A 143148-nucleotide genomic window follows, 5' to 3' on the forward strand; every position below is an offset into this window, starting at 1 on the left:
AACCAATACTTTTACTTTAAAAAGTAGGAAATATTTGCAAAACTTCCATCCATAAAAAAAATAACACACTGTCCAATACAGCTTAATTCTGCCACTTATTTCCTTTTCTCTACCAATTTAATTTAACTTCAATCTTTTTTGGGCAGTCTTTTATAACAATAAAATTTCCTCACCAGATGGACACACTTTCTCTTTCCGCTTTCCTCCCGTTGCGGAGCTGTCCCAACTTCAGCAGCTTTTGGCTGTGCTTCTGTCACCAGCAAGAAGAGATTCTCTTGGATCAATCTGGGACTTTGCGATGTCCCTGAGATCAGCAAGACGTACTCTTCCCTGTCACCATCTCTTCAGGACGGTTTAAGTCCAAAAGGACCGTTCAGCCGCAATAGTATTGACTGAGATCTCAGAGCTCTGAGCTCACACATCGTACCATTGTGACGTCAGCTCCTGTCCTTATTAAATTAAAGAAAGTCAGAAAACAGTTAACTATAACTGCAGTATCAGTAGATCTTGGGGGGCATTTTGGGGAAAGTCCAAGTGTTTCAACAAATTGGAATGATAAATAGAAGTCCAAGTAAACAATTAATTAAGGATCAATCAAAATCCAAAAGATGAATGCACTTGATCGCAAACCAAACAATTTCATTTCATAAACTTTATTTCTTGGCTGCCAGCAATAGAGAACTGAGAGGGCTCTTAACCAGACAATCGGCTCTTACAACACACTCAGATACACAAAATCCTGATTTCAGGAAGGAGGAAATTTTTGATTTTTGTTTCTTGATTAGCCTTCCAGGGACAGAAGAATCTATTCACTGCATTAAAGCAATATGCTTGCTTAAGTTAGTTACATATCTAGTTACTGAATTAGTACAACATGATAGTTTTGGTTAGCTTTAACATTTGTTAAAGGTTTGCTTCAAAGTATTGTTCAATGTCATAAAATGGGTTGAGTAACCAGGTTATTGTGAAAACAGTCTTCAGTTTCTTCTGTGCTAACAAGTTTCCAATTCAAGAAGACTTCGAATTTAGGCTTAGAATAACTTTATTGTCACTTTGAATGTAGGCTAATCAGCATACATTAAAATGAAATTTCATGGTATATGTGTGTGTGTGTGTGTGTGTGTGTGTGTGTGTGTATATACATACATACATACATACATACATACATACATACATATATATATATGTGTGTGTGTGTGTGTGTGTATATATACATACATACATACATACATACATACATACATACATACATACATACATACATACATATATATATATATATATATATATATATATATATATATATACATATATATATATATGTTATATTTATGCTGATAAATAAATAAAGGGAGACTAGTATAGATCTATTTCAAGCTATTTAGCTCTCATCAGCTAGCCACACCCTTACTGGGAATCGAACCTGTGCTGGGAATCGAACCAACCCAGTAAGGGTGTGGCTAGCTGATGAGAGCTAAATAGCTTGAAATAGATCTATACTAGTCTCCCTTTATTTATTTATCAGCATAAATATAACAAATATAACAAAAAGGCAACAGTAAAAAAAATAAAAAAAAATATTGGGTTTCTGTCTGGATGGTCTCTTGTGACGAGCCGAAGACAGAGAGTGGAAGTGTGACCTTCCTCCCATATTTGGGCATACCAGGGGTTGTGACTTTAAATATATATATGTATATATATATATGTATATATGTATGTATGTATATATGTATATATGTATATATGTATATATATATGTGTGTATATATATATATATATATATATATATATATATATATATATATATATATATATATATATATATATATATATATATATATATATATATATGTTTTTATTTGTGCTGATAAATAAATAAAGGAAGACTAGTATAGATCTATTTCAAGCTATTTAGCTCTCATCAGCTAGCCATATCCTTACTGGGATTCGAACCTGTGCTCTATTGCCTCCCACGCAGGGAGTTAACCATTTGAGCTACAGAGAACGACTCCTTTTATCAGCCAGCCAGGGTGGGAGGTATATACTTAAAGTATATACCTCCCACCCTGGCTGGCTGATAAAAGGAGTCGTTCTCTGTAGCTCAAATGGTTAACTCCCTGCCTGGGAGGCAATAGAGCACAGGTTCGAATCCCAGTAAGGATATGGCTAGCTGATGAGAGCTAAATAGCTTGAAATAGATCTATACTAGTCTTCCTTTATTTATTTATCAGCACAAATAAAAACACAAATATAACAAAGGCAACAGTAAAAATATTGGGTTTCTGTCTGGATGGACTCTTGTGACGAGCCTAATGACAGAGAGTGGAAGTGTGACCTTCCTCCCACACTTGGGCATACCAGGGCTTGTGACTTTAAGTATGTATATATATATATATATATATATATATATATATATATATATATATATATATATATATATATATATATATATATATATATATATATATATATATATATATTCTGAGGTTTTCGCGGGTGTTAGTATGTAGGTCTCTAGTTGTTCGGGTTTTCTCCCGCGTAGAATTGGAGATGTCTTGGCGACGTTTCAACGAAGTCACATTCGTCATCTTCAGGCTGCTGCTGACTACTTCAGGTTTGGTGTTTCCAGGAGTAGTGTGGGATCTTGGCTGGCTGTTTGTTCCTTATAACTGCTGGTAGGGGATTAAATTTTAACTGCCAGTAGGGGATTAAGTTTTAACTGCCAGTAGGGGATTAAAACTGATTGAATGGGGGCTTGGGTGTGTCTTGATTAGGTGGAAGTGTGTCCTTATTTGGTGGAGGGATGTTCTGTTCTGATTGTTTGGGGGGTTGTGTTTCCTGTGAGGGTGGGAGGGGAAGCAATCGAAATCAGGGAAGCAATCGAAATAGAAAAACACCCACATAGCATGAACAGGCGAGACGACACCTCCCGCCTGCCAGCCCTTTGGAAACCCGCCCTCATTAACAAATGAATCCCAAACATGAAGAATGAGACCAGGCCCACACTCACAATAGCCACACAGAATACTACCAAAAAACATCCACAAAGAAAACAACCAAAAACACAAACTGATGAGGAGGCACGACCCAGAACCAGAAGCCAGACTGCTAAAGCACAATCAGCCTCTTCAAAACCCCTCCCACCCTCACAGGAAACACAACCCCCCAAACAATCAGAACAGAACACCCCTCCACCAAATAAGGACACACTTCCACCTAATCAAGACACACCCAAGCCCCCATTCAATCAGTTTTAATCCCCTACTGGCAGTTAAAACTTAATCCCCTACTGGCAGTTAAAATTTAATCCCCTACCAGCAGTTATAAGGAACAAACAGCCAGCCAAGATCCCACACTACTCCTGGAAACACCAAACCTGAAGTAGTCAGCAGCAGCCTGAAGATGACGAATGTGACTTCGTCGAAATGTCGCCAAGACATCTCCAATTCTACGCGGGAGAAAACCCGAACAACTAGAGACCTGTCTCCACATATATATGAGAGAAACAACACAGTCTATTCAGATTTGTACATTTACATGGCAAGATAAACAAATATTGTGAGTTTGCCAGATAGTGAACTGTGCACATGCACACATTACAAAACATGCCGGCAATGGCAACAGGGACCAGGGAACTGGTTCGGGGGCGTGGCCAGCCTGGGTCGCTACCGGTTTTGTGACCCAGGCCAAAAAACCACTACCGGGTCAGCTGAACTGGGCTGAACCAGGAGGAACCCACCTCTGATGCATGCTTCACTAAGGATGACATATGGAGAGACCAATTCTGATCGCTGGTTATCTGAAGTAACTGAAAGAGTAAATTTGTAGTTTTAATTGAAGCTTCATTTCCTGGGTTTCTTTGTTTTAACTCAGTTATTTCTCAACAAGTTTGTTTGAGAGGGCAATATCAGGAAAGAGGAATCTAGCAAACATTGCGGTTCTTAAGGAATAATTAATATGTTGGGTAGCCAAGACATCATATGATAGATCATCCATCACATTTACCTCTGAGGTAAAAGATCAGTAGTGAGTCTCAGGAAAGCTGATCAACTGTTTATTAAAGACATGATGAATCTCTCTTTTCCTCTAATTTCTCCCCTATATTTCTTCTATTTTCAGATTTACTTCAGCAAAGTAGTAACACACACACACACACACACACACACACACACACACATACATTTAATGTATTCAGACCACATTCACTTTTGCCAATTTTGTTATGATGCAGCCCGATTCTACAGTTGTGGAAATTCATTTTTTTCCTCATTAATCTACATTTAATACCCCATAATGGCAAGGTGAAAACATAATTTTAGAAATGTCTGTACATTTATTAAATGTTCAGGGGATCTGAATATTTTGTGAAAGCACAAATAAAAACACAAATACACACACACACACACACACACATACATACAAAAAGATGAATCAGATGAATTCAAAATTAATTGAAGTGATGACTTCATCAGAATTAGATGAATTAAGACGACAAACATTTCAATCAATCAATCTTCTTACCTGCGAACCTTCTTCCCCGTACAGATTGAAATCTCACTTCCATTTCTCCACTTCTGATATAGCTGAGATACATTTCAAAAGAGCAGGTTTACCCATCTTACTAAACTCTGAACAGCCTTGCAAAATTGCATATACATCAAGAATAACCAGTTCCAAAATATTACAATTTTAGTTATGTAAATGAGGTTCAAGCAAACATGCTGCAATCTCATCAGATTTCATATCACATTTCTGCATTTGTGCAGTTTTGACATACCTGGGGAGAATGTTTTCCATTTTATGAATAATTGTTCTATTTTAGGTGCAACTTAGGGACCTAAATAAGCTTGGTCCAAATCAGTGATGCCAGTGGCTATTTTATAGATATAGTTTATAAAATATTTTATAAAGGTGATGACAAAATTCATTTTGCCTAGTTTTTGAGGCTGATGAACTGGTTTGGAATATGTGGGCATTATTATGATGAAGATGAATTGTATGTTACTTTAAAATAGTTCTATTAAAACATGGTATGTAATAATAAAGGATTATATTAAGATAGGATAAAATTGTCTTCCAAATTGCTGCTCAACTGCTGTTGGAGAGAATTTCTGTGATAAAAATGAATGTTTTGATTAGAATGATTTTTTGTTGATTGTTGTTTTAGACAATACTTGTTGTGTCAATGATGTACCATTCAAGCAATGGCAAACAGACATATCTAAATTTGGATGGCAAGAGAAAAACCATGAGATAAGTATAAAGGCATGATGCAAAAAAACAAAAATATAGAGATAGATGATAGATAGACAGACAGACAGACAGACAGACAGACAGACTGACTGACTGACTGACAGACAGACAGACAGACAGACAGACAGAGAATTTATCAATTTGGAATTGTATTCTGCAGCTTGTAGTTTGGTTTGGATGAAAGAATGGTTGTTGCTGAGAAATAAAAGACTTTTAGAGTTAGAAGACCATGACCTGAAGTATGGATATTTATAGTAAATGAATGCATTATGCTATATGGACAAATAGTTGGTGAAATTGACATTATTTGCTAAGATGGACAAACTGACTTCTTTGATTAGAAAAAGTTCATTATTAACATTCATCAATGACTGAAAACTTCTTATCGACTTTCTACGTTAAAAAGAAAACGATTTTATGACTTATGGTTGAGATTAAAAAGAATAGGTTATAGCAAGGGTGTCAAACTGGTGGCCTGAAGGCCTGATGTGTGATACACAGGCCACACACACACCCCAGTTCCGCAAATGGGAAAAACATTGCAAAACATCATGTGAGAGCAACGTGATGCGGCGAGTTTGACACCAGTGAGTTATAGAATGAAAGGAATCATGATGTCATCTTAGAGAAAGAGGTTTGATAGAATTGTAGAAAAAGATTAAAAGTCAAAGAGAGAATGAGAGAGAAAGTATTCTGTTCATTTATTTCTGCCCTCTTTTTCCTTCTTTTCCTTGTTTTTTTCCTTTTCTGTTTTTCTTTTCCACATTTACTTTCTTTTGAATGTATTTCATTCATTCAAAAACTAGTTTTAAAAAAGAATCTTGGATTGTATTGTTGCTCTATCTACCAATAACATTGTAAACCACCCAGAATCACAGGTGAGATGGGTAACATGGAAATTTGATAGATGCATAGATGGCTAGATAGATGATAGATGATGGACAGATGATGATGATAGATAGATAGATAGATAGATAGATAGATAGATAGATAGATGATAGATAGATCAGAAAATCAGAAACTTGATTCATATAACCAGATCATATAGAATGTATATTTTTGCTAATAGTGTACATGATAAAGTTGCAGTTAAAATGTTTGTATCCCAGCAATACTAGGTGATTTATAACAGGCTTATAAAAGATTTTAAAAGATTTTAGTCCTTTGAAAATAATGATTATATCTGCCTCATAAAATGATATGGAAAGGGCCCCTTTATCAAAAGATTTATCTTTCTAATATAAAGGCTGACCTTCCTTTTTATTTTGTGTCATTCTTTTGGAAACCCATGTGGTACAGGCACCATTCCAAAATTCATAGAACCAGTTCTATTCAATATTTTTGACAGTATTAAAATTATGGCTAAAGCCTTTGAACTTGCCTGAGAAATCTCTGAAAGATTTTTAAATTTTTACTTTTTAAAAAGATAAATTTTACTTTTCACTTAAAAAAATAATAATAATATTGCTTGACAGGTAAGTATATAATCGAAAGATAGAGTTATATATAAAATTGGATGGAATAGGTAAAAGCATTCACACAATCAGCAATTTTACTATTTACTATGAGTTGAGAGGGAGCTTTAGTGATTTGTAGTGGCATGAATGACTGGTAATTTTAGAGTATGTGGGGGGGGGAATGTATTTTCGGGTAAACAGCTGAACTCTTCTCAAAACTCAAATCATCTTTAGAGAGATTGTCTTTCTTTCCAGATCTTCACAATGTAGGTAGTCTAGTGATTCACTATGTGAAGGTATTAACTATAGGTATGGTAATGAGGAAACAATTCCTAGTGTAGCACCAGCTGAAGATCCCACTACAAATGAAACTTTTATGAGGTTTTGTGAGGAGTTCAGAAACTGGGACCTATAACCTCATGGTAGGTGCATGGTGCAATACATTTAGTTAGAAACTCATAAAGAATAGAGGAAGGAAACAAAAAAATAGTAGACTTACCTTCTACTATAAATAAGAAAAGGAAAGAACACTGTGGTAATTATTAATCTTTTATCTGACGTCTGGCAAAATCCAGAGATTTTTCTCAAGAATCAGAAGCATTTATAGAACTTTCCCAGAGGTCAGATGAAAAGATTATTAACTACCACAGTGTTCTTTCCTTTTCTTATTTCTAGCAAACTGTCTTAAATCTACCACATACTGGCTTCATTACCCCATCCTTCCTCCTTACCACATCTTACAGTTATTTCAAAATTGGGAAAAAAGGGGAGTCAGGTTTGGCTACCTGGCTCATTCATTAATTTTGGCATTGGGAAAACGTCTCAATAGCAATAGCACTTATACACCACTTCACAGTGCTTTACAACCTTCTCTAAGCAGTTTACAGAGTCAGCCTCTTGCCCCCAACAATCTGGGTCCTCATTTTACCCACCTCAGAAAGATGGAAGGCTGAGTCAACCTTGAGCCTGGTGAGGTTTGAACTGCCAAATTGCCGGCAGCCAACAATCAGCAGAAGTGGCCTGCAGTACTTCATTCGTTGCTGTACAACTGTGGCTCAAAGGAAATGCATCAGAATCAGAATCGCTAAGAGGAGAAAAAAATAGCATGAAATCGCACCAAATACCACTTCAGACTATGCATTGTCCCAACTGGCCAGCCAGTCAGTTAATGCATATGAAAAGTCTTTATCTTCTTAATAGGGGGAACTGGGGTTACCAAATGAGGACTACCCCACTGTAGCTTTGTGCCTTACATATGCATGTATTTTATTTCCTAATCATATAACTAAGAATTAGAGTTAGAGGAGGGAAAGATAAGTCCCCCTTATAACTCCTTCCCCTTTGGTAGGAATACACTTGAGAGGGGTAAATTTTACAGGAACAGGAAGAAATTCTGCTTGGCAAGTCTCTGGGGGAATTAAACTTTTTAAAATATATACTTATTACACAATAGAATATAGACAATAGCCAAGTACAGTGCTATTTATACTGGAGAGATTGTCTTTCTTTCCAGATCTTCACAATGTAGGTAGTCTAGTGATTCACTATGTGAAGGTATTAACTATAGGTATGGTAATGAGGAAACAATTCCTAGTGTAGCACCAGCTGAAGATCCCACTACAAATGAAACTTTTATGAGGTTTTGTGAGGACTTCCCAACAGAAACTGGGACCTATAACCTCATGGTAGGTGCATGGTGCAATACATTTAGTTAGAAACTCATAAAGAATAGAGGAAGGAAACAAAAAAAAATAGTAGACTTACCTTTTACTATAAATAAGAAAAGGAAAGAACACTGTGGTAATTATTAATCTTTTATCTGACCTCTGGCGAAATCCAGAGATTTTTCTCAAGAATCAGAAGCATTTATAGAACTTTCCCAGAGGTCAGATGAAAAGATTATTAACTACCACAGTGTTCTTTCCTTTTCTTATTTCTAGCAAACTGTCTTAAATCTACCACATACTGGCTTCATTACCCCATCCTTCCTCCTTACCACATCTTACAGTTATTTCAAAATTGGGAAAAAGGGGAGTCAGGTTTGGCTACCTGGCTCATTCATTAATTTTGGCATTGGGAAAACGTCTCAATAGCAATAGCACTTATACACCACTTCACAGTGCTTTACAGCCTTCTCTAAGCAGTTTACAGAGTCAGCCTCTTGCCCCCAACAATCTGGGTCCTCATTTTACCCACCTCAGAAAGATGGAAGGCTGAGTCAACCTTGAGCCTGGTGAGGTTTGAACTGCCAAATTGCCGGCAGCCAGCAATCAGCAGAAGTGGCCTGCAGTACTGCATTCGTTGCTGTACAACTGTGGCTCAAAGGAAATGCATCAGAATCAGAATCGCTAAGAGGAGGAAAAAAATAGCACCAAATACCTCTTCAGACTATGCATTGTCCCAACTGGCCAGCCAGTCAGTTAATGCAGATGAAAAGTCTTTATCTTCATAATAGGGGGAACTGGGGTTACCAAATGAGGACTACCCCACTGTAGCTTTGTGCCTTACATATGCATGTATTTTATTTCCTAATCATATAACTAAGAATTAGAGTTAGAGGAGGGAAAGATAAGTCCCCCTTATAGCTCCTTCCCCTTTGGTAGGAATACACTTGAGAGGGGTAAATTTTACAGGAACAGGAAGAAATTCTGCTTGGCAAGTCTCTGGGGGAATTAAACTTTTTAAAATATATACTTATTTCATAATAGAATATAGACAATAGCCAAGTACAGTGCTATTCAGACTGGAGGCATTGACAGTGTAATGATTTAAATAAACGGACACTTTCAAAACAGAACAAATATATCAAGGTCAAATATAATTTATGAGATGTAAATTTGCTTAATTTGTCCAGCTAACCCTAATATAATCTTGAAGAAAAGAATGACTGAATGAGTTCATTGGTCCCTTGAAGGCAAATCAACAAACAAAAGTGGGAAGTTTCCTCATTCCTGAACCCAGGTGCTTTTTGTGTATCTTTGCGCATGTTTTAAGTACTGTTTGTTTGGTAAAGAGCGTTGTCAACTCACTGTTGCTGGCAGCCAAGAAATAAAGATTACGGAATCTGTTTAAATTGATTGTGTGCAATTGCATTCATCTTCTGGACCTTGATCCTTAATTCATTTCCTCATTTAGATACTTGGACTTTCATATTTATATTTCCAGGTTCTTTGTACTTTCCTATAAATGGCCCCAAAGCCAATGATACTGGAATTATTTAATTAACACATGCATTTCCTGACTTTCTGTAGTTTTTTTGAACACTGACTACCTACTAAGCATCCCCTGAAAACCTCTTCACAAACAACCTGGAAACTATGCGGGGTTGTGAGAACTGAGACCCACGGAGTTCAATTAGATTTATTTTAAAATGTCCAGAATGTTTTAAATGGTTAATGCAATCAAGTGCATTCATTTTTTTGGATTTTGACTGATCCTTAATTAATTGTGTAATTTAAATACTTGGACGTCATATTCATATTTCCAATTTGTTTAAACACTTGTGCCTTCCCAAAAACGCCCCCCCCACAAGACCAACGATACTGCAGTTATAGTTAACTGTTTTCTGACTTCGTTTAGTTTTCAAACATTAACCTCTAAGCATCTCCTTGAACCCTCTTCACAAACTACTCAAACTATGTGGAGTTGTGAGAACCGAGACCAACTGAGTTCAATTAGACTTATTTAAAATGTCTACAGGATCACAATCTAATTAAAAAAAAGAAGATAAAAGCTCTGCCCTTTGGATCAAACTTTATCTAAATAACATTATGCAAATACATAAGGGCCATTAAACAGCATGTCTTTAGTAATGTCAGTAATTTACATAATATTTACATGTGCTTCTTGATGTTTCAACAGTAGGTAATTTCCAGAGATTTTTCTCATCAGAGTTGGTTTATGTTATATAACGTAAACATGATGGGAGAAAGCAGGATGCTTTATAATTAGTAACTGTATTATAAACATGTTCCTCATAATGACAACATTGGAGATTCCTCTCCTGGGAGTGCTGCAGTGAGCCAAGATAAGAAGGGAGGTTGGCATTCCTTGGAAACAATTCACAAAGATGGGCAATCACTTTTAGTGGGTGACTCAATCAACCTGCAAAAAAACAACAACAACAACCCACTGCTGGGTTCTGGAATCCTATTAAATTTTCCAGATTAGCCAGACCACAACTGCCTACACCTGGTTCAACTAAACCCTTTACCATAATGTGTTTGGTCTACACATGTAAGAATCCACCCTTTCTGGTTCATGCATGTCTCTAGGATTACTAGGGCCAAGAGAAGTGTGTCTAGGATTTAATTAGTTAGTTAGTTTGTCAAACATGTACAAGATAACAGGTATAAGTATAAACATGGACATGAACACAGGAAATGAATACAAATAAATGGGGACGGTGGGACAGGGACGGTAGGCATGCTGGTGTGCTTATGCACGCCCCCTTACAAGACCTCTTAAGAAAGGGGTGAGGTCAAGAGTAGATAGTTTAAGGTTAAAGTTATGGGGTTTTGAGGTAGAGGTGGGTTTCAAATCCCGGCGCTACCAGTTCGCTCATGCACATGTGTGCATTTGCGTGTATGCGCAATGCTTCTGCGCATGTATAGAAGTATCTGGGCGGGTGGGTGGAGCCTCCCGCCACCACCACTACTGGTTTGGCTGATCTGGGCCAAACCAGGAGCAACCCACCTCTAGTTTGAGGATGTAACAACAGAATCAGGTAGTGCATTCCAGGCATTGACCACTCTGTTGCTGAAGTCGTATTTTCTGCAATCGAGATTGGAGCGGTTTACCTTGATTTGGGAATACTCAACCGTTAAACCTTTTGTCAGTTTCCTACATGATGGTTTTCTTTTTTAGTAGTTTGTTTATGAAACAGTGAGAGGATGATTTTTTTAAAAAAAACCAGGAGAATGATAAAAAATAAACGTAAGGGTAGGTTCCTCATTGCCGGATCTGTCCAAGCAGAAAATAGACAACATCCACCAGGGATTCATCGCTTTGGATGAGTGTACTGAATGTAATGTACCCCAACAGTCCAATTGAAACAGAGGATTCTAGCCAAACGTGGGGCTGGTTCACAGCCTCTTTTTACTAGTTTGGGATCCTGCAAATAATGCATAATACATACTGAGAACAATTTATCCTCTTTCCCATTGCAGAGTGCTGCATATTTGGTCACTGTGCGTCAGAGAACCTCTGGCATAAGTCCCAATTTTGGAAGTTTATCTTCAATACGATCTTTGAAGGAGAACAGCATTTGTCTGGCAAGATAAGAGGGGTCAATATTTGGGACTGAAAATTAATCATTTATTAATTTTTTAAAACCACTAAGTCTTGCTTGAGTTCCAGCCTAGCAGCCATACCTCCTGCCCAAGGGCTGCACTGGAATGAATTATCCTACTTGAACAGTTTGTCTCAGAAATTAGTTTGCACTCTTCCTGGTTAGTATCATCCATAATGGGAATTAACTGATCCCCATATGGAGCTGGGCCAGGAGTTTGACCTGAGATATTCACAAAGCAAAGTTGTGTGCTTCTGGAGAAAAAGAAGCAAGAATTGTTGCTGAATTTCTCTTGGTCTTCCAAGGATTTGAGTTTGCTCAAAGAGATTAAGTTTCTAAACTAGTTAAAAAGCAACAACGCACAGCATATCTTTTTGTCTTAGAGAATTTTATACCCTGAAAGATAACGAAAGGCCATCATGGTAATGTTCCGCAGCCTTTATTCATTTGAAAGGCATGGAAATTTTGGTTTTATCAAATTATCCTTCCTCAAAATGTCATGCCTGAAATACTCTTGAGAATTCATGGCAGAAGAATTATCATAAATGTTTGCCAAGGCTTGAAAGGGGAAAGGAAGGAATTGTTCTAATTTCTAATAATTTCTCCATTATGGCTCCTTCTCTAATACAATCACTACATTCCGATTCTTATCTAATCCATCTTTTCATATTCCTGTGGTGTTTTTTTTTTTAATTTAATGGCAGAGCAGCAAGTGAGGTAGAAATTTCTGTGTCTACAAAAAGAAAGGCTTTTTGGGCAAAATAGCCTTCTTTTTGGGCAAAGAGAATTTTCTTTACCCCTTTTGTAAAATGTATTGGCTGTCCAACTTACTCAGGGTAACTCTGGTTGACTTTCATAAAAGATAAATCTGTATAAAGCTAAAGACATGAATAAAATACTACAAAACAATCTAATTAAAAGATGGGAAGGGCAGGAGCAGAATGGGGGAGAAGGTGGGATCTGTTGTCAATCTCTCAACTACCTCCAAGGTAATGTGTTACTGACAGAGTTTATACCCCACTAGATGCCCATATACCTCCTAAAACCTAGGAACGTCACTTTTGGAGAATGCATGAAAACTCCTCCAGAGAGAGTTTGAAGGATTTACTTGAATGGCCCGCAGTTTCAGAGTCCAAAATTAAATCTGTCATTGGCCAACTCAGGAGCGGGAAAGCCCCAGGATCTACCTTCATTTCTACTGAATTATTAAAGAACATTTTGGAATGATGGATACCAGTTCTGGCGGCGCTATTTACTTATATTGACTCCACTGGCCATGTCCTAGAAAATTGGGGCTTGGCAATCATTGTCCCAATTTTTAAAAAGGCAAAGAGAGATGACCCTGCCAATTACAGAACAATGAGTCTGCTAAATATAATCAGCAAATGTTATGCCAAACACCTCCAAGATACAGTTACCAGGACTAAGGTAAGGGAGAAGCTGGAAGCTGCCTCAATTGACCACAGGTTTCTTCATCTATTATGTGCCTTACATTAGCGTGACCAGACATCCCGCATCTGGCGGGATAGGCATGCCTTTTCATAATTTTTCCCACGTCCCGGGCCGTTCTCAAAAAACCCCGCTTTATTTTGGCTCCCCCGCCCATCAGCTGCCGCTAGCTCGCTCGTTCCGTTCCCCCATCTATTCTATTCTACACTAAAAATCTAAGCCAGCCCAACCTGCCACTCACTGATTGGCCTGGACTCCAGCCAATCAGTGAGCTGGCTGGGATGGAAAACTTTAAGCACGCCACGCGAGTCTCCATTTCATTTCGCCTTCGCCGTTTGCTTTTGCTGCTTCACTGGTGAGTAACCGGTGGGAATCAGGAGGATTCGCCACTTCGGGTGAGCGGCGGCGGCCTTTAGCAAGGGAATGGCCTTCCCTTGCGAAGGCCTTCCCTAGGGAGGCCGCAGCTGGCAGTAGCCGCCACGGTCTGGCTTCCCCCTGCCTCCTCCACTAGCCTTTGTCCCTCCACAGTAGGGCGGTTGTGGGGAGGAGACGGTCCTCCTCTCCTCCCCCTTTGCGGAGTTGGGCTGGCGGGCCATCTCCTCCCCCCAGCCACCCTACTATGGAAGGCTAGTGGAAGAGGCGGGGTGGGGGGTAAAGCCAGCCCGCTGCAGCTACTGCCAGCCCGCGGCCTCCCTACCCTGAGAGAGAAACCCGGGAGAAGATGCGGGGAGGGGGGGAATTTGCATGGGGCGGGCTGCAAAAGGGAGGGAGTGAGTCTGGATTGCTGCAAAGCAAGTCTTGGGAAGTCCTTTGCGCCGGCTAGAAAAGGTCTTCATTCACTCTAACTAGTGTCATTCGCCCCCGTGTTGCCCCGTGCTGTCGATTGGTTAAGGGCCTGTCCTTTTCCCATGTCTCTTGCTGGTAGAGCCGGGTTAGTGGGGTCGCGGATGGAGAGGCGCTTTCTGCCAGGTGAGGACCTGGGTTGGGGAGAGCCATCATCTTCTTCCCCCCGTTCGCTTTGCTCAACGGCTCGTGGGGACTTGGGCGGAGGGCTAGAGGCATTCTTCCTGCTGTTTCGTCCTGCCGCTTGCTTAGTTTCTTTAATCTGAGGGGCACCGCCCAGTCCCCCCTTCTTTTTCTGGCGGTCATGAGATTCACAGGCGGGCAGAACCGGTCTCCACCTACGGTATTTCTATTTAATGTTCGGTTTAATTATACTCTGTGGAAATAGTCGCAACCCTCTTTTAATTTGAAACTGGTTCCACTTGCGTGACTACACTCTTGCTGGGTGAATAAAATGTTGTCTAAGACCTTTTGGAGAACAACAACCTTGAGAATTGAGACCTTATAAAGTCCTTCTTCATGCGCTTTTCCCTCCCAACTGCACCCCGCTCGCGTTGTTTGGCCTGCTGGACCAATGGGGGGCCGGGGTAGGCGGAGCCCAGCGAGCCTCCCGGGCTGAGAAATTGGAAGGAGCGAAGTTGCGAACGCTCCGAGGAGTGAGTAAAGCACCACGCTCGGAGGAAGTAGCGGCGCATGACTGGAGCGGGAAGAGGGGCTGAGTTGGGGCATCCTCAGCATCTCCCGGGTGATCTCCGGGCCCCCGGCTTCCTCATCTCCTCTCCTATGGGGAGACGTGCATCATAATGTTGTAAGCCATCCGGAGTTACCTGTGTGTGAGGTGGGCTACCCTATGCATTTGTGTCTGTGCGCTGGAGAGAGAGTGAAAAAAGAGAGGGAGAAATAATTATATTAATTAGATAGATCAGTGTTTCTCCACCTTGGAGACTTGAAAGTGTGTGGACTTCAACTCCCAGAAAGGGAGTTGGGAGAAAGGGAGAAAGGAGGAGAGAATAAAAAAAGATGGGGGAAAGAAGAAAGAGCTAAGGAGAGGAGGATGGAAAGGAGAGAAAGAGGAGGGGAGAGGGTAGAAAGGGGAAGAGCAGGAATAGGAGAAAAGTACGGGAAGAAGGAAGGGGAAGGAGAGGAGGAAGGAGGAAAATAGAGAAGGGAGGGAGGGAGAAAGGAAAGGGAAAGGAAAGGAAGATGGAAGGGAGAGAAAAGGAAGGAGAGAGGGTAGGAAGGGAAAGAGGAAGAGTAGGAGTAAAGGAGAGGTAAGGGAAGAAGGAAGGGGAAGGAAGAAAGTAGAGAAGGGAGAGGGTGAAAAGAAAGAGGTAAGGAGAGGAGGATGGAAAGGAGAGAAAGAGGAGGAGAGAGGGTAGGAAGGGGATGAGGAAGAGCAGGAGTAGGAGAAAGGTACAGGAAGAAGGAAGGGAAAGGAGAGCAGGAAGGAAGAAAGTAGAGAAGGGAAGAAGGGAGAAAAAGAAAGGGAAAATAAGGTGGTGTTATAACAGGAGGAAGGGATGGTAAACAAAGCAACCCAAACTGTATATTATAACCTATTAAATGAAATAATAAATGTATAAGAATGGTAAATGTTAAAACACTCGTAACCAAACGACATGCTGCATGTGATGATGGGCTTTTTTTCTTTTTCTTTTTTTTCTTTTGTTTTGTTTTTATTGTTGTGGGTATGTGTCATCTATGTAACAAAAAAAATAAAATTTTTTTTTTAAAAAAGGTGGAGAAACACTGAGATAGATGGTAATGAGATGAGGGAGGGAGAGGGGGAGAGAGAGAGAGAGAGACCATAACTAGATAGACAGATAGGCAGGCAGATAGACGGATGGATAGAGAGAAAGAGAGAGAGATAGGTAGGCAGGCTGATAGATGGATGGAGAAAGAGTGGGGGAAAGAGGGAGAGGGATCCCATAACTAGATAGGCAGGCAGATAGACAGACAGATGGATGGATGGATAGAGAGAGAGAGGATGTGTATAATTAAGGTGACCAGATGTCCCTAGCGAGGCCACGGGCTGGCAGTAACCGCCGCGGCCTAGCTCCCTCCCCCCCGTCAATGGTGTCCCTCTTTACCAATCTGAAAATCTGGTTACCTTACCTTACATACTAAAACATCCCTCAAGGTGAAGTACAATATGCAAGGGTCACTCTCAAAGTCAGTCAAAACTCAAAAGGGGGATAAACAGGCATACAATTTGGCCCCCTTGTTTTTCAACTTCTATATAAACGACATGGTACAGTGGTTAATTAAACCAAATTACAACCCTCCCCTCAAAAAAATAGATGATCGTAGCATTGTCCTGCTGCTCTGTGCAGATGATGCTGTGATCCTCTCCAGGACACCAGTAGGCCTTAAAACAGCCTTGCGAGCTCTCATCCAGTATAGTAATTATAACAAACTGGTCATGAATTATGAGAAAACAAAGATTATGGCCTTTGCAAAAAGGCCAAAACTCTATTCGTGGTATCTAATTGACCATAATATAGACCAGGTAACCACCTTCAAATACCTAGGGGAGGTAATCCAGGCCACTGGTTCAAAAAAAGCACATGGTGACTATGCGGCTGCCTTGGGCCAAAGATCAGCGAGCACCATCCTTAATTTTTTCTGCACAAAGGGAGGAAACTATGTCCCTGCCACAATCAAGCTTTGTCTGGCCAGGTCTCTACCACAGCTTCTTTAGGGGATCTTGCTCATACCCTCAACTTCGTGTTTCACACCATTGGAAAAAGCTCAATCCAAATTTATTGGAGTAATTCTCCAGATGCTGTGCTGTGTCGCAAATGCATTTCTGTGCCAGGAGACAGGATTGACAAAAATTGAAGCAAAAATCTGTATAGTGGCTTTAAATCTCTGGCTGAAGCTTAACTTCCTTCCACAAGGGGTTGCTCCATTAATCCTCCAAGAAAAATTCTCCTCATCATGGATCAAGGCTGTCAAGATCAACTTTGTCAAACTAGGCTTCCCCCCCAGCTGCAATACTCAAGTTGGACTACGGCCAAGCAAAACAAACCTTGCGACAGAGGGTAGAGGACATTGAAAGGTAAATGGATTTAGGGAAAGCTCGGCTGTTTCTGGCTCCAGACGCCATTAGATATGTTGTTACTCCTGCCTGCTGTCTTAGCCAGTTGCAGTCAGCAAACCATCGCAAAGCATTTTCGCTCATACGTTGCCATGCACTTCCATTGGCCATTCTGTACGGCAAGTATAAAAAGACACCATTGGACCAAAAGTCTCTGTTCCTGTGGCTCAGGAGAGGTGGAGACCATTGGTCACATACTCCTTCGATGCTTCTTTTAAAGAGAAATTTGAAAAAAAAAACATAACCTTCCAATTATTGCTAGGCCATTCTGACACTGCTTATCTCCAGTGGCTGCTTAAGGATGACCAATCCAGAACTACAGCACAGGTGGATATATTCTGTGCAACAGCACTGGGGATTCATCGGACACAGGCTTCTAATCCACTGTAGCTATTTTATACAACAAATGTGGCAAATCCTTTGGACTGCTTATTCCTTTCCATTTTAGTAATAAACTGACTATGGTCTAGCACTACTAAAATTGTAATTTTAGTATAGTTAGACCATATGTAATTGACAGACTGGTTTTTATCATAGATTTTATCTATTATTTATTATCTTATTTATTATCTTATTTTAATTGTATATTTATTGAATATGTCAAATTGTAAAGTGTTGCCATGACTATTATCAGGTTGGCATTGGAGGGTGGATTCCATGCATACCTTCAGCCAGAGTCGGATCTCATATTTGTAAAACTTTTTGATTTATGATTGAGACAGAGGGGAGGGAACACAGGGAGTCAGTTTCAGCTCTGCAGAAGGAAAGGCTAGAATGTTGAATCTAATAAATGAATGGATTTCTTTTGAACTTTGTCTTGAGGCTCATAAATTAATTAAGTTATCTTCTGAAAACTTCACTGTTCCCAGAAGATGACTGTTTTTATTTGTTCTAGTCTCTGGTCTATGACTGTAATAAACTGAATTGAATTGGCCACATCACCTGGATAAAAGAGAATAAATATAGACCTGTTTTCCAATCATAATGATTCTCTTTTTACTAAATACTCCATTTATTGCATTGATATAATACGTAACTGAACAATGAGGCACTCAGGATATATTTAAGTCTATTGCTGATTTGCACTACATCTGAGAATGTATCAGCTGTATTGCATCTCAGCTTGAGTCTTTTGTTTATATGAAATACATGTAAGAGGGGGAGTCAATTGTAGAAGAGATAGGTTTCTGCTTAAAGGCAGGGCCAGTTTTGGGCTAAGGCAAAGAACATGCCAGACTAGGATACCAAAACTTAGGGAGTGCCGACTCTTTGCATTAACTGGAAGTGGAGCTATCCATCAATGTGGGCCTCCAGTGCCATGCAGTCTTGAGCCAGCACTGCTAAAAGGTTTCCCCAAAAACTGAATCATAAGTTTGCTTCGGGTCTATAGACAAAGTGGATAAAAAGATCTTAGAAAACTAAATATTAATTTTACAGTCAACTATGAGGCCCTGGCCTAGCACACAGCAGAGTCTAAAACTGTTCATTGTCACATCTTTTAGCCAAAATTTCCAGTAATTCTCCCTGGCATTGATTTTATTAAAAAATATTCACTTGCCAGTAAGGAGAGTTATTTAGGAGAAGTGACTTCAGTGTTTATATTGATTCAGATTGTGTCAATTCAGCCAGGTCAACATGCAACATGAAAGAAATCCCAGAGTTCAATTCCCAGCTTGTTCTCTCATCTTGCTTGTGTAATGGCTTCCGAAAATCAAGGGGACGAGGAGATAAATTTATTGGCTTGTGTTATTATGAAGGTACCTATGCCATTTTTTGGGGTTCTCTGTTCCACTGGGCCATGAATGGATGTTTTATAGAAATAGAAATTTGGAATTGAAAAACTGAACTTTTTCTCCAGTTTTCTGAAAAAAATAATTTTGTGGATAGAGGGCATTTCTCTTTTCTTAAATGTAATTTTTATTAAGACTTTTTACATATATAAAAGACAAACATTAAAGTGTATGTGTGAGAGGGGGGAGGGAGGGAGAAGGAGGAGGGAATTGTAATTGAAACAAACAAAAAGAAAACTCAGATGAGCATTGGGTGCCCCAGAGAGGAATGACTATGAATGGGGTCCAAAAAATGAAGATGTCAGAAGACACCACACAATGAACATCCTGTTCTTTTTTCATGAGCAAGACTATAAAAGACACTTGCAGCCCCCACTTGTACATTTTGTTACCCGTCGTACTGATTCCCTTTAGCTAGGATCTCCTCATGTGCCACAAATGCCCTTCTCACCCATTGTCAGTTAGGTTTGGCTTTCTATGAAATTGAAAATGACAGTTAAACCTTTTTCATGGTTTGTGTCCCACTGATTCCGCAACCCTCCATCACATCCCTGCCCTTTCTTTTTCTTCCTCATTGGTTTTTTAGCCCTCAACTGTCTCTGCTTGTCAATCCATAATAACTACAGATTAGAGAAATCTTATTGCTACATACTCTGGTTACCATCCCTCCAAAGGAGCCATTTTCTCAAGCTGTGACTATAAAATCCAGTAGCCATCCTGGAAAAATCAGATATCATCTTCCAAGGAGCCACAGCAATGAAGGCTCACCCTCCTCTTCCTCCTCATTGCGGCCAGTGAAGCCAATCGATATTCCAGATGTGAACTGGCTTTATGTCTGAAGCAAGGTGGTCTGGATGGATATCATGACTATAGTTTGGCTGACTGTGAGTTTACTCAATGTTTTTCTTCACCTTCGCTTGTTCCAGGTTTGCAGGACAGATGCAAAATGGGGAACCGAGGTGAGCCGAGGTGGCGCAGTGGTTAAATGCAGCACTGCAGGCTACTTCAGCTGACTGCAGTTCTGCAGTTTGGCTGTTCAAATCTCACCGGCTCAAGGTTGACTCAGCCTTCCATCCTTCCGAGGTGGGTAAAATGAGGACCCAGACTGTGGGGGCGATATGCTGACTCTGTAAACTGCTTAGAGAGGGTTGAAAGCCCTATGAAGCGGTATATAAGTCTAACTGCTATTGCTATTGCTAACTTCCTTCCCAGAAAGAGTTCATCCAGCCCACCCAATGACTAAAATGCTCTGTTTAATTTTGTTAAAATGGTAAAATATGCTTTTGTCCCATCTAAAATTTCTGGGGAGACCTCACAATTTACCCTGCACTAACACCCTAAGTTTTAAGAGGGTGATTAATATCTATTGGGTAAGCTTTTTAGTGCTTACCCAATACTCCGGATCTTAACTGTGTTGGGCAATGGCTGGCATGGACTCTGGCAAGGTTATGCGGGATAATTGAGCAACAGTGGCATGCAAACTTTATTGTGAGAAATATAACAAAAACAATTGTAGTTCCTCTCATTTTATCCTGGAGAGAAGATTAACAATTAAGAAAGAAAGTCAAAGAAAAGGAAAAATGAATGAACAAGAGTTGCCACTAGCTCACCTTCCTCAATCTCTCCAAGGAGACTTATATCCTCTGAAATTGTCAAAGAAACAAACATATGTGTGATCAACAAAGGCATGCATTATGCTTATTTTTAATCTGTATTCTTATTTTTAGGGTTGCCTGGAGAAACAACTGCAAAGGAAGAGATCTGTCACAATGGGCCTGTGGCTGCGGGCTCTGAGATTGATGATCCTGCATTTCCCTTCCTCCTCCTGTGATGAAAATGATATGATTCCTTATTTAACCACATTGGCCAGTTTGATTCTATTCTTACACTCCACATATTAGGAACAATGAGTTTCTTTGCACAAAAATGATGATTTTTAAATGGTTCATGGTGGAAAAAAAGGGAAAGTCTTTGTTTTTTTAAAAAAAAATCTTTGAAAACTGCTTTAATAGAAAGAGTTTTGTGCATTATGCCCTGCCCTATTTCATGCTTTCTTTCTTTCTTTTTCATCTTTCATTATTCCTACATTATTCCTCCGTCCTGGTTGCCAATCCTTTCCATGGAAGAACAGACCTGTGCAACAAAATGCATAATTGATTCAAAGCTTGGTGTCACTTAACAAAGAACAAGATACATCTCTTTGTATAATATTAATAAACTACCTTGAAATTCTTATATGAAAACCCTAGTTTGGCATCCAAGGCCATACAGATTCTGTGGCCAACCTCCTGTTTTATTAAGGCTTGGCGTTTGCTCCATAATTTAAATTCTGAATTTAAAAATTGGTGGCCATCTTCTTTCCTATCCATTCACCTGCCAAATAAGAGAGCGTGCAAACAAGAGGATAACAACAGCAGATTAATGATACAGGCCAAATTGCTGTGAATTCTGCTGTTCCAAGGTGTGCATCTCATCTTCTCACAGTCTAAATATGCTTTTCTGTAAAATCTAGGCTACTCTGTGCATCCTCAATTCCAGGATGTAGACAAGTCATTGTCCATCTGTGATACCTGTATATGTAGAAAACTGAGAAGATTGCAATATATTGTGTTCAAGTGAACATATGTATAAATCAGTAGGTAGCAGAGAAGCAGCAAAAGTTAATGGGTAACTATCCTGGCTAATGTAGATAATACTAAGCGAGATTCAGCATATAAAATCTCTTCCAGTCTGTAATAATTTCAACTAGAAAGAATGTAGGTTCCTTTTTGAGATTTTGTTCAATGGGATTTGCTGCACTGCAGTCTAGTGAGAACTGAAGGCCAAGCTAATCTATGTTTCAAGGACCCAACGAGGGATGAGTTCCTGCCAGTTTTAACCTCTTCTATAGAAGAGGTTCCACAAATCTACAGTGCTGTTTAGAATCAGTTCCAGCTCCCTCCCCCTGCCCGTCCGCACATCATCAAGATGAAGAGCGAGAGTAGGAATTCTGGGAGTTGAAGTCCACAAGTCTTAAAGCTGTCAAGTTTGAACACCCCTGGGAGTTTTTTTTCTAAAGGGTTAGGGCTGCAAGGGTCTTGTAACTTGACAGCTTTAAGAGTTGCGTGCTTCAAGTGCTAGCGTTTCTGAGCCAACATTTTGGTTGCTAAGCAAGAGCGTTGTTATTTGAGTTTCACCACATTTTACAAGTTGGCTATGCCCACCCAGTCACATGACTGCCAAGCCACTCCCACTCGATCACATGGCTGGCAAGCCACTCCCACTTGGTCACATGGCCAGCAAGCCACTCCCATGAAGCAGGCCACACCTACAGAAGAGGTTCTAAAAAAAATTGAAACCCACCACTGGACGCAACGTAAGTAGGATTCAGTTATTAATTTCAGCAGAACTAGATATGTCTTCAGTCTTAATTTCCCATAGTCAAATGTAGCCTCATTTTGTTCCCAGAGACCTCCAAATCTGTGTCACCATAACTCAGGACCACTGGTAGCTCTTGCTGGGGATTTTGGAAGCTACTTATCTGAACACGTTACAATGGTTAAAACAAATGGCAATAATTTAGAACCATGTAAAAGTTGATATAATATACAAACATTCATAACAATAATTCAAATTCAGAAACAGAGTCATGTCTCTGAGGCCCAGTAATGAAGTAGAAAGAGAGCAGGGTGGGGGCTGTGTAGATCTCAGAGAATACGGACAGTTTTCTGCTTTCTGGAATCCAAGACCAGGGGTGAAATCCTCCTGGTTCGGCCCGGTTCAGCCCGGTTTGGCCAAACCGGTAGGGACAATCATTTCTGGCTCTGCGAACCAGTAGTAAAAAACAGCTTCTGAGGATTGCAATCATCAGAAGCTTTTTCCCCGCTTTTTACAGCATTTTTTTCCTGCAGGAAAAAATGCTTTAAAAAGTGAAAAAAAGTTGGTCAGCCCCACCCAGTCACATGACCCAACCCACCCAGCCATGACCGGGAAACAAGGGCAAAATTTTTTAGATTTCACCACAGTCCAAGACTGTTTTACAGATCAGATCTGAAATATGCCAATCCTGATAGATAATATTAGATAGATAGCTAGATAGATAGATAAAGTTGGAGATGAGGCATCTTGTGACCACAGAGAACCGAGGTGGCACATTGGTTAGAGTGCAGCACTGCAGGCTACGTCAGCTGACTGCTAGCTGCAGTTCAGCAGTTCAAATCTTAGCAGGCTCAAGGTTGACTCAGCCTTCCATCCTTCTGAGGTGGGTAAAATGGGGATTCAGATTGTTGGGGGCAAAAGGCTGACTCTGTAAACCGCTTAGAGAGGGCTGTATGAAGCTCTATGAAGTGGTATATAAGTCTAAGTGCCATTGCTATTGCTATAGGGTTTTTGCAGATGAAAACCAGTGCCTTGAATTCCCCCAGAAACCAAGTGGCAATTAACTAACCCCATCCCTGCCTCTGCTGCCCACTTCTGGACCAGATCTGGCTTCTGGATAGTCTTCTAGGACAGTCTTTGTAGAGTTCACTGCAGTGACCCATGTTATGTAAGCTTCCTGTTGGGAGAGTGAGGGCATTCAGAGAAGCGTTGTGAGAGTTGTGTTGGAGAACACACAAACCAGCATACAGAGACACTGCAGTTTAAATAGGCTTTTACTTTCGTGGAAATAGAGGTATCAGAGTCCATCAAACAGTCCAGGTCATACATGGATAAGACAGTCAGTCATCTATGTCTTTCAGTTAAGGGATAATCCAAATAACATAGTCCATAAACATACAAACAGTCCAGTACTCAAAGTTTGCTAGCAGTTGCAAAACTTACAATAGCTCACGGCACTTTCTAACAGCCAGCTTCCAATACACTCAGATCAGATCAGCCCAGCATCTAACAAACAGAGAGCTAACAATCATTCTGGCTCCCTCTTATGGCCGATTGAGGAAAACAGCAACCAATCACATTTTACAGTATGATTTAAAGAAACAGGTACGGCGTTGTTACATGATTTATATATTGCCAACCCAACCGTTAGATTATATTCCTAACAACTCATTATTGTGAATAATTTACAAAACCTAGTTGCAGCATTCAGCAGTTTCAGATCATAATGGAGAAAAAATATCTATGTGGTCACTAAGAGCTGACAGAGACTTCATGGCGCATGATCAATCAATGTTATTCAGAGGAATCAATGACTAATCTAACATGGTAATTTTTGCTCTACTGATTCACGTCCATAGCTCTCACCATGGCCACAAACCAAACTTGATTAAATTAAATTACATTTACAGAATTCAAGATCAAGTTTCAGAAAGTTTTTAATAAAGCATCATGTTAAGAGTTACAAGTTGCTGGACGGTATGAATTCATTGTGCATCCATGTCAGCTTCTCCTATATGAGGAGAAAATACAGAACTAGAGCCTCATCCCCACCTTTCTCCCTCTCCCTCTTTATGTGCCCTCAAGGAGGACAATTAGGCAATAAAACCAAGGAAATAAAATACAGTTCTCTGAGTAATTTCAGTATGTTGCATTTCTCTGCAAACTTCATGAGACCAAAAAATACACACTAAAACTAGAGTTGTATTGGAACAACTGAACAGAAAACTCAACCAAATGAGAGGGAAGAATGTTTTTGGGACAGGGGTCCCAAAAAATCAAGAAGGCAGCAGTCACCGCACAATAAAATCCCTCTTCCTTTTTCACATACATTGCATGCAAAACACAAAAAATGATGGGACTTCAATCATGCAGTTGTAACCATCACTTGTTCATTTTTGGCACCTCATTCCCCTTGGCCCAGGATCTCTCAGGGAGCTAAAAATACTTTTCTCACTCATCTTTAAAAAAATGGTTTGGCTTCTTACAAAATTAAAAGTGAATTGTTCTTCTACTTTGTCCTCAACACAATCTTCTGGTTACTCCATTATTGCTTCAAGTTGGGAATTTCTATTGCCACATACTTTGTTATCAATCTCTCCTGAGTTTCCACATTCACAAGCCGTGACTATAAAATCCAGGGGCCACACTGGAGAAGTCAGACCTCCTCCTCTGAGAAGCTGCAGCAATGAAGGCCCTAGCACTCGCACTTCTCTTCCTCCTCATTGCAGCCAATGAAGCCAAAGTATTTAGCAAATGTGAACTGGCTTCAGCTCTGAAAAGAAATGGCATGGATGGATATTATGGCTACAAATTGGGTGACTGTGAGTTGACTCTTTCTATCTCTCTGTGTTAGCCTGGTCTAGGTTTTCAAGAGGGATGGGTCTTTGGGTCCTTCCTTGGTTGGGGGAAGAATGATTGAAGATGGTTAAATATTCTGTGTAAAAAACCAGGATAGCTTTCCATCTATGATACAAGCCTTTTGTACTCCTTTCCCCTTTGCTTTCTTCCAGGGATGTGTATGGCTTATCATGAGAGCAGATACAACAGCAGAGCTGTGGGGCGACCAAACACGGATGGCAGTCGTGACTATGGGATTTTCCAGATAAACAGCCGTTGGTGGTGCAACAATAACCAGGGGCATACATCTAACGGCTGTAATAAGCCTTGCAGTGGTAAGACGCCCAGTGTAAAGAAGAAATTATCTTGATGAAGGAATACAAGAGTGTTTAGGAGAACAATTAAGATAAAGTGGATGAGATGACAACTCAGTCCCACTGGCAGTGGTGGGATTCAAATAATTTAACAACCAGTTCTCTGCCCTAATGGCCAGCTGGGTAGGTGTGGCTGGATGGACATGTGACTGGATGGGCATGGCCAACTTGACGTCACTCACATTGAAGGGGTGCTTCTCCTTGCCTGGCCTCTCATGACCGTGGAGATGTTACAAGGGTTGTAAGTGTGAAAAACAGTCATACATCACTTTTTTCAGTGCCATTGTAACTTTGAATGGTCACTAAATGGACTGTTGTAAGTCAAGGATTACCTGTACAAAAATACAAGAAGCTTCTTTGCTTGCAAAACGCTTTCCTAAATACCGATCATTAAATTAGAAATACCTGTAAGCAAGAGTTACAAATCAGGTAAGGTTGCAAATCAGGTAAGGTTTAATTCCTTGAGGAATTAAAATAGTTAAAATGCAATGATAACTATCAGCAGCTAACTCTTGTACAGAAAGTGACCCTTTAGCAGAGAGATCATTTAAGCTCTCCAGCTCTCCAGAGAGAGCGCCCGCAGGAGAAGCAATCCTTAGATCCATTGGCACCCCTTAAAGATACCACCTGATCTCACTCACCTCACAAGAGGTGGCTAAGAGTGCAGAAAACAGAATAACAGTATTAGAGTTGGAAGGGATCTTGGATATTCCGCTCCAGAGGGAAAACAGATATATCTCACTTTGTGCCTCCATACCACCCACCACAACATTAGTCAAATGTCAGAGGCACAAGTTAAAGGCAGCAATTTCAGCACTAGAACTGCAACTAGCAAGGAACCTGATTCAATGATCTCTACCCTTTGTCAAAGAAATCTGGTTCTTGGACTCTGGTGAGACAATTTTTCTCTCACTCCTTTCCAAGAGTGCAGATAAACAGAATAACAGTATTAGAGTTGGAAGGGACCTTGGAAATTCAGCTCCAGAGGGAAAACAGATTCCCAGAGCTCTACACTTTTAAGACTTGTTACTCTACACAGTTAGAGGATCAGAAATGACATTTCATACTCTACACCAGCTGTATAAACAGTTGGTTACACTGGTAAAGAAGTGGATGTATTACATATTAACTACTGAGGTCCTACAACTTAAATGCCACATGGGTAAGAATCTGCTTTAAATAGTAATGTTATGCAAGTCTTTGGAAATCTTGTTGGAAACATCTGTGTTGGAACATATTCCAATTTGTCTTTCCTGGCAGCTTTCACAAATGATGACATCACAGATGATATTGTTTGTATTAAGAGAATTGTCCGTGATCCCCAAAGGATGAATGCCTGGTAAGTCAATATTTAATTAATATCTTCCTTTTGTAACGTTGGGCAGCAATTGAACTGTCTTGAAAGTTAATTATCTTTCTTTAAATTAGAGTACAACTTTTAACCTTGATAGTAAAATACAATTGCTGAATATGTCTTATAAAATATAAAATACGAGTTTTATTGTCTTTTAAACTCAGGTTTAAAAATAAAATAAAGGTAAAGGTTCCACTCACACATACGTGCTAGTTGTTCCTGACTCTAGGGGGTGGTCCTCATCTCCGTTTCAAAGCTGAAGACCCAGCGCTGACCGAAGACATCTCCATGTCATTTGACCACATGACTAAATGTCAAAGGTGCCCGGAACACTGTTACCTGCCCACCTAAAATGGTCCCTATTTTTCTACTTGCATTTTTTGCATGCTTTTGAACTGCTAGGTTGGCAGAAGCTGGAACAAGTAATGGGAGCTCACTCAGTAATGTGGCTCTAGAGATTCGAACCACCGAACTGCCGACATTTCTGATCAACAAGCTCAGCATCTTAGCCATGGAGCCACCACATCCTGGTTTAAAAGTAGACTGGCACTTAGGTTATTAGAGGGGTTTGTATTATAACTGGATAATTTCTTCCCAGTAATTTCCCATCCATTATCCACTTTTGTGCTTCTCTCTTGTTTTGAAATCTTTTATTACAGGTTCAGCATTGGGGTTTGGTTGGTACTGAGTTGGGGCAGGTAGCAGAATAATTTGGCAGATGGCCTTTTAAACATCAGGACTCTGGATCCATGGAGGAGCTCCACAGGATCAGAGAACTGGTAGATAAAGAAAGCAGTGAGAGAAATAGAGAGAGATCATTTGTCAAACCTCCAATCGTAGGTTGAACAGGAAAAAGGGCTGCAGCAGCAAATGGTTAGATGGAAAACTGATAAACTGCACATCTAGAACCAAACAATAGTATTATGTAGTCAAAAATTAGAATACTTTAAAAGTTAATTTGTTGTGTGCCCCAGTGAGGGATTCTATGATATGGGGGAGGATTTTGTGAGCCCTCTGGTGTTCACTAAAGACTTTGGACTTGAATTCCTTTTAGCTCTAGGTAGTGTAGACCCTACCTAGGATATGTGGGGACCAAAGAATCTCTTGGGCATTACTGGCATATAGGCTTTATTGTGACAAATAGAAAGTTAGGACTATTTTACCTAAAACAAAAAAACTGTTGAATTTTAGCCTGGTGGAAAGGAATTCATTGACGAACCAGCAAAGAAATTTTATTGATCAATAAACAGGAAGGATGAATGAATTAGAAGACTTCCAAAGTTTCTTCCAATTGTTTTGTTCCCATATTCTGTTATTCTTGAAGTAGATCTACATAAGCAATTGAACAACTGTGCATGTGGTTTGGAAAGACATGCAATATTCTTATTCTTACTGCTAGGGTTGCCTGGAGGAACCACTGCAGAGGAAGAAATCTGTCAGAATGGACTCGTGGCTGCCGGCTCTGAGATGGATGATTCTGCATTTCTCTTCCGCATTTCTCTTCCCCCTCCTGTGATGAAAATGACACGACTTCTTATACCGAATAATCAATCTCTCACATTCGATTTGGTATTTGTACCCCACACGTTGGGAAAAACAAGTTTCTTTGCATACAAATGATGTTTTTAAAACTCTTTTAAACGCTTCAAATATCACTTGAAAATGTTCAATAAAATGAATATTCTGCAATTTGCCATCTTCATTTATTTTCATTTCATTATTCATTATTCTCACATAACTGAACTATGTCAGGGTTTCAAGTAACAGACCCAATGCAAACTCCGAGGCCAAAGTGCTTGGAGTTATTAGGCATATCATATTGGCACATGTGGTAAAAACCCGACTCTGAAGGTCCCAAGGTTTTCCCCACCCAAATTAAAAATCAAAGTTCTTTCCCCCAGTCCACATGTCCATCACATGGTCCAACCAGATCACAGTCCCTACTCCACTTGGTTTCGGTCCATGTCTCCGCAGCACCTGGTGAGAACGACTTTGGTTCCCAGGAGAAATAATTTTATTTTGGCTACAAGTCCCCAGTTGCCTCTACTCCCTCCTCCTATTCCCACAGCTCCAACCAGCCTTGCTGTGGCAGCCATGAAAATGCTCCAAAAGGAAGAATACAAACTACAAGCATTTGCAGATGATTTGGTTTTCCTCTTAGAGGATCCATTAGAAACTGCCCCTAAATTGATAGAAAAAAATAGACTAATATGGAAAAGTAGCAGGTCTGAAAATAAACAAAGATAAAACGAAGATTCTGATAAAGAATATAGCATCAAGACAAATCAAGAATTGGCAGAAGCTTTGGAGATTCAAATTACAAATAAGGTTAAATATTTGGGGATATATTTAACCCCAAGATGCAGTACACTCAAGGACAACTATCATAAACTTAAGCAATAGATTGCAACTGATCTGATGAAATGGGAAAATCTACAACTATCAATGATATGGAGAATATCTACAATCAAAATGAATATTTTACCCAGCATTTTATATTTGTTCCAGACAATTCCAATTAGATTAGGGAAAGATTACTTTGACGATTTAAATAAAATAGTGCTGAAGTACATTTGGCAGGGTGGAAAAACAAGAATAAAATGAAAAATGTTGCAAGATGCTAGAATAAGAGGAGGACTGGGCTTGCCTAACTGGGAATTATATTATCAGGCAACAAGCTTGATGTGGGTTAAGGAGTGGATAACATTAAGGAATTCCACATTACTGACTGTAGAAGAACATGATTTATTGTTGGGATGGCATGCTTTTTTATGATACAAAGGAACTAAAACACAGGGGTATTTTAGAAGAGAGGGAGGCTTTGCTATTAAATTAGGAGAAGATCAAAAGGCAACATTACTTAAAAATTTCAGTCTGGCTATCAACTATTGAAGCTTTTTCATACCTAATAATATAGAAAAAGGAACAAACAGTTAGATATGATGAAATATTGAATGCAGAGGGGGAACTTAAATCTATGCAAGAATTGGAACAGGAAGGAATAAGGATGAAATGGTTTTCATATGTGCAAATACAATTTAGATATGGCGAAGATCGTAAAATGGAAGGTTTCTATGATAAAATGACTGAGCTAAATAAAATTCTGACAGGTGCTGATGAAAAAGTAATTAAAAATTATATGGACACTTACTAGAGGTTAAGCTAGAGGAAGAACTTATGATAGCTTGAGGGGGAAATTTGGACATGGGATTGAACTAGAGAAGTGGCAGAAATTGTGATCTCAAAATTATAAAATGACAATGTCAACAGCATATAAGGAGAATTTGTATAAGATGTTTTACAGGTGGCATCTACCCCCAATGAGAATAGCAAGAATGTTCAAGAACAAATTGAAAAAGTTTGGAAATGTCATCAGACACCGGATTCATATTACCATATGTGGTGGACTTGCACAGAAGCTAAAAGATATTGGACTAAAATCCACACGTGGTTGGAGAAAATGATACAAAAACACATAGACTTTAAACCAGAGATTTTTTTATTGGGAATTATACCGGAAACATACAACAAAGATCTGAAATATTTGATTGTAAATGTGTTAACGGCACCTAGAATTGTATTTGCAAACAATTGGAAAAATGAGAAAACACCAACGCAGGAGGAAGATAATGGAATGTGCTGAAATGAGCAAATTTACATTTGAATTTAGAGAACAAGAAGATGAAGAATTTTACAAGGTATGGGATTTGTTCTATCAGTGGTTAGATAAAAAAACATGGAAATGAAAAATGTTGGAGAATTTTTTATATTGTAAGAGTAATAGAATGATATAGGTGATATAACAGCGTATGATTATTAAATAGACTAAGAATTATGCAATGGAATGTTGGTATACATACATACATACATACATACATACATACATACATACATACACACATATATATATAAAATCCCAGTAAGGATATGGCTAGCTGATGAGAGCTAAATAGCTTGAAATAGATCTATACTAGTCTTCCTTTATTTATTTATCAGCACAAATAAAAACATATATATATATATATATATATATATATATATATATATATATATATATATATATATATATATATATATATATATATATATATATATATATATATATATATATATATATATATATATATATATATATATACACACACACACACATATATATACCTTTCTCCCTGGCTCAGCTGATAACAGATCAGAGCCTGTGGCCTAATGGCTAAGACGTCTGCCTAATATGTAATATAGCCCAGGTTCGAATCCCAGTAAGGGTATGGCTAGCTGATGAGAGCTAAATAGCTTGAAATAGATCTATACTAGTCTCCCTTTATTTATTTATCTGCACAAATAAAACACGAATATAACAAAGGCAACAGTAAAAATATTGGGTTTCCGTTGTGATGGACTCTTGTGATGAGCCGATTGACAGAGAATGGAAGCAGTTAGCTTCCTCCCATAATTGGGGCATACCAGGGGTTGTGACTTTAAATATATACCTTTCTCCCTGGCTCAGCTGATAACGGATCAGAGCCTGTGGCCTAATGGCTAAGACGTCTGCCTAATATGTAATATAGCCCAGGTTCGAATCCCAGTAAGGGTATGGCTAGCTGATGAGAGCTTAGTCTCCCTTTATTTATTTATCAGCACAAATAAAACACACACACACACACACACACACACACACATATATGAACTCAATAGCTAGAATATTTTGTTTAAAATGAAGGAATAACAATTGTAACTGAACAAATGATGTATAATGATAATAAAGTACCTATGCATATCTGATGAATAATCTGTGATTTTATATGCAACTGGAAGTGGTGATGCACAAGACAGTAATCAAATGATATGCTATATGTAACTGATGAAGGTTTTGTGTTTCATGTTTTGTTTGTCTTTGTTTGTCCAAAAATAAAATAAAAAATTAGAAAAAAAAGATGCTCCAAAATGGCTTCAGGGTTGACCAACTGGCTATTAATCTTTCTTGTGGCAGGGAAGAACTGTGTAACCAAATAAATCACTGGTTCAAAACTTGGCATCACGTAATAGAGATCTTGATGAATCTCTTCATACAATATTAGTAAACTACCTCAAAATTGTTACATGGAAATTCCAAATTGGCATTCAAGGCCAGACAATATCTAGGATGTACTTCAGTTATATTAAGGCTTGGTTTTTGCTTTGTATGTAAGAGTGTTTCTGTTCACTTTAATAGGTGGAACTGAGGATTGGAGACATGAAATTAATCTTAGTACAGAAGGAATTGTATGCTGAAGTACCTCTGCTTACATGGCATCTGGCTGTTTGAGGAAGTTGCACAACATTCTCAGAGATTCTCCCCATCCTGTTTAGAATCTTTTTGGACTGTTTTTATCCCAGAGCTATAATTGCACTCAACAATGAACTAAAGGCCCACCATCAATGAGCTGTTGGATGAGCATTACTTGGTCTGTTGTGTGGATGCTTGGGTGGTTTAGGGGTGGGGAATTTCTGGTGGGTGGGTGGGTGTTTGGGGATTGTCATGTATTGGGCCTGGTCTCTGGGTGTTATGTGAATTTCATTGTATGCGTATACTGTGTGTGTGTGTGTGTGTGTGTGTATATATACAAGAGCCAAGGTGGCGCAGTGGTTAAATGCAGCACTGCAGGCTACTGCTAGATCAGCAGGTCAGCGGTTCAAATCTCACCGGCTCAGGGTTGACTCAGCCTTCCATCCTTCCGAGGTGGGTAAAATGAGGACCCAGATTGTTGGGGGCAATATGCTGACTCTCTGTAAACCGCTTAGAGAGGGCTGAAAGGCCTATGAAGCGGTATATAAGTCTACTGCTATTGCTATATACATATACATATACATATACATATACATATACATATACATATACATATACATATACATATACATATACATATACATATACATATACATATACATATACATATACATATACATATACATATACATATACATATACATATACATATACATATACATATACATATACATATACATATACATATACATATACATATATATATATATATATATATATATATATATGTACAATGACAATAAAATAAATCTAAATCTAAATTTCATGGTGGGATAAGATCAAGAATGCATGAGTGAAAGAAGGCATGTGGGTTGAATGCATCAGTGAGTGACCATTGCAAAGTGCATTGTAATGTCCTTTGATTTGGGTGGATGATTTGTTCATATAGAGACAATGAATGAGGATCAAATTGCAAAATAAATCTATGAAAGCTTTAAGACTTGCACACTTCAATGCCAGAGTTCTTAGGCCAACATGACTGGAGGAGGAATTCTGGGAGTTGAAGTCCACAAGTCTTAAAGTTGTCAGGTTTGAACACCCCTAGGGTTTTTTTCCTAAAAGGTTAGGAGTGCAAGGGTCTTGTAACTTGACAGCTTTAAGACTTGCGTGCTTCAAATGCCAGAATTTCTGAGCTAACATTTTGGTTGCTAAGCAAGAGCGTTGTTAAGTGAGTTTCACCACATTTTACAAGATAGCCACTCCCACCGGGTCACATGGCTGGAAAGCCACTCCCATCCAGTCACATGGCCAGCAAGCCACTCCCACAAAGCAGACCACACCTACAGAAGAGGTTCTAAACAAATTTGAAACCCACCACTGGTCTAGAGCCATTACTATTAAGAGGTTTCCATGAAAACGGAATCGCTCATTTGCTTTGGGTCTACAGGCAAAGTGGATAAAGGGATCTTAGAAGCATAAATATACTTTTCATTCAGGTGGGAGAGAGTGAGGCCCTGGCCTAGCAAATATCAGAATCTAAAGCTGTCTATTCGTTGGCTAGAAGAATAACATCTTTTAGCCAAAGTTTCCAGTAAGTATGCCTGGCACTGATTTTAATAAAAATATTCACTGGCCAGTAGGTTCAGTCATCTAGGAGAAGTGTCTTTAGTGTTTATATTGATTCAGATTGTATAAATTCAGCCAGGTCCACATGCAAACTGGAAGAAATCCCAGAGTTCAGTTCCAAGCTTGTATGCCCATCTTGTTTGTGTAATGGCTTCCAAAAACTGAACTTTTTCTCCACATTTCTGAAAAGAATGAGTGGATGGAGGGCCTTTCTCTTTTCTTTAATGTAACTTTTACTAAGAGTTTTTACATGTATAATAAAAGACAAATAAAAAGGTGTGTGAGAGAGAGTGAGAGAAAGAGGGAGGGAGGGGGAGGGGAGAATATCTATGGTGGAGTCCAAAAATTAACGATGTCAGAAGCCACCACACAATGACCATCCTCTTCCTTTTTCAGTGCAAGACCATAAAAAATTTGAGCTTCAATCATGCAGTTGCAACCCATAGCAATAGCACTTACACTTATACACTGTTTCATCGTGCTTTTACAACCCTCTCTAAGTGGTTTACAGAGTCAGCATATTGCCTCCAACAACCTCGGTCCTCATTTTACCCACCTCGGAAGGATGGAAGGCTGAGTCAACCTTGAGGCAGCAACAAGCCATCAGCTGAAGTAGCCTGTAGACTCTAACCACCACCTTGGCTCATACAACCCATCTTGCTTGTATAATGGCTTCAAGGGGGGAGAAGAGATGAACTTACTGGCTTATATTATTGTGCCAGGTGCCTCATTGCCTTGACCAGGATCTCTCGAGGTGCCACAAATGCCCTTCTCACCCATTGTCAGTTAGGTTTGGCTTTTTATGAAATTGAAAATGACAGTTAAACTTTTTTCATGGTTTGTGTCCCACTGATTCCGCAACCCGCCATCACATCTGTGCCCTTCCTTTTTCTTCCTCATTGGTTATTTAGCCCTCAACTGTCTCTGCTTGTCAATCCATAATAACCACAGATTAGGGAAATCTTATTGCTACATACTCTGCTTACCATCCCTCCAAAGGAGCCAGTTTCTCAAGCTGTGACTATAAAATCCAGTAGCCATCCTGGAAAAATCAGACATCATCTTTCAAGGAGCCACAGCAATGAAGGCTCACCCTCCTCTTCCTCCTCATTGTGGCCAGTGAAGCCAATCGATATTCCAGATGTGAACTGCCTTTACGGTGACCTCAATGGACATTATGGCTACAGAGTGGCTAACTGTGAGTTTACTCAATTTTTTTCTCCATCTTCGCTAGCTCCTGGTTTGCAAGACGGGTGCAAAATGAGGAACTTTCTTCCCTGAAAGAGTTCGTCCAGCCCACCCAATGAATAAAAAGCTCTGTTCAATTTTCTTAGAATGGTAGGATTCAGCCAATCTGCATCACTTTGGGAGAACCAGTTGTTAACTTTCTAAGCAGTTTGGTGAACTGGTTACTGGAAGAAATCATTAGGGCAGAGAACCCGTTGTTAAATTATTTGAATCCCACCACTGAATAAAATCCCTCTTCCTTTTTCACATATGTCGCATGCAAAACACATAAAAAATGATGGGGCTTTAATCATTCAGTTGTAACCATCACTTGTTCCTTTTGGCACCTCATTCCCTTTGACCCAGGATCTCTCAGGGAGCTAAAAATGTTTTTCTCATCTTTTTAAAATTGGTTTGGCTTGTTACGAAATTAAAAATGACAGTGAAAAATAGTTTTTTCTTCCTCTTTCTCCTAAACGCCCTTTTCTGATCAGTTATTGCTTCAAGTTTGGGAATTACTATTGCTACATACTTTGTTATTAATCTCTCCTGAGTTTCCACTTTCACAAGCCGTGACTATAAAATCCAGGAGCTGCACTGGAGAAGTCAGACTTCCTCCTCTGAGAAGCTGCAGCAATGAAGGCCCTAGCACTCCTCTTCCTCCTCATTGCGGCCAATGAAGCCAAAGTATATGAAAAATGTGAACTGGCTTCACTTCTGAAAAGAAATGGCTTAGATGGATATTACGGCTACAGCTTGGGCAACTGTGAGTTTATTCTTCCCATCTCTCTGTGTTAGCCTAGTCCAGGTTTTCAAGAGGGATGGGTCCTTGGGTGCTTCCTTGGTTGGGGGAAGAATGATTGAAGATGGTTAAATATTCTGTGTAAGAAACCAGGATAGCTTTTCATCTATAACACAAGCCTTTTATACTCCTTTCCCCATTTGCTTTCTTCCAGGGATCTGTATGGCTTATCATGAGAGCAGATACAACAGCCGAGTTATAGGGCCACCAAACACGGATGGCAGTCGTGACTATGGGATTTTCCAGATAAACAGCCGCTATTGGTGCGACAATAACCAGGGTCCTACAGCGAATGGCTGCAGAAGGCCTTGCAGTGGTAAGACACCCAGTGTAGAGAATAAATTATCTTGAATGAATACAAGAGTGGTTAGGAGAACAGTTAAGATAAAATGGATGAGAAAAGAAGGACATCTCAGTCCCAAGAAAGAAAGAAACATCCAAAAATGAAAATGACTCTGGATTCTGTTTGGTATAAGAGGTGGGAGGGAAAAGTTTTGACAAACTTTCAAAATTCTGTTATTGTTGCTGTTGCTGTTATGATGTAGTATTCCTTCAATCTGTTTGTTTCCTGATCTGACCTACTACCAAGGGCTGATACCTATTACACTAGAAAAGAAAAGAAAAACTCCTCAATAAGTCAGGTGAAACCTTTGAAGAGGAGTTTTAGTCCTTCCTCTCCTTTATTGCTCTTTCTTCTTGTTCAATTTCGTCCAGTGCTTCACGAAGTTTGGGGTTAAATCCCCGTCTCTCAAAGTAGTTTCAAGTTCCTGCTTGGGTTATCTGTGACAGTATCTAGCCACCATATTTTCTGTTGGCCACTTATCCTTCCTCAATCTGCTCCTCCACTTTGAACTCCATTTCCCAAATTGTCACAAATCCTTTAACTTCCTTCACACAGATATATCTTACTTTATGCCTCCACACCATCCACCACAACATTAGTTAATGTCTTCCCCAGAGGCCCAAGTTAAAGGCAGCAATTTCAGCACTAGAACTCCAATTAAAAAGGAACCTGATTCGGTGATCTCTGCCCTTTGTCAAAGAAATCTGGTTCTTGGACTCTGGTGAGACAATTTTTCTCACACTCCTTTCCAAGAATGCAGAAAAACAGAATAACAGTATTAGAGTTGGAAGGGACCTTGGATATTCAGCTCCAGAGGGAAAACAGATTCCCAATGCTCTACACTTTTAAGACTTGTTACTCTACATAGTTAGAGGATGAGAAATGGCATTTCATACTCTACACCAGCTGTAATAACTATTGAGGTTCTACAACTTAAATGCCACATGGGTAAGAAGCTTTAAATAGTAATGTTATGCAACTCTTTGGAAATCTTGTTTGAAACACCTGTGTTGGAACATATTCCAATTTGTCTTTCCTGGAAGCTTTCTTAAATGATGACATCAGAGAAGATATTGTTTGTGCTAAGAGAATTGTCCGTGATCCCCAAAAGATGGATGCCTGGTAAGTCAATCTTTTATTAACAACTTGTAACATTGTGCAGCAATTGAACTGAATCTTGAAAGTTAATTATCTTTCTTTAAATTAGTATACACTAAACTTTTAGCCTTGATGGTAAAATACATTATGGCAATTTGGTATTTTTCTTGCTACATTTGCATTCTGGTTGCATTAGAATAATGGGTTTTACTGTCTTTTAAACTCAGGTTATAAGTTATTAGGGGGGTTTGTTGATACCTATTATAACTGGATAATTTATTCCCAGTAATTTCCCATCCGTTATCCACTTTTGTATTTCTCACTTGTTTGAAAATCTTTTATCACAGATTCAGCATTGGGGTTTGGTTGGTACTGAGTTGGGACAGGTAGCAGAAGAATTTGGCAGATGGCCTTTTAAACACCAGGACTCTGGATCCATGGAGGAGCTCCACAGGATCAGAGAACTGGTAGATAAAGAAAGCAGTGAGAGAAACAGGGAGAGATCATTTTTCAAGCCTCCAATCATAGGTTAAATAGGAAAATGGGCTGCAGCAGCAAATGGTTAGATGGAAAACTGATAAACTGCACATCTAGAACCAAACAATAGTATTATGTGGTCAAAAATTAGAATAATTTAAAAGATAATTTGTTGTGTGCCCCAGTGATATGGAGGAGGATTTTGTGAGCCCTCTGGTGTTCACCAAAGACTTTGGACTTGAATTTCTTTTAGCTCTAGATAGTGTAGACCCTACCTAGGATATGTGGGGACCAAAGAATCTCTTGGGCATTACTGGCATTCAGGCTTTATTGTTACAAATAGAAAGTTAGGACTATTTTAGCTCAAAGAAAAAAAAAGTGTTGGATTTTAGCCTGGTGGAAAGGAATTCATTGACAAACCAGCAAAGGAATTTTATCAATCAATAAAGAGGAAAGCTGAATGAATTATAGTTGCTGCTAGCTAGCCTGGAAATTCCTGTCTCCTGCTTGAGCAGTGGGTTTGACTAGAAGTTCCTTCCAATTCTTTTGTTCCCATATTTGGTTATTCTTTTATATATATATATAATTTTTATTAACCATTTCCATAACATATAATCACATGTAAATTATTACCTAGACAATATCATGTTATAAGAGAGGACAATATACATGTGCAATTATCTTGCTTTAAAATCAAGCCTAGTTTACTTCTCCCCCCCCCACCCGAGCCCCCGAGCCCCCACAACCTACCCCCCCGACTTCCCAGAACTCATACACGGCATAGATATTTAACAACCACAGTCTAAGATATATTGATAAAAAATAAAAGTAAGAAGTTAATAACATCTTTACGTTGGACTTAGCTCCTCCTTGCTAAACTAACTTTAGACAATTTAAATCATTCCTAATCTTAAGCATAGGCTATCTGGAATTTCTTAGTCCCATATTTATTTTGAATATAATCAATCCATTTTTTCCAGTCTCGTTTATATCTCTCATCTGAATGGTCTTTAAGATAGGCAGATATTTTAGCCATCTCAGTTAAATTTGTGACTTTCAGTGTCCATTCTGGAATTGTAGGCAAATCTTTCTTCTTCCAGTATTGCGCCACCAACAGTCTTGCTGCCGTTATTAAATGCAAAATCAGGTTAACCTCTATCACTGTACAGTCAGTAATTATACCTAACAAGAATAGCTGAGGAGTAAATTTTATCCTTTTTTAAAAAAATATTTTGTATAATCCACCATATTTTTATCCAAAATGCTTTAACCTTTTGGCAGGTCCACCATATATGAAAGTATGTAGCATCAAGAGAACCACATCTCCAACATTTGGGTTGTAAATTCGAATACATAGAAGCCAATTTTTTAGGATCTAAATGCCATCTATAGACCATCTTGTAAAAATTTTCTCTCAGGTTTTGGGCTTGTGTGAACTTCACAATGCTTACCCAAATTGGTTATTCTTGAAGTAGATCAACATAAGAGATCACACAACTGTGCATGTGGTTTGGAAAGACATGCAATATTCTTATTCTTACTGCTAGGGTTGCCTGGAGGAACCACTGCAAAGGAAGAGATCTGTCAGAATGGACTCGTGGCTGCCGGCTCTGAGATGAATAATCCTGCATTTCTCTTCCGCATTTCTCTTCCTCCTCCTGTGATGAAAATGATACAACTTCTTATACTGAATAATCAATCTTTCACACTTCGATTCGATATGTGTACCCCACATGTTGGAAAGGACAAGTTTCTTTGCATACAAATGATGATTTTAAAACTCTTTTAAACTCAAATTATTGCTTGAAAACGTTCAATAAAATGAATGTTCTGCAATTCTCCATTTTCATTTATTGCATTTCATCCTTCATTCTCACATAATTGAACTGTGCCAGGGTTCCAAGTAACAGACCCAATGCAGCCTCCGAGGCCAAAATGCTCCTCAAAGTCCAAATTTATTAGGCCTATCATATTGGCACTTCTGGTGAAAACCTGACTCTGAAGGTCCTAAGGTTTTCCCCACCCAAATTAAAAATAAAAGTTCTTTCCCCCAGTCTACATTCCATCACATGGTCCATCCAGGTCACAGTCCAAACTCCACTTGGTTTCAGTCCACGTCTCCCCAGCACCTGGTGAGAACTTCATTGGTTCCCAGGAGAAAGAATTTTATTTTGGCTGCAAGTCCCCAGCTATCTCTACTCCACCCTCCCATTTTCACAGCCTTGCTGTGGCATCCCCGAAGATGCTCCAAAATGGCTTCAGGGTTGACAAACTGGCTATTAATCTTTCTTGTGTAACTAAAGAAATCACTGGTTCAAAACTTGGCATCACGTAATAGAGATCCTGATGAATCTCTTCATACGATACTAGTAAACTATCTTGAAATTGTTACATGGAAATTCTAAATTGGCATTCAAGGCCAGACAATATCTAGGATGTACCTACAGTTATATTAAGACTTGGTTTTTACTGTATAGTATAACTGATGTCTGAATTTAGAATCTGGTGGCCATCTTACTACGATACATTGACCTGGCAGATACCAGAGTATCCAAACAAGACAGTAACATAAGCAGATTAAATCCTACAGGCAAAATTATTGTGATTTATGCACCTATTCGGTAGAACCTGTTCATCAAATCTACCGAACCGGTTAGAAGAGGTTATTTCTGACTTTATTCTCAGAAGTAAAAAGTCAGAACTATATTAGCTATAACAATTATTTAAACCTGGAGAAAAGGGAAGAATGATCTTTGCATTGATGAGAAATGGTCAATGTGGCCTAGGAGTGCCATAAAGTCTAGAGCCATTACTATTAAGAGGTTTCCATGAAAACAGAATCTCTCGTTTGCTTTGGGTCTACAGGCAAAGTGGATAAAGGGATCCTAGAAGCACAAATTTTCATTCAGGTGGGAGAGAGTGAGGCCTTAGCCTAGCAAATATCAGAATCTAAAATTGTCTATTCATTGGCTAGAAGGGTAACATCTTTTACCCAAAGTTTCCAGTAAGTATGCCTGGCACTGATTTTATTAAAAAGATTCACTGCCCAGTAAGTTCAGTCATCTTGGAGAAGTGTCTTCAGCGTTTATATTGATTCAGATTGTATAAATTCAGCCAGGTCCACATGCAAACTGGAAGAAATCCCAGAGTTCAGTTCCAAGCTTGTATGCCCATCTTGTTTGTGTAAGGGCTCCCAATAATCAAGGGGAATGAGGAGATGAACCTACCGGGTTATGTTATTATGACATGTGCCTATGCCACTTTTCTGTTCTCTATTCATCTGGACATATGGATGCTTCATATAAAAGTAGAAACTTGGTAATGAAAAACTGAACTTTTTTTCCACATTTCTGAAAAGAATAACTGAGTGGATGGAGGGTCTTTCTCTTTTCTTTAATGTAACTTTTACTAAGAGTTTTTACATGTATAAAAGACAAATAAAAAGGTGGGTGTATGAGAGAGAGAGGGAGGGAGAGGGGGGAATATATATGGTGGGGTCCAAAAATTAACCATGTCAGAAGCCACCGCACAATGACCATCCTCTTCCTTTTTCAGTGCAAGACCATAAAATGTTTGAGCTTCAATCACACAGTCGTAACCCATAGCAATAGCACTTACACTTATACACTGCTTCATCATGCTTTTACAACCCTCTCTAAGTGGTTTACAGAGTCACCATATTGCCCCCATCAACCTTGGTCCTCAACCCACCTCAGAAGGATGGAAGGCTGAGTCAACCTTGAGCCAGCAGCTAACAGTCAGCTGAAATAGCTTCCAATATTGCATTCTAACCACCACCTGGGCTCATACAACCCATCTTGCTTGTATAATGGCTTCAAGGGGGGAGAAGAGATGAACTTACTGGCTTATATTATTGTGCCAGGTGCCTCATTGCCTTGACCAGGATCTCTCGAGGTGCCACAAATGCCCTTCTCACCCATTGTCAGTTAGGTTTGGCTTTTTATGAAATTGAAAATGACAGTTAAACCTTTTTCATGGTTTGTGTCCCACTGATTCCGCAACCCTCCATCACATCCGCGTCCTTTCTTTTTCTTCCTCAATGGTTTTTTTAGCCCGCAACTGTCTCTGCTTGTCAATCCATAATAACTGGTTTAATTGGTTTGGCTTCTTATGAAATTAAAAATGACAGTTAAAAATAGTTTTTTTCTTCCTCTTTGTCCTCAACGCCCTCTTCTGATCCGTTATTGCTTCAAGTTTGGGAATCAATATTGCTACATACTTTGTTATTAATCTCTCCTGAGTTTCCACTTTCACAAGCCATGACTATAAAATCCAGGAGCCGCACTGGAGAAGTCAGACCTCTGAGAAGCTGCGGCAATGAAGGCCCTAGCACTCCTCTTCCTCCTCATTGCAGCCAATGAAGCCAAAGTATATGAAAAATGTGAACTGGCTTCACTTATGAGAAGAAATGCTTTGGGTGGATTTAGAGGCTACAGCTTGGGCAACTGTGAGTTTACTCTTTCTATCTCTCTGTGTTAGCCTGGTCCAGGTTTTCAAGAGGGATGGGTCCTTGGGTGCTTCCTTGGTTGGGGGTTTGGTTTGGTTTTGGTTTTATTGACATTTGTAGGCCGCCCTTTTCCCTGAGGGGACTCAGGGCGGCTCACAGAAACCAAGGGAGGGGGAATACAGCATTAAGACGACAACATATAATAAAATCAACACCATACATTCAATATTCGGGCGGGGTAACGGTCCTTATCCCCAGGCCTGACGGGCGAGCCAGTTCTTCAAGGCTGTGCGGAAGGCTTGGACGGTGGAGAGGGTACGAATCTCCACGGGGAGCTCGTTCCAAAGGGTCGGGGCGACTGCTGAAAAGGCCCTCCTCCTTGTAGTTGCCAGCCGACACTGGCTGGCCGATGGAATGCGGAGGAGGCCCAGTCTATGCGATCTTATAGGTCGTAGGGAGGTAATCGGCAGAAGGCGGTCTCTCAAGTATCCAGATCCACTGCCATGTAGGGCTTTATGGGTGAGTAAAAGCACCTTGAAGCGCATCCGGAGATCGACAGGTAGCCAGCGCAGCTCGCGGAGGATAGGTGTTATGCGGGTGAATCGGGGTGCACCCGCGATCACTCGCGCGGCCGCGTTCTGCACTAACTGAAGTCGCCGGATGCTCCTCAAGGGCAGCCCCATGTAGAGCACATTGCAGTATTCCAGCCTAGAGAGCACAAGGGCCCGAGTGACTGTTGTGAGTGCCTCCCGGTTCAGGTAGGGTCGCAACTGGCGCACCAGGCGTACCTGGGCGAATGCCCCCCTGGTCACAGCCGCTAAATGGTGGTCGAATGACAGCTGTGGATCCAGGAGGACTCCCAGATTGCGAACCCTCTCTGAGGGGTATAAAATTTGACCCCCCAGCCTGAGTGTTGGAATGTTGGCCAAATCTTTGGGAGGGAAACACAACAGCCACTCGGTCTTTTCTGGGTTGAGCACAAGCTTGTTAATCCTCATCCAGTCCATAACGGCCTCAAGACCCCGGCCCATCACGTCAACCGCTTCATTGATTTGGCACGGGGCGGACAGATACAATTGAGTATCGTCCGCATATTGATGGTATCTAATCCCGTGCCTGCGGATGATCTCTCCCAGCGGTTTCATGTAGATGTTGAATAGCAGGGGGGATAAGACCGAACCCTGCGGCACCCCATAATTTAGGGGCCTTGGGGACGATCTCTGCCCTCCCACTAACACCGACTGCGACCTGTCCGAGAGGTAGGAGGAGAACCACCGTAGCACGGTCCCTCCCACTCCCACCTCCCGCAGTCGTCGCAGAAGGATACCATGGTCGATGGTATCGAAAGCCGCTGAGAGGTCAAGGAGGACCAGGATGGAGGGATGTCCTTCATCTCTGGCTCTCCAAAGATCATCCATCAATGCGACCAAAGCGGTTTCTGTGCTGTAACCGGGTCTGAAGCCGGACTGGAAGGGGTCTAGATAGTTTGCTTCCTCCAAGGACCGTTGGAGCTGAAAGGCCACCACCTTCTCAACAACCTTCCCCAAAAAGGGGAGGTTGGAGACCGGGCGATAGCTGTTGAGAACAGCTGGATCCAAGGATGGTTTCTTCAGGAGGGGTCTCACCACCGCCTCTTTCAATGAGGCGGGGAAGTTCCCCTCCCGAAGGGAGGCGGTTACAACCGCCTGGATCCAGCCTCGTGTCACCTCACTGCAGTTAGCAACCAGCCATGAGGGACACGGATCCAGAACACAGGTGGAGGAACTTACAGCTCTCATGGCCTTGTCCACATCCCCGGGGATAACGTCCTGAAACTCAACCCAGAGCTGTTCTACTTGGTCCCCCTGTGCCTCGGCTGGAACTGCGGGTGTGGAGTCCAAGTCCGACCGAAACCGAGCAATTTTGTCCGCTAAGAATTGGGCATATTCTTCCGCTCTGCCCTGCAGGGGTTCCCCCGTCTCCCTTTTGTTTAATAGGGAGCGGGTTATCCTGAACAGGGCGGCTGGACGGGACTCAGCGGATGCAACCAGGGAGGCTATATATGATCTTTTAGCTGTCCTAAGTGCCCTAGTATATTCCCTGGTGCAGATGGTTACCATTGCTCGGTTCGATTCGGACTTATCGGACCTCCAACGGTGCTCTAGGCATCTCCTCCGGCGCTTCATTTCCCGGAGCTCCTCGGTGAACCAAGGAGGCCTCCGGGATCCGCCGCCTCGGAGGGGCCGCAGTGGCGCAATCCGGTCGAGGGCCTCTGACGCTGCCGAGTGCCACGCAGCAGCCAGAGTCTCCACCGGACTGTGGGCGAAAGTGTCAGGAATAACCCCAAGCTCTGTCTGGAACCTTGATGGCTCCATAAGACGCCTGGGGCGGAACCACCTGGTCGGTTCCTCCTCCCTACAGTGGGGGTTTGGCCTCCGGAAGTCGAGCCTCAGCAGGCAATGGTCTGACCACGACAGGGGTATGATGTCACTCCCCCTCAGACCAAGATCACAAATCCACTGCTCCGAGAGAAATACAAGGTCAAGCATGTGTCCCGCTGTATGGGTTGGGCCTCGAATTACTTGGGTCAAGCCCATGGCTGTCATGGAAGCCATGAACTCCCTCGTCCCATCAGAGTTTTCACCGAGCGACGGCAGATTAAAGTCCCCCAGGACCATCAGCCTAGGGAACTCAATCGCCAGCTCGGCTACCGACTCGAGGAGCGAGGGGAGGGCTGCTGCAACGCTGTTGGGAGGCAGGTACGTTAGCAGGGGAAGAATGATTGAAGATGGTTAAATATTCTGTGTAAGAAACCAGGATAGCTTTTCATCTATAACACAAGCCTTTTGTACTCCTTTCCCCTTTGCTTTCTTCCAGGGATCTGTATGGCTTATTATGAGAGCGGATTCGACAGCCGAGCTATAGGGCCACGAAACAGGGATGGCAGTCGTGACTATGGGATTTTCCAGATAAACAGCCACTATTGGTGCGACGATAACCAGGGTCCTACAGCTAATGGCTGTAATACGCCTTGCAGTGGTAAGACACCCAGTGTAGAGAAGAAATTATCTTGAATGAATACAAGAGTTTTTAGGAGAACAGTTAAGATAAAATGGGTGAGAAAAGAAGGATATCTCAGTCCCAGGAAAGAAAGAAACGTAGAAAGGTGAAAATGACTCTGGATTCTGTTTGGGATAAGAGGTGGGAGGGAAAAGTTTTGACAAGCTTTCAAAATTCTGTTATTGTTGCTGTTACTGTTATGATGTAGTATTCCTTCAATCTGATACCTATTACACTAGAAAAGAAAAGAAAAAGTCCTCAAGTAAGTCAGGTGAAACCTTTGAAGGGGAGTTTTAGTCCTTCCTCTCCTTTATTGCTCTTTGTTCTTGTTCAATTTCATCCAGTGCATCCTGAAGTTTGGGGTTAAATCCCCCTGTCTCTCAAAGTAGTTTCAAGTTCCTGCTTGGGTTAACTGTGACAGTATCTAGCCACCATATTTTCTGTTGGCCACTTATCTTTCCTCAATCTGCTCCTCCACTTTGTACTCCATTTCCCAAATTGTCACAAATCCTTTAATTTCCTTCACATAGACATATCTCACTTTGTGCCTCCACACCACCCACCACAACATTAGTCAATGTCTTGCCCAGAGGCACAAGTTAAAGGCAGCAATTTCAGCATTCAGACTCCAACTAGCAAGGAACCTGATTATGTGCTCTCTGCCCTTTGTCAAAGAAATCTGGTTCTTGGACTCTGGTGAGACAATTTTTCTCACGCTCCTTTCCAAGAGTGCAGAAAAACAGTATTAGAGTTGGAAGGGACCTTGGATATTCAGCTCCAGAGGGAAAACAGATTCCCAGTGCTCTACACTTTTACTCTACACTACACAGTTAGAGGATTTAGAAATGGTATTTCATACCCTATACCAGCTGTATAAATAGTTGGTTACACTGTCTGGTAAAGAAGTGGATGCATTACATAATAACTATTGAGGCCCTACAACTTAAATGCCACATGGGTAAGAATCTGCTTTAAATAGTAATGTTATGCAACTCTTTGGAAATCTTGTTGGAAACATCTGTGTTGGAACATATTCCAATTTGTCTTTCCTGGCAGCTTTCATAAATGATAACATCACAGAAGATATTGCTTGTGCTAAGAGAATTGTCAGTGATCCCCAAGAGATGGATGCCTGGTAAGTCAATCATTCATTAACATCTTCCTCTTGTAACATAGGAATTGAACTGTCTTGAAAGCTAATTATCTTTCTTTAAATTAGTATACAACTTTTAGTCTTAATGGTAAAATACAATATGGCAATTTGTATTTTTCTTGCTACATTTGCATTCTGGTTGCCTCAGAATATAAGTTTCACTGTCTTATATACAACTGTGCCTGTGGTTTGGAAAGACATGCAATATTCTTATTCCTAGGGATGGCTGGACGAACAACTGCAAAGGAAGAAATCTGTCACAATGGACTAGTGACTGTCAGCTCTGAGATGAATGATCCTGCATGTCTCTTCCTCATTTCTCTTCCTCCTCCTCTGATGAAAATGATACGACTTCTTATACCGCATAACCAATCTTTCACACTTCGATTCAATACATGTACCCCACAAGTTGGTAAAACAAGTTTCTTTGCATACAAATGATGATTTCAAAACTCTTTAAACTCTTCAAATATCCCTTGAAAATGTTCAATAAAGTGAATATTCTGCATTTTGTCATTTTCATTTCATCCTTCATTATTCTCACATAACTGAACTTGCTATTGATCTTTCCTATGACAGGGGAGAACTGTGTAACCAAATAAATCACTGGTTCAAAATTTGGCATCACATAATAGAGATGCTGATGAATCTCTTCATACAATATTAGTAAACCATCTTGAAATTGTTACATGGAAATTCTAAATTGGCTGTCAAGGTCAGACAATATCTAGGATGTACCTCCAGTTATATTAAGGCTTGGTTTTTGCTGTACAGTACAGTATAACTGATGTCTGAATTTAGAATCTGATGGCCATTTTTCTATGATCCATCGTCCTGGCAGACACCAGAGTGTAAGAAATTGATGGAGATAGTGTCATTTTTGCAAAGAAAGCAACCTGTCAGCCTCTGCTTTACTGCTGCTTCGGCTGCCATGAAACGGGGAGGGAGGGCATGGTATTTGGGAGGGGTTACTAACTGTGCTGGAGGAAGATTCTATAGTTCTGCTGCCTGTCGGACTACGCATGCGGAGGAGGTTCCCGCCAAGGCTAACGGCACCGACATTCCATCTTGGTGATGCCTTTCAAAGTTATCTCACACCTGACACTTAGGAGAATTATGATTGGACTGTAACTGGGATGCCAAGGGGTGGGGAATGGGTTATTTTATATATCAATCGCTTTTGCGCCTAAATAATCAGTCTTCCCTTTGCTACGCTTCTAATCATTTATAATTAGTAAAAGTACACTTGATTTCTACCTATGGAGTCTCGTGGTCTTCTTTCCTAATTACTCAATGAAGAGGTGCTGACACAATCTTTGAGAGATATGGATTTAAAAGTTCAGTAGGACATCGGGACATTAAAGGTAAAAGGTTCAAGACGGGAAAACAGGAAAGGTCTGCTATTCTGATAAGCGAGTCAGCTTGGGCAAGCAGATTAGTTAACAGTTTTAATCACACAGGTCTAGTATATAGTGAAGAAATTAATTAACCACTTGCCTCAGTTTATTATGGTTATGCTGCAAGGATTGTAAGGAAACAGTTAATATAGGTTAAGAAATATAAAAAAGGGGGCAGAAGGTAGTCTGGAAAAAGGGGAACTGGGCAAAAGGTGGGGAAACAGATTAAGTATGGGGAAATTCACAGAGAAACAGGCATTCTGAGAAGACTGCATCCCTGTGGTCTTTGTCAAAGGGGGCTGAAGGGAGGGATTTGTGGTTCAGGTGGGAGGGAATAAAAATTGGAGAAATGTATTCCTGGGTGTGCCTAACTACTAGCCACCCATTCTTTCAAGGAAGTACCAGTATTTTACATGCAGTAAACTGCTTGCTGCTTCATTTCATGACATTGTCAAATTTCTGACTTGTGGGTCTGTTTCTCACAATTGTATCCAAACAAGATAGCAACATTAGCAGATTAAATCCTACAGGCAAAATTATTGTGATTTATGCTGTTCCAAACTCCTCATTTTACCTTCTTTCAAAGTATAGATTTGTTATTGTGTTAAATCTCGTCTATTCAGTGCATCATCAGTTCCAGGATGTAGTTAACAATTCAGAGGAAGACTGATCCAAAGTCATCCAGATGACTTAGTGCCTAAGGTGGGACCAGAACTCACAATGTTCTGGTTTCTAGTTTGGTGCCTGAACCATTATTCCAAACTAGCTGTTCTGTTTACATTATAAATAAATAGAATGACTGCTTGATTTATATTCAGTCTCTTAAAACACCCCATTCTCCACTATGCTGATTCTGCAGTGGTTTACTGCACTAGGGAAATGCAATTTGTTTCCTTTTTTGTATATAATTTTTTATTAAAAGTATTAAACAAGAAGATACAAACTAATGTAAAATAAGGAAAAAGAGACAAAAAGCATAAAGCAAAGAGGGCAAAAATACAACAGAAGAAAAAAGTTGAGGAAGAACAAAATGAAGAAAAATGTTATAAAAGTAATATATTTTTACTTTCTAAAATTACACAATACTCTTTTTTTCCATAATGTATACTATCTAATCACCAGAATCATAAATCATGTTCCTTTTTTATGCAAAAATTCCATAAGAAGCTTTCAGTCACCAACAAATATAAATAATATTACCAAGAGGGCTCACCAAATGGGGAGTGGCTGATAGGATAGAGGGGATTCTCATGGCCAGGTTTGTAGTTTTAATTTTTATCTTTTTATTGTATACTAATTGATTTTGTACTTTTTAACTTTTATTACAGTGTAAGCTACTCAGAGGTGTTGTATTAATCAGATGGGAGGCTTAGAAATCCACTAAATAATAATAAATAATGGGTTTCCCCAGCTGGCTTCAGGGAGCTAAAGTCCATAGATCTTCAAGATGTCAAAGTTGAGAAACATTGATATACTGAAATAATCTTCCATGGCTTTTTTCTAACTGTTTATCCAATAATCCTGTAAGGAAAGGTCCTGGCTCCCGTAGACTATTGATATATAAAACTATCTGTATCAAACTATGCCTTTGAAACCAAATATATTTAGTTTTTTTACATGATCACCAACATGATAAAATGTTCCCTAGTGTTGTTTCCTATTTCCAATGTGCATTTGAAGAGACTTTATACATTCTAGATATTTTTTCTGGCCTCATGTACCAATGAGACATCATTTTATAAAAATTCTCTTTGAGCTCATAACATAATGCATGGTAAATAGAACAACTTTAACCATATATTTTCCTACTGACCATCTGCATATTATAACACTTTAACCTGTTCTTCCTCTGCTTCAAATATCAACACGTTTGCACATTTTTATAATTACAGTTCATGTTCATCATCAAAACACTCTTTGCTTTATACTATGCCTTTTTTATCTATTTTAAATCTTTCAGATGACTGTAAATGGGAAAATCATTGACAATTATATCCATCTGCTATTCATTGCTCTCTTGATCTGATTTGAAATTCCCTTTGAGGATTTTTCAATAAGTTCGATATGTCAACTATTTATCTTTGCCAGTTCTCTTCCATAATATGCTTCTTGAGCTGAGAGACCCCAAGGTATTTGTGGCCACATCCTGGGTTTATATTTATTGCATATCTTTAATATGGTATGATTAAGGGAGTTATTTGGAGGGAAGGAGAACTCTCAAAAAATGTATCAATGTTGGGAAAAAATCCTGACAAAAGACAGGATGCGACAACTTAAAAAAGGCCCATTGAATTTCTTCATGGTAACTTCCTTTGTGAATTAAGAGAAGCATGGAAAGTCCCCAAGATTGCAGGCTGCTGGAGAGAGGATTTTATTGGACACGATAAAAGGTGGGTCATAAATAAGTGTTATAGTATCTCCTGCTCATATTTCCCAAATCTAAAGAATATCTAGAAAAAACAGGAGAATAGAATAGAACTCCTAGAATAAAAAGAAGGTGAAATGGGAAAAGAAGGAACCAAACTTAACTTCTATATTGGAAACTGAGCTGAAATGTGATAGGGATTTGTTTAGCTGTTTCTATTCTATTTCTCTGAACGCAGCTTACAATGGTTAAAATGAATGACAACAATTTGAAACCGCATAAAAGTTGTCATGGGAATGTGCAAGATACACAACCATTTGTAACAATGATGCCAATTCAGAAGTGAGATAACCCAGTAATGAGGAAGCAGAAAGGGGTTCAAGGTCTTTTAAAGGAGACCAGGCTGGAGGCTGTGTGGATCTCGAAGAATGGGGACAGATTCCTGCTTTCTGTGATGCAAAAGATATTACTGTTAAATAGATTGGATGTGAAATATGCCAAACCTGTTAATTCTTACTAGCAGTGACGTGCAGTCAGGGGAGGCAGGGGAGGCGAGAGCTGAGGTCAGGCTGAGCTAGTTGCTGCCAGAGTCACTGTGGATGATTCTGCTTAACTGTTTAAAAAAGCCTCTTAAAAAGCGCCCTCTACAGGAGGAGGCTGGAGAACAACGTGCCTCATCTAGCCTGACTTTATGATCACTCGAGCAGAGTTAAGCCTTTTTTCTTTTACATTTTTACATTTTCATCATGGCAGACAAGAGCAGAGTTGAAATCCTCTGTGAAACAGCTGGAAAAGGTATGTGGGTCGGAGGGAGGGGGAGGAATTCAAAATTAATGTAATTTGTAAGATGAGGCACGTTGTTCTCCTGCCTCCTTCTGTAGAGGGCGTTTTTTAAGAGGCTTTTTTGAACAGTTAAGCAGAGTCATCCACGTGGTGACTCTGGCAGCAACTACAGGGCGGGGCATAACCTTTTCCTAGGGGGTCACAGCAACACTTGTAATAACAACACAAATAATTCATACACCATTCGAAAGCCCATCAAAAACTGAGTTTATTGACACGATTTAATAGTCAGTATGACCACCATTAGCCCTTCGAACAGCATTCAAACGAGGTGGATAAGAACACAACAAATCTTCAAACAGTTCCGTTCGATTTTCCAGATTTTTCAACACAGTTTCCAAATTCATTCTCAAAGTTTCAACCGAATATCGATTTTGACCTTGCTCCTGAATCATCAGAGCTTCCACTTCATCCTTAATTATGGCCCCAATGTTCTCTGCCGGATTGAGATCTGGCGAATTTCCCGGCCAGATGTCATTGCCCCAAAATTCGACATTGTTTTCCTTTAACAATTGCTGAGTCGCATTTGCACGCATGCAAGGAGCTTTGTCATGAAGAAAGACAGCCTCACCAACCACCAAGACATTGTCTGGATCACTGAGAAATGGAATGACATTCTCCAATAAAATTTTCTCACGGAAATAACTGCCATCCCAGGATTCCCCTTTATCCTTCAAAACCCAATGCAGTTTCTTGGCTGTGAAAATGACGAAAATCCCGATGCAAGTCGGATTGTGAACGATTTGTCGATATCGTTCATGTTTGGCGATGTCGTCGACGTCTTTAGCCCAAATTCGATCGTTCTGGAAATTCGGTTTTCGAATGGCATAAACGAAGAATTCGTCAGATGGCGCCAAATGAAGAAAATCTTCCTCGGTCCATTCAGACAACCAATCGCACAACCAAAGCCGATCTTGAACGTGTGTTTGAGTTTTCAATGGTTTGCAAATGATGTGGAATGGCTTCAAACCTTCTCGTTCTCGATATCGGCCGATTGTCCTTTGATCAACTCGTTTTCCACGAATTTGAAGGATTTCTTGGGCCACTTTTCGGTTTCCTTTTCGTTGTTTGCGACTGCCAGTTGCAATGATGGCTTTGCTTTCTTGGGACAGTTGCAGAGGACGCCCTTCTCCAAATTTTGTGAAACATTCTTGGGCTGTTTTGTTCCAATTATCAGTAACCCAATCCGGATGACGTTTCAATTTGTTTGCAATCCATTTTCGATTGATAAACGTCGCTCCAGCATCGCGAGCCTCTCGAAAGGCAATGCATTTTATTCTGTCAATGATCCTTTGTTCTTCCGAATCGAATTTTCCAGCCATTCTTAAAGCAAATTTAACATTTAATAGCTCATTCAATTCAGTTTTTTATGGGCTTTAAAATGAGGTGTCGCGGAAGTTGTAAACTGCTGTCGATCTTGCTGTGACCCCCTAGGAAAAGATTATGCCCCGCCCTGTAGTTCAGCCTGACCTCAGCTCTCGCCTTTTTCCTTTTACATTTTTTTTTCTTCTCATGATGACAGGCAAGAGCAGAGTTGAAATCCTCTCTGAAACAGCTGGAAAAGGTCTGTGTGGGTCGGAGGGAGGGGGAACAATTCAAACTTCATCCTCCTGGTGCGGGGCTTTGGGCAAAGGCTGGAGGGAAGTGCTCTGCCTCCCCAAGTGTAGTTTGATTGCAGGCAGAGCCACGTTGTCTTTTCAAACCTGTAATCAGTGAAGCTGGGCTGGATCCTTCTGGGTTTGGGAGAAAGTGTGTGTGCTCCAGTATGGCTCTTTGACTGGCTTCCTGCCTCCTCCTGTGGTCTCCCTGACTCCCTCCAATCCTATTGTGTGTGTGTGTGTGTGTGTGCTTGTTTGAGAGAGAGTTTGTTTGAGTGAGAGAGGGAAGGGGGTAGGAGAGATAGTCCAACTTCTGTGTGTGTGTTTTTGAGAGGGGGGAGGGAGGGAGAGAGGGAGGAAGGAGGGAAAGGGAGAAGAAAAAGAAAGAAGGAAACTTATTTCGCAAAGGAGAAAAACAAATGCTGTCACTTTAAATCGGAACTGAGCATGCCTGGCTGTGGAATTCTGGGAGTTGAAGTCCACAAGTCTAAAAAAAATTGTGTCAGTGCCTCACCAGCCATAAACCTCACTGCACATCACTGCTTACTAGATAGATAAACAGACAAAATTTGAGGTGAGGTAGTCCTGCATGCACATACCAAACTTGATTCAATTCAATTCAATTAAAAATTAAATTACAGCAATGGACTTTAACATTGTGTTTCAGAAAGCTTTCAATAAAGAATCCTGTTAAGAGTTGCAAATTCCTACTAGAAAGACACAGGTTGAGATATGAAAACTAATAATAAAATACTAGTCAAACTTAGTTAAAATTAGATCATTATGTTAAAAATGTAGTGATAATGATAAAGTTAGGTAAATAATTGATAATGATAATAATGTATACATATGTATTGGTTTGATAAGAGGAAATTTGGGATAAATTTTTAAATGGTGAAAAAAAGGGGGGAAAGTAAGTTAAACATAGTTAAGCTAAATGACTGATAATAATGTAATAATTTGTATTGACATGATAAATGGGAAAATTGGATATAAATTGTAAACAATGATTAAGAAAAGAGGTTTAAAAATGTTGTTAAAATTAGAATATTATGTTAAAAATGTAGTGTTAATGGATAATGTTAGATAAATAATTGATAAGGATAACAATGTATATATTTGTATTGGTTTGATAAGAGGAAATTTGGTAAAAATTTTAAAATGATGAAAAAAGGGGAAAAAGTTAAACTTAATCAAACTATTGCTAAATAAATGACTGATAAGGATAATAATGTAATAATTTGTATTGACAGGATAAAGGGAAATTGGATAAAAGTTGTAAACAATGATTAAGAAAAGTGGTTTAAAAACTTGGTTATTAAACATAATTAACTTTATTTTGAATGTGTTATAAAGGAATAATGTGATTAGATGGTATTGAAAATAGATAAGGGAACGCCACTATGTGCTTTTGTTTTAAATTTTGGAATGTTTGTTATAAAGGGATGTTAAAACAACTATAATCATATCAAGGATGAGGTATGATGATAATGATTATATATAAATATATGTGATGTAAAGTAGATAATTTGATGTGGATTAGAGGTAATGACAATGGAAGGGATGCACAAAAACTCTGTGTAACTAATTGACACACTTTCTACAACTTTGTAATGGAGGATGATTTTATTTGTTTTTATCTAAAAAAAATTGGGGGGAAAAGAGTTGCAAATTCCTAGAATGCATGAATTCATTGTGCACCTTAAATGTATGTAGCCTTGAGTCCGGTGGTCTCCATTCCTAGTAAGAAGTGATTGGCATCCTGCAAGATTGTGATTCCAACCCGTGGGGAATTTTCAAGCCCCCCGTCCCTATTGTAGCTACAATGGCAGCGGCTTTGGGAGATGCTGGCCAGTGTGAAGGTGCAGGCGAAGGCTGGGTGGGGGACACATAGGAGACTCCCTGCAGTTCCTCAGCTCCTCTTCCATCATCAGCTCTTGCAAAGAAGAAGAAGCAACTCTGGGTGTGCCGTGCCCGCTTCGTTCTCTTTGTGAGCCGCCTTGAAAAATTCCCCACAGGGCAGAATTCCACAACCTTGCAGGTTGCCACTCACTTCCTACTAGGAATGGCGACCGCTGGACTCAAGGCTACATATATTTGAGGCGGCATCTGCAGGACCACAATGCAAGTAGCCTTCGAAGCACCACAACCATCTTCTCAGGGTTCTGGATTTCTCTGGTAGGGATGGAATTTCACAACCTTGCAGGTCACATGCCCCCCCCCCACTTAGTCATGGCCACAAAACCAGCAAAAAACTGGCCTGGGTTCCAAAGCTCTATCCAGCCTCGGCGGCAGTAGCAATGGCAGCGGCAGCAGCAGCAAAGGGTAAGGGAAGTGAGCCACGGGCCAGCATCCCTGCCTCCTTCCTCTGAGAGCCAGCTTGGGGGTATGGCCAGCCTCCCCCATTGCTACACTCTGACCTCCACACAGACCTCCTGCCAGCAGCATGCCTCCCATTTTGCCCCGCACATGCCCCCTCCTTGTCGGCTGCAGTCCGGGCTCCACCTGATCAGCTGGATGGCCATCTAGGAAAGCAGTGAGTGGGTGGGATTGGCCTGGCCTCCAATACTTCATCCAGCAGGGGCATGGAGCAAAGGACAAAGCCGCGGGGGAGGCTGGCCATCCCCCAAGCCGGCTCTCGGAGGAAGGAGGCAGGGATACTGTCCTGGGACTCCCTTCCATTACCGCTCATCGCCACCACCCCTGCAGGATGGAGCATTGAAGGCCAGGCCAGTTCCTCCTGCACACTCACCTGCTTCCTTGCTGCTTTCCCTGCTGGCCATCCAGTTGACCAGGCGGGGCCCCGGGTTGGGTTTGGTTTGGTTTGGTTTGGTTTGGTTTGGTTTGGTTTGGTTTGGTTTGGTTTGGTTTGGTTTGGTTTGCTTTGCTTTGCTTTGCTTTGGTTTGCTTTGGTTTGCTTTGCTTTGGTTTGCTTTGGTTTGCTTTGCTTTGCTTTGCTTTGGTTTGCTTTGCTTTGCTTTGCTTTGCTTTGCTTTGCTTTGCTTTGCTTTGCTTTGCTTTGCTTTGCTTTGCTTTGCTTTGCTTTGCTTTGCTTTGCTTTGCTTTGCTTTGCTTTGCTTTGCTTTGCTTTGCTTTGCTTTGCTCTGCAGGAAGAGCCAAGGTGGCTCAGTGGTTAAATGCAGCACTGCAGGCTACTGCTAGATCAGCAGTTCAGCGGTTCAAATCTCACCGGCTCAGGGTTGACTCAGCCTTCCATCCTTCCGAGGTGGGTAAAATGAGGACCCAGATTGTTGGGGGCAATATGCTGACTCTCTGTAAACCGCTTAGAGAGGGCTGAAAGCCCTATGAAGCGGTATATAAGTCTACTGCTACTGCTATTTGCTTTGCTTTGCTTTGCTTTGCTTTGCTTTGCTTTGCTTTGCTTTGCTTTGCTGATTGACAAGTCTGGTAGCTATGTATCGGATTTCAGGTGGGGAGGTGAGTTTCGTGTACTCAGGCTCAACTTCTTTTGTCCAGTTCAAATGATATTTATTTTCTTTTGCTTCCTTAATAACTTGGTTCTTTCTTAACTACTTTCCCTAAGATACGTTTTAGACAAGATTCCGAGTTTTTCTCCACATAGCTTATATGCTTACTTCATCCTTAGGTATAGAAACTTCAGCCTAGTCTCACAGTGTCCTCTAATATTTCCAAAATTTAAAGATTGTTGACAACAAACTCTTTTACAAAAGGAAGTGAAGGGGAAAGAGGAAGGAATTTGTGCACTGAAAATGGAGTTCGAGTCTCACACTTGACAACAATTTGTTTTTCTCTTTATAAATTCTATTTCTCTAAAAGCAAATTTTAAAAAATAGTAATAATTTAAAACCATGTAAAAGAGGTGCAAAACACACAAACATTCATAATAATGACTCAAACTCATTGGCCCAGTGACTGAGGAAGCAACAAGATGGATATTATGGCTACAAATTGGGAAACTGTGAGTTTACTCTTTTTTTCTCCATTTTAACAAGTTCCATGTTTGTAAGGGGGAACCAAAATGCAGCACCTCTTTCAATAATTAGTTCAACCAACCTTCCCAAGGATTCTCCCTGGACTAACACCCTTATTATTTGAATTTGAACTGGCCAAAAGAAGTTGAGCCTGAGTACACAAAACTCACCTCCACGCCCGAAATCCCATACATAGCTACCAGACTTGTCAATCAGCAAAGCAAAGTCCAAAAAGTCAAGAAGGCGGCATTCACCACACAATAAAAGCCCTGTCCCTTTTTCACATCTATCAAATGTGGACACATAAAAAAGGTTGGGGCTTCAATCACACAGTTGAAACCACCTCTTGTTCATTGAGCCAACATTTGTCACGAGGCTAAAAATGCTGTAAACTATTTGTTGGTTTTGGCTTCTGATAAAATTGAAAATGATAATTATGATTTCTCCTTGATCTTAGCCCTCAGCACTTTCTCCTTATCAGCTCATATTAACCTCAGAATTATTGCTACATACTTTGTTTACCATCTCTACAGAGGTGCCAGTTTCTCAAGCTGTGACTATAACATCCCATAGTTTTCCTGGGGAAGTCAGACATCGTCCTCCAAGGAGCTGCAGCAATGAAGACATTAGTGCTCACCCTCCTCTTCCTCTTCATTGCAGCCACTGAAGCCGAAGTATACACCAGATGTGAACTGGCTTCAATTCTGAAACAAAATGGCATGGATGGATATTTTGGCTACAAATTGGGCAACTGTGAGTTTACTCTTTTTTTCTCCATCTTAGCAAGTTCCATGTTTGTAAGGGGGAACCAAAATGCAGCACCTCTTTCAATAATTAGTTCAACCAACCTTCCCAAGGATTCTCCCTGGACTAACATCCTTATTATTTTTTAAGCAAAGTGGTAGATTTCCAATTTGTTGCCTGATTAGGACAATTGCAGAACTGATATGTGGTTATACCATCTTGGACTCTGTGGTTTTGGTTTTTGTACAATTATGGCTTAGTGAACATTTTATTTACTCTCTTAAGAATAAGCATTTATCCCTACCAGGATAAACTTCCTCTAAAAGGTAAAATCTTTCAAATGCTACCAAGTTATTGAAATTTAGTATATGATTGAAGGGGCCATCATAGAAGATTTTCTACATGTGCAGATTGTCAAAAGATATCTCTGCCCTGGAAGGCTCAAATTAGAAAGAGAGAAGAAAGGAAGGATGGCTTTATGTGCCATTAAGAGCTCCAGGAATATCTTGGAGATAAGAATCAGATTTTTTCCTAATTACTAATCAGATTTATTCCTAATCCAAAATATATTGGATTTCTTGGGTCCTTTCTTGAGGGAAGAATAAGACGGTATTTAAGCATTATGTTATAAATGCTCTATTTAAAAAAAAAATCAGAATAGCTTTTTCATTTACTGCACAGATCTTTCATAGCCCATCCCCCATTTGCTTTCTTCCAGGGATCTGTTTGGCTTATCACGCGAGCAGATACAACAGCGGAGCTGTGGGGCCACCAAACTGGGATGGCAGTCGTAACTATGGGATTTTCCAGATGAACAGCCGTTGGTGGTGCGACAATTATCAGGGCCATACAACTAACCACTGTAAAATGCCTTGCAGTGGTAAGACACCTAGTCTGATAGGCTTCCAAAACTCTGTTGTTATTATGTGCTTCAACACCATGAGATAATATGCCTGTATTCCTTGTAGTTTTCAGATGGATAGCATTGATATTGACTCATCAACACTATCAAAATTGCTTTGTGTTCCTGTTTGGGTCAACAGTGATAATATCTAGCTACTCTGCTTTCTATTGGTCTCTTAGCCTTCTTCCATTTAGTGTCCTGCTACCCAACTTGTCACAACTACTCTGAATTCCTTCACACAGATATATCTCAATTTCTGCCCCCAGAACATCCACCACAGTATTATCTAAAGAGCAAAAGGTTCTTCATACGTGGTGAAGTCCCCCTGTCCCACTCACATTAACAATCTCACACTCTCTTCAGTGCTTTTTAAATATTTCTTCACTTTTATGATTTTTATAAACAATTCAAGGTTGCACACATACCTTTCCCCTATTTTCCTTAAGTCAACTTAACTCTGTGAAATGAGTTGGGCTGAGAGGAAGTGACTGGTCCAAAGTCACCCAACCAGCTTTAATTTCCAAGGTGAGCTTAGAACTCACAGTCTCCTGGTTTGTAGCCTGGAGCCTTAACCACTAGACTGAACTGTGCAATGAAAAGGGTTGCTTGGTAAGACCTTTGAAACATTTGGAGTTGGACAAATTCTAATTTGCCTCTTTTGGCAGCTTTCACAAATGATGACATCACAGATGATATTACTTGTGCTAAGATGATTGTGCATGGTTTCAAAGGGATGACTGCCTGGTGAGTCAATCTTTCATTAACATCTTCTACATGTAACATTGGGTAGCAACTGAACTTGTAGTCATGAAATTTAATAACTTTCTTTAAACTATTGCAAACCTTTTGAGCATTGGTAGTGAAGTATTCTTTCTGATCATTACAGATTGTATTTTTATTGCTATACTTGCATTCTTGTAGCTTTAAAATATGGGTTTAAGCAGTCTTTTAAATCCTGTTTTAAAAGTAGCCCTAGGCTCAATTTAAGATGGGGCTGTTGATGCTTTTTATATGCTGGATTACTCCTTCCAAATCATTTTACATCAATTACGGTATCCACTTCCTTGCTTGTCAGCAGCTAAAAGAAATCTAGGGTTTAGTTCCAAGTTGGATCAGGTAGCAGCAGAATTAGGTAGAGGGCCTTGTGAACACAAGGATTCTAATTCCATGGAATGAGCTCCATGGATCAGAGATCTGGTAAGTAAAAAACCTAATAGTGAGAAGCAGGGAGAGATCATTCCTGAAGCCTCCAATCATAGAATGAATAGTAAAGAGGAAGACAGCAGCAGATCATTAGATGGAAAACTTTTCAGCTGAGAATCGAAAAGCAAAGAATAAAAATGCTTTGGGGTAAATAATATAAAAAGTATTCTGTGTTGTACTGAAGAGTCCAAAGGATGTAATGGGCATAAGTCGCATTTATGCTTTATTGTGAGAAATAGAAAGCCAGAACTATTTTAGCTAAAATAAATATTTTAATCTGAAGGAAAGGAGATGCATGTAAACAATTAAGAAAAGAACTTTATCAGTCAACGAACAGGAAAGATGAAAGAATGATAGTTGCACTAGTTCACCTAAAAGCTTCCTTAAGCTCTCCAAGTAGAGATTCATTATTATGTTAAAGACACTACCACATGTATGAATCACAAAGATATGCATTATGCTTATTTTTATTCTTATTCCTTCCTTAAGGGATTTCTGGAAAAACTACTGCAAAGGAACAAACCTGTCAATATGGACCTGGGGCTGCAGGCTCTGAATGTGATGATCCTTTATTTCTCTTTCTCCTCCTGTCATGAACACAATATTATTCCTTATATAACCACACTGAGCAGTTTGATTCTATGCCTACACTCCACATATTGGGAAGAATGAGTTTCTTTGCATACAAACAATGGTTTTGAAATGGTTTCTGGGTGGAAGAGGGAAAGATTTTGCTTTTTAAAATTGCTTCAATAAAATGAGTATTGTACATTATCCCCTTCTCTGTTTCATGCTTTATTTCCTTTCATCCTTCATTATTCCAACATAATTGAACCTGCCACCAATCATTCTAATGGCAGAGCAGATTTGCAACTGGTAGATTGGCATCCTAGGCCAGAGAAATTCTATGGTCAACCTCCAGTTATGTTAAAGCTTGGCTTTTAGTCTTTGCTATAAGAAAAATTGAGGTCTGTGTTAGATACCAGAAACATTGGTAATGGTTTACATCAAGGTCCTCTGTTCCGGCAGGAACAGATTCAATCTGATTGGTTGAAGGGTCTGACAGTTCCCTATAAAAGGGCTGCTATCAGACTGAACCTTCTCTGGATTGTACATAGTTGACTTGTGCTAATAAAGAGCTGTTTGTTACTCTGAAGCCTGAGTGCGCCTTCATTCACCCGATTTAACACTGGTGACGAGGATGGGATCGGAAGGCAACTAGGCAGACAAAAAGAGCACGACAATCCAGCAAGTCAATCCAGCCTGGATCACGGAGTGATATCGAGCAGCCATCTTTGAGCGGGAAATTCAAACGCGCTCAGAAACACAAGATGACAATGCACACCCCACCGACTCCGTACAACCCAGCCACCAAACACTGGGAATCCTACATTTAGTATTTTTAGTATTTTATTAGGATTTATAGGCCGCCCTTTTCCCTGAGGGGACTCAGGGTGGCTTACAATCATTAGGGAGGGGGTGCAATTCAAAATAAACAATATGTGAGCAAAATAAAATAATAAAAACACAACTTGCATTCAACATTCAACACTCGGGTGGGGCAAATTAGAGGCTTATCCCCAGGCCTGTTGGGATAGCCAGGTCTTGAGGGCTGCGCGGAAGGCCTGGACGGTAGTGAGGGTGCGTATCTCGACGGGGAGGTCGTTCCACAGGGTCGGAGCTGCAACAGAAAAGGCTCTCCTCCGTGTAGTCGCCAGTCAACATTGACTGGCGGATGGAATTCGGAGGAGGCCCAGTCTGTGCGATCTTATCGGTCGGAGGGAGGTAATCGGCAGAAGGCGGTCTCTCAAGTACTCAGATCCACTACCATGAAGGGCTTTAAAGATGGTCAACAGCACCCTGAAGCGCACCCGGAGATCAACAGGTAGCCAGTGCAGCTCGCGGAGGATGGGTGTTATGTGGGCGAACCGAGGTGCACCCACTATCACTCGCGCGGCCGCATTCTGAACTAACTGCAGTCGCCGGATGCACTTCAGGGGCAGCCCCATGTAGAGCACATTGCAGTATTCCAGCCTAGAGATCACAAGGGCTCGAGTGACTGTTGTGAGAGCCTCCCGATTCAGGTAGGGTCGTAACTGGCGGACCAGGCGAACCTGAGCAAATGCCCCCCTGGTCACAGCTGACAGATGATGGTCAAGAGTCAGCTGTGGATCCAGGAGGACTCCTAAGTTACGAACCCTATCTGAGGGGTATAAAATTTGACCCCCCAGCCTGATAGATGGAACATTAGCCAAATTGTTGGGAGGGAAACACAACAGCCACTCGGTCTTGTCCGGGTTGAGTACCAGTTTGTTAGCGCTCATCCAGTTCTTAACGGCCTCAAGACCCTGGTTCATCACGTCCACCGCTTCATTGAGTTGGCACGGGGCGGACAGATACAATTGCGTATCGTCCGCATATTGATGGTATTTTATCCCGTGCCTCCAAATGATCTCTCCCAGTGGTTTCATGTATATGTTAAATAGTAGGGGGGATAAGACCGAACCCTGTGGCACCCTGTATTTTAGGGGCCTCAGGGACGATCTCTGCCCCCCGACCAACACCGACTGCGACCTGTCCGAGAGGTAGAAGGAGAACCACTGCAAGACAGTGCCTCCCACCCCCACCTCCCGCAGTCGTCGCAGAAGGATACCATGGTCGATGGTATCGAAAGCCGCCGAGAGGTCAAGGAGAACCAGGATGGACGCATGGCCTCCATCTCTGGCCCTCCAGAGATCATCGGTCAATGCGACCAAAGCGGTTTCTGTGCTGTAACCGGGTCTGAAGCCAGACTGGAGGGGGTCAAGGTAGCTAGCTTCCTCCAAGGCCCGTTGAAGCTGGAAGGCCACCACCTTCTCAACAACCTTCCCAACAAAGGGAAGGTTGGAGACAGGACGGTAGCAGTAATCCCCCCAGCCACCTCAGTGGCCCCTGCATTCCCCAGCAGGCCCTCCGAGTCATACATATTCATTCACTCACCCAAATAATCCCCACGTAATAGTTAAAAACAAAACAAAAATACAGCAATAATTACAATAAAAGTGGGAACATTCACTCAAACAGGCATAACACAAACATATCCCATACTAAGACAGAAAGAAGAAGAGAGAAGAAAAAAGGAAGAATTTGTTAAAAGAATAAAAAATAATGCGCAGCTCTTAAATTAGAATTGGATTGTAGATGGGTTCGCATAAAGTCCAGTCAGGTGGGTTCGCAGAAATATAAAGAGGGAGAAAGATTTTGTCTTCTCTCTTCTTGCGTGATAGATGGTAAAGATGGTATAGATGGTATTGGGATAGAAGCTCCCAAGGGGCTAAGATGGAGTCTCTTAACAACAACGGGCGGCAATGATCGTACCAACCAGGACTAGATCGTGAGTCCAATGTCCAATGTCCAGTAGCCGTGTGTAAGGAACCATATGGTAAAGTCCCGTATAAGTAAGAGCGAACTGAGGGCCAGGGAGAAAAGGAGAGGCCATGCTGTAGAAAAGGCCTAGGGGGTAGATTAAGGGGTTGTGGTAATGGCCGCAAGGCCAGCTGCCAGGTCTTATACCGCCCCATATCAAACCAACTACCCCTCTATAAAGTCAGCAACAGAGTCTAAAGAGATTCCAAGGAAAACAGGGCCAAAGATGTCGAAAAATGCCAAAACATCCAGTAATATAATCCACCAGAGTAGAAAGGGAGGGTGGGCGCCTAAAGAGACTACAGCAGCCGGGAGAAAACCAGCTGCCTTGCCTCCTCCAGCATCGTTCAAATCACCCACCTCCTTTGAATAACAATAGTCCTCCGGAGACAACTAAGCACCAGGGTCCTCCCAATCAGCAAAGGAAATAGGGCTAAAGCTAGGACCATAAAAGATCGTAAAACGCTGGTCCAAAGCTGCTTGTAGGTGACTAAAACGCCTAAGGCTTAAAAACGGCGAAGCAAAGCCTTTAGCACAGCGCCGCCATTCCGCCAGCCTAAACGAGCGCTGCAAAGCACACTCCGGGCTGCCACGTGGGACAGAGGACGTTTGGGAGCGTCGACCCTCCGAAAGATTGTTTGTTCAGCTCCCCAGGATCTCGCTCCGTTGCAGGGACCCTGTTTTGTAAGGCTCCGATCCAGAATGCCGGTTTATTTCGGCGTTTTTTTTGCTCCACTGGACGGAGCAAAGGAAACCAGCGGCCATCCTGCCTCGCACATGCGCAAAAACATGATGAGGTTCGATTGCTTCCTCGAAGCCAACGACCTCATGGGCCTTTCTGAAGGCCGGAAAAAGAATATGTTCCTGGGCTACTGCGGACCAGAGGTGTTCAAGACAGTGAAGGATTTGTCCAAGCCAATGCCACTCCAATCGGTCACTTGGCCAGTTCTACAACAGACACTGAAAACACACTACGCTCCCAAATTGTCTAAATACGTCCGGAGGCATGAATTCAACATCTGTAACCAAAAAGAAGGGGAATCCAGCAATGAATACATTGCAGCGCTCAGAAAGGCCGCAGTGTACTGCGAGTTTAGAGATCTTGATGAACTACTACTTGACTGCATCATATATGGTGTTAGGGACATTGCAGAGGAGATTATTAGCAAAAACTATTCTTACTCTCCAAATTGCCCTAGATAAAATCAGGGCTACTGAGTCTTCAATTAAATCAATGGAAACCCTGCAGCGCCAAAATAGTCCAAAGAGCCCGTGGAAGAGCGCAGGCGTGCATCGCGAGGACACAGAGTCTGAAGGCTTGGAGAGCGAAGATGACAGCTACCACATGCACAGTGATCGCACCAAGCCAGTGCGAAAATTTGAACCACGGTTCCTGCCTTGCGCCGGCTGCAGGGAAACCACCTTAGAACACATTACCGTTTCTGTGATGCCATCTGTCAATGCTGCAAACCCAAGGGGCACATCGCCAAGGTCTGCAGAAGCCATCACCCCACTACAACCTGGAAGCCTAGAAGCATACCTAACTGCCAGCAGAGGCCGAACCAAGGGGCATGGCAGCCATTACCACGGCAAACAGAAGGCGACATCAGAGTCACCTAACACACCTCCATAGGCCAAGTCTGCACGAAGCGGCCAAAATAGCTGAAAGTCACAGTCCTCATTGAGGACTCTCCATGCAATATGGAGATTGACACGGGGTCATCCTTGACCATAATGTCTTGGGCAGTGCTCAAACAGGCTATCCCTAGCCTTAAAAAGCATCAGCTGCGGGTTCCAGACATCCGCCTTCGCGACTACCAGGGAAACCAAGTCCCCATCATGGGCCAGGGGACCTTCCAGGTGAGGTTCAAGACTTTCTGCGGCCAACTACCAGGTAGCCAACGGAGACCTACAGAGCCTCCTGAGGCTTGACTGGTTCAAAGCCCTGGGTCTAGAAATGACCGGAATCAACGCCTTATGAGACAAAAGCACTAAGAAATTCCTTTAAAAAGTTTGAGGACGTCTTTGGCACCGGTCTAGATAAGTATGAGGGGACTCTAATAACTTTTAACTTGGACCCCAATGAAGCCCCCATCAGGCTAAAATCCAGGAGAGTATCTCTCGCTCTCCATCCTAAAATTGTTTTTTTTCTCCAATTTTTTATTTTATCAATTTCATATATACATTCACCATTTTATGATCTCATAACTGTTATTAATAATATGTATTTATAACAATTTTCCCCTACAGTTGACAATATACTTGAAAATTGCTTTCTTACCATCCCATAGATCCATCTTATCTTACAACGGTCCTATTTCTTCTTCCCTCCCTCCCTCTTTCCTTCCCACGTTTCTTCTCTCCTACTCTCCTTCTTTCCCTCCTTCCTTCCCCCCTCCTTCCCCCTTCCCTCCCTCCTTTCTTCTCTCCTTCTCTTCTTCCCTCCTTCCTTCTCTCCTTCCTTCCTTCCTTCCTTCCCTCCTTTCTTCTCTCCTTCTCTCCTTCCTTTCCCCCTTCCTTTCCTCCTTCCTTCCCCCCTTCCTTCTCTCCTACATTCCCTCCTTCCTTCCCTCCTTTCTTCTCTCCTTCTCTCCTTCCTTCCCTCCTTCCTTCCCTCATTTCTTCTCTCCTTCCCTCCTTCCTTCCCTCCTTGCTTCCCTCCCTCCTTCCCTCCCTCCTTCCTTCCCCCTTTCTTCTCTTTCTTCTCTCCTTCCTTCCTTCCTCCTCTCCTTTCCCTTCTCTCCTTCCCCTTCCTCCCCTTTACCCTTCCCTTCTTCTTCCCATTCCTCCCCTCTTTCCTACTCTTACATTCCCTCCCATTCTTCCTCTGCCTTTTCCTTTCTCCTATTCCTCTCCTTTCTCCTCTCCTTCCTATCTTTCCTTCTACTCCTCCCTCCCTCCATTCTATCCGTTGTTGTGTTTACATATTCTCCTCTTCAGGGGATGACCTGGTTCTCTTTTTTTTTCCTTATTTGAAAGTTATATAAAAAAGGCAAGATTTACAAAATACAAGATACAAAAATAGATAAAGCTCTTTACATATTTTCATCTCCCATAGCTCATCTCGCCTTACCTACTATAAGACTAGGTTGCTAATTCCATGCAGGTAGTTATAACAGATTTCCTATCAGCTTTTCAAGTTTTTCCAACGTTGTGGTCTAATGGTATTACTCGTCGGTGAATTCTCACCTCTAATACATTTCTACTCTCATTTCTCCCTCTCTCTTTGTGTATTGTATATTTGAGTTGTTGCTTAGATCATTTTAAGTTAGTCAGCTATCTCCTTTTATATCTGAATCCTCACTGTCTCATCAAGCCATTTGTATAATTTCTCCCAGACTTTGTAAAAGTCTGTGTCTTCTTTTTCGTTAATCCGCATTTTCAATCTGTTCATTTCTGCTAATTCTAAGATTTTATTCATCACTATTGTACTAGTGGGGGCATTTTCACTCTTCCAGCACTGCGCGTAAGCGATCCTTGCTGCCGTCAAGATATGGACGAGAAGGTATTGATTGGTTTTACCTATTTTTTGATCTGTTATCCCTAATAGAAACATTTCTGGCTTAAGACTTAATTTAATTGACATGATTTCATTCAGCCATCTTAGCGTTCGCTTCCAATATGTCTTAGCCACCGGACACGTCCACCACATGTGGTAGTACGTGCCCAGTTTTGTTTTGCATTTCCAGCATTTGGCTGATAATTTTGAGGAAATTTTTGCCAGTCTTGTCGGAGGGAGATGCCAGCGGTAGAACATTTTGTATATATTTTCTTTATAGGCTGTCGACTTCGTTAATTTCAGGTTCCACTCCCATACCCTTTCCCAGTCATCCAGGTCAATTGTGTGGCCGATATTCTGGGCCCAGGTTACCATGACTTCTTTCACTCTTTCTGCTTCCATTTTTTGGATCAGCAAACAGTTATATATTTTCGAGATTAGTTTCTCGTCTGGTCCTATTAAGATTTTATCCAATTCCTGGTCCTTGTCCTGAAAGCCAAATTGTGCTAGATCTGATTTGTATTTATTTTGTGTTTGAAAGTATGGCCACCAATCAATATTTATTCCCATTTCAGCCAAATTTTCCCTGGAATTTAGTCTATTTTGGTCATCTAACAGCTGTTTGTAAATAACATTTTTGTCAAAATTTATCAGATTTGGGTATATCAGGGCTTCCATCGGGGATATTCATTTGGGTAGTTGGATATAGAATTTCCTTCTAATTTCCAGCCAATCATTAATCATCCATCCTAAAAGCTCCCCATGGATCCCCAGCCAATCATTAATCATCCGTCCTAAAGCTCCCCATGGAGATCCGCACCCTCACCACGATCCAGACCTTCCGCGCAGCCCTCAAGATCTGGCTCTCCCAGCAGGCCTGGGGATAGGCTTCCAATTACCCGCCCGAGTGTTTGATTGCTGAATGAAAGTTGTGTTTTATTATTTTTCTTTTGTTCACAAAGTGTTTGTTTTGACCTTGCACTTCCCCTCCCCTGTGGTTGTAAGCCGCCCTGAGTCCCCTCAGGGAAAAGGGCGGCATATAAATCCCAATAAACCTGAAACCTGAAACCTAAAATTGATGTGGAATTAGACAAATGAATTGGCCAGGGAATTCTAGAGCCGGTAGATCACGCACGCTGGGAGACTCCTATAGTGACACCTGTCAAGACTGACTGGTCTGTCCGCATCTGTGCTGATTACAAGTGCACAAAACTTTGCAGCGAAGCACTTATCCTGTATCCATTGTACAGCATTTACTGCACTCATTAGGTCCAGGAAAAGTTTTGGCAAAATTAGATATGACACAGGCATTCCAGAAGTTGCCTGTAAATGGTGCCACAGCGGAGGCCCAAACCATCATGATGCACAGGGGTGCATTCAAATGTACCCGCTTTCAATTTGGAGTTAGTATCGCCCCTGGACTGTTCCAAAGTGTCATGGAACGGCTTTTGCAGGGGATTCCAGGAGTCGTCCCCTATATTGGTGACATATTGATATCGGTTGCAAATAAGATGCAATTATTTAAAAGATTGGGAACTGTTCTGGCCAGAATCAGAAACAAAGGTCTCCGCCCCAAAAAAGAAAATTGCCAAATTAACGTGCCAAGGGTTGAATTCCTAGGGTACCTCATCGACGGCTCTGGGATTCACCCAACCAACAAAAAATTAAGGCAATCCAGGATGCCCCCACACCTCGCAATCAGACCGAACTGCAGGCTTTCCTCGGGCTCCTTAACTTCTACAGTGTTTTTCTCAAGCAGAAAGCCACGGTTGCTGAGCCTTTACATCGGTTTCTTGGCAAACACACCGAGTGGTCCTGGTGCAGAGCTGAAGCAGCCACATTTGCCATGGTGAAGAAACTGCTGTCAGCGGACACGTTTTTGGTCCAATATAGCCAGACACTGCCACTTGTCCTAACGTGCGATGCTTCCCCATTTGGCGTAGGAGCCGTCCTCAGCCACCGCATGCCAAATGGAACTGAGGTGCCCATCGCCTACTACTCATGAACATTGTCTGCTGCTGAGCGGAACTACAGCCAACTGGACCGTGAGGCTCTGGCTGCAGTCGCCGGCATGAAACAGTTCATCCACCGCTGAGACTTTGAACTTATCACGGACCACAAACCATTGCTGGGTTGGCTGGCTGGGGACCTACCCCTGCTTCTTTGTCACCACGAATGACCAGATGGACTATCTTCCTCGCACCTACTGTTATCACCTCATCGATCGACCTGGCTCTACCTTGGGAAATGCCGACGCCTTGAGTCGATGCCCACTGCCGGAACTGCTTGTCCTCTTCACTGACTGTCTTGAGGCTGGTCCTGTCTCATCTTGTGACATTGCCCACCACTCAGCAAAAGACTCTACATTCCAACAGGTTTTGAACTGAGTATGGAGGGGGTGGCCCAAGGATCCTGTGGGGCCTGAATTCAAAATGTTTTACTGCAAATGTGATGAACTGTCAGAAAAAAAAATGGTTGTTTACTGGGGGGGGCATTGTTCCACCCAAACTGCGCATTGCAGTATTAGAGGCCTTGCACGTAGGGCATCCTGGAATTGTAGGATGAAATCTTTGGCCAGGAGTTATATGTGGTGGCCTAACATGGACAGGGATATAGAAGAATGGGTGGCTACCTGCACACCGTGCCAGGAGTCCAAACCAGCTCCCCCAGAGGTGCCCGCTAACATCAAGCATCAAGCACAATGGTCGCTCCATTCCATCCAGTTTCCAATGGTCAGGTGGAGAGAATGGTGAGATCTGCAAAAGAAGCCCTATCCAGGATGGGCCCGGGAGATTGGCAAACATGGGTTGATCAATTCCTCGTCATACAGCACATCATGCCAAGTGCTACCACTGGTAGAAGCCCTTCCGAGCTTCTAATGGGTCACCGGCTAAGGTCCCACTTAGACCAGCTACCACCAAAACTACTCTGCTGCGTCACCCCAGATTTGACCGGTAAAATAAGAAACGTTATGGTAGGGGATCAAGTTTATGCCGACAACTATGCTTGGGGAACTCTTTGGATTCCTGCCATAGTAATAGGCATCACCGGGCCTTGCTCTTACCTATTGGAGCTTGAGGACGGTCGAAATTGGAGACAGCACATTCACCAACTCCATGGCCGCATCTCCAACTCCAGTTTTAGGCAGCCAAAGGTAACTTAGGTGTTAGATACCAGAAACATTGGTAATGGTTTACACCAAGGTCCTCTGTTAGGGTGGAAATAGAAATTCAATTTCATTCGTCAAAGGGTCTGACAGCTCCCTATAAAAGGGCTGGTATCAGACTGAACATTCGCTGGATTGTACATACCTGACTTGTGCTAATAAAAAGCTGTTTGTTACTTTGAAGGCTGTGTGTGTCTTCATTCACCCCATTTAACAGTCTGAATTTAGAATTAGGTGGCCGTTTACCTGCCAAATACCAGAGCATGGAAACAAGACAGCAGTAGCAGCAGATTAATGACACAGATCAAACTATTGTGATTTTTGCTGTTCCAAAGTCCTTTTTGCATCTCTTCTCATTTTCCAGATATGCTAGTCTGTTAAATCTAGTCTACTCTGGACATCCTCAGTTATAGTTTGTACAACAAATCATGGCTCAGCTGTGGTACCTGCACATGCAGAAAGTTGAGAAGACTAAATTTTTAAACGGTGAAAAAAGGGGGGAAAGTAAGTTAAACATAGTTAAACTAAATGACTGATAATGATAATAATGTAATAATTTGTATTGACATGATAAAAGGGGAAATTGGATATAAATTGTAAACAATGATTAAGAAAAGAGATTTAATTTTTTTCTTAATATTAGAGTATGATGTTAAAATGTAGTGTTAATAGATAAAGTTAGATAAATAATTGATAAGGATAACAGTGTGTGTGTGTTTGTGTTTGTGTGTGTGTGTGTGTGTTGGTTTGATAAGAGGAAATTGGGAAAAAATGTAATGGTGAAAAAAGGGGAAAAAGCAAGTTAAACTTAGTCAAACTATCATTAAATGAATGACTGATAATGATGATAATGTAATAACTTGTATTGACAGGATGAAAGGGAAATTGGAATGAATCACAAACAATGATTAAGAAAAGAGGTTTAAAAACTTTGCAAATTTGGTATAAAATTTTAAATGGTAAAAAGGGGAAAAGGTGAGTTAAGCACAGTCAAACTAAATGATTGATAATAATAATAACAACAACAACAACAACAACAACAACAATAATAATAATAATAATAATAATAAAACTCCGCCGTTGCCGGTCCCAAGCCCGGATGAGAAAGGAGGAAGGTTGGGATCAGGTTGGCATCTGGTCCCATAAAAAAAACCCCCGCCAACCCATACAATATGGTGAAAAAACGAATAAGAATTCCATACCGCATCGGTCGTCGCGCGGGTTAACAAGGGCCGCGGCGGATGTTGGGGTCCCTGGACATCCGTCGACAAGTGGGCTACAAGTGGACCAGCCAACAAAACGACAAAAATATAGTGCAGATGAAAACCGTGCCATAATGGCCTGTTACTACAACTCAGAGCCAGAAAAAAGAGGCTATTTAAAGCGAATGTATGAATTATGGAAACAACAATATCCAGATTCAAATGTTAGTGAACAACGACTAGCAGATCAAAGGCGATTTATTATACGGAATAAAGTGTTTAGTGAAGTTGAACATGAGGAAATTCAGGCAAATTGCAAAACCCAAAAAACAATATCACAAGCGGAAATAACTGATATTCAAGACACAACTAAAGACATTATAGTAGAACTCCCAGAAGAAGCTCTCGGGGAGGAAATAACACCACCACCACTAGAACCAGTTATCACTGAACCAACTGATGAACTAACTCAAAAAGAGAAAGAATTGAAGGATAAGATCATGGAGCATTTTCTGCTTAATGAGGAAAGGCAACGTTTACCATCACTAAAAACTGTGCCTAAGAAAATTTTGGCCCCTATCATGAAAATGGTTAATGCAGTGTTTTCAACAATTGAACCGGGATCCATCTTGGAAACAAACCAGTTAATGTACAGCGCAGCTGTAATAGTCACTAATGAACTAGGCATTAAAATTAAAATACCTAGTCACACAACAGAAAAAGCATCAAAGCCAAAGTGGAAAATCCGTTTAGAACAAAAAATCAAAAAATTAAGGGCAGATGCTAGTAACTTAAAAAACATGCATGAGCAACGGCTTAAAAACAACAAAATCATAGATCGGCTAATCAGAAGATATAGATTGGATACAAGAAACATCAATGAAGCTGTAGAGATTGTAAAACAGCAGATAACAGCAAAAGCTAGAAAAATTGAAAGATATGAGGCACGAATCATCCAATATAAACAAAATCAGCAATTTCGATCAGACCAACGTTGTTTTTATCAAAGTCTTAATGTGAATCGTGACACCAAAAGTGAAAAACCAGAAAAGCAGGCCACAGTTGAATTCTGGAAAGAATTGTGGGAAAATGCAAAGGACTACAACAAGGAAGCAAAGTGGATACATGACTTTGAGAAAAGCATTGGCAACAAACAAATGCAAGTATTAGAAATAACAACTGAGATGATCAAAAATCGAGTTAAAAAGGTAAAGAATTGGACATCACCTGGAAAGGACCAATTACATGGTTTCTGGCTCAAATATCTGACCAGTTTACATGCAATATTGGCCAGGCAACTGAATGAAATTTTACAAAAGGGCCAAATTGATGAATGGTTGACAACTGGAAAAACATACTTGATTCAGAAAGATCCAACTAAAGGAACAACACCTGAAAACTATAGACCAATAACATGCTTGCCAACAACCTTCAAATTACTCACAGGCATTATTGCAGATAACATGATGGATTATTTGGAAACAAACAACATCTTGCCAGTAGAGCAAAAAGGCAACAAAAGAAGGAGCAGGGGCACAAAAGATCAGCTTCTAATTGATAAAATGATATTAGAAAATTGTAAGAACAGAAAAACGAACTTGAATATGGTCTGGATTGATTACAAAAAGGCATTTGACTCACTGCCACATAGTTGGATCATAAAATGCTTAGAAACAACTGGCATTAGCAAAAATATTACATCCTTTACTGAAAAGGCAATGAAACAATGGAGAACTGAGTTGGCAGTAGGGAATGAGAGCTACGGAATGGTTAATATCAAGCGAGGAATTTTCCAGGGTGATTCACTTTCACCTCTTCTCTTCATCATCGCAATGATCCCACTATCAGTAATCTTTAAAAAATTGAAATTAGGCTACCAAACAGCCAAAAAAGCTGAAAAAATTTCGCATTTACTATATATGGATGATTTGAAACTCTATGGAAAGTCAGAAATAGAAATCCAATCATTGACAAACACAGTCCGAGTATTCAGCACCGATATTTCAATGCAGTTTGGCATGGAAAAATGCGCCACTGTATCCATAAAAAGGGGCAAAATCACTGCATCTGAGGGAATTGAAATGCCCAATGGCCAACTAATTAAATGCAAAGAAAATGAAGCCTACAAATACTTAGGCATTCTGCAGTTGGATAACATCAAGCATGGAGAAGTAAAAACTATTGTCAGGCGAGAGTACACCAACAGAGTTAGGAAAATTTTGAAATCTAAATTGAATGGTGGAAATACAATCAAGGCCATAAATACCTGGGCAATACCAGTTATAAGATACACAGCTGGCATAGTTAACTGGACACAAGCTGATTTGGACCTTTTGGACCGAAAAACCAGGAAACTAATGACAATGCACTACAGTTTACATCCACGTGGTGATACTGATAGACTCTACCTGCCCCGAAAATCAGGTGGCAGAGGATTATTACAAGTGAAGCAAAGAGTTGAAGAAGAAAAACATGCACTGGTTGATTATTTAAAAGAAAGTCAAGAACATCTATTAATCGAAGTAAAGAACAAAAATCTACTGAAGGCCCAACAGACAAAACAAGAATACAGAAAAGATGTGATAAAATCAAGAATGGAGAGTTGGCAGAACAAAGCACTGCATGGTCAATTTCTGGAAAAAATAAAAGATAAAGTAGACAGTGAACAAACTTGGTTATGGTTAAAAACAGGTACATTAAAGAAAGAAACAGAGTCACTAATCCTGGCTGCGCAAGAACAAGCTATCCGCACAAATGCCATTAAGGCCAAAATCGAAAAATCCTCTGATGATGCCAAATGCAGACTTTGCAAAGAAGCTGATGAAACTGTTGATCACATACTCAGCTGCTGTAAAAAAATCGCGCAGACTGATTATAAATTGCGGCACAATTCAGTAGCACAAATGATCCATTGGAATTTGTGCAAAAATTATAATATTAAAACAGCAACAAACTGGTGGGAACATCAGCCTGAAAAAGTCACCGAAAATCAGATGGTCAAGATCTTGTGGGATTTCCGTATACAAACCGACAAAATACTGGCGCATAATACACCAGACATCACACTGGTTGAGAAAAATAAGGTCACAATCATAGACATCGCAATACCAGGTGATAGCAGGGTCGCCGAGAAGGAACATGAAAAAATCGCAAGATACCAGGACTTAAAAATCGAAATTCAACGACTATGGCACAAACCAGCAGTGGTAATTCCAGTGGTAATTGGCACACTGGGTGCTATTCCAAAAGCACTGGAATTACATTTAAAACAGTTAAAAATTGACAAAATCACCATCAGTCAAATGCAAAAAGCTGCACTGCTTGGATCTGCACGCATATTACGAAAATACGTTACAACGTCCTAGGCCCCTGGGTGGGGCCCAACTAGTAACCAATGCCAAATCCGGCGAAACAACTGGCCGCTGTGATACAATTGTATAATAATAATAATAATGAAATAATTTGTAATGACATGATAAATGGGAAAATTGGATATAAATTGTAAACAATGATTAAGAAAAGAGGTTAAAAATTTTGTTAAAATTAGAGAATGGTGTTAAAAACGTAGTGTTAATGTATAAAGTTAGATAAATAATTGATAAGGATAACAATATATGTATTTGTATTGGTTTGATAAGAGGAAATTTGGTAAAAAATTTAAAATGATGAAAAAAGGGGAAAAAGTTAAACTTAATAAAACTATTGCTAAAAAAATGACTGATAATGATAATAATGTAATAATTTGTATTGACAGGATAAAAGGGAAATTGGATAAAAGTTGTAAACAAAGATTAAGAAAAATGGTGTAAAAACTTGGTTATTAAACATAATTAACTTTTTATTTTGAATGTGTTATAAAGGAATAATGTGATTAGATGGTATTGAAAATAGATAAGGGAATGCCACTATGTGGTTTTGTTTTAAATTTTGGAATATTTGTTATAAAGGGATGTTAAAACAACTATAATCATATCAAGGATGAGGTATGATGATAATGATTATATATAAATATATGTGATGTAAAGTAGATAATTTGACGTGAATTAGAGGTGATGACGGTGGAAGGGATGCACGAAAACTCTGTGTAACCAATTGACACACTTTCTACAACTTTGTAATGGAGGATGATTTTATTATGCATGAATTCATTGGGCAACTGTGTCAGATTCGCCTATATGAGTCAGATGCAAGAAATCAGAAATCAAGTTTGTTCAAATGAGTGCAAGTTTATGCACTCATTTATGTGCATGCTACCTCTATGCAAGAATCTGAACTACCAACAGTCAGGGCAAATTGGTGGGAGATAAAGGTCAATTGAATTCAATGAGGGCTGGACTTAGATCTCTTGTGGATGCAAAGGGATTCCAGATTGATGATATATTTAACCTCCTCCCCCCCTTAGCCTTGGCCTTGTCATCTCCTGCAATATGATCCAAAAATACAAAACCAGAGCCTCTTACCCACCTTTCTCTCTCTCCTTCTATGTGTGTTTTTCAGGAGAGGCTGGGAGGTTTTCCCTGCCACCGCTCCTTCTACAGCACCGAACGGTCCATGCCCCCCCTACACACACACACACACACACACACACACACACACACTCCTTGCTGCAGCATGAGGTGAGTGCAGCTGGGGAGAAATCAGGGGGAAGAGAAGGCTGAGCTTCTGCTAGGGAGACGGGAAAGCGAGCCAGGTCGCCTCATATGAGCACTGGTCTTCCACTTAGCCACCTCTCAAGGTTGGCTGGGTTGGACCTATGACTGCTCTTGCCTGCCTCGCTTTTCCTTCTCATAACTGACACCATGTTTTGCAGGAATAAAAATGGTCATGCAGAGAGAACCAGAAGAGGAAGAAGCAGGTGCCGAGTGGGCAGGCCCTACATGCCTGTGTTTTCCTCTCCTCCGCTCAAAGCAGCCATTCCCTCTGCTCACCCATCCACATCCACCTGTGCTCTGGCCTGTCCCACCTCCCCTGCAGGAATGAGAACGCGGTATGGGAGGTTTGACTTGATGGCCCGTTTTCTCTTGGAAGGGGGAGAAAGGAAGTGGAAGTGCCAAGTGGGAAGATGTCTCCCTTGGCTGCCTTCAGCCACCTCTCCCCTTTAGGTTCGCTGGGTCTTGGTGCTTCCTTTCCCTACCAGAGAAATCCAGAACCCCGAGAAGAGACAGCTGTGGCACTTTGAAGGCTACTTGCATTGTGCTCCTGCAGATGCCACCTTAAATGTATGTAGCCTTGAGTCCGGTGGTCTCCATTCCTAGTAAGAAGTGATTGGCATCCTGCAAGATTGTGATTCCAACCCGTGGGGAATTTCCAAGCTCCCAGCTTCCTGGCCTGCACCCCGTCCCTATTGTAGCTACAATGGCAGCGGCAGCAGCCGCAAACGGTAAGGGAAGTGAGCCATGGGCCAGCATCCCTGCCTCCTTCCTCTGAGAGCCAGCTTGGGGGTATGGCCAGCCTCCCCCATTGCTACACTCTTCCCTCCACACAGACCTGCCAACAGCATGCCTCCCATTTTGCCCCGCACATGCCCCCTCCTTGTCGGCTGCAGTCCGGGCTCCACCTGATCAGCTGGATGGCCATCTAGGAAAGCAGTGAGTGGGCGAGACTGGCCTGGCCTCCAATGCTTCATCCAGCAGGGGCACGGAGCGAAGGGCACAGCGGCGGGGGAGGCTGGCCATCCCCCAAGCCGGCTCTCAGAGGAAGGAAGCAGGGATACTGTCCTGGGACTCCCTTCCATTACCGCTCATCGCCACCACCCCTGCAGGATGGAGCATTGAAGGCCAGGCCAGTTCCTCCTGCGCACTCACCTGCTTCCTCGCTGCTTTCCCTGCTGGCCATCCAGTTGACCAGGCGGGGCCCGGCTTTGCTTTGCTTTGCTTTGCTGATTGACAAGTCTGGTAGCTATGTATGGGATTTCGGGCAGGGAGGTGAGTTTCGTGTACTCAGGCTCAACTTCTTTTGTCCAGTTCAAATGATATTTATTTTCTTTTGCTTCCTTAACAACTTGGTTCTTTCTTAACTACTTTCCCTAAGATACGTTTTAGACAAGATTCCGAGTTTTTCTCCACATAGCTTATATACTTACTTCATCCTTAGGTATAGAAACTTCTGCCTAGTCTCACAGTGTCCTCTAATATTTCCAAAATTTAAAGATTGTTGACAACAAACTCTTTTACAAAAGGAAGTGAAGGGGAAAGAGGAAGGAATTTGTGCACTGAAAATGGAGTTCGAGTCTCACACTTGACAACAATTTGTTTTTCTCTTTATAAATTCTATTTCTCTAAAAGCAAATTTTAAAAAATAGTAATAATTTAAAACCATGTAAAAGAGGTGCAAAACACACAAACATTCATAATAATGACTCAAACTCACTGGCCCAGTGACTGAGGAAGCAACAAGATGCTCAGGAAGTCAAAATCTTTCAAAAAAGAGCAGAATTGAGGCTGTGTGGATCTCAGGGAAGCCAGATTCTTGCTTCCTGGGAGCCAAAAGATTTGTTGTTTTGATCAGATCTGAAATAGTCTAATCCTATTAGATCTTACTAGATAGATAATTGGAGATGAATTAGTCCTGCAGGCATCCTGAAAACATATAGAGCTTTTGCCGATAAAAACTATTACTCTGATTTTCCCAAGAAAATAAGTGGCAACTGTTGGAATACAGTGTTCATGTACTTTATACAACAATATAGCAGCAGGGATATATATTCTGCAACCAGTGTTTGTAACTGGTTGATGATGGTTAGTCTCCCAGGACAGCCTATGTAGAGTTCACTGCACTGTGAATGCTGTGAATAATTCACAGAATCCAGAATTCAGCAATTTCAGATCATGATGGAGAAAACTCTATGTGGTCACAGAGAGTTGATGATGACTTACACAGGTAAGAAGGGTAAAACAGCAATAAAATCAAGAAATGAAATACAATTCACTGGGCTATTTCAATATGTTGCATTACTACACAAATTTCATCAGGCAAAAAAAAAACATACATGGAAACCAGAGTTGTATTGAAACAAACAAACAGAAACCTCAACTAAATGTTGAGTTACCCAGAGAGAGAGGAATGTCTATGGGACAGAAGTCCAAAAAGTCAAGAAGGCGGCATTCACCACACAATAAAAGCCGTGTTCCTTTTTCACATCTATCAAATGTAGACACATAAAAAAGGTTGGAAACCACCTCTTGTTCATTGATCCAACATTTGTCACTGGGCTAAAAATGCTGTCAACTATTTGTTGGTTTTGGCTTCTGATAAAATTGAAAATGATAATTATGATTTCTCCTTGGTCTTTGCCCTCAGCACTTATCACCTCATATTAACCTCAGAATTATTGCTACATACCTTGTTTGCCATCTCTACAGAGGTGCCAGTTTCTCAAGCTGTGACTATAAAATCCCGTAGTTTTCCTGGGGAAGTCAGACATCGTCCTCCAAGGAGCTGCAGCAATGAAGGCATTAGTGCTCACCCTCCTCTTCCTCTTCATTGCAGCCAATGAAGCCAAAGAATACACCAAATGTGAACTGGCTTCAATTCTGAAACGAAATGGCATGGATGGATATTATGACTACAGTTTGGGCAACTGTGAGTTTACTCTTTTTTTCTCCATCTTAGCAAGTTCCACGTTTGTAAGGGGGAACCAAAATGCAGCAGATCTTTCAATAATTATTTCAACCAACCTTCCCAATGAATTCTTTGAATATTCTGAGAATGAGAATATATGCTTTCTTCTCATCCCAAATTATCTCCCTGGACTAACACCCTTATTATTTTTTAATCAAAGTGGTAGATTTCCAATTTGTTGCCTGATTGGGACAATTGCCGGACTGATATATGGCTATACGACATTGGACTCTGTGGTTTTGGGGTTTTTTACAATTATGGCTTAGTGAATATTTTATTTACTCTCTTAAGAATAAGCGTTTATCCCTCCCAGGATAAACATTCTTTAAAAGGTAAGATCTTTCAAATGCTACCAAGTCATTGAAATTTAGTATATGATTGAAGGGGCCATCATAGAAGATTTTCTACATGCGCAGATTGTCAAAAGATGCACAGTGGAAAGGTACCACTTCCCTGGAAGGCTCAAATTAGAAAGAGAGAAGAAAGGAAGGATGGCTTTATGTGTTATTAAGAGCTCCAGGAATATCTTGGAGACAAGAATCCTAATTATTCCTAATTCCCTGAAGATTTACAAAATATATTGGCTTTCTTGAGTCCTTTCTTGAGGGAAGAATAAGAAGGTATTTAAGCATTATGTTATAAATGCTTTGTTTGTTTTTTTAAAAAAATCAGAATAGCTTTTTCATTTACTGCACAGATCTTTCATAGCCCATCCCCCATTTGCTTTCTTCCAGGGATCTGTATGGCTTATTACGAGAGCAGATACAACAGCAGAACTGTGGGGCCACGAAACTGGGATGGAAGTCGCGACTATGGGATTTTCCAGATAAACAGCCGTTGGTGGTGCAACAATAACGAGGGCCGTACAGCTAACGGCTGCAATAAGGCTTGCAGTGGTAAGACACCTAGTCTGATAGGCTTCCAAAATTCTGTTGTTATTATGTGCTTCAACACCATGAGATAATGTGCCTGTATTCCTTGTAGTTTTTCAGATGGATAGCATTGATATTGACTCATCAACACTATCTATCAAAATTGCTTTGAGTTCCTGTTTGGGTCAACAGTGATAATATCTAGCTACTCTGGTTTCTATTGGCCTCTTAGCCTTCTTCCATTTAGTGTCCTACTACCCAACTTGTCACAACTACTCTGAATTCCTTCACACAGATATATCTCAATTTCTGCCCCCATAACATCCACCACAGTATTATCTAAAGACCAAAAGGTTCTTCATACGTGGTGAAGTCCCCCTGTCCCACTCACATTAACAATCTCACACTCTTTTCACTGCTTTTTAAATATTTCTTCACTTTTATGATTTTTATAAACAATTCAAGGTTGCACACATACCTTCCCCCTATTTTCCTTAAGTCAACTTAACTCTGTGAAGTGAGTTGGGCTGAGATTAAGTGACTGGCCCAAAGTCACCCAACCAGCTTTCATTTCCATGGTGAGCTTAGAACTCACAGTCTCCTGGTTTGTAGCCTGGAGCCTTAACCACTAGACTGAACTGTGCAATGAAAAGTGTTGCTTGGTAATACCTTTGAAACATTTGGAGTTGGACAAATTCTAATTTGCCTCTTTTGGCAGCTTTCACAAATGATGACATCACAGATGATATTGCTTGTGCTAAGAGAATTGTGCGTGATCCCAATAGGATGGACGCCTGGTGAGTCAATCTTTCATTAACATCTTCTACATGTAACATTGGGTAGCAACTGAGCTTGTAGTCATGAAATTTAATTACTTTCTTTAGACTATTGTAAAACTTTTGAGCATTGGTAGTGAAATATACTTTCTGATCATTACAGATTGTATTTTTATTACTATACTTGCATTCTTGTAGCTTTAAAATATGGGTTTAAGCAGTCTTTTAAATCCTGTTTTAAAAGTAGCCTGAGACACAATTTAAGATGGGGCTGTTGATGCTTTTTATATGCTGGATTACTCCTTCCAAATCATTTTACATCAATTATCCACTTCCTTGCTTGTCAGCAGCTAAAAAATACTAGGCTTTAGTTCCAAGTTGGATCAGATAGCAGCAGAATTAGGCAGAGGGCCTTGTGAACACAAGGATTCTAATTCCATGGAATGAGCTCCATGGGATCAGAGATCTGGTAAGTAAAAAACCTAATAGTGAGAAGCAGGGAGAGATCATTCCTGAAGCCTCCAATCATAGAATGAATAGTAAAGAGGAAGACAGCAGCAGATCATTAGGTGGAAAACTTTTCAGCTGAGTATCGAAAAGCAAAGAATAAAAATGCTTTGGGGTAAATAATATAAAAAGTATTCTGTGTTGTACTGAAGAGAGTCCAAAGCATCTAATGGGCATAAGTCGCATGTATGCTTTATTGTGAGAAATAGAAAGCCAGAACTATTTTAGCTAAAAGAATTATTTTAATCTAATTTACTCCTAGGGTTGCCTGGAGAAACAACTGCAAAGGAAGAAATCTGTCAAAATGGACCAGTGGGTGCCGGCTCTGAATGTGATGATCCTTCATTTCTCTTTCTCCTCCTGTCATGAAAACAATATTATTCCTTATATAACCACACTGAGCAGTTTGATTCTATGCCTACACTCCACATATTGGGAAGAATGAGTTTCTTTGCATACAAACAATGGTTTTGAAATGGTTTCTGGGTGGAAGAGGGAAAGACTTTGCTTTTTAAAATTGCTTCAATAAAATGAGTATTGTGCATTATCCCCTTCTCTGTTTCATGCTTTATTTCCTTTCATCCTTCATTATTCCAACATAATTGAACTGGCCACCAATCATTCTAATGGCAGAGCAGATTTGCAACTGGTAGATTGGCATCCTAGGCCAGAGAAATTCTATGGTCAACTTCCAGTTATGTTAAAGCTTGGCTTTTAGTCTTTGCTATAAGAAAAACTGAGGTCTGTGATAGATACCAGAAACATTGGTAATGGTTTACATCAAGGTCCTCTGTTCCGGCAGGAACAGATTCAATCTGATTGGTTGAAGGGTCTGACAGCTTTTTCTATCCATATTACTCTACGAGCAACCTTGTAGAGTCATTTTTTGCCCTCAGGAGCCTTCAGGGAAGCCTCCGGAACGCCCCTGAACATTCCGGAGGGCTAAAAGTAGCCCTACAAGCAACCCAGAAGTGACAAATGGCTCCATGTGCCACTTGTGGCATGCGTGCCATAGGTTCGCCATCACGGTTCTAGATCATTTTTTTGACCTCATGTACAATGAGATTCTCTTTGACACAATTTAAATAACCAAAATTCTTATCCCAGTATGCAATTACTGAAAAAGCCCAACTGGACAAATTTTGTTATGGTAACTTTCTTTGTAAATTAAGAGCCGCAGGCTATAGGAGAAAGGATTGATAAACACAATGAAAGATGGGGTGTAAATAAGTGTAAAAGTGTTGTTATACACATTGCCAGGTTCGGCTTAAGGTCAGTCCCACACTCACAGCCCACATCAAGACCTGTATTCAAATTACTTTCAACTGAACATTGAGGAACAAGTGAAGAGCGACTGAATTTAAAATAATAGCAAAACTTCACTGGCTCCAATGTATATTTGCTCTTTCTCATATAAACACAAACTAACACTGGATCCAAATTTATCCACATCCTTCTCGACTAGATAGTAGGCACTCATCAGAAGCTGCTAGACTTGATCCAAAGATGGCTGAACGTGTAGATGGGCTTGTGGATCTTTTAGCACCCAAATGCTTTGCTTTGCTCATTGACAAGTCTGGCAGCTAATCTTAGCTTGCTGTTTTACAAGTCTGGTAGCTATGTATGGGATTTCGGGCAGGGAGGTGAGTTTCACGTACTCAGGCTCAACTTCTTTTGTCCAGTTCAAATGATATTTATTTTCTTTTGCTTCCTTAACAACTTGGTTCTTTCTTAACTACTTTCCCTAAGATACGTTTTAGACAAGATTCCGAGTTTTTCTCCACATTGCTTATATGCTTACTTCATCCTTAGGTATAGAAACTTCAGCCTAGTCTCACAGTGTCCTCTAATATTTCCAAAATTTAAAGATTGTTGACAACAAACTCTTTTACAAAAGGAAGGGAAGGGGAAAGAGGAAGGAATTTGTGCACTGAAAATGGAGTTCGAGTCTCACACTTGACAAAGATTTGTTTTTCTCTTTATAAATTCCATTTCTCTAAAAGCAAATTTTAAAAAATAGTAATAATTTAAAACCATGTAAAAGAGGTGCAAAACACACAAACATTCATAATAATGACTCAAACTCACTGGCCCAGTGACTGAGGAAGCAACAAGATGCTCAGGAAGTCAAAATCTTTCAAAAAAGAGCAGAATTGAGGCTGTGTGGATCTCAGGGAAGCCAGATTCTTGCTTCCTGGGAGCCAAAAGATTTGTTGTTTTGATCAGATCTGAAATAGTCTAATCCTATTAGATCTTACTAGATAGATAATTGGAGATGAATTAATCCTGCAGGCATCCTGAAAACATGTAGAGCTTTTGCCGATAAAAACTATTACCCTGAATTTCCCAAGAAAATAAGTGGCAACTGTTGGAATACAGTGTTCATGTATTTTATGCAACAATGCAGCAGCAGGGATATATATTCTGCAACCAGTGTTTGTAACTGGTTGATGATGGTTATTATCGCAGGACAGCCTATGTAGAGTTCACTGCACTGTGAATGCTGTGAATAATTCACAGAATCCAGTTATAGAATTCAGCAATTTCAGATCATGATCTGAAATTGATTCAGATTTTTCACGAGAAAAATCTATGAGGTCACAGAGAGTTGATGATGACTTACACAGGTAAGAAAGGTAAAACAGCAATAAAATCAAGAAATGAAATGCAATTCACTGGGTTATTTCAATATGTTGCATTACTACGCAAATTTCATCAGGCAAAAAAAAAACATACATGGAAACCAGAGTTGTATTGAAACAAACAAACAGAAACCTCAACTAAATGTTGAGTTACCCAGAGAGAGAGGAATGTCTATGGGACAGAAATCCGAAAAGTCAAGAAGGCGGCATTCACCACACAATAAAAGCCGTGTTCCTTTTTCACATCTATCAAATGTGGACACATAAAAAAGGTTGGGGCTTCAATCACACAGTTGAAACCACCTCTTATTCATTGACCCAACATTTGTCACTGGGCTAAAAATGCTGTCAACTATTTGTTGGTTTTGGCATCTGATAAAATTGAAAATGATAATTATGATTTCTCCTTAGTCTTTGCTTATCAGCTCATATTAACCTCAGAATTATTACTACATACCTTGTTTGCCATCTCTACAGAGGTGCCAGCTTCTCAAGTTGTGACTATAAAATCCTGTAGTTTTCCTGGGGAAGTCAGACATCGTCCTCCAAGGAGCTGCAGCAATGAAGGCATTAGTGCTCACCCTCCTCTTCCTCTTCATTGCAGCCAATGAAGCCAAAGTATACACCAAATGTGAACTGGCTTCAATTCTGAAACGAAATGGCATGGATGGATATTATGACTACAGTTTGGGCAACTGTGAGTTTACTCTTTTTTTCTCCATCTTAGCAAGTTCCACGTTTGTAAGGGGGAACCAAAATGCAGCAGATCTTTCAATAATTAGTTCAACCAACCTTCCCAATGAATTCTTTGAATATTCTGAGAATGAGAATATATGCTTTCTTCTCATCCCAAATTATCTCCCTGGACTATCACCCTTATTATTTTTTAATCAAAGTGGTAGATTTCCAATTTGTTGCCTGATTGGGACAATTGCCGGACTGATATATGGCTATACGACATTGGACTCTGTGGTTTTGGTTTTTTTTACAATTATGGCTTAGTGAATATTTTATTTACTCTCTTAAGAATAAGCGTTTATCCCTCCCAGGATAAACATTCTCTAAAAGGTAAGATCTTTCAAATTCCACCAAGTCATTGAAATTTAGTAGATGATTGAAGGGGCCATCATAGAAGATTTTCTACATGTGAAAAGGTACCTCTTCCCTGGAAGGCTCAAATTAGAAAGAGAGAAGAAAGGAGAGATGGATTTATGTGCCATTAAGAGCTCCAGGAATATCTTGGAGACAAGATTCAGATATATTCCTAATTCCTAATCAGATTTATTCCTAATCCAAAATATATTGGATTTCTTGGGTTCTTTCTTGAGGGAAGAATAAGAAGGTATTTAAGCATTATGTTATAAATGCTCTATTTTAAAAAAAAATCAGAATAGCTTTTTCATTTACTGCACAGATCTTTCATAGCCCAACCCCCATTTGCTTTCTTCCAGGGATCTGTATGGCTTATTATGAGAGCAGATACAACAGCGGAGCTGTGGGACCACGAAACTGGGATGGCAGTCAGGACTATGGGATTTTCCAGATAAACAGCCGTTGGTGGTGCAACAATAACGAGGGCCGTACAGCTAACGGCTGCAATAAGGCTTGCAGTGGTAAGACACCTAGTCTGATAGGCTTCCAAAATTCTGTTGTTATTATGTGCTTCAACACCATGAGATAATGTTCCTGTATTTCTTGTAGTTTTTCAGATGGATAGCATTGATATTGACTCATCAACACTATCTATCAAAATTGCTTTGAGTTCCTGTTTGGGTCAACAGTGATAATATCTAGCTACTCTGCTTTCTATTGGCCTCTTAGCCTTCTTCCATTTAGTGTCCTGCTACCCAACTTGTCACAACTACTCTGAATTCCTTCACACAGATATATCTCAATTTCTGCCCCCAGAACATCAACCACAGTATTATCTAAAGAGCAAAAGGTTCTTCATACGTGGTGAAGTCCCCCTGTCACACTCACATTAACAATCTCACACTCTCTTCAGTGCTTTTTAAATATTTCTTCACTTTTATGATTTTTATAAACAATTCAAAGTTGCACACATACCTTCCCCCTATTTTCCTTAAGTCAACTTAACTCTGTGAAGTGAGTTGGGCTGAGATTAAGTGACTGGCCCAAAGTCACCCAACCAGCTTTCATTTCCATGGTGAGCTTAGAACTCACAGTCTCCTGGAGCCTTAACCACTAGACTGAACTGTGCAATGAAAAGTGTTGCTTGGTAAGACCTTTGAAACATTTGGAGTTGGACAAATTCTAATTTGCCTCTTTTGGCAGCTTTCACAAATGATGACATCACAGATGATATTGCTTGTGCTAAGAGAATTGTGCGTGATCCCAATAGGATGGACGCCTGGTGAGTCAATCTTTCATTAACATCTTCTACATGTAACATTGGGTAGCAACTGAGCTTGTAGTCATGAAATTTAATTACTTTCTTTAGACTATTGTAAAACCTTTGAACATTGGTAGTGAAATATACTTTCTGATCATTACAGGCCAGTTTTTTGCTGGTTTTGTGGCCATGACTAAGGGGGGGGGGCATGTGATCTGCAAGGTTGTGAAATTCCATCCCTACCAGAGAAATCCGGAACCCCGAGAAGAGACAACTGTGGCACTTTGAAGGCTACTTGCATTGTGCTCCTGCAGATGCCACCTCAAATGTACGTAGCCTTGAGTCCGGTGGTCTCCATTCCTAGTAAGAAGTGATTGGCATCCTGCAGGATTGTGATTGTAACCCGTGGGGAATTTTCAAGCACCCAGCTTGCTGGCCTGCCCCCCGTCCCTATTGTAGCTACAATGGCAGCGGCTTTGGGAGATGCTGGCCAGTGCGGAGGTGCAGGTGAAGGCTGGGTGGGGGACACATGGGAGGCTCCCTGCAGTTCCTCAGCTCCTCTTCCAACCTCAGCTCTTGCAAAGAAGAAGCGGCAACTCTGCGTGTGCAGTGCCCGCTTCGTTCTCTTTGTGAGCCACCTTGCAAAATTCCCCACAGGACAGAATTTCACAACATTGCAGGTTGCCACTCAATTCCTACTAGGAATGGAGACCGCTGGACTCAAGGCTACATATATTTGAGGTGGCATCTGCAGGACCGCAATGCAAGTAGCCTTCGAAGCACCACAGCCATCTTCTCAGGGTTCCGGATTTCTCTGGTAGGGATGGAATTTAACAACCTTGCAGGTCACATGCCCCCTCCCACTTAGTCATGGCCACAAAACCAGCAAAAAACTGGCCTGGGTTCCAAAGCTCTATCCAGCCTGGGCGGCAGTAGCAATGGCAGGGGCAGCAGCAGCAAACGGTAAGGGAAGTGAGCCACGGGCCAGCATCCCTGCCTCCTTCCTCTGAGAGCCAGCTTGGGGGTATGGCCAGCCTCCCCCATTGCTACACTCTTCCCTCCACACAGACTCTCTGCCAGCAGCATGCCTCCCATTTTGCCCCACACATGCCCTCTCCTTGTCGGCTGCAGTCCGGGCTCCATCTGATCAGCTGGATGGCCATCTAGGAAAGCAGTGAGTGGGTGGGACTGGACTGGCCTCCAATGCTTCATCCAGCAGGGGCATGGAGCGAAGGACACAGCCGCGGGGGAGGCTGGCCATCCCCCAAGCCGGCTCTCGGAGGAAGGAGGCAGGGATACTGTCCTGGGACTCCCTTCCATTACCGCTCATCGCCACCACCCCTGCAGGATGGAGCATTGAAGGCCAGGCCAGTTCCTCCTGCCCACTCACCTGCTTCCTTGCTGCTTTCCCTGCTGGCCATCCAGTTGACCAGGCGGGGCCCGGGTTTGGTTTGGTTTGGTTTGGTTTGGTTTGGTTTGGTTTGGTTTGGTTTGCTTTGCTTTGCTTTGCTTTGCTTTGCTTTGCTTTGCTTTGCTTTGCTTTGCTTTGCTTTGCTTTGCTTTGCTTTGCTTTGCTTTGCTTTGCTTTGCTTTGCTGATTGACAAGTCTGGCAGCAATTCTTACCTTGCTGTTTTACAAGTCTGGTAGCTATGTATGGGATTTCGGGTGGGGAGGTGAGTTTCACGTACTCAGGCTCAACTTCTTTTGTCCAGTTCAAATGATATTCATTTTCTTTTGCTTCCTTAACAACTTGGTTCTTTCTTAACTACTTTCCCTAAGATATGTTTTAGACAAGATTCCGAGTTTTTCTCCACATAGCTTATATGCTTACTTCATCCTTAGGTATAGAAACTTCAGCCTAGTCTCACAGTGTCCTCTAATATTTCCAAAATTTAAAGATTGTTGAAAACAAACTCTTTTACAAAAGGAAGGGAAGGGGAAAGAGGAAGGAATTTGTGCACTGAAAATGGAGTTCGAGTCTCACACTTGAAAACAATTTGTTTTTCTGTTTATAAATTCTATTTCTCTAAAAGCAAATTTTAAAAAGTAGTAATAATTTAAAACCATGTAAAAGAGGTGCGAAACACACAAACATTCATAATAATGACTCAAATTCACTGGCCCAGTGACTGAGGAAGCAACAAGATGCTCAGGAAGTCAAAATCTTTCAAAAAAAGAGCAGAATTGAGGCTGTGTGGATCTCAGGGAAGCCAGATTCTTGCTTCCTGGGAGACAAAAGATTTGCTGTTTTGATCAGATCTGAAATAGTCTAATCCTATTAGATCTTACTAGATAGATAAAATTGGAGATGAATTAGTCCTGCAGGCATCCTGAAAACATGTAGAGCTTTTGCCGATAAAAACTATTACCCTGATTTTCCCAAGAAAATAAGTGGCAACTGTTGGAATACAGTGTTCATGTATTTTATACAACAATGCAGCAGCAGGGATATATATTCTGCAACCAGTGTTTGTAACTGGTTGATGATGGTTAGTCTCCCAGGACAGCCTATGTAGAGTTCACTGCACTGTGAATGCTGTGAATAATTCACAGAATCCAGAATTCAGCAATTTCAGATCATGATGGAGAAAACTCTATGTGGTCACAGAGAGTTGATGATGACTTACACAGGTAAGAAGGGTAAAACAGCAATAAAATCATGAAATGAAATACAATTCACTGGGTTATTTCAATATGTTGCATTACTGCACAAATTTCATCAGGCAAAAAAAATCATACATGGAAACCAGAGTTGTATTGAAACAAACAAACAGAAACCTCAACTAAATGTTGAGTCACCCAGAGAGAGAGGAATGTCTATGGGACAGAAGTCCAAAACGTCAAGAAGGCGGCATTCACCACACAATAAAAGCCGTGTCCCTTTTTCACATCTATCAAATGTGGACACATAAAAAAGGTTGGGGCTTCAATCACACAGTTGAAACCACCACTTGTTCATTGACCCAACATTTGTCACGGGGCTAAAAATGCTTTCAACTATTTGTTGGTTTTGGCTTCTGATAAAATTGAACATGATAATTATGATTTCTCCTTGGTGTTTGCCCTCAGTACTTATGAGCTCATATTAACCTCAGAATTATTGCTACATACCTTGTTTACCATCTCTACAGAGGTGCCAGTTTCTCAAGCTGTGACTACAAAATCCCGTAGTTTTCCTGGGGAAGTCAGACATTGTACTCCAAGGAGCTGCAGCAATGAAGGCATTAGTGCTCACCCTCCTCTTCCTCTTCATTGCAGCCAATGAAGCCAAAGTATACACCAAATGTGAACTGGCTTCAATTCTGAAAGGAAATGGCATGGATGGATATTATGGCTACAAATTGGGCAACTGTGAGTTTACTCTTTTTTTCTCCATCTTAGCAAGTTCCACGTTTGTAAGGGGGAACCAAAATGCAGCACCTCTTTCAATAATTAGTTCAACCAACCTTCCCAATGAATTTTTTGAATGTTCTGAGAATGAGAATATGTGCTTTCTTCCCATCCCAAATTATTAGGATTCTCCCTGGACTAACACCCTTATTATTTTTTAAGCAAAGTGGTAGATTTCCAATTTGTTGCCTGATTGGGACAATTGCAGAACTGATATATGGTTATACCATCTTGGACTCTGTGGTTTTGGTTTTTTTACAATTATGGCTTAGTGACCATTTTATTTACTCTCTTAAGAATAAGCATTTATCCCTACCAGGATAAACATCCTCTAAAAGGTAAAATCTTTCAAATGCTACCAAGTCATTGAAATTTAGTATATGATTGAAGGGGCCATCATAGAAGATTTTCTACATGTGTAGATTGTCAAAAGATATCTCTGCTCTGGAAGGCTCAAATTAGAAAGAGAGAAGAAAGGAGAGATGGCTTTATGTGCCATTAAGAGCTCCAGGAATATCTTGGAGACAAGGATCAGATTTATTCCTAATTCCTAATCAGATTTATTCCTAATCCAAAATATATTGGATTTCTTGGGTCCTTTCTTGAGGGAAGAATAAGAATGTATTTAAGCATTATGTTATAAATGCTCTATTTTTTTAAAAAAATCAGAATAGCTTTTTCATTTACTGCACAGATCTTTCATAGCCCATCCTCCATTTGCTTTCTTCCAGGGATCTGTTTGGCTTATTACGAGACCAACTACAACAGCGGACTTGTGGGCGAACCAAACTGGGATGGCAGTCGTAACTATGGGATTTTCCAGATAAACAGCCGTTGGTGGTGCAACAATTATCAGGGCCATACAGCTAACCACTGTAAAAAGTCTTGCAGTGGTAAGACACCTCGTCTGATAGGCTTCCAAAACTCTGTTGTTATTATGTGCTTCAACACCATGAGATAATATGCTTGTATTCCTTGTAGTTTTTCAGATGGATAGCATTGATATTGACTCATCAACACTATCTATCAAAATTGCTTTGTTTTTCTATTTGGGTCAACAGTGATAATATCTAGCTAATCTGCTTTCTATTGGCCTCTTAGCCTTCTTCCATTTAGTGTCCTGCTACCCAACTTGTCACAACTACCCTGAATTCCTTCACACAGATATATCTCAATTTCTGCCCCCAGAACATCCACTACAGTATTATCTAAAGAGCAAAAGGTTCTTCATATGTGGTGAAGTCCCCCGTCCCACTCACATTAATAATCTCACACTCTCTTCAGTGCTTTTTAAATATTTCTTCACTTTTATTATTTTTATAAACAATTCAAGGTTGCACACATACCTTCCCCCTATTTTCCTTAAGTCAACTTAACTCTGTGAAGTGAGTTGGGCTGAGATTAAGTGACTGGCCCAAAGTCACCCAACCAGCTTTCATTTCCAAGGTGAGCTTAGAACTCACAGTCTCCTGGTTTGTAGCCTGGAGCCTTAACCACTAGACTGAACTGTGCAATGAAAAGTGTTGCTTGGTAAGACCTTTGAAACATTTGGAGTTGGACAAATTCTAATTTGCCTCTTTTGGCAGCTTTCACAAATGATGACATCACAGATGATATTACTTGTGCTAAGATGATTGTGCATGGTTTCAAAGGGATGACTGCCTGGTGAGTCAATCTTTCATTAACATCTTCTACATGTAACATTGGGTAGCAACTGAACTTGTAGTCATGAAATTTAATAACTTTCTTTAAACTATTGCAAACCTTTTGAGCATTGGTAGTGAAGTATTCTTTCTGATCATTACAGATTGTATTTTTATTGCTATACTTGCATTCTTGTAGCTTTAAAATATGGGTTTAAGCAGTCTTTTAAATCCTGTTTTAAAAGTAGCCTGAGACACAATTTAAGATGGGGCTGTTGATGCTTTTTATATGCTGGATTACTCCTTCCAAATCATTTTACATCAATTATCCACTTCCTTGCTTGTCAGCAGCTAAAAAATACTAGGCTTTAGTTCCAAGTTGGATCAGGTAGCAGCAGAATTAGGCAGAGGGCCTTGTGAACACAAGGATTCTAATTCCATGGAATGAGCTCCATGGGATCAGAGATCTGGTAAGTAAAAAACCTAATAGTGAGAAGCAGGGAGAGATCATTCCTGAAGCCTCCAATCATAGAATGAATAGTAAAGAGGAAGACAGCAGCAGATCATTAGATGGAAAACTTTTCAGCTGAGAATCGAAAAGCAAAGAATAAAAATGCTTTGGGGTAAATAATATAAAAAGTATTCTGTGTTGTACTGAAGAGTCCAAAGGATGTAATGGGCATAAGTCGCATTTATGCTTTATTGTGAGAAATAGAAAGCCAGAACTATTTTAGCTAAAATAAATATTTTAATCTGAAGGAAAGGAGATGCATGTAAACAATTAAGAAAAGAACTTTATCAGTCAACGAACAGGAAAGATGAAAGAATGATAGTTGCACTAGTTCACCTAAAAGCTTCCTTAAGCTCTCCAAGTAGAAATTCATTATTATGTTAAAGACACTACCACATGTATGAATCACAAAGATATGCATTATGCTTATTTTTATTCTTATTCCTTCCTTAAGGGATTTCTGGAAAAACTACTGCAAAGGAACAAACCTGTCAATATGGACCTGGGGCTGCAGGCTCTGAATGTGATGATCCTTTATTTCTCTTTCTCCTCCTGTCATGAACACAATATTATTCCTTATATAACCACACTGAGCAGTTTGATTCTATGCCTACACTCCACATATTGGGAAGAATGAGTTTCTTTGCATACAAACAATGGTTTTGAAATGGTTTCTGGGTGGAAGAGGGAAAGATTTTGCTTTTTAAAATTGCTTCAATAAAATGAGTATTGTACATTATCCCCTTCTCTGTTTCATGCTTTATTTCCTTTCATCCTTCATTATTCCAACATAATTGAACCTGCCACCAATCATTCTAATGGCAGAGCAGATTTGCAACTGGTAGATTGGCATCCTAGGCCAGAGAAATTCTATGGTCAACCTCCAGTTATGTTAAAGCTTGGCTTTTAGTCTTTGCTATAAGAAAAATTGAGGTCTGTGTTAGATACCAGAAACATTGGTAATGGTTTACATCAAGGTCCTCTGTTCCGGCAGGAACAGATTCAATCTGATTGGTTGAAGGGTCTGACAGTTCCCTATAAAAGGGCTGCTATCAGACTGAACCTTCTCTGGATTGTACATAGTTGACTTGTGCTAATAAAGAGCTGTTTGTTACTCTGAAGCCTGAGTGCGCCTTCATTCACCCGATTTAACACTGGTGACGAGGATGGGATCGGAAGGCAACTAGGCAGACAAAAAGAGCACGACAATCCAGCAAGTCAATCCAGCCTGGATCACGGAGTGATATCGAGCAGCCATCTTTGAGCGGGAAATTCAAACGCGCTCAGAAACACAAGATGACAATGCACACCCCACCGACTCCGTACAACCCAGCCACCAAACACTGGGAATCCTACATTTAGTATTTTTAGTATTTTATTAGGATTTATAGGCCGCCCTTTTCCCTGAGGGGACTCAGGGTGGCTTACAATCATTAGGGAGGGGGTGCAATTCAAAATAAACAATATGTGAGCAAAATAAAATAATAAAAACACAACTTGCATTCAACATTCAAAACTCGGGTGGAGCAAATTAGAGGCTTATCCCCAGGCCTGTTGGGATAGCCAGGTCTTGAGGGCTGCGCGGAAGGCCTGGACGGTAGTGAGGGTGCGTATCTCGACGGGGAGGTCGTTCCACAGGGTCGGAGCTGCAACAGAAAAGGCTCTCCTCCGTGTAGTCGCCAGTCGACATTGACTGGCGGATGGAATTCGGAGGAGGCCCAGTCTGTGCGATCTTATCGGTCGGAGGGAGGTAATCGGCAGAAGGCGGTCTCTCAAGTACTCAGATCCACTACCATGAAGGGCTTTAAAGATGGTCAACAGCACCCTGAAGCGCACCCGGAGATCAACAGGTAGCCAGTGCAGCTCGCGGAGGATGGGTGTTATGTGGGCGAACCGAGGTGCACCCACTATCACTCGCGCGGCCGCATTCTGAACTAACTGCAGTCGCCGGATGCACTTCAGGGGCAGCCCCATGTAGAGCACATTGCAGTATTCCAGCCTAGAGATCACAAGGGCTCGAGTGACTGTTGTGAGAGCCTCCCGATTCAGGTAGGGTCGTAACTGGCGGACCAGGCGAACCTGAGCAAATGCCCCCCTGGTCACAGCTGACAGATGATGGTCGAGAGTCAGCTGTGGATCCAGGAGGACTCCTAAGTTACGAACCCTATCTGAGGGGTATAAAATTTGACCCCCCAGCCTGATAGATGGAACATTAGCCAAATTGTTGGGAGGGAAACACAACAGCCACTCGGTCTTGTCCGGGTTGAGTACCAGTTTGTTAGCGCTCATCCAGTTCTTAACGGCCTCAAGACCCTGGTTCATCACGTCCACCGCTTCATTGAGTTGGCACGGGGCGGACAGATACAATTGCGTATCGTCCGCATATTGATGGTATTTTATCCCGTGCCTCCAAATGATCTCTCCCAGTGGTTTCATGTATATGTTAAATAGTAGGGGGGATAAGACCGAACCCTGTGGCACCCTGTATTTTAGGGGCCTCAGGGACGATCTCTGCCCCCCGACCAACACCGACTGCGACCTGTCCGAGAGGTAGAAGGAGAACCACTGCAAGACAGTGCCTCCCACCCCCACCTCCCGCAGTCGTCGCAGAAGGATACCATGGTCGATGGTATCGAAAGCCGCCGAGAGGTCAAGGAGAACCAGGATGGACGCATGGCCTCCATCTCTGGCCCTCCAGAGATCATCAGTCAATGCGACCAAAGCGGTTTCTGTGCTGTAACCGGGTCTGAAGCCGGACTGGAGGGGGTCAAGGTAGCTAGCTTCCTCCAAGGCCCGTTGAAGCTGGAAGGCCACCACCTTCTCAACAACCTTCCCAACAAAGGGAAGGTTGGAGACAGGACGGTAGCAGTAATCCCCCCAGCCACCTCAGTGGCCCCCGCATTCCCCAGCAGGCCCTCCGAGTCATACATATTCATTCACTCACCCAAATAATCCCCACGTAATAGTTAAAAACAAAACAAAAATACAGCAATAATTACAATAAAAGTGGGAACATTCACTCAAACAGGCATAACACAAACATATCCCATACTAAGACAGAAAGAAGAAGAGAGAAGAAAAAAGGAAGAATTTGTTAAAAGAATAAAAAATAATGCGCAGCTCTTAAATTAGAATTGGATTGTAGATGGGTTCGCATAAAGTCCAGTCAGGTGGGTTCGCAGAAATATAAAGAGGGAGAAAGATTTTGTCTTCTCTCTTCTTGCGTGATAGATGGTAAAGATGGTATAGATGGTATTGGGATAGAAGCTCCAAAGGGGCTAAGATGGAGTCTCTTAACAACAACGGGCGGCAATGATCGTACCAACCAGGACTAGATCGTGAGTCCAATGTCCAATGTCCAGTAGCCGTGTGTAAGGAACCATATGGTAAAGTCCCGTATAAGTAAGAGCGAACTGAGGGCCAGGGAGAAAAGGAGAGGCCATGCTGTAGAAAAGGCCTAGGGGGTAGATTAAGGGGTTGTGGTAATGGCCGCAAGGCCAGCTGCCAGGTCTTATACCGCCCCATATCAAACCAACTACCCCTCTATAAAGTCAGCAACAGAGTCTAAAGAGATTCCAAGGAAAACAGGGCCAAAGATGTCGAAAAATGCCAAAACATCCAGTAATATAATCCACCAGAGTAGAAAGGGAGGGTGGGCGCCTAAAGAGACTACAGCAGCCGGGAGAAAACCAGCTGCCTTGCCTCCTCCAGCATCGTTCAAATCACCCACCTCCTTTGAATAACAATAGTCCTCCGGAGACAACTAAGCACCAGGGTCCTCCCAATCAGCAAAGGAAATAGGGCTAAAGCTAGGACCATAAAAGATCGTAAAACGCTGGTCCAAAGCTGCTTGTAGGTGACTAAAACGCCTAAGGCTTAAAAACGCCGAAGCAAAGCTTTTAGCACAGCGCCGCCATTCCGCCAGCCTAAACGAGCGCTGCAAAGCACACTCCGGGCTGCCGCGTGGGACAGAGGACGTTTGGGAGCGTCGACCCTCCGAAAGATTGTTTGTTCAGCTCCCCAGGATCTCGCTCCGTTGCAGGGACCCTGTTTTGTAAGGCTCCGATCCAGAACGCCGGTTTATTTTGGCGTTGTTTTGCTCCACCGAACGGAGCAAAGGAAACCAGTGGCCATCCTGCCTCGCACATGCGCAAAAACATGATGAGGTTCGATTGCTTCCTCGAAGCCAACGACCTCATGGGCCTTTCTGAAGGCCGGAAAAAGAATATGTTCCTGGGCTACTGCGGACCAGAGGTGTTCAAGACAGTGAAGGTTTTGTCCGAGCCAATGCCACTCCAATCGGTCACTTGGCCAGTTCTACAACAGACACTGAAAACACACTACGCTCCCAAATTGTCTAAATACGTCCGGAGGCATGAATTCAACATCTGTAACCAAAAAGAAGGGGAATCCAGCAATGAATACATTGCAGCGCTCAGAAAGGCCGCAGTGTACTGCGAGTTTAGAGATCTTGATGAACTACTACTTGACTGCATCATATATGGTGTTAGGGACATTGCAGAGGAGATTATTAGCAAAAACTATTCTTACTCTCCAAATTGCCCTAGATAAAATCAGGGCTACTGAGTCTTCAATTAAATCAATGGAAACCCTGCAGCGCCAAAATAGTCCAAAGAGCCCGTGGAAGAGCGCAGGCGTGCATCGCGAGGACACAGAGTCTGAAGGCTTGGAGAGCGAAGATGACAGCTACCACATGCACAGTGATCGCACCAAGCCAGTGCGAAAATTTGAACCACGGTTCCTGCCTTGCGCCGGCTGCAGGGAAACCACCTTAGAACACATTACCATTTCTGTGATGCCATCTGTCAATGCTGCAAACCCAAGGGGCACATCGCCAAGGTCTGCAGAAGCCATCACCCCACTACAACCTGGAAGCCTAGAAGCATACCTAACTGCCAGCAGAGGCCCAACCAAGGGGCATGGCAGCCATTACCACGGCAAACAGAAGGCGACATCAGAGTCACCTAACACACCTCCATAGGCCAAGTCTGCACGAAGCGGCCAAAATAGCTGAAAGTCACAGTCCTCATTGAGGACTCTCCATGCAATATGGAGATTGACACGGGGTCATCCTTGACCATAATGTCTAGGGCAGTGCTCAAACAGGCTATCCCTAGCCTTAAAAAGCATCAGCTGCGGGTTCCAGACATCCGCCTTCGCGACTACCAGGGAAACCAAGTCCCCATCATGGGCCAGGGGACCTTCCAGGTGAGGTTCAAGACTTTCTGCGGCCAACTACCAGGTAGTCAACGGAGACCTACAGAGCCTCCTGAGGCTTGACTGGTTCAAAGCCCTGGGTCTAGAAGTGACCGGAATCAACGCCTTATGAGACAAAAGCACTAAGAAATTCCTTTAAAAAGTTTGAGGACGTCTTTGGCACCGGTCTAGATAAGTATGAGGGGACTCCAATAACTTTTAACTTGGACCCCAATGAAGCCCCCATCAGGCTAAAATCCAGGAGAGTATCTCTCGCTCTCCATCCTAAAATTGTTTTTTTTCTCCAATTTTTTATTTTATCAATTTCATATATACATTCACCATTTTATGATCTCATAACTGTTATTAATAATATGTATTTATAACAATTTTCCCCTACAGTTGACAATATACTTGAAAATTGCTTTCTTACCATCCCATAGATCCATCTTATCTTACAACGGTCCTATTTCTTCTTCCCTCCCTCCCTCTTTCCTTCCCACATTTCTTCTCTCCTACTCTCCTTCTTTCCCTCCTTCCTTCCCCCCTCCTTCCCCCTTCCCTCCCTCCTTTCTTCTCTCCTTCTCTTCTTCCCTCCTTCCTTCTCTCCTTCCTTCCTTCCCTCCTTCCTTCCCTCCTTTCTTCTCTCCTTCTCTCCTTCCTTTCCCCCTTCCTTTCCTCCTTCCTTCCCCCCTTCCTTCTCTCCTACATTCCCTCCTTCCTTCCCTCCTTTCTTCTCTCCTTCTCTCCTTCCTTCCCTCCTTCCTTCCCTCCTTTCTTCTCTCCTTCCCTCCTTCCTTCCCTCCTTGCTTCACTCCCTCCTTCCCTCCCTCCTTCCTTCCCCCTTTCTTCTCTTTCTTCTCTCCTTCCTTCCTTCCTCCTCTCCTTTCCCTTCTCTCCTTCCCCTTCCTCCCCTTTACCCTTCCCCTCTTCTTCCCATTCCTCCCCTCTTTCCTACTCTTACATTCCCTCCCATTCTTCCTCTGCCTTTTCCTTTCTCCTATTCCTCTCCTTTCTCCTCTCCTTCCTATCTTTCCTTCTACTCCTCCCTCCATCCATTCTATCCGTTGTTGTGTTTACATATTCTCCTCTTCAGGGGATGACCTGGTTCTCTTTTTTTTCCTTATTTGAAAGTTATATAAAAAAGGCAAGATTTACAAAATACAAGATACAAAAATAGATAAAGCTCTTTACATATTTTCATCTCCCATAGCTCATCTCGCCTTACCTACTATAAGACTAGGTTGCTAATTCCATGCAGGTAGTTATAACGGATTTCCTATCAGCTTTTCAAGTTTTTCCAACGTTGTGGTCTAATGGTATTACTCGTCGGTGAATTCTCACCTCTAATACATTTCTACTCTCATTTCTCCCTCTCTCTTTGTGTATTGAATATTTGAGTTGTTGCTTAGATCATTTTAAGTTAGTCAGCTATCTCCTTTTATATCTGAATCCTCACTGTCTCATCAAGCCATTTGTATAATTTCTCCCAGACTTTGTAAAAGTCTGTGTCTTCTTTTTCGTTAATCCGCATTTTCAATCTGTTCATTTCTGCTAATTCTAAGATTTTATTCATCACCATTGTACTAGTGGGGGCATTTTCACTCTTCCAGCACTGCGCGTAAGCGATCCTTGCTGCCGTCAAGATATGGACGAGAAGGTATTGATTAGTTTTACCTATTTTTTGATCTGTTATCCCTAATAGAAACATTTCTGGCTTAAGACTTAATTTAATTGACATGATTTCATTCAGCCATCTTAGCGTTCGCTTCCAATATGTCTTAGCCACCGGACACGTCCACCACATGTGGTAGTACGTGCCCAGTTTTGTTTTGCATTTCCAGCATTTGGCTGATAATTTTGAGGAAATTTTTGACAGTCTTGTCGGAGGGAGATGCCAGCGGTAGAACATTTTGTATATATTTTCTTTATAGGCCGTCGACTTCGTTAATTTCAGGTTCCACTCCCATACCCTTTCCCAGTCATCCAGGTCAATTGTGTGGCCGATATTCTGGGCCCAGGTTACCATGACTTCTTTCACTCTTTCTGCTTCCATTTTTTGGATCAGCAAACAGTTATATATTTTCGAGATTAGTTTCTCGTCTGGTCCTATTAAGATTTTATCCAATTCCTGGTCCTTGTCCTGAAAGCCAAATTGTGCTAGATCTGATTTGTATTTATTTTGTATTTGAAAGTATGGCCACCAATCAATATTTATTCCCATTTCAGCCAAATTTTCCCTGGAATTTAGTCTATTTTGGTCATCTAACAGCTGTTTGTAAATATCATTTTTGTCAAAATTTATCAGATTTGGGTATATCAGGGCTTCCATCGGGGATATTCATTTGGGTAGTTGGATATAGAATTTCCTTCTAATTTCCAGCCAATCATTAATCATCCGTCCTAAAATTGATGTGGAATTAGATAAATGAATTGGCCAGGGAATTCTAGAGCCGGTAGATCACGCACGCTGGGAGACTCCTATAGTGACACCTGTCAAGACTGACTGGTCTGTCCGCATCTGTGCTGATTACAAGTGCACAAAACTTTGCAGCGAAGCACTTATCCTGTATCCATTGTACAGCATTTACTGCACTCATTAGGTCCAGGAAAAGTTTTGGCAAAATTAGATATGACACAGGCATTCCAGAAGTTGCCTGTAAATGGTGCCACAGCGGAGGCCCAAACCATCATGATGCACAGGGGTGCATTCAAATGTACCCGCTTTCAATTTGGAGTTAGTATCGCCCCTGGACTGTTCCAAAGTGTCATGGAACGGCTTTTGCAGGGGATTCCAGGAGTCGTCCCCTATATTGGTGACATATTGATATCGGTTGCAAATAAGATGCAATTATTTAAAAGATTGGGAACTGTTCTGGCCAGAATCAGAAACAAAGGTCTCCGCCCCAAAAAAGAAAATTGCCAAATTAACGTGCCAAGGGTTGAATTCCTAGGGTACCTCATCGATGGCTCTGGGATTCACCCAACCAACAAAAAATTAAGGCAATCCAGGATGCCCCCACACCTCGCAATCAGACCGAACTGCAGGCTTTCCTCGGGCTCCTTAACTTCTACAGTGTTTTTCTCAAGCAGAAAGCCACGCTTGCTGAGCCTTTACATCAGTTTCTTGGCAAACACACCGAGTGGTCCTGGTGCAGAGCTGAAGCAGCCGCATTTGCCATGGTGAAGAAACTGCTGTCAGCGGACACGTTTTTGGTCCAATATAGCCAGACACTGCCACTTGTCCTAACGTGCGATGCTTCCCCATTTGGCGTAGGAGCCGTCCTCAGCCACCGCATGCCAAATGGAACTGAGGTGCCCATCGCCTACTCATGAACATTGTCTGCTGCTGAGCGGAACTACAGCCAACTGGACCGTGAGGCTCTGGCTGCAGTCGCCGGCATGAAACAGTTCATCCACCGCTGAGACTTTGAACTTATCACGGACCACAAACCATTGCTGGGTTGGCTGGCTGGGGACCTACCCCTGCTTCTTTGTCACCACGAATGACCAGATGGACTATCTTCCTCGCACCTACTGTTATCACCTCATCGATCGACCTGGCTCTACCTTGGGAAATGCCGACGCCTTGAGTCGATGCCCACTGCTGGAACTGCTTGTCCTCTTCACTGACTGTCTTGAGGCTGGTCCTGTCTCATCTTGTGACATTGCCCACCACTCAGCAAAAGACTCTACATTCCAACAGGTTTTGAACTGAGTATGGAGGGGGTGGCCCAAGGATCCTGTGGGGCCTGAATTCAAAATGTTTTACTGCAAATGTGATGAACTGTCAGTAAAAAAATGGTTGTTTACTGGGGGGGGGGCATTGTTCCACCCAAACTGCGCATTGCAGTATTAGAGGCCTTGCACGTAGGGCATCCTGGAATTGTAGGATGAAATCTTTGGCCAGGAGTTATATGTGGTGGCCTAACATGGACAGGGATATAGAAGAATGGGTGGCTACCTGCACACCGTGCCAGGAGTCCAAACCAGCTCCCCCAGAGGCGCCCGCTAACATCAAGCATCAAGCACAATGGTCGCTCCATTCCATCCAGTTTCCAATGGTCAGGTGGAGAGAATGGTGAGATCTGCAAAAGAAGCCCTATCCAGGATGGGCCCAGGAGATTGGCAAACATGGGTTGATCAATTCCTCGTCATACAGCACATCATGCCAAGTGCTACCACTGGTAGAAGCCCTTCCGAGCTTCTAATGGGTCACCGGCTAAGGTCCCACTTAGACCAGCTACCACCAAAACTACTCTGCTGCGTCACCCCAGATTTGACCGGTAAAATAAGAAACGTTATGGTAGGGGATCAAGTTTATGCCGACAACTATGCTTGGGGAACTCTTTGGATTCCTGCCATAGTAATAGGCATCACCGGGCCTTGCTCTTACCTATTGGAGCTTGAGGACGGTCGAAATTGGAGACAGCACATTCACCAACTCCATGGCCGCATCTCCAACTCCAGTTTTAGGCAGCCAAAGGTAACTCCTGCACAAGTTAGCCAAAGCCCTACACAAAAGGAGCACGAATTCACTCCTTCCACAGATAACTCAATCCCAAAGGTACCGGGGCACTTATCTGTAAGTGTTGCAGGCCCACAGAGAGTTCCAAGCAAACAGGCTCTAGAAACTCCAGCTGTGGCCTTTGAGAAGTTCCAGGAACTTCCACCAGGCGAAGCCACGGAGACAACAGGTCCATCTGACGTGACTGAAGAACATCCACCAACTGAACTGCACAGGTCTGGGTGAGCCACCAGAAACCCCGCCTACCTGCATGACTACATCACAAGTTGGTTGAGCCCATCTAAGAGGGGTGGGGTGTTAGATACCAGAAACATTGGTAATGGTTTACACCAAGGTCCTCTGTTAGGGTGGAAATAGAAATTCAATTTCATTCGTCAAAGGGTCTGACAGCTCCCTATAAAAGGGCTGGTATCAGACTGAACATTCGCTGGATTGTACATACCTGACTTGTGCTAATAAAAAGCTGTTTGTTACTTTGAAAGCTGTGTGTGTCTTCATTCACCCCATTTAACAGTCTGAATTTAGAATTAGGTGGCCGTTTACCTGCCAAATACCAGAGCATGGAAACAAGACAGCAGTAGCAGCAGATTAATGACACAGATCAAACTATTGTGATTTTTGCTGTTCCAAAGTCCTTTTTGCATCTCTTCTCATTTTCCAGATATGCTAGTCTGTTAAATCTAGTCTACTCTGGACATCCTCAGTTATAGTTTGTACAACAAATCATGGCTCAGCTGTGGTACCTGCACATGCAGAAAGTTGAGAAGACTAAATTTTTAAACGGTGAAAAAAGGGGGGAAAGTAAGTTAAACATAGTTACACTAAATGACTGATAATGATAATAATGTAATAATTTGTATTGACATGATAAAAGGGGAAATTGGATATAAATTGTAAACAATGATTAAGAAAAGAGATTTAATTTTTTTCTTAATATTAGAGTATGATGTTAAAATGTAGTGTTAATAGATAAAGTTAGATAAATAATTGATAAGGATAACAGTGTGTGTGTGTGTTTGTGTTTGTGTGTGTGTGTGTGTGTGTGTGTATTGGTTTGATAAGAGGAAATTGGGAAAAAATGTAATGGTGAAAAAAGGGGAAAAAGCAAGTTAAACTTAGTCAAACTATCATTAAATGAATGACTGATAATGATGATAATGTAATAACTTGTATTGACAGGATGAAAGGGAAATTGGAATAAATCACAAACAATGATTAAGAAAAGAGGTTTAAAAACTTTGCAAATTTGGTATAAAATTTTAAATGGTAAAAAGGGGAAAAGGTGAGTTAAGCACAGTCAAACTAAATGATTGATGATAATAATAATAATAATAATAATAATAATAATAATAATAATATACATAGACATTGCAATACCAGGTGATAGCAGGGTCGCCAAGAAGGAACATGAAAAAATCGCAAAATACCAGGACTTAAAAATCAAAATTCAGTGACTATGGCACAAACCAGCAGTGGTAATTCCAGTGGTAATTGGCACACTGGGTGCTATTCCAAAAGCACTGGAATTACATTTAAAACAGTTAAAAATTGACAAAATCACCATCAGTCAAATGCAAAAAGCCGCACTGCTTGGATCTGCACGCATATTAAGAAAATACGTTACGACGTCCTAGGCCCCTGGGTGGGGCCCGACTAGTAACCAATGCCAAATCCGGCGAAACAACTGGCCGCTGTGATACAATTGTGTAATAATAATAATAATAATAATAATAATAATAATAATAATGATGAAATCATTTGTAATGACATGATAAATGGGAAAATTGGATATAAATTGTAAACAATGATTAAGAAAAGAGGTTTAAAAATTTTGTTAAAATTAGAGAATGATGTTAAAAATGTAGTGTTAATGGATAAAGTTAGATAAATAATTGATAAGGATAACCTATCATGAAAATGGTTAATGCAGTGTTTTCAACAATTGAACCGGGATCCATCTTGGAAACAAACCAGTTAATGTACAGCGCAGCTGTAATAGTCACTAATGAACTAGGCATTAAAATTAAAGTACCTAGTCACACAACAGAAAAAGCATCAAAGCCAAAGTGGAAAATCCGTTTAGAACAAAAAATAAAAAAATTAAGGGCAGATGCTAGTAACTTAAAGAACATGCATAAGCAACGGCTTAAAAACAACAAAATCATAGATCGGCTAATCAGAAGATATAGATTGGATACAAGAAACATCAATGAAGCTGTAGAGATTGTAAAACAGCAGATAACAACAACAGCTAGAAAAATTGAAAGATATGAGGCACGAATCATCCTATATAAACAAAATCAGCAATTTCGATCAGACCAACGGCGTTTTTATCAAAGTCTTAATGTGAATGGTGACACCAAAAGTGAAAAACCAGAAAAGCAGGCCACAGTTGAATTCTGGAAAGAATTGTGGGAAAATGCAAAGGACTACAACAAGGAAGCAAAGTGGATACATGACTTTGAGAAAAGCATTGGCAACAAACAAATGCAAGTATTAGAAATAACAACTGAGATGGTCAAAAATCGAGTTAAAAAGGTAAAGAATTGGACATCACCTGGAAAGGACCAATTACATGGTTTCTGGCTCAAATATCTGACCAGTTTACATGCAATATTGGCCAGGCAACTGAATGAAATTTTACAAAAGGGCCAAATTGATGAATGGTTGACAACTGGAAAAACATACTTGATTCAGAAAGATGCAACTAAAGGAACAACACCTGAAAACTACAGACCAATAACATGCTTGCCAACAACCTTCAAATTACTCACAGGCATTATTGCAGATAACATGATGGATTATTTGGAAACAAACAACATCTTGCCAGTAGAGCAAAAAGGCAACAAAAGAAGGAGCAGGGGCACAAAAGATCAGCTTCTAATTGATAAAATGATATTAGAAAATTGTAAGAACAGAAAAACGAACTTGAATATTGTCTGGATTGATTACAAAAAGGCATTTGACTCACTGCCACATAGTTGGATCATAAAATGCTTAGAAACAACTGGCATTAGCAAAAATATTACATCCTTTACTGAAAAGGCGATGAAACAATGGAGAACTGAGTTGGCAGTAGGGAATGAGATCTACGGAATGGTTAATATCAAGCGAGGAATTTTCCAGGGTGATTCACTTTCACCTCTTCTCTTCATCATCGCAATGATCCCACTATCAGTAATATTTAAAAAAATGAAATTATGCTACCAAACAGCCAAAGAAGCTGAAAAAATTTCGCATTTACTATATATGGATGATTTGAAACTCTATGGAAAGTCAGAAATAGAAATCCAATCATTGACAAACACAGTCCGAGTATTCAGCACCGATATTTCAATGCAGTTTGCATGGAAAAATGCGCCACTGTATCCATAAAAAGGGGCAAAATCACTGCATGTGAGGGAATTGAAATGCCCAATGGCCAATTAATTAAATGCAAAGAAAATGAAGCCTACAAATACTTAGGCATTCTGCAGTTGGATAACATCAAGCATGGAGAAGTAAAAACTATTGTCAGGCAAGAGTACACCAACAGAGTTAGGAAAATTTCGAAATCTAAACTGAATGGTGGAAATACAATCAAGGCCATAAATACCTGGGCAATACCAGTTATAAGATACACAGCTGGTATAGTTAACTGGACACAAGCTGATTTGGACCTTTTGGACCGAAAAACCAGGAAACTAATGACAATGCACTACAGTTTACATCCACGTGGTGATACTGATAGACCATATCTGTCCCGAAAGTCAGGTGGCAGAGGATTATTACAAGTGAAGCAAACAGTTGAAGAAGAAAAACATGCACTGGCTGATTATTTAAAAGAAAGTCAAGAACATCTATTAATCGAAGTAAAGAACAAAAATCTACTGAAGGTCCAACAGACGAAACAAGAATACAGAAAAGATGTGATAAAATCAAGAATGGAGAGTTGGCAGAACAAAGCACTGCATGGCCAATTTTTGGAAAAAATAAAAGATAAAGTGGACAGTGAACAAACTTGGTTATGGTTAACAACAGGTACATTAAAGAAAGAAACAGAGTCACTAATCCTGGCTGCGCAAGAACAAGCTATCCGCACAAATGCCATTAAGGCCAAAATCGAAAAATCCTCTGATGATGCCAAATGCAGACTTTGCAAAGAAGCTGATGAAACTGTTGATCACATACTCAGCTGCTGTAAAAAAATCACGCAGACTGATTATAAATTGCGGCACAATTCAGTAGCACAAATGATCCATTGGAATTTGTGCAAAAATTATAATATTAAAACAGCAACAAACTGGTGGGAACATCAGTCTGAAAAAGTCACCAAAAATCAGATGGTCAAGATTTTGTGGGATTTCCGTATACAAACCGACAAAATACTGGCGCATAATACACCAGATATCACACTGGTTGAGAAAAATAAGGTCACAATCATAGACATCGCAATACCAGGTGATAGCAGGGTCGCCGAGAAGGAACATGAAAAAATCACAAGATACCAGGACTTAAAAATCGAAATTCAACGACTATGGCACAAACCAGCAGTGATAATTCCAGTGGTAATTGGCACACTGGGTGCTATTCCAAAAGCACTGGAATCACATTTAAAACAGTTAAAAATTGACAAAATCACCATCAGTCAAATGCAAAAAGCCGCACTGCTTGGATCTGCACGCATATTACGAAAATACGTTACAACGTCCTAGGCCCCTGGGTGGGGCCCAACTAGTAACCAATGCCAAATCCGGCGAAACAACTGGCCGCTGTGATACAATTGTATAATAATAATAATAATAATAATGAAATAATTTGTAATGACATGATAAATGGGAAAATTGGATATAAATTGTAAACAATGATTAAGAAAAGAGGTTAAAAATTTTGTTAAAATTAGAGAATAGTGTTAAAAATGTAGTGTTAATGGATAAAGTTAGATAAATAATTGATAAGGATAACAATATATGTATTTGTATTGGTTTGATGAGGAAATTTGGTAAAAAATTTAAAATGATGAAAAAAGGGGAAAAAGTTAAACTTAATAAAAGTATTGCTAAAAAAATGACTGATAATGATAATAATGTAATAATTTGTATTGACAGGATAAAAGGGAAATTGGATAAAAGCTGTAAACAATGATTAAGAAAAATGGTTTAAAAACTTGGTTATTAAACATAATTAACTTTTTATTTTGAATGTGTTATAAAGGAATAATGTGATTAGATGGTATTGAAAATAGATAAGGGAATGCCACTATGTGGTTTTGTTTTAAATTTTGGAATATTTGTTATAAAGGGATGTTAAAACAACTATAATCATATCAAGGATGAGGTATGATGATAATGATTATATATAAATATATGTGATGTAAAGTAGATAATTTGACGTGAATTAGAGGTGATGACGGTGGAAGGGATGCACGAAAACTCTGTGTAACCAATTGACACACTTTCTACAACTTTGTAATGGAGGATGATTTTATTTGTTTTTATCTAAAAAAAATTGGGGGAAAAAGAGTTGCAAATTCCTAGAATGCATGAATTCATTGGGCAACTGTGTCAGATTCGCCTATATGAGTCAGGTGCAAGAAATCAGAAATCAAGTTTGTTCAAATGAGTGCAAGTTTATGCACTCATTTATGTGCATGCTACCTCTATGCAAGAATCTGAACTACCAACAGTCAGGGCAAATTGGTGGGAGATAAAGGTCAATTGAATTCAATGAGGGCTGGACTTAGATCTCTTGTGGATGCAAAGGGATTCCAGATTGATGATATATTTAACCTCCTCCCCCCCTTAGCCTTGACCTTGTCATCTCCTGCAATATGATCCAAAAATATTAAATCAGAGCCTTTTACGCACCTCTCTCTCCTTCTATGTGTGTTTTTCAGGAGAGGCTGGGAGGTTTTCCCTGCCACCGCTCCTTCTACAGCACCGAACGGTCCATGCCCCCCCCCTACACACACACACACACACACACACACACTGCTTGCTGCAGCATGAGGTGAGTGCAGCTGGGGAGAAATCAGGGGGAGGAGAAGGCTGAGCTTCTGCTAGGGAGACGGGAAAGTGAGCCAGGTTGCCTCAGCGAGCACCACTCTTCCTCTTAGCTGCCTCTCAAGGTTGGCTGGGTTGGACCTATGACTGCTCTTGCCTACCCCGCTTTTCCTTCTCATAGCTGACACCATGTTTTGCGGGAATAAAAATGGTCATGCAGAGAGAACCAGAAGAGGAAGAAGCAGGTGCCGAGTGGGCAGGCCCTACATGCCTGTGTTTTCCTCTCCTCCGCTCAAAGCAGCCATTCCCTCTGCTCACCCATCCACATCCACCTGTGCTCTAGCCCAGTGTTTCTCAACCTTGGCGACTTTAAGTCTTGTGGACTTCAAGTCCCAGAATTCCCCAGCCAGCTATGCTGGCTGGGGGATTCTGGGAGTTGAAGTCCACAGGACTTAAAGTCGCCAAGGTTGAGAAACACTGCTCTAGCCTGTCCCACCTCCCCTGCAGGAATGAGAACGCGGTATGGGAGGTTTGACTTGATGGCCCGTTTTCTCTTGGAAGGGGGAGAAAGGAGGTGGAAGTGCCAAGTGGGAAGATGTCTCCCTTGGCTGCCTTCAGCCACCTCTCCCCTTTAGGTTCGCTGAGTCTTGGTGCTTCCTTTCCCTACTTTTGAGCATTGGTAGTGAAATATACTTTCTGATCATTACAGGCCAGTTTTTTGCTGGTTTTGTGGCCATGACTAAGTGGGGGGGGGGCATGTGACCTGCAAGGTTGTGAAATTCCATCCCTACCAGAGAAATCCAGAACCCCGAGAAGAGACAGCTGTGGCACTTTGAAGGCTACTTGCATTGTGCTCCTGCAGATGCCACCTTAAATGTATGTAGCATTGAGTCCGGTGGTCTCCATTCCTAGTAAGAAGTGATTAGCATCCTGCAAGATTGTGATTGTAACCCGTGGGGAATTTTCAAGCACCCAGCTTGCTGGCCTGCCCCCCCCCCCCCGTCCCTATTGTAGCTACAATGGCAACGGCTTTGGGAGATGCTGGCCAGTACGGAGGTGCAGGTGAAGGCTGGGTGGGGTCCACATGGGAGGCTCCCTGCAGTTCCTCAGCTCCTCTTCCATCCTCAGCTCTTGCAAAGAAGAAGCGGCAACTCTGCGTGTGCCGTGCCCGCTTCGTTCTCTTTGTGAGCCACCTTGAAAAATTCCCCACAGGACAGAATTTCACAACGTTGCAGGTTGCCACTCAATTCCTACTAGGAATGGAGACCGCTGGACTCAAGGCTACATATATTTGAGGCGACATCTGCAGGACCGCAGTGCAAGTAGCCTTCGAAGCACCACAGCCATCTTCTCAGGGTTCCGGATTTCTCTGGTAGGGATGGAATTTCACAACCTTGCAGGTCACATGCCCCCCCCCCACTTAGTCATGGCCAAAAAACCAGCAAAAAACTGGCCTGGGTTCCAAAGCTCTATCCAGCCTGGGCGGCAGTAGCAATGGCAGGGGCAGCAGCAGCAAAGGGTAAGGGAAGTGAGCCACGGGCCAGCATCCCTGCCTCCTTCCTCTGAGAGCCAGCTTGGGGGTATGGCCAGCCTCCCCCATTGCTACACTCTTCCCTCCACACAGACCTGCCAACAGCATGCCTCCCATTTTGCCCCGCACATGCCCCCTCCTTGTCGGCTGCAGTCCGGGCTCCACCTGATCAGCTGGATGGCCATCTAGGAAAGCAGTGCGTGGGCGGGACTGGCCTGGCCTCCAATGCTTCATCCAGCAGGGGCATGGAGCAAAGGGCACAGCCGCAGGGGAGGCTGGCCATCCCCCAAGCCGGCTCTCGGAGGAAGGAAGCAGGGATACTGTCCTGGGACTCCCTTCCATTACCGCTCATCGCCACCACCCCTGCAGGATGGAGCATTGAAGGCCAGGCCAGTTCCTCCTGCGCACTCACCTGCTTTCTCGCTGCTTTCCCTGCTGGCCATCCAGTTGACCAGGCGGGGCCCGGCTTTGCTTTGCTTTGCTTTGCTTTGCTTTGCTTTGCTTTGCTTTGCTTTGCTTTGCTTTGCTTTGCTTTGCTTTGCTTTGCTTTGCTTTGCTTTGCTTTGCTTTGCTTTGCTTTGCTTTGCTTTGCTTTGCTTTGATTTGATTTGCTTTGATTTGCTTTGCTTTGCTGATTGACAAGTCTGGTAGCTATGTATGGGATTTCGGGCAGGGAGGTGAGTTTCGTGTACTCAGGCTCAACTTGTTTTGTCCAGTTCAAATGATATTTATTTTCTTTTGCTTCCTTAACAACTTGGTTCTTTCTTAACTACTTTCCCTAAGATACGTTTTAGACAAGATTCCGAGTTTTTCTCCACATTGCTTATATGCTTACTTCATCCTTAGGTATAGAAACTTCAGCCTAGTCTCACAGTGTCCTCTAATATTTCCAAAATTTAAAGATTGTTGACAACAAACTCTTTTACAAAAGGAAGGGAAGGGGAAAGAGGAAGGAATTTGTGCACTGAAAATGGAGTTCGAGTCTCACACTTGACAACGATTTGTTTTTCTGTTTATAAATTCCATTTCTCTAAAAGCAAATTTTAAAAAATAGTAATAATTTAAAACCATGTAAAAGAGGTGCAAAACACACAAACATTCATAATAATGACTCAAACTCACTGGCCCAGTGACTGAGGAAGCAACAAGATGCTCAGGAAGTCAAAATCTTTCAAAAAAAGAGCAGAATTGAGGCTGTGTGGATCTCAGGGAAGCCAGATTCTTGCTTCCTGGGAGCCAAAAGATTTGTTGTTTTGATCAGATCTGAAATAGTCTAATCCTATTAGATCTTACTAGATAGATAATTGGAGATGAATTAGTCCTGCAGGCATCCTGAAAACATATAGAGCTTTTGCCGATAAAAACTATTACTCTGATTTTCCCAAGAAAATAAGTGGCAACTGTTGGAATACAGTGTTCATGTATTTTATGCAACAATGCAGCAGCAGGGATATATATTCTGCAACCAGTGTTTGTAACTGGTTGATGATGGTTAGTCTCCCAGGACAGCCTATGTAGAGTTCACTGCACTGTGAATGCTGTGAATAATTCACAGAATCCAGAATTCAGCAATTTCAGATCATGATGGAGAAAACTCTATGTGGTCACAGAGAGTTGATGATGACTTACACAGGTAAGAAGGGTAAAACAGCAATAAAATCAAGAAATGAAATACAATTCACTGGGTTATTTCAATATGTTGCATTACTACACAAATTTCATCAGGCAAAAAAAAAACATACATGGAAACCAGAGTTGTATTGAAACAAACAAACAGAAACCTCAACTAAATGTTGAGTCACCCAGAGAGAGAGGAATGTCTATGGGACAGAAATCCGAAAAGTCAAGAAGGCGGCATTCACCACACAATAAAAGCCGTGTTCCTTTTTCACATCTATCAAATGTAGACACATAAAAAAGGTTGGAAACCACCTCTTATTCATTGACCCAACATTTGTCACTGGGCTAAAAATGCTGTCAACTATTTGTTGGTTTTGGCTTCTGATAAAATTGAAAATGATAATTATGATTTCTCCTTAGTCTTTGCTTACCAGCTCATATTAACCTCAGAATTATTACTACATACCTTGTTTGCCATCTCTACAGAGGTGCCAGTTTCTCAAGCTGTGACTATAAAATCCCGTAGTTTTCCTGGGGAAGTCAGACATCGTCCTCCAAGGAGCTGCAGCAATGAAGGCATTAGTGCTCACCCTCCTCTTCCTCTTCATTGCAGCCAATGAAGCCAAAGAATACACCAAATGTGAACTGGCTTCAATTCTGAAACGAAATGGCATGGATGGATATTATGACTACAGTTTGGGCAACTGTGAGTTTACTCTTTTTTTCTCCATCTTAGCAAGTTCCACGTTTGTAAGGGGGAACCAAAATGCAGCAGATCTTTCAATAATTAGTTCAACCAACCTTCCCAATGAATTCTTTGAATATTCTGAGAATGAGAATATATGCTTTCTTCTCATCCCAAATTATCTCCCTGGACTATCACCCTTATTATTTTTTAATCAAAGTGGTAGATTTCCAATTTGTTGCCTGATTGGGACAATTGCCAGACTGATATATGGCTATACGACATTGGACTCTGTGGTTTTGGGGTTTTTTACAATTATGGCTTAGTGAATATTTTATTTACTCTCTTAAGAATAAGCGTTTATCCCTCCCAGGATAAACATTCTCTAAAAGGTAAGATCTTTCAAATGCTACCAAGTCATTGAAATTTAGTATATGATTGAAGGGGCCATCATAGAAGATTTTCTACATGCGCAGATTGTCAAAAGATGCACAGTGGAAAGGTACCACTTCTCTGGAAGGCTCAAATTAGAAAGAGAGAAGAAAGGAAGGATGGCTTTATGTGTTATTAAGAGCTCCAGGAATATCTTGGAGACAAGAATCCTAATTATTCCTAATTCCCTGAAGATTTACAAAATATATTGGCTTTCTTGGGTCCTTTCTTGAGGGAAGAATAAGAAGGTATTTAAGCATTATGTTATAAATGCTTTGTTTGTTTTTAAAAAAAAATCAGAATAGCTTTTTCATTTACTGCACAGATCTTACATAGCCCATCCCCCATTTGCTTTCTTCCAGGGATCTGTATGGCTTATTACGAGAGCAGATACAACAGCAGAACTGTGGGGCCACGAAACTGGGATGGAAGTCGCGACTATGGGATTTTCCAGATAAACAGCCGTTGGTGGTGCAACAATAACGAGGGCCGTACAGCTAACGGCTGCAATAAGGCTTGCAGTGGTAAGACACCTAGTCTGATAGGCTTCCAAAATTCTGTTGTTATTATCTGCTTCAACACCATGAGATAATGTGCCTGTATTCCTTGTAGCTTTTCAGATGGATAGCATTGATATTGACTCATCAACTCTATCTATCAAAATTGCTTTGAGTTCCTGTTTGGGTCAACAGTAATAATATCTAGCTACTCTGCTTTCTATTGGCCTCTTAGCCTTCTTCCATTTAGTGTCCTGCTACCCAACTTGTCACAACTACTCTGAAATCCTTCACACAGATATATCTCAATTTCTGCCTCCAGAACATCCACCACAGTATTATCTAAAGAGCAAAAGGTTCTTCATACGTGGTGAAGTCCCCCTGTCCCACTCACATTAATAATCTCACACTCTCTTCAGTGCTTTTTAAATATTTCTTCACTTTTATGATTTTTATAAACAATTCAAGGTTGCACACATACCTTCCCCCTATTTTCCTTAAGTCAACTTAACTCTGTGAATTGAGTTGGGCTGAGATTAAGTGACTGGCCCAAAGTCACCCAACCAGCTTTCATTTCCACGGTGAGCTTAGAACTCACAGTCTCCTGGTTTGTAGCCTGGAGCCTTAACCACTAGACTGAACTGTGCAATGAAAAGTGTTGCTTGGTAATACCTTTGAAACATTTGGAGTTGGACAAATTCTAATTTTCTTTGTCTTGTTGTCTTGTACACCCCTCCCTATATTTTGTAAGCCGCCCTGAGTCCCCTCAGGGAAAAGGGCGGCCTATAAATAATAATAAAACTAAAACTAAACTAAAACTAAAACTAATTTGCCTCTTTTGGCAGCTTTCACAAATGATGACATCATAGATGATATTGCTTGTGCTAAGAGAATTGTGCGTGATCCCAATAGGATGGATGCCTGGTGAGTCATCTTTCATTAACATCTTCTACATGTAACATTGGGTAGCAACTGAGCTTGTAGTCATGAAATTTAATTACTTTCTTTAGACTATTGTAAAACTTTTGAGCATTGGTAGTGAAATATACTTTCTGATCATTACAGATTGTATTTTTATTACTATACTTGCATTCTTGTAGCTTTAAAATATGGGTTTAAGCAGTCTTTTAAATCCTGTTTTAAAAGTAGCCTGAGACACAATTTAAGATGGGGCTGTTGATGCTTTTTATATGCTGGATTACTCCTTCCAAATCATTTTACATCAATTATCCACTTCCTTGCTTGTCAGCAGCTAAAAAAAACTAGGCTTTAGTTCCAAGTTGGATCAGGTAGCAGCAGAATTAGGCAGAGGGCCTTGTGAACACAAGGATTCTAATTCCATGGAATGAGCTCCATGGGATCAGAGATCTGGTAAGTAAAAAACCTAATAGTGAGAAGCGGGGAGAGATCATTCCTGAAGCCTCCAATCATAGAATGAATAGTAAAGAGGAAGACAGCAGCAGATCATTAGATGGAAAACTTTTCAGCTGAGTATCGAAAAGCAAAGAATAAAAATGCTTTGGGGTAAATAATATAAAAAGTATTCTGTGTTGTACTGAAGAGAGTCCAAAGCATCTAATGGGCATAAGTCGCATGTATGCTTTATTGTGAGAAATAGAAAGCCAGAACTATTTTAGCTAAAAGAATTATTTTAATCTAATTTACTCCTAGGGTTGCCTGGAGAAACAACTGCAAAGGAAGAAATCTGTCAAAATGGACCAGTGGGTGCCGGCTCTGAATGTGATGATCCTTCATTTCTCTTTCTCCTCCTGTCATGAAAACAATATTATTCCTTATATAACCACACTGAGCAGTTTGATTCTATGCCTACACTCCACATATTGGGAAGAATGAGTTTCTTTGCATACAAACAATGGTTTTGAAATGGTTTCTGGGTGGAAGAGGGAAAGACTTTGCTTTTTAAAATTGCTTCAATAAAATGAGTATTGTGCATTATCCCCTTCTCTGTTTCATGCTTTATTTCCTTTCATCCTTCATTATTCCAACATAATTGAACTGGCCACCAATCATTCTAATGGCAGAGCAGATTTGCAACTGGTAGATTGGCATCCTAGGCCAGAGAAATTCTATGGTCAACTTCCAGTTATGTTAAAGCTTGGCTTTTAGTCTTTGCTATAAGAAAAACTGAAGTCTGTGATAGATACCAGAAACATTGGTAATGGTTTACATCAAGGTCCTCTGTTCCGGCAGGAACAGATTCAATCTGATTGGTTGAAGGGTCTGACAGCTTTTTCTATCCATATGACTCTACGAGCAACCTTGTAGAGTCATTTTTTGCCCTCAGGAGCCTTCAGGGAAGCCTCCGGAATGCCCCTGAACATTCCGGAGGGCTAAAAGTAGCCCTACAAGCAACCCAGAAGTGACAAATGGCTCCATGTGCCACTTGTGGCATGCATGCCATAGGTTCGCCATCACGGTTCTAGATCATTTTTTTGACCTCATGTACAATGAGATTCTCTTTGACACAATGTAAATAACCAAAATTCTTATCCCAGTATGCAATTACTGAAAAAGCCCAACTGGACAAATTTTCTTATGGTAACTTTCTTTGTAAATTAAGAGCCGCAGGCTATAGGAGAAAGGATTGATAAACACAATGAAAGATGGGGTGTAAATAAGTGTAAAAGTGTTGTTATACACATTGCCAGGTTCGGCTTAAGGTCAGTCCCACACTCACAGCCCACATCAAGACCTGTATTCAAATTACTTTCAACTGAACATTGAGGAACAAGTGAAGAGCGACTGAATTTAAAATAATAGCAAAACTTCACTGGCTCCAATGTATTTCTCATATACACACAAACTAACACTGGATCCAAATTTATCCACATCCTTCTCGACTAGATAGTAGGCACTCATCAAAAGCTGCTAGACTTGATCCAAAGATGGCTGAACGTGTAGATGGGCTTGTGGATCTTTTAGCACCCAAATGCTTTGCTTTGCTTTGCTGATTGACAAGTCTAGCGGCAATTCTTACCTTGCTGTTTTACAAGTCTGGTAGCTATGTATGGGATTTCGGGCGGGGAGGTGAGTTTCATGTACTCAGGGTCAACTTCTTTTGTCCAGTTCAAATGATATTTATTTTCTTTTGCTTCCTTAATAACTTAGTTCTTTCTTAACTACTTTCCCTAAGATACGTTTTAGACAAGATTCCGAGTTTTTCTCCACATTGCTTATATGCTTACTTCATCCTTAGGTATAGAAACTTCAGCCTAGTCTCACAGTGTCCTCTAATATTTCCAAAATTTAAAGATTGTTGACAACAAACTCTTTTACAAAAGGAAGGGAAGGGGAAAGAGGAAGGAATTTGTGCACTGAAAATGGAGTTCGAGTCTCACACTTGACAACAATTTGTTTTTCTCTTTATAAATTCCATTTCTCTAAAAGCAAATTTTAAAAAATAGTAATAATTTAAAACCATGTAAAAGAGGTGTGAAACACACACATTCATAATAATGACTCAAACTCACTGGCCCAGTGACTGAGGAAGCAACAAGGTGCTCAGGAAGTCAAAATCTTTCAAAAAAGAGCAGAATTGAGGCTGTGTGGATCTCAGGGAAGCCAGATTCTTGCTTCTTGGGAGCCAAAAGATTTACTGGTTTCGATCAGATCTGAAATAGTCCAATCCTATTAGATCTTACTAGATAGATAATTGGAGATGAATCAATCCTGCAGGCATCCTGAAAACATGTAGAGCTTTTGCCGATAAAAACTATTACCCTGAATTTCCCAAGAAAATAAGTGGCAACTGTTGGAATACAGTGTTCATGTATTTTATGCAACAATGCAGCAGCAGGGATATATATTCTGCAACCAGTGTTTGTAACTGGTTGATGATGGTTAGTCTCCCAGGACAGCCTATGTAGAGTTCACTGCACTGTGAATGCTGTGAATAATTCACAGAATCCAGTTATAGAATTCAGCAATTTCAGATCATGATGGAGAAAAATCTATGTAGTCACAGAGAGTTGATGATGACTTACACAGGTAAGAAGGGTAAAACAGCAATAAAATCAAGAAATGAAATGCAATTCACTGGGTTATTTCAATATGTTGCATTACTGCACAAATTTCATCAGGCAAAAAAAAACAACATACATGGAAACCAGAGTTTTATTGAAACAAACAAACAGAAACCTCAATTAAATGTTGAGTCACCCAGAGAGAGAGGAATGTCTATGGGACAGAAGTCTGAAAAGTCAAGAAGGCGGCATTCACCACACAATAAAAGTCGTGTCCCTTTTTCACATCTATCAAATGTGGACACATAAAAAAGGTTGGGGCTTCAATCACACAGTGGAAACCACCGCTTGTTCATTGATCCAACATTTATCACGCGGCTAAAATGCTGTCAACTGTTTGTTGTTTTGGCTTCTGATAAAATTGAAAATGATAATTATGATTTCTCCTTGGTCTTTGCCCTCAGCACTTATCAGCTCATATTAACCTCAGAATTATTGCTACGTATCTTGTTTGCCATCTCTACAGAGGTGCCAGTTTCTCAAGCTGTGACTATAAAATCCCGTAGTTTTCCTGGGGAAGTCAGACATCGTCCTCCAAGGAGCTGCAGCAATGAAGGCATTAGTGCTCACCCTCCTCTTCCTCTTCATTGCAGCCAATGAAGCCAAAATATACACCAAATGTCAACTGGCTTCAATTCTGAAACGAAGTGGCATGGATGGATATTATGGCTACAGTTTGGGCAACTGTGAGTTTACTCTTTTTTTCTCCATCTTAGCAAGTTCCACATTTGTAAGGGGGAACCAAAATGCAGCAGATCTTTCAATAATTAGTTCAATCAACCTTCCCAATGAATTTTTTGAATGTTCTGAGAATGAGAATATATGCTTTCTTCTCATCCCAAATTATCTCCCTGGACTAACACCCTTATTATTTTTTAATCAAAGTGGTAGGTTTCCAATTTGTTGCCTGATTGGGACAATTGCAGGACTGATATATGGCTATACGACATTGGACTCTGTGGTTTTAGGGTTTTTTACAATTATGGCTTAGTGAATATTTTATTTACTCTCTTAAGAATAAGCATTTATCCCTACCAGGATAAACATCCTCTAAAAGGTAAGATCTTTCAAATTCCACAAAGTCATTGAAATTTAGTAGATGATTGAAGGGGCCATCATAGAAGATTTTCTACATGTGCAGATTGTCAAAAGATGCACAGTGGAAAGGTATCTCTACCCTGGAAGGCTCAAATTAAAAAGAGAGAAGAAAGGAGAGATGGCTTTATGTGCCATTAAGACCTCCAGGAATATCTTGGAGACAAGAATCAGATTTATTCCTAATTCCCTGAAGATTTACAAAATATATTGGATTTCTTGGGTCCTTTCTTGAGGGAAGAATAAGAAGATATATAAGCATTATGCTATAAATGCTCTATTTTTTTTTTAAATCAGAATAGCTTTTTCATTTACTGCACAGATCTTTCATAGCCTATCCCCCATTTGCTTTCTTCCAGGGATCTGTATGGCTTATTATCAGAGCAGATACAACAGCAGAGCTGTGGGGCCACGAAACTCAAATGGCAGTCGCGAGTATGGGATTTTCCAGATAAACAGCCGTTGGTGGTGCAACAATTATCAGGGCCATACAGCTAACGGCTGCAATAAGGCTTGCAGTGGTAAGACACCTAGTCTGATAGGCTTCCAAAATTCTGTTGTTATTATGTGCTTCAACACCATCAGATAATGTGCCTGTATTCCTTGTAGTTTTTCAGATGGATAGCATTGATATTGACTCATCAACACTATCTATCAAAATTGCTTTGTGTTCCTGTTTGGGTCAACAGTGATAATATCTAGCTACTCTGCTTTCTATTGGCCTCTTAGCCTTCTTCCATTTAGTGCCCTGCTACCCAACTTGTCACAACTACTCTGAATTCCTTCACACAGATATATCTCAATTTCTGCCCCCAGAACATCCACCACAGTATTATCTAAAGAGCAAAAGGTTCTTCATATGTGGTGAAGTCCCCCTGTCCCACTCACATTAACAATCTCAAACTCTCTTCAGTGCTTTTTAAATATTTCTTCACTTTTATGATTTTTATAAACAATTCAAGGTTCCACACATACCTTCCCCCTATTTTCCTTAAGTCAACTTAACTCTGTGAAGTGAGTTGGGCTGAGATTAAGTGACTGGCCCAAAGTCACCCAACCAGCTTTAATTTCCAAAGTGAGCTTAGAACTCACAGTCTCCTGGTTTGTAGCCTGGAGCCTTAACCACTAGACTGAACTGTGCAATGAAAAGTGTTGCTTGGTAATACCTTTGAAACATTTGGAGTTGGACAAATTCTAATTATTATTATTTATTTGCCTCTTTTGGCAGCTTTCACAAATGATGACATCACAGATGATATTGTTTGTGCTAAGAGAATTGTGCGTGATCCCAATGGGATGAATGCCTGGTGAGTCAATCTTTCATTAACATCTTCTCAGTTGGGTAGCAACTTGTAGTCATGAAATTTAATTACTTTCTTTAGACTATTGTAAAACTTTTGAGCATTGGTAGCAGAGGTGGGTTTCTCGCTCCGTTCCAACCGGTTCAGTTGGAACGGGGCTGGCGGCGTCCTCGTGCAAGCGCGCAGTGCACGCATGTGTACTAGCGTCTGCGCGACGCTCCAGCTGCTCCTGGGGGATCGTGCAGGCGCTGTATGCGTCCTGCACATGCGTGGAAGCGCAGAACTCATCAAAACCAGGTAAGGACTGCAGGCGGGCGGGTGTGCCCTTCGCCGTTCCCAGAAGTTACTTACTTCCGGGTTCGCTGACCAACCGGTTCGCAGGGACCGCCGCGAACCGGTTGAAACCCACCCCTGATTGGTAGTGAAATATACTTTCTGATCATTACAGATTGTGTTTTTATTGCTATACTTGCATTCTTGTAGCTTTAAAATATGGGTTTAAGCAGTCTTTTGAATCCTGTTTTAAAAGTAGCCCGAGACTCAATTTAAGATGGGGCTTTTGATGCTTGTTATATGCTGGATTACTCCTTCCAAATCATTTTACATCAATTATCCACTTCTGTGCTTGTCAGCAGCTAAGTCGCATGTATGCTTTACTGTGAGAAATAGAAAGCCAGAATTATTTTAGCTAAAAGAAATATTTTAATCTGAAGGAAGGGAGATTCATTTAAACAATTAAGAAAAGAACTTTATCAGTCAACGAACAGGAAAGATGAAAGATAATTGCACTAGCTCATCTAAAAGCCAAGTAGAGATTCATTATTGTGTTAAAGAAACTACCACATGTATGAATCACAAAGATATGCATTCTGCTTATTTTTATTATTATTACTTCCTTAAGGTTTGCCTGGAAAAAATACTGCAAAGGAAGAAATCTGTCAAAATGGACCAGTGGCTGCAGGCTCTGAATGTGATGATCCTTCATTTTTCTTTCTCCTCCTGTCATGAAAACAATATTATTCCTTATATAACCACACTGAGCAGTTTGATTCTATGCCTACACTCCACATATTGGGAAGAATGAGTTTCTTTGCATACAAACAATGGTTTTGAAATGGTTTCTGGGTGGAAGAGGAAAAGATTTTGCTTTTTAAAATTGCTTCAATAAAATGAGTATTGTGCATTATCCCCTTCTCTGTTTCATGCTTTATTTCCTTTCATCCTTCATTATTCCAACATAATTGAACTGGCCACCAATCATTCTAATGGCAGAGCAGTTTTTCAACTGGTAGATTGGCATCCTAGGCCAGAGAAATTCTATGGTCAACCTCCAGTTATGTTAAAGCTTGGCTTTTAGTCTTTGCTATAAGAAAAACTGAGGTCTGTGATAGATACCAGAAACATTGGTAATGGTTTACATCAAGGTCCTCTGTTCCGGCAGGAACAGATTCAATCTGATTGGTTGAAGGGTCTGAAAGCTTTTTCTATCTAGCACCCACTAATGGATCTTTCTTGATGGAAAAATTTCCTTACCGCCCGCCAGTTTTTGCGCAAGTGCGGAATATTTTTTAGAAAGGAGGGTATTTTTTTAAAAAAGAAATGTACGTACATTTATCTTTTTATTTCTACTTTATGCATGTTTATAATGTTTTTAACTTTATAAAGTTTAATTAGAAAACAATAAAGTAAATTGAAATTAGCTTTACTAGTGATTAATGAGATTTTTGAGGCTGATGCTGCGAGACTAAATATTTGACATTTGGTTCGATTCGAAGGAACAAACGAAGGTCTCCTCTTTTGGTGATATTCAGACGGTTTCTCTGTTTGCTCATAATATGATTAACAGCACTAAAGCCTGATTCTACAAGATATGTGGTAGGGAAAGGTATCAATAAATTGAACATATTTGGATATAATGCAGGCATTTTTTTTTATTTTGCCAGAGTTTTTGGTATGCACCACTGCCAAAATTACATTTAGTCTCTTCGTCATATTTAAGTTCTAATAGTTCTTCTTGGCAAGTTATATCAACCTCAGCAACATTTGCTGTAAAAGGATTTATCATCCAGTCATACACCTTTAAGTTTTAAATATCTTGAAATCGTTTTTCCATATCCAATTTGAGTTCGTTGAGGTGGCTACTGAATCTTTCAATATCCCCCGGAGTTACATCATTGTTTATAGAAGACAATTCAGGAAACTGATGAAATTCTCTCTTTAAAATATTATGACGGAGAAGATCAAGCTTTTCAATAAATAATGACAAAATGTTTTTGCAACTTATAAAAGTTATATTGGCTCCTTGAAGCTGCAAATTAATTTCATTAAAATCTCTTCAAAATGTCTGCCAAATCAAAGGCATCATTCTTTATGGTTTTTAACTGTTCATAGAGACCAGCCTCATTATCACTTTCAAAAAACTGTACAACACTATCAAATAATGCAACAAAACGAGACAAACATGTACCCTTTGAGAGCCACCGAACTTCTGTGTATAAAAGAGCCGAGGTGGCACAGTGGTTAAATGCAGCACTGCAGGCTACTTCAGCTGCCTGCAGTTCTGCAGTTCGGCTGTTCAAATCTCACCGGCTCAGGGTTGACTCAGCCTTCCATCCTTCCGAGGTGGGTAAAATGAGGACCCGGATTGTTGTTGGGGGCAATATGCTGACTCTGTAAACCGCTTAGAGAGGGCTGAAAGCCCTATGAAGCGGTATATAAGTGTAACTGCTATTGCTATTTTTTTAAAAAAGTAACCTAATAAACTGCTCATTATTGTCCTAGCACAGCTGTCAAAACATTCTATCACAATTTGCATTAGATTTGATCTTATTTACAGCTTTAATAATTATAATAATAATTATACTTAATGATGAATGGAGACTTGTACTTAAATGTTTTCCTACAATATGTTGTCTGTGCACAACACATCAGTAGCACATGCAACAATATTGTTCAAGGGTATATTATTTTTTGCAAAGTATGATTTCACACCATTAAATATTGATAATCCTTTTGTATCTGTAATCTGATTGACAGTGAATAGCATTTCTTCTTGCAATGTATTGCTTTCATCAAGATAATGTACATATGTCTTCAGTAGGGCATTATTATCTGCAATGACAGACTCATCCAATTGTATGGAAAATGAAGAATTTTGGAGAATACCTATAAGTTTATTTTCAACATTAGCTGCCATTTCGTCAATGCGTCTCTTTACTGTGTTATCACTAAGGGGCAATGTTTTTAAAACTTCCGGTATATCCTGATGCATTACTGTTGAGATAAATACTTTGATAGAGGGTATTATCAAAGTTTCTCCAATATTATGACTTTTTACCACTTTTTGCAATTAAGTGTGATATGCAATAAGCTGCAGTTAATCCATCCTCATTTTTTGGATGTTGTTTTTGAAATGATGCAGCTATTATTGAACGATTTTGAAATCTTTTATAGATTTCTTGAAAATATTCAATGGGCTTATCTTTATCTTGCAAATGTTTTGTAGCAAGATGTTCTCACAATCGACTTGGCTTCATTGCTTCATTAGATAAAGCCTTGTGGCACAGTAAACACATTGGAAGCTGTTTATTTGTAACAGATTCAATGAAACCCATCTTCAGATACTCTGGTAAATAGCCATGAGCATGTTTCTTTTTTTCAGACATGGGTTCAAATTTGTTTCACAATTTAACAACTACTTTTACTCTTACGTTTTGATCTGCAGTTCACACAGTGCTTTTTTCCCTCCTCTTTTCCCTTTTGTTACAAACACCAAAAACAATGCTGTATTAGGTGCAAATTTTTATTAAGTGTCACCATAAAAAAAATTCCTTTTCCTGTCTTCTTCTTCTTTACCTTTCTTATAGTATTTCACTATATCAAGGATCTCTTTTTCCCTTTTTTATTTTCTCCTTCTCCTTCCTTTACTTATTTCTTTATTTTATTTTATAACAAAACTTAATTTATGAACCAGACTAAACACTGCTTACTCTCTTCCTTTATTTTATCCCCTTTTCTCCATTTTTCTTCCCTTTTTTGTTGTTTTTTTATCTTTTCCTTTTTATCTCCTTTTTTTTTACCTTCCTTAAGGCAATATACAAAAATAAGGCTGAGCTAGTTAGCCCACTTATTATTATTAGCCAACAATTCTCTCCTACCTATAACTTTTCTTTCTCCTATTTTGCAACTGCTCTGTTGGGCTTCTGCCTGTCTCTGCTATCCCCTCCTCCCCTCCCCATGTGTTTGCTTCTCCTATTTTGCAACTGCTCTGATTGGCTTCCGGCTGTCCCTGCTATCCCCTCCTCCCTTCCCCTCCCCACGTGTTTGCTTCTCCTATTTTGTAACTACACTCGCTCAAAAGGAGATTTTAACCTCCAAAGTCCCTACTGCCCACCTGGAATCCTGAAACGCCCACTAGTGGGCGGTAGGGACCAGGCTGACGACCCATGGTTTACACCAAGGTCCTCTGTTCCAGCAGGAACAGATATTCAATCTGATTGGTCGAAGGGTCTGACAGCTCCCTATAAAAGGGCTGCTGTCAGACTGAACCTTCTCTGGATTGTACATAGTTGACTTGTACTAATAAAGAGCTGTTTGTTACTCTGAAGCCTGAGTGTGCCTTCATTCACTGGTGACGAGGATGGGATTGGAAGGCAACTAGGCAACAAAAAGAACATGATAATCCAGCAAGTCAATCCAGCCTGGAGCACTGCGCAACATCGAGCAGCCATCTTTGAGCGGCAAATTCAAATGTTCTCAAAAACACAAGATGACAATGCACACCCCACTGACTCCGTACAACCCAGCTACCGAACACTGGGAATCCTACATGATGAGGTTCAATTGCTTCCTTGAAGCCAATGACCTCATGGGCCTTTCTGAAGGCCAGAAAAAGAATATGTTCCTGAGAAACTGCGGACCAGAGCTGTTCGAGATGGCAAAGGATTTGTCCGAGCCTATGCCACTGTAATCGGTCGCTTGGTTGTTCTACAACAGACACTGAGAACACACTATGCTCCTAGATCGTCTAAATACATCCGGAGGCATAAATTCAACATCCGTAACCAAAAAGAAGGGAATCCATCAACAAATACGTTGCAGTGCTCAGAAAGGCCACAGCGTACTGCAAGTTTAGAGATCTTGATGAACTACTACTTGACCGCATCATATGCGGTGTTAGGAACATTGGCCTGCAGAGGAGGTTATTAGCAAAAACTATTCTTACTCTCCAAATTGCCCTAGACAAAGCCAGGGCTACTGAGTCCTCAATTAAATCAATGGAAACCCTGCAGCTCCAAAATAGTCCAAAGAGTGCATGGAAGAGTGCAGGTGTGCATCGCGAGGACACAGAGTCTGAAGGCTCGGAGAGCGAAGATGACAGCTACTACATGCGCAGTGATCACACCAAGCCGGTGTGAAAATTTGAACCGTGTTTCCTGCCTTGTGCCAGCTGCAGAGGAAACCACCTCAGAACACATTGCTGTTTCCGCAATGCCATCTGTCAATGCTGCAAACCCAAGGGGCACATCGCCAAGGTCTGCAGAAGCGATCACCCTGCTACAATCTGGAAGCCTAGAAGCATACCTAACTGCCAGGAGAGGCCCAACCAAGGGGCATGACAGCCGCTACTATGACGAACAGAAGGTGACACCAGAGTCACCTACCACACCTCCATAGGCCAAGTCCACACGAAGCAGCCAAAAAAGCTGAAAGTCACAGTCCTCATTGAGGACTCTCCATGCAATATGGAGATTGACACGGGGTCATCCTTGACCATAATGTCTTGGGCAGCACTCAAAGAGGCTATCCCTAGCCTTAAAAAGCATCAGATGTGGGTTCCAGACATCCGCCTTCGCGACTACCAGGGGAACCGAGTCCCCATCATGGGCGAGGGGACCTTCCGGGTGAGGTTCAAGACCTTCTGCAGCCAGCTACTAGTGACAGTAGTCAACGGAGACTTACAGAGCCTCATGGGGCTTGACTGGTCCGAATCCCTGGGTCTAGAAGTGACCGGAATCAATGCCATACGAGACGAAAGCACTGAGGAATTCCTTAAGAAGTTCGAGGACGTCTTCGGCACCGGTCTAGATAAGTATGAGGGGACTCCAATATCTTTTAACTTGGACCCCAATGTAGCCCCCATCAGGCTAAAACCCAGAAGAGTACCTTTTGCTCTCTGTCCTAAAATTGATTTGGAACTAGAAAAATTAATTGGCCAGGGAATCCTAGATCCGGTAGATCACGGACGCTGGGAGACTCCTATAGTGACACTTGTCAAGCCTGACGGGTCTGTCTGCATCTGCGCAGTTTACAAGTGCACGATAAACAAAGCTTTGCAGCAAAGTGCTTATCCTGTATCCATTGTACAGCATTTACTGCACTCATTAGGCCTTGGAAAAGTTTTGGGAAAATTAGAAATGGCACAGGCATTCCATAAGTTGCCTGTAGATGGTGCCATGGCAGAGGCCCAAACCATCGTGACGCACAGAGGTGCATTCAAATGCACCCGCCTTCAATTCGGAGTTAGTATCGCCCTGGACTGTTCCAAAGCATCATGGAATGGCTTTTGCAGGGGATTCCAGGAATTGTCCCCTATTTTGATGACATATTGGTATTGGCTGCAAATAAGATGTAATTATTTAAAAGATTGGGAACTGTTCTGGCCAGAATCAGAGACAAAGGCTCCGCCTCAAAAAAGAAAAATGCCAAATTAACGTGCCAAGGGTTGAATTCCTAGGGTACCTCATCAACGGCTCTGGGATTCACCCGACCAACAAAAAAATTAAGGCAATCCAGGATGCCCCCACACCTCGCAATCAGACCGAACTGCAGGCTTTCCTCGGGCTCCTTAACTTCTACAGTGTTTTTCTCAAGCAGAAAGCCACGGTTGCTGAGCCTTTGCATCGGCTTCTTAGCAAACACACCAAGTGGTCCTGGGGCAGAGCTGAAGCAGCCGCATTTGCCACAGTGAAGAAACTGCTGTCAGCGGACATGTTTTGGTCCAATATAGCCAGACTGTGCCACTTGTCCTAATGTGCGACGCTTCCCCATTTGGCGTAGGAGCCGTCCTCAGCCACCGCATGCCAAATGAAACTGAGGTGCCCATCGCCTACTACTCACGAACATTGTCTGCTGCCAAGCGGAACTACAACCAACTGGACCATGAGGCTCTAGCTGCAGTCGCCGGCGTGAAACAGTTCATCTATGGCTGTGACTTTGAACTTATCATGGACCACAAACCATTGCTGGGTTGGCTGGCTGGGGATTGGCCTACCCCTGATTCTTTGTCGCCACAAATGACCAGATTGACAATCTTCCTCGCGGCCTACAATTATCGCCACATCCATCAACCTGGCTCTACCTTGGGACATGCCAACGCCTTGAGTTGATGCCCACTGCCAGAACTGCTTGCAGACCCTACCCCCGAGACGCCAGTCCTTCTCATTGACTGTCTTGAGGCTGGTCCTGTCTCGTCTTGTGACATCGCCCGCCAATCAGCAAAAGACTCTACATTCCAACAGGTTTTGAACTGGGTATAGAGCAGGTGGCCCAAAGGGCCTGTGGGGTCTGAATTTAAAATGTTTTACTGCAAATGTGATGAACTGCCAGTAATAAATGGTTATTTACTGTGTGGGGACCGGGTCGTTGTTCCACCCAAACTGTGCATTGCAGTATTAGAGGCCTTGCGTGTAGGGCATACTGGAATTGTCAGGATGAAATCTTTGTCCAGGAGTTATGTGTGATGGCCTAACATGGACAGGGAAATAGAAGAATGGGTGGCTACCTGCACACTGTGCCAGGAGTCCAGACTAGCTCCCCCAGAGGCACCCGCTAAGGAGTGGGAGTGACCTCAAGCACCATGGTCTAAGGTGCACATATATCTTGTTGGCCCTGTTCATGGCCAGACCTTTATGGTAGTTGTGGATGCCTACTTGAAATGGCTAGAAATAGTCCTCATGACCTCTACCACAGCAGAAGCGGTCATCAAGGCACTACGGAGACTTTTCTTCACTCACGGCCTGCCCAATGTTTTTGTCTCTGACAAGGGGCCCCAATTTACGGCCATACAATTCAAGACCTATTTAGCAGAACAGGGAATCAGACATGCCCTAGTCACTCCATTCCATCTGGCTTCCAATGGACAGGCGGAGAGAATGGCGAGATCTGCAAAAGAAGCCCTATCCAGGATGGGCCCGGGAGATTGGCAAACATGGGTTGATCAATTCCTCCTCATACAGCACATCACGCCAAGTGCTACCACTGGTAGAAGCCCTTCCGAGCTTCTAATGGGTCACCGGCTAAGGTCCCACTTAGACCGGCTACACCTAAACTACTCTGCCACGTCGCCCCCAGATTTGACCAGCAAAATAAGAAACATTAGTATATGGGATCAAGTTTACACCCACAACTATGCTTGGGGAACTCTTTGGATTCCTGCCACAGTAATAGGCATCACCGGGCCTTGCTCTTACCTATTAGAGCTTGAGGATGGTCGAAATTGGAGATGGCACATTGACCAACTCCCTGGCCACATCTCCAACTCCAGTCTTAGGCAACCAGAGGTAACTCCTGCACGAGTTAGCCAAAGCCCTACACAAAAGGAGCACGAATTCACTCCTTCCACAGATAACTCAATCCCGAAGGTACCGGGGCATTTATCTGTAAGTGTTGCAGGCCTGCAGAGAGTTCCGAGCAAATGGGCTCCAGAAACTCCATCCGCGGCCTGTGAGAAGTTCCAGGAGCTTCCACCAGGCAAAGCCATGGAGACAACAGGTCCATCCGACGTGACTGAAGAGCATCCACCAACTGAACTGCACAGGTCAGGAGAAAGCCCGCCTACCTGTGTGACTACGTCACAAGTCGGTTGAGCCCATCTAAAAGGGGAGGGGTGTTAGATATCAGAAACATTGGTAATGGTTTACACCAAGGTCCTCTGTTCTGGTGAGAACAGAGATTCAATCTGATTGGTCGAAGGGTCTGAAAGCTCCCTATAAAAGGGCTGCTGTCGGACTGAACCTTCGCTGAATTGTACATAGTTGACTTGTGCTAATAAAAAGCTGTTTGTTATTTTGAAGCCTGTGTGTGCCTTCATTCACCCCATTTAACAGTCTGAATTTAGAATCAGGTGGCTGTTTAAGTCCCATTAGTTTACCTGCCAAATACCAGAACATGGAAACAAGACAGCAGCAGATTAATGACACAGATCAAACTATTGTGATTTTTGCTGTTCCAAAGTCCTTTTCGCATCTCTTCTAATACTCCAGATATGCTAGTCTGTTAAATCTAGTCTACTCTGGCCATCCTCAGTTCCAGTATGTACAACAAATCATGGCCCAGCTGTGGTACCTGCACATGCAGAAAGTTGAGAAGACTGACGGCCAAGCTATTCTGTATTTGAAGGATCTAACATAAAGAGGATCCGGTTCTTTAATTAGAGCAATTCAGTCACAATTTCCCACAATCACCCGGAGGCCCATTTTTTTCCCAAAGCCCTCCAAGGCCATGCCTCAGAAATTCAGGAGCAGTGGGGGCTCTTGTCCGATAGTGTGAAATCAGAAAGGCAACCTATAACTTCAGAGATGGGAGACATCCATAAATTATACGTTATAAATTTATGGTGGAAGATTAGAACAAGTAGATGGATGTAGCTTGGTAGAACAGCTCATCCTCATGAGGACGAGAAAGCGTATATAGTTTACCTCATAGAAATTGAGTGTGCAGCATGTAGTCTGTTGAAAGAATCATACATTTATTAAAATAAGCAGAAAGCTTTGTATGTAAGAGTCTTTCTGTTCACTTTAATAGGTGGAACTGAGAGTTGGAGAGATGAAATTAATCCCAGTGCAGCAGGAGTTGAATGCTGAAGTACCTCTGCTAACAATTTCATGGTGGGATAAGTAATTATTCATGAGTGAGAGAAGGCATGTGGGTTGAATGCACCAGTGAGGGACCATTACAAAGAACATTGTAATCTACTTTGATTTGGGTGGGTGATTTGGGTGGGTGATTTGGGTGGGTGATTTGGGTGGGTGATTTGGGTGGGTGATTTGTTCACATAGAGACAATGAATGAGGAACAAACTATGAAATAAATCTAGGAAGGAAGCAATAGCAATAGCAATAGCAGTAGACTTATATACCGCTTCATAGGGCTTTCAGCCCTCTCTAAGCGGTTTACAGAGAGCCAGCATATTGCCCCCAACAATCTGGGTCCTCATTTTACCCACCTCGGAAGGATGGAAGGCTGAGTCAACCCTGAGCCGGTGAGATTTGAACCGCTGAACTGCTGATCTAGCAGTAGCCTGCAGTGCTGCATTTAACCACTGCGCCACCATACTTGCATACTTGCCTAGAGAGCTTGTAGATACCACCAGCAATTACAATTCCTGCTAATTCAAGGTAACAGTTTTAGGACATTAGATCCAGAGACCTAAAGCCCATTCCCCCATATCAACTGCATGTCAGAAAGATGGCCGAGTGAGAAAGACTGGCCCAAGATGACCCAGGACTGGGACTGACAGTCTCCTGGTTTCTATCCTGGTGCCTTAACCACTACACCAAACTGTCTCTCTTATGTTCCAGTTCCATGATAACAAAACAGAATGACTAATTTCTGCTCCCACTTTCTTCAGGGGAAGGAAAACAACTTCTCAAGGCTGAAAAAAACCATCCTGAGCAAAGTCCCCAGGTTTGCAGACGGCTGGAGAGATAATTGTTGAACCGAATGAAAGATGGCATGTAAAGGAAGTGTGAATAAGTGCATAAATATAGCCTGCTCTTATTCCCAAAATGTAAAGAATATCTAGGGGGGAAAAAACTCTTATAAAAAGAGGAATTTTAACTGCTGTACATTGAAACTAAACTGAAGTCTCCTTTGTTGAATTAAATATGTTTATTTCTTTATCCATTGTGCTTCTGCGAAAACAACTTACAAAAGTTAAAACAAAATAAATGATGTCATGGAGAGATCCAAAGTACACAAAAATTCATACCAATCAGGGTGAAATCTTACTGTTTCAGACCAGTTCGGGAGAACCGGTAGTGGACATTTGGCCTGGGTCACCAAACTGGTAGTGACCGCTGGCTGACCCCGCCCCCGAACTGGTCCCCTGGTTGCCTCTTGCTCTCCCCATCCAATCTCTGCTCTGCAGCTTGCATGCCCAAAGCGCTGCGTCCCTGATCTGCCTGCCAGGTAAGCCTGCAAGTCACAGCTTAGCTAGCTGGCCTGCCTCTTCCTCCCACCATCCAAAGTTTCCTCCCCTACTTTCTTCCCCACAGCCCTGCCATGCTTACCTGCCTTATACACAGACTTTCCGGGAGTCCCTCACACCTGCTTGCCTTCTGAGGTCAGCATCCAGGCTGGCCTGGCCGGTGTGGGGGGGGAGGGCTTGGTGAAAACGCAGACACTGTGCTGGGGCTGAGAGGGGTGATGGCAGTGCTCTGGGAGGGCAAGTGGATGTCCCAGGGCTGCTGCACATGCACCCTGTTTCTGGAAAGGAAGCCCCCCCATGAAGAGTGATACAAAGAGGGGAGGGGGATGCTGCAGAAAAGTCTGCCTTCCACCCTGGCACAGATCTGGGAATAGCAATTGCAATAGCAATAGCAATAGCAATAGCAGTTTGACTTATATACCGCTTCATAGGGCTTTCAGCCCTCTCTAAGCAGTTTACAGAGTCAGCATATTGCCCCCAACAATCCGGGTCCTCATTTTACCCACCTCGGAAGGATGGAAGGCTGAGTCAACCTTGAGCCGGTGAGATTAGAACCGCTGAACTGCAGATAACAGTCAGCTGAAGTGGCCTGCAGTACTGCACTCTACCCACTGCGCCACCTCGGCTCTTGTAAAGAACTCACCCCATAGAGTCCAGCTCTCCAGGGGAAGGAGACTCAGACACGGTGCCACTTCCTGCTGGCAAAGAAGTGGAGCGAGAGGCATGGAAGCTGTTAGAGAGTGGGTGGGTGGGAAAAGGCCGGGTCTGGCCACACTACCACACAGCCCACAGGACTTTCTCTTTGGCCTGAGCTGTAGAACTTCATCTTGGCAAAGACCAGGTCACCTCACTTGTAGTTCCATGGCTGGCCAGAGCGGGAAATGGCGTGGGCAGAGAGACCAATGCAGCCCCCACCGAGGCGGCTCTGGCCGAGCAATCGCTGCATCTCCCCAGCAACAGGTGCGTCGGGGTCGCCTTGCCCACCTTGCCCGCCATTTCCATGAGCTGCACTTGGAAGGGACTGATGCCACTGCTCTACCTCCCTGCCCGGCTGCAGACATCTGCCTGCCCTCCCGCAGCACTGCCATTCACTTTTTTCCTTCTCCTGCCCTGAAACAAAAACAAACGGTGCTTTCGCACAACTGTGGTGACCTTTGCTGGTGGGAAGCCGTGGTCGAGTCCCCTTCCTCTGGAGCACCATACTCTGCCGCCAAGTTCCCTGAGTGGCTCCGGCAGTCGACCAGTCTGATCTGCAAAGAGATCAGGTGGCTGGCTGGGTCGGAAGCCAATTGGCTGCTTCAGAGCCCCAAGGCCCACGGAGACAGCAGGGGAGGTATGCAGGCCTGGGTGGAAGTCAGCCTTTTCTGCAGCATCCCCCTCCCCTCTTTGGATTGCCCTGCAGTGGGTGCTCTGATTTTGCAGGACAGGTGGTTTATACGGAGGATTGGCGGGGGAGATATGTGGCCCTCCGGAATGGAGAGTGGTGCAAGAGAAGGCTCCAAGGTTCACTGGGGAAGTCAAGCCCGATGGTGGAGGGAAACTCAAAGTGTTGGGGACTTCAGAAGGGCAGAATGTGCTTCAGAATGTGCATCTCCTGGCTCTCACAGTGAGTGATGTGAGTGACATCAAGTTGGCAATACCGACCCAGTCACATGACCACCAAGCCACAACCACAGAACTGGTAGGGAGAATTTTTGGATTTCACCACTGATACCAATAGCTCTGATTCAGAAAAGCTGAGTCCAGGTGTACAAGCTCTCCTACGATCTTAGAGGATGAGACCAGAGCTGAAATATGCCAATCCTGTAAGATCTCACTAGAGAGACAAACAAAATTTGAGATCAAGTAATTTGGCAGGCATCCTGTGACCATGTAGGGCTTCTATAGATTAAAAACAGCATGCCGAATTCCTCAAGGAACCAAGTGGCAACTAACAGACTTATGCCCAGCCGTGCTTCTGCTGCCCACTTCTGGACCACATATAAATTCTGCATAGTCTTCCAAGGCAACTTACGGAGAGTTCACTGCGCTGATTTATACTGTGAATAATTTGTAGAATCCAGTTGCAGAATTCAGCCATTTCTGATCAGATGCATACAATCCATCTACATGGTCAAAGAAACTGGATGAAGACTTGATGACTCGTGCAAGAAGGGTAAAATGGCAATAAAACCAAGAAATCAAATATGGTTCACTGGGTTGTTCCAATAAGCTGCATTACTCCACAAACTTTATCACAAAAAAAATCCAGAATCTGTCTGGGGTCTTAAAATGTACTTCCCGTCCACTATTAGTTGCATTCGGCTTCTTCTGAAATTGAAAATGGTAATTATTTCCTTCTCTTCAATCTGTGCCTTAGCACTCCCTGCTTCTTAGCCCAAATGAACTTCAGGTAGGGGAATAATTGCTTTGTTTGCCAGCTCCCCAGAGGTGCCAAGTTTCTCAAGCTCTGACTATAAAACCAAGTAGCCTTCCCGGAGAAGTCAGACATTGTCCTCCAAGGAGCCGACAACAATGAAGGCATTAGTGCTCACCCTCCTCTTCCTCTGCATTGCAGCCAATGAAGCCAAACAATACACCAGATGTGAACTGGCTTCAATTATGAGAAAAAATGGCATGGGTGACAATAAGGACGAGTTGGACAGATGTAAGTTGACTCTCTCTTTCTCTCCATCTGAGCACCATCCAGCTTTGCAAGAGGATGCAAAATGGGGCAGATCTCTCCAAGAATGAGTTCAACCAGCCCACCCAATGAATTAAAGGCTGTTTATAATGTTCTTAGAATAGCAATAGCAGTAGACTTATATACCGCTTCATAGGGCTTTCAGCCCTCTCTAAGCGGTTTACAGAGAGTCAGCATATTGCCCCCAACAATCTGGGTCCTCATTTTACCAACCTCGGAAGGATGGAAGGCTGAGTCAACCCTGAGCCGGTGAGATTTGAACCGCTGAACTGCTGATCTAGCAGTAGCCTGCAGTGCTGCATTTAACCACTGCGCCACCTTGGCTCTTGAGGAGATATGCTTTCTTCTCAACTTAAATGGCAGGGAGACCTCAGACTTCACCTGCACTAACACACTTATTTTTATGAGGGTGAGGATTTTTATGCTGATTGAGACAATTGCAGACCTGGAATATGGTTGCACCACCTCGGTCTCTGCATTGTCTTTTTACAATGATAGCTTAGCCGATATTTCATTTACTCTCTCAAGGATAATGGATTATCCCTGCCAGAATAAGCATCCTCTCACGGGTTAGATCTTTCAAATTCCACCAAATCATTTCAATTCAGTATGCAATTGAAGGGGCCATCACAGAAAATTGCCTATGTGTGCAGATTGGTAAAAGATGCACAATGAAAAGGTATCTCCTTGCTGGAAGCCATTAAGAACTCCAGGAATATCTTGGAGACAAGAATCAGATTTATTCCAAATTTCCCTGGAGATTTCCAAAATGTTCCGGAGTTCTTCAGACCTTCTTTGCTGGGGGAAGAATGAGAAGATGGCTAAGCATTGTGTTATAAATGTTCTATTTAAAAATATCAGGAGAGCTGTTTCATTTATGAGACCAGTCCTTTATAACCCATTGACCATTTGCTTTCTTCCAGGGCTATGCCTAGCTTATCATGCAAGCAACTACACTACCCAACCTGTGGGTGACAATCACAGTTATGGGATTTTCCAGATTCCTAGATGTCATTGCTGGCACTGTAATAAACCTTGCAGTGGTAAGTCACATCTGTCAAATCTTTAACAGTCTTCAAAATTATCTTGTTATAATGCTCTACAATACAAAGCGGTAGCACACTCCTTCTGGTGTTTATTTCCAGACCCAATTTACTACCAAGGCTCACACCTACTTCATTAGAAAAGCAAAAAAAATGAAATATGTCAAATTAAAATTTTGTAGGGAGATTATTGTCGTCCTTCTTCTCTTTTATTGCTCTCTATAAGGGATTGCTCTCTATAATATGTCAATACCTTGCTTGAGGGACAAGTTAAGGGCATCAATTTCAGGTTCTGAACCCCACCCAGTTAAGGGACCTGATCCTTTATTTTCTGCCCTTCGTGGGACAAATCTTGTTCTTGGCTACAGATAAGAGATTTCTTCTCTGGATCCTTTCCAGGAGTGCAATGAAATGGTTGGGAAGTCTGCATATCCCGCATATTCAGCTCTAGAGGGGAAACTGATTACTGGGCCAGCACATTTTCCAGAGTTGTTACTCTGCATGGTTTAGAACATGAGAAGAGGAAATTCATGGTCTACACCAGCTTTACAAAAAGTCCCGATATCACTAAGGACATTAATATATCACAAAATGTAGACAACTAGTGAAATTAAATAATAATTTTACACAAAACTTTGGAAATACCAATGAAACATCTGGATTTGGACAAATTCCAGTTTGCTTCTTTCCACAGCTTTCACAGATGATGACATCAAAGATGATATTGCTTGTGCTAAGAGACTTCACACTCTACTTCCCGAACCACCAAGCACAACGTGAGTCAATCTCTCATTAACATCTTCCACTTGTAACATTGGGTAGCAACTGAATTTGTAGTCATAGAAGTTAAAAGTATTTCTTTAGACTATTGTTCAACTTTAGCATTGGTGGTAAAACATGCTTTCTGCATATGATAAGGTAGATTAACTACTATACTTGCATTCTTGTTGCTTTAAAATATGGCTTTGTCTTTTGAACTCAGGATAGATTAAGACACAAGACTAAGATTGGTGGAGAGGGGCTGCTGATGCTGATTTTAGCTGTATTATTCCTTCCCAGGGATTTCACGTACATTATGGACTTCTGTGCTTTAAAATCTGAAAGTTTTACATCCAGTAGGGATAGGTTGCAGAAGAATTTGGCAGACAGCCTTTAAACTCCAGGATTTTGATCCCTTGCACAAGCTCCCTAGGATCAGACAACTGGATCTGTAAACATCATAGTAGTGAGAGAAGCAGAGAGAGTCATAGCAATATATAGCAGCAATAGCAGTAGACTTATATACCGCTTCATAGGCCTTTCAGGCCTCTCTAAGCGGTTTACAGAGAGTCAGCATATTGCCCCCAACAATCTGGGTCCTCATTTTACCCACCTCGGAAGGATGGAAGGCTGAGTCAACCCTGAGCCGGTGAGATTTGAACCGCTGACCTGCTGATCTAGCAGTAGCCTGCAGTGCTGCATTTAACCACTGCGCCACCTTGCCTCTAGGATGGGTAGGACTTTATTGTCAGAAATAAAAAGTCAAAAAGAACAATTTTAGCTGTAACAAGTAGTTAAAAGGAGGGGGAAAGGAGATTCATTTTAAAAATGAAAAATAATATGTCAATGAAGCAGAAAGATGAATGAATGATAGTTGCTACTACTCAACTTGGTAAATTCCTCAATCTCTCCTATTAGACTGAGATCTTCAAATACAAAGGCATACATTGTGGTCTAAAAGTACATGCATTGTGCTTATTTTTATTCTTGTTCCTTTTTTTAAGTTGGCCCTGGCTCCTCAAGTGCAAAGGACCAAATATGTCAAACTGGAGCCGTGAATGCCTACGCTGAGACTGATGCTCCGGCATATCTCTTCTTCCTCCTGTGATGAAAATGATATTATTCCTTATATAAAGACATTGAACAATTTGATTCTATGCTTGTCCTTCACACGTTGGGAAGAATGAATGGATGGGACAGACGGAAAGACTTTGCTTTTTAAAATCTTCAACAATTGCTTCAATAAAACGAGTATTGTGCATTAAGCCCTTCTCTGTGTAAGGTTTTATTCCCTTTCAGTGGGGTCTTCTCTCTACCCCTCAGAGTGACTGTGGTGCTCCTCAACAAAATATCCATCACATTGTGTCCGAACGTCCATCAAGACCTTACAGCAGCCCAAGATCTGAATTTTCAAAATAGAAAACCCTGTTCTTTAATGGCTGGGTGAACTGGACCACTCCGGCATTTGAACTACTATTAGTCGATTTATTTGCCATACGCTAAATAAATAAATAAATAAATCCTGCCATCCTTCATTATTCCAACATATGGTCATCGTACCAGCTACAATCATTCTTGTTTCCTGTTGCAGTTAAGCGGAACGGCCCATGTGGGCAGTGCACTTTGTTCTGTAAGGATAGATACAGAATTTCTAATGGGCAGATCAATCTCGATGTTTTTGCCTGATTGGGATGATGGCAGAACTGGGTTATTTCAATATGTTGCATTGCTCCACAAACATCATCACAAATGAAAAAATATACCCTGAAACCAAAGAATTTTCTGTAGGGCTCCTCAAGATTTTTTAAAAACCAGCACCCTGAACTCCCCAAGAAACCAAGGGGCAACTACTGATAACTGACTTACACCCAGCCCTGCCTCTCCTGTCCACTTCTGGAATACATGTAGATTCTGAGTAGTTTTCCAGGGCCGCCTATGTAGAGTTCACGACACTGATCCATACTGTGAATAATTTACAGAATCCAGTTGTAGGATTCAGCAATTTCAGATCAGATGGATACAATCCATCTACATGGTCAGGGAGACTGGATGAAGAATAGATGACTCATGGGAGAAGAGTAAAACAGTAATAAAACTAAGAAATAAAATACAATTCACTGTGTTGTTTCAATATATTGCATTACTCCACAAACATCATCACAAACAAAAAAATATAAACCCTGAAAACAAAATATAAAATAACATACACTAAATAAGCTACTGTACTATCATTACTGATGTTAGCATTCCAAATACCATGCAGAATTAAATCAGAGTCGAAAGCAAAACTATGCTTAAAGTTCCAATTTAATAAGACAGGCATGTTGGCACATAGCTGTGGGATTCTGACTCTGGAAGTCACATCAGAATCCCATCCAGTTAAAAGTTTATGATCTTGTCCCAACACCCACAGTCCATCACATGGTCCAATCTCCTTCTCCCATGTTGGCGTCCATGCCCAGCTTCTTCCGGTCAGGTGTACTAGTGTGGAGAATTCTAGTAAAGAATTAAAAACAATACATTCCAAAATCCTACTCCTTCTATTCCCCCCTCCCATCGACTACACTTAAAGAAACAGCATAATGAAATAAGAGAAAGTGTGGAAGGCCAAAATTCTAAAAGGAATATAAATGCAGGCCTGACAACTACCATCACAGAATATAAGGTAAAGGTAAAGGCTCCCCTTGCACATATGTGTCAGTCATTCCCAATTCTATGGGGCATCGCTCATCTTCATTTCAAAGCCAAAGAGCCAGCACTGTCCAAAGACATTCTCTGTGGTCATGTGGCCAGCATGACTAAATCCTGAAGGCGCACGGAACCCTGTTACCTTCCCACCAAAGGTGGCTCCTATTTTTCTTCTTGCATTTTTACATGCTTTTGAACTGCTAGGTTGGCAGAAGCTGGGACAAGTAATGGGAGCTCATTCAGTTACGAGGCACTGGGGATTCGAATCGTAAAACTGCTGACATTTCTGATTGACAACCTCAGCATCTTAGTCACTGAGCCACCACGTCCGATACCATCACAGAGTAGTAAAACATAAATAGTAAAACAGAATAGTAAAGCATTATACAAATATTACAAGTCACAAGGATCACTGACTTAAACAGAGCTATTACTATAGCATTGAAATGATGCACTTATTTATTTATTATATTCCATTGCATTTTGTACTATTCATGGTAGTTTGATAACATGCCAGTTGTCAATAATATTAGTCAAAGATACGTAGATCTACAAATAGGTACCATGTTTCCCATCTCTACTGTACTGTTCTACTTGTGAGGAACCTGCTGGAGTAGTGTTTCCCAACGTAGCAACTTTTAGATGTGTGGCTTTCAACTCCCAGTTTGGAGTTTAAAGTTTAGCAACTTTAAAGATGTCCGGACTTAAACTTTAAGATGAATGGATTCAACTCCCCAGGAGTTCTGGGAGTTAAAGTCCACACACCTTAAAGTTTGCCAAAGTTGAGAAATACTGGGTATTGCTGAGGGACCTTCAGGCAAAAAGAAAAGTCACTGAGAACTTACTAACAACAAGAAGTTCAAACTTAAAAAAAGAAACAAAAAGAAATGTACATGGATTATCTACTCTTCACCATGGACATGTTCAAGTAAGCTTTGGCATTAACTCAAAAAGAACTCCCAGTTGGCCTTTTGGTTCTCGTGGAATTCATCACACTTACAGAAACCACCATAAAAAGAAATTATTAATAGATGCTTACATTGAATACAGTATGTAATGTCAATTGACCTTGACAAAATGTTGAGAAAAGTCACAAGGAAAGTGTTTGTTTTACCAAGCATTGCCATCTATTGTTATGTCTCATTCTTTCATTCTATGGTCTCATTTGCTGAGAGAGACTGAAAAACATGAGAAAGCAGAATATTTTAGGCCTGTTTAACATGCAACTGGGATTTTACATCCAACATGTCACATGTGACTTGTCACATATGGAGCAGAAGCAAGCTGAAACTCCCTGCCAATATCAAATGCTCACCCTTCGTTTCATCATGCTGTTTGCATGGGAAGTGGGGTGCTTGTAGCAGCATTCAACCAGAGGTGGGTTCCTACCAGTTCGCACCTATTCGGTAGAACCGGTTCGTCAAATCTACCAAACCGGTTAGAAGAGGTTGTACCAGTGGACCCGGAAAGCAGGCCACACCTACAGAAGAAATTTTTTTGAAACCCACCACTGGTCCTTGGATATGATTATTCTACACTATTATGCTCATATTTATAAAACTCAGTGCCTCTGTGAAAGCTAAGAATGACTACTGCGTTTGTGGTGCAATCAGAACATTGCGTGTGTTGAAGTTGTTTTAACGCAAACCAAAGATGCCTTTTAAAAAACAAGTTTACATCATATTCTTATGCATGCCAGTGCTGTGTGAGAGGTAATTTAAGGTGGTTCTGACAAGTGTCGTCAGCATCTTCATATCCGGTCACATGGGTGGCAAGCCACTCCCATCCAGTCACATGGGTGGCAAGCCACTCCCACAAAGGAAGCCACACCCACAGAGTAGGTTCGAACAATTTTTGAAACCCACCACTGCATTCAACCCATGGTGGTCCTGAATCTGAGAAGTCCAAATATGCTTAATCTTCCATGACTAAGTCCCAGAGAACCTGCTGCTACTAACCCATCTCCCACCAGTGTTCCTTCACAATGTGATTATTTTTATTAATTTAATTCACTTTTAATCTACATTCAGTGGAATATTCTCAAAGCAGTTTACAGTATGAAAGTGATTAAAATAAAAGAAAATGTGTACATTCACACCCAATCATTCATATGTTAAACATTCATTAATGGTTGAACAGGAAGGAAGATAAAAGGGGGGAAATCAATCATCGCCAAATCCCACCAAGGAAATAAGCCTAAGGTTAAGAGAGAAACTGAGGAGACCCATCGGAGCTGCCTTGAGGAAAGTCAGAAATTATTGAGAATATTTGTAGCTCAGGTTGTAGGTTGTTGCAGGGGTCTATTCTCCAAGTTTGCTGTTTAACTCCCAGACATGTTACTTAGCAAGCTCAGTGAACAGACCTCTGTCATAAGAGGGAAGTATTCCAGGTAGCAAATGTCACTCCAAAGAAGGGCCACTTATGAATAAAAATGACACTAAGTGCCAGTACACAAGAGAACCTTCTAGCTCGATTCTGACTGGACTTTTTTTTTTCTATTTCACTTCTTTTTTTTCTGCTTTAAAGGCCACAAGGAGAAGAAGTGTTAGCAAGAACGAAAATAGCAAGAATTAAACATGAGAGGAGGATGGAACAAGAAGGACCTAATTTTCGGTTCCACCACAAATGCGCGCACAACAAAAGCGCGCCTGACTAAACCGCGATGTCTAAAGCGCGCCGACAAAAGCGCGCCGACAGAAGCGCACTGTAACGTAACCCTAACCCTAACCCTAACCCTAAACCTAACCCTAAACCTAACCCTAAACCTAACCCTAAACCTAACCCTAAACCTAAATGTAAATCTTACCTTAAATTAAATCGCGCTTCTGTCGGCACGCTGTTGTCAGCGCGCTGTTGTCGGCGCGCTTTTCACATCGTGGTTTTAGCGCCACGGTGTTGTCGGCGCGCTTATGACGTTCGCGCTTTTGTCGGGTCACGTAATTTTCATGTTCAGCTCATTTCTATTTTGAGGCAAATACATTTATTGACTCTTTTTTTTCACTGACAATTTACCTTCAGTATCTTCTATGAAGACCCTAAGGTTCTGTTGTGAAGGTCATCTCTGTGGCCGATGAACTCTCAATCTGAACCTCAACCAGATCAGCTGATACTACAGGAAGATGGCAGAAAGCAAGCCACAGCAATGTGGGCAGGTAGTGTATATAGCAGTTCAGGGACAGAATGTGCGAGGGTAAATTCGGGAAGGAAATACTCATGATCGATTGCTGGCAAGTACTAATAGGAATTATGTTAGTCTGCAGCAAAACTGGTTTGTGACTGTGGAAAAACTCTTGCTTTGAAGGGAGAACAGATTAGTTTCCATTCTGCCCACTCAACTACTCAACATTTTGGCCAGGATTTATCGGAGGATCCATCTGCCAAGCTGGTAATCACACGAGCATCTAAAGGAAAGGAAGGTTTCAGGTCAAATTATTCATTAACATAGCAATAGCAGTAGACTTATATACCGCTTCATAGGGCTTTCAGCCCTCTCTAAGCGGTTTACAGAGAGTCAGCATATTGCCCCCAACAATCTGGGTCCTCATTTTACCCACCTCGGAAGGATGGAAGGCTGAGTCAACCCTGAGCCGGTGAGATTTGAACCGCTGAACTGCTGATCTAGCAGTAGCCTGCAGTGCTGCATTTAACCACTGCGCCACCTTGGCTCTTAACATGTAGGTGAAGACAGCATGGTCTGTCTGATTGAGAATGTTTCATCTATTTTCCTCTCCTGCTAAATCGCCCGTAGATACAAATACATAAGAGAATTATTCACTGTGAAAAATTAACTCTCGGTTCTTTTTGGTGTTTATTCTCCAGTCAAATCAATAATGTTTAAAATCAAAAACTGCAAATCTATTTTAAAACGTCATTGAATCAAAACTAATGATGATGATATCATTGTTGATGACGGCCAGATTGGTGTAGTGGTTAAGGTGCTGGCTTAGGAAGCAGGAGACTGTGAATTCTAGTCCTGCCTCAGGCATGAAAGCCAGCTAGATGATTTGGTGCAAGACACTCTCACTAAGCCCAATCCACCTCAAAGAGTTGTTGTGGGGAAAATAGGAAGGAATATATCCCTTCAGATGCTTATTTATACCTCCTCTGTCTTCCTATCTCATCATGGATGTGTTTGCTAGGAGTGATGGCACATATTTATTTATTTATTTATTTATTTATTTATTTATTTATTTATTTATTTATTTATTTATTTATTTATTTGACTTATATACCGCTTCATAGGGCTTTCAGCCCTCTCTAAGCGGTTTACAAATTTTTTAGCAAATTGAGTCAGCAACTTGCCCCCACAGTCCGGGTTCTCATTTCACCCACCTCAGAAGGATGGAAGGCTGAGTCGACCTTGAGCCGGTGAGATTTGAACCGCTGAACTGCAGATCACAGTCAGCTAAAGTGGCCTGCAGTACTGCACCCTATCCACTGTGCCACCTCGGCTCTAATTAATCAATTAATCCATCAATTTTCAAAGTTCTCCTCTTTTCTGATTACAGACAAATAATTCTCCATTTCTTCCCAGGATATATGATCATGCTGATTATCAGTCTAATGAGAAAAACAGGTGGGGTTTCCTATAATTCAAAGGTTTTACTTTCTATGGCTAAGAATTGTTCTGGACTCTTGGATTGCAGGCTCTCATCTGTTTCCTAAGTAAGGACAAATGTTGTAGGCGATGGTAAAATTTCCATTTTCTCAGCTCAGAAAAGAAAATTTATTATTTTGGCCAGTAGCTGTAAATGGACCCATCTTTTTAATAAAGCTGCTGGAAAGAGCAATCCAGAATATCTCACAATTGACCATCCTGGTTACTGTAATTTAGCAAAAACTGGGGAATCACAAGTTCCTTATTCCTGATATACCTATTTTATTAAAGTGTCACTGTCACCTAAGCTTGTTGTTGCTGCCAAATCTTCATTGTATAAATTGTGTGCAATGTGGATTTTAAGCTTCGGTACATTGATTGCTGTGTAAGGACAGGAACACAATCTTCTCACTTGGGAGAAAGTAAAAGAAAGAGAAGGGAGGGAGGGAAAAGAAAGAGAGGAAGGAAGAAGAAAGGAAGGGGGGAAGGAAAAGGGGGAGGAAGGGACAAGAGAAACAGAGGCTTTCCATAGCCCCTCCAATTGCCTGCCACCCCCTAAATCACTGCCACTGATTGGCTGTCAGGAGCCCTGGCATCTTGTCCCGTGCAGTGAATTGTCCTGGTAAAACTTTACCTTGGAGAATCAGCTGAGATGAGGGGTTGGCAGTGGAGAACCAGCAGAGGGCCAGTGGAGGAGGAAAGCCCATTGTGGGTTGGCTGTGAAAGGTGGCAGGGAGTGAAGTGGGCACAGAGAAGAGTTGGCACCTAATTGTCCCATTCCAGCCATGGCTGTGGGGAGCAGATTTACTTTACTATTAAGCTTACTTTAATATAATTTAATGTATTTGGTAAGCAACCACATAAATATCATAACTTTTTAATATTTTGTTTGTTTGTTTTTTGAATCAAGCATGCCTGCTGCATATACTGTATCTAAGACATGAAAAACCATTTCAATGTGAACTTTGTTTCTAACTCTTTTGATAAATTTAAACACACACTCTGGGAAACAGAGAAATCACAATCAGTATTTTGTTTCGTGGAAGCATTTTCCTCCCTCCCAAGCTAAATGGGTCGATAAGTTCCATGTGTGGGCTCCTCGACTTCTACATAAATTCTACTCTATCTACCCCGACAAGACTTGACCTCGATTGATTTTGTCTTTTCCCCCCTTTTCCCCTTTTTCTTGTGTTCTTTGTCTGTTTGTCTGTTTTCTTTTGTTTCTGCAGGGATGATTTCATTTTCCTGAAGGAGGGCCGGATGTCGGGGGGGGGGCAAGGGAGGCAAGGGGGGGCAGGGCCTCACCACTGTCATCATGAAAAGAAAAGAAATGTAAAAGGAAAAAGGCAAGAACTGAGATCAGGCTGAGCTAGTTGCTGCCAGAGTCACAGTGGATGACTCTGCTTAGTGCTTAACTGTTTAAAAAAGCCTCTAAAAAGGGGGCCTTCTACAGGAGGAGGCGAGAGACCCACGTGCCTCATTTAGTCTATCTTTATGATCACTCATAAGTTGTGTGTGTGTGTGTGTGTGTGTGTGTGTGTGTGTGTGTGTTTTTACCCGACTCTGCTGGTGCGCAGGTCCAAAAGCCGCTTCTGGACATCTATTGAAGTCATGAGGCGCACGCAGAGAAGAGCGCAAAGTCCAGCGGAGGCAGGAATACAAAAACGGCGCCAAATACTCGCTTGCAAGGGGAGTGAAGGAAACCATCTGGGTCTCCGCTCCCTGTCTCACCTTTTTGGAGCCGCCAAAAGCTTTAGACTATGGCTCCGGTGCTGGTTTCCTGCCACTTCGGCGTCCCTGAAAGGCAACTCCACATTCTCCCTCTCCTTCGCCCCTCCTCCCTTCAAAAGTTGTGAGGCACTTTCTTAGCATCAGTTGCCCAGCTGCCACTGCCCCGTGCAAGCGCCTTCTCCTCCTCCCCCTCCTCGCTCCCCAAAGGCTCTTCTCCTCCTTCACGGAGCTCAGCGGGAACCGGGCACAAGGGGTGGGAGGCTGCTTTTGAAACCACACCTTGGAAAACTTCACCGGGAAGGGAGGTAGGGAA

General features: G+C 41.4%; 9 protein-coding genes, 1 long non-coding RNA gene and 1 pseudogene across 11 annotated transcripts; 10 read left to right on the top strand and 1 right to left on the bottom strand.

Moving 5' to 3' along the window:
- Positions 1 to 173: 173 nt before the first annotated feature.
- Positions 174 to 4603, bottom strand: LOC148048314 (uncharacterized). The gene is made up of 2 exons (XR_015695828.1): positions 4522 to 4603; positions 174 to 449 (listed from the first exon to the last, which is right to left on the bottom strand). It is a non-coding gene; the product is annotated as an uncharacterized LOC148048314 (long non-coding RNA).
- A 20572-nt stretch (positions 4604 to 25175) lies between these two features.
- LOC106549220 (lysozyme C, milk isozyme-like) lies at positions 25176 to 28785 on the top strand. The gene is made up of 4 exons (XM_014066809.2): positions 25176 to 25361; positions 25551 to 25712; positions 27012 to 27090; positions 28505 to 28785. Exons 1-4 carry the CDS (start codon positions 25226 to 25228, stop codon positions 28569 to 28571), a joined length of 444 nt encoding a protein of 147 aa, XP_013922284.2. The 5' UTR covers positions 25176 to 25225; the 3' UTR covers positions 28572 to 28785.
- Positions 28786 to 35696: 6911 nt separating this feature from the next.
- Positions 35697 to 39777, top strand: LOC106549221 (lysozyme C-3-like). Its single transcript, XM_087710704.1, has 4 exons — positions 35697 to 35987; positions 36178 to 36339; positions 37410 to 37488; positions 39489 to 39777. Exons 1-4 carry the CDS (start codon positions 35858 to 35860, stop codon positions 39553 to 39555), a joined length of 438 nt encoding a protein of 145 aa, XP_087566830.1. The 5' UTR covers positions 35697 to 35857; the 3' UTR covers positions 39556 to 39777.
- A 2489-nt stretch (positions 39778 to 42266) lies between these two features.
- LOC148048315 (lysozyme C, milk isozyme-like) lies at positions 42267 to 57418 on the top strand. 2 transcript variants are annotated; one of them, XM_087710706.1, is made up of 4 exons: positions 42267 to 42409; positions 45266 to 45427; positions 46505 to 46583; positions 57291 to 57418. In XM_087710706.1, coding segments are annotated over exons 1-4 (372 nt in total). In that variant the 5' UTR covers positions 42267 to 42279; the 3' UTR covers positions 57292 to 57418. The 2 variants fall into 2 exon arrangements, with proteins under 2 accessions (XP_087566832.1, XP_087566831.1); XM_087710705.1 differs by lacking the exon at positions 57291 to 57418 and adding an exon at positions 46822 to 47109.
- On the top strand, positions 51006 to 85693 carry LOC148048316 (lysozyme C, milk isozyme-like). Its single transcript, XM_087710708.1, has 4 exons — positions 51006 to 51158; positions 83902 to 83994; positions 84749 to 84910; positions 85593 to 85693. Exons 1-4 carry the CDS (start codon positions 51110 to 51112, stop codon positions 85673 to 85675), a joined length of 387 nt encoding a protein of 128 aa, XP_087566834.1. The 5' UTR covers positions 51006 to 51109; the 3' UTR covers positions 85676 to 85693.
- On the top strand, positions 57375 to 60382 carry LOC148048317 (lysozyme C-like). The gene is made up of 4 exons (XM_087710703.1): positions 57375 to 57510; positions 58220 to 58381; positions 59071 to 59149; positions 60098 to 60382. The coding sequence occupies exons 1-4, from the start codon at positions 57375 to 57377 to the stop codon at positions 60162 to 60164; spliced, it is 444 nt and encodes a 147-aa protein (XP_087566829.1). The 3' UTR covers positions 60165 to 60382.
- Positions 78197 to 81202, top strand: LOC148048318 (lysozyme C, milk isozyme-like). The gene is made up of 4 exons (XM_087710699.1): positions 78197 to 78461; positions 79235 to 79396; positions 80091 to 80169; positions 80918 to 81202. The coding sequence occupies exons 1-4, from the start codon at positions 78326 to 78328 to the stop codon at positions 80982 to 80984; spliced, it is 444 nt and encodes a 147-aa protein (XP_087566825.1). The 5' UTR covers positions 78197 to 78325; the 3' UTR covers positions 80985 to 81202.
- A 3120-nt stretch (positions 85694 to 88813) lies between the features above and the next one.
- On the top strand, positions 88814 to 91934 carry LOC148048319 (lysozyme C-like). Its single transcript, XM_087710701.1, has 4 exons — positions 88814 to 89002; positions 89773 to 89934; positions 90628 to 90706; positions 91650 to 91934. The coding sequence occupies exons 1-4, from the start codon at positions 88867 to 88869 to the stop codon at positions 91714 to 91716; spliced, it is 444 nt and encodes a 147-aa protein (XP_087566827.1). The 5' UTR covers positions 88814 to 88866; the 3' UTR covers positions 91717 to 91934.
- Positions 91935 to 110431: 18497 nt separating this feature from the next.
- On the top strand, positions 110432 to 113642 carry LOC148048320 (lysozyme C, milk isozyme-like). The gene is made up of 4 exons (XM_087710700.1): positions 110432 to 110778; positions 111552 to 111713; positions 112532 to 112610; positions 113358 to 113642. Exons 1-4 carry the CDS (start codon positions 110643 to 110645, stop codon positions 113422 to 113424), a joined length of 444 nt encoding a protein of 147 aa, XP_087566826.1. The 5' UTR covers positions 110432 to 110642; the 3' UTR covers positions 113425 to 113642.
- A 2549-nt stretch (positions 113643 to 116191) lies between these two features.
- On the top strand, positions 116192 to 119311 carry LOC148048321 (lysozyme C, milk isozyme-like). Its single transcript, XM_087710698.1, has 4 exons — positions 116192 to 116415; positions 117184 to 117345; positions 118053 to 118131; positions 119027 to 119311. The coding sequence occupies exons 1-4, from the start codon at positions 116280 to 116282 to the stop codon at positions 119091 to 119093; spliced, it is 444 nt and encodes a 147-aa protein (XP_087566824.1). The 5' UTR covers positions 116192 to 116279; the 3' UTR covers positions 119094 to 119311.
- Positions 119312 to 122893: 3582 nt separating this feature from the next.
- LOC148048322 (uncharacterized) lies at positions 122894 to 123542 on the top strand (annotated as a pseudogene).
- Positions 123543 to 143148: the final 19606 nt, after the last annotated feature.

Source organism: Thamnophis sirtalis, unplaced genomic scaffold (assembly GCF_051295495.1).
Source record: "Thamnophis sirtalis isolate CommonGarterSnake01/CBP01778 unplaced genomic scaffold, rThaSir2_p1.2 scaffold_3, whole genome shotgun sequence".
Taxonomy (NCBI): domain Eukaryota; kingdom Metazoa; phylum Chordata; class Lepidosauria; order Squamata; family Natricidae; genus Thamnophis; species Thamnophis sirtalis.

Coding starts and splice junctions, on each gene's coding strand:
- LOC106549221 (XM_087710704.1), top strand. CDS start 35,858: ATGAAGGCCCTAGCACTCCTCTTCCTCCTCATTGCGGCCAATGAAGCC. Junction 35,988..36,177: donor CGGCTACAGCTTGGGCAACT/GTGAGTTTATTC, acceptor GCTTTCTTCCAG/GGATCTGTATGGCTTATCAT. Junction 36,340..37,409: donor CTGCAGAAGGCCTTGCAGTG/GTAAGACACCCA, acceptor CTTTCCTGGAAG/CTTTCTTAAATGATGACATC.
- LOC106549220 (XM_014066809.2), top strand. CDS start 25,226: ATGAAGGCCCTAGCACTCGCACTTCTCTTCCTCCTCATTGCAGCCAAT. Junction 25,362..25,550: donor TGGCTACAAATTGGGTGACT/GTGAGTTGACTC, acceptor GCTTTCTTCCAG/GGATGTGTATGGCTTATCAT. Junction 27,091..28,504: donor CCCCAAAGGATGAATGCCTG/GTAAGTCAATAT, acceptor TCTTACTGCTAG/GGTTGCCTGGAGGAACCACT.
- LOC148048317 (XM_087710703.1), top strand. CDS start 57,375: ATGAAGACATTAGTGCTCACCCTCCTCTTCCTCTTCATTGCAGCCACT. Junction 57,511..58,219: donor TGGCTACAAATTGGGCAACT/GTGAGTTTACTC, acceptor GCTTTCTTCCAG/GGATCTGTTTGGCTTATCAC. Junction 58,382..59,070: donor CTGTAAAATGCCTTGCAGTG/GTAAGACACCTA, acceptor CTCTTTTGGCAG/CTTTCACAAATGATGACATC.
- LOC148048316 (XM_087710708.1), top strand. CDS start 51,110: ATGGCAGACAAGAGCAGAGTTGAAATCCTCTGTGAAACAGCTGGAAAA. Junction 51,159..83,901: donor CTGTGAAACAGCTGGAAAAG/GTATGTGGGTCG, acceptor TCTTCATTGCAG/CCAATGAAGCCAAAGTATAC. Junction 84,911..85,592: donor CTGCAATAAGGCTTGCAGTG/GTAAGACACCTA, acceptor CTCTTTTGGCAG/CTTTCACAAATGATGACATC.
- LOC148048315 (XM_087710705.1), top strand. CDS start 42,280: ATGAAGGCCCTAGCACTCCTCTTCCTCCTCATTGCAGCCAATGAAGCC. Junction 42,410..45,265: donor AGGCTACAGCTTGGGCAACT/GTGAGTTTACTC, acceptor GCTTTCTTCCAG/GGATCTGTATGGCTTATTAT. Junction 45,428..46,504: donor CTGTAATACGCCTTGCAGTG/GTAAGACACCCA, acceptor CTTTCCTGGCAG/CTTTCATAAATGATAACATC.
- LOC148048320 (XM_087710700.1), top strand. CDS start 110,643: ATGAAGGCATTAGTGCTCACCCTCCTCTTCCTCTTCATTGCAGCCAAT. Junction 110,779..111,551: donor TGACTACAGTTTGGGCAACT/GTGAGTTTACTC, acceptor GCTTTCTTCCAG/GGATCTGTATGGCTTATTAC. Junction 112,611..113,357: donor CCCAATAGGATGGATGCCTG/GTGAGTCATCTT, acceptor ATTTACTCCTAG/GGTTGCCTGGAGAAACAACT.
- LOC148048318 (XM_087710699.1), top strand. CDS start 78,326: ATGAAGGCATTAGTGCTCACCCTCCTCTTCCTCTTCATTGCAGCCAAT. Junction 78,462..79,234: donor TGACTACAGTTTGGGCAACT/GTGAGTTTACTC, acceptor GCTTTCTTCCAG/GGATCTGTATGGCTTATTAC. Junction 79,397..80,090: donor CTGCAATAAGGCTTGCAGTG/GTAAGACACCTA, acceptor CTCTTTTGGCAG/CTTTCACAAATGATGACATC.
- LOC148048319 (XM_087710701.1), top strand. CDS start 88,867: ATGAAGGCATTAGTGCTCACCCTCCTCTTCCTCTTCATTGCAGCCAAT. Junction 89,935..90,627: donor CTGTAAAAAGTCTTGCAGTG/GTAAGACACCTC, acceptor CTCTTTTGGCAG/CTTTCACAAATGATGACATC. Junction 90,707..91,649: donor TTCAAAGGGATGACTGCCTG/GTGAGTCAATCT, acceptor TCCTTCCTTAAG/GGATTTCTGGAAAAACTACT.
- LOC148048321 (XM_087710698.1), top strand. CDS start 116,280: ATGAAGGCATTAGTGCTCACCCTCCTCTTCCTCTTCATTGCAGCCAAT. Junction 116,416..117,183: donor TGGCTACAGTTTGGGCAACT/GTGAGTTTACTC, acceptor GCTTTCTTCCAG/GGATCTGTATGGCTTATTAT. Junction 118,132..119,026: donor CCCAATGGGATGAATGCCTG/GTGAGTCAATCT, acceptor TACTTCCTTAAG/GTTTGCCTGGAAAAAATACT.